This window comes from Carcharodon carcharias, chromosome 14, assembly GCF_017639515.1.
Source record: "Carcharodon carcharias isolate sCarCar2 chromosome 14, sCarCar2.pri, whole genome shotgun sequence".
In the NCBI taxonomy this organism is placed as follows: domain Eukaryota; kingdom Metazoa; phylum Chordata; class Chondrichthyes; order Lamniformes; family Lamnidae; genus Carcharodon; species Carcharodon carcharias.
Window position 1 is genome coordinate 17,109,967 of NC_054480.1, and position 125,820 is coordinate 17,235,786.

Consider the following 125,820-nt stretch of genomic DNA (forward strand, 5'->3'; position numbering starts at 1 on the left):
AGCAAGCCATTCAATTTAAGGGCAATTAGGGATGGGCAACAAATGTTAGCTTTGTCAGCAATGTTCACACCCCATGAAAGAATCAGTTAAATTAATGTGCACTGCGCTGTGACAGCAGCTCCGTCAAAGAATATCTTTAGCTGCAGCAGCATCCAGTTCTGTAACAGCTAAAATATTTCAACAAGCTTCCACTTCCTTCAGTCAAGGCCTCTTTACCACATACCTTAATGGAGCAGGGCTACAATGTTTTAATGTTAAGGATTGTTTTCCCTGCAGGATTTTCTACTTACGTTTGACGTGGCCATGGATTGTATCAGACAGAATCTGGAGCCCGGTCCTCAGTCCAATGGGCTGCTGCACAGGACTAGTGTCCAGCTGACTAAAATCTCTCAGCTGATGAAGAGCTTTATTTCCCACGTGTCTGCAGCTGATTCACCAAATGTGGTGAGTGTTGAGCATATTGGACAACTCTGATTAAGACCCTGAAGATTCCACGCGGTCCTGCAACTCTTCTCAATTCTCAGCTGGTTTGATCCATTCTCCTGTCTCTAGACCTTGGCTGGGTTTTCACTCCATAAAATCTTCCTTGAACTGGAATGTCTCCATAACAGATCTTTCAGGTTTACCTCCATGTTACAGGTGGTGTGAGACTGGGCAATGCATCTTGTCTTCTCTCCTAAGGTTGCATTCAAGTGTCTGTTTTTAAGGCCAGTGTATGTTATTGTAAAGAAATTGCTGAAAAAGGAGACATGATGTCGAAGCATAGTTCCCTGGTGCATTCTCCATGGCATTGCCATGACCAATCAGCATCGACTTGCCAACCAATCAGCATCCTTTACTCATGCAGTATAAATTCTTGCGCTCTTTGAAATTTGGTATTCATGCATCTGTCCTGATGAGTGCAAGACAAAAACATTCAGCAGCATGTCTCTTTTTTCAGCAATACTGTACTCCCAAATGACTAATTGTACAAAAAAACCTAACTCCAATTTAAAAGTAATAACTGGGTCTAAATCTACAAATCACAATGCAGATTTGAATTATCACCCACTGGGTCAGCTTCTTTTGCATTATCAATTTTTTTGCCAATAATTACCACTACAGGTTCAAACTGATGAAAGGCAAATTGAGGTCGATGCCAGGAAGTTCACTTTCATAGCCTGTGATCAACACGTGAAATAGATTTCCAGATAGGGTGGTGGAAGAGGAAACCCAGGAGCCATTTGCAGTTAGATACTGCAATATGAGAAAACTGCAAGCTTGTGTTCCATGATTGATTAGGATAGGCTGAATATCTTTCCTCTCATGTATTAGCCACTTGTGAAAATAGTAAAGCCCATTTATTCTATATTATAGTATATCAGGCCACAGAGAGGGCACAGCATGGTACTAGCAGGGGTGTGGGACTTCAGTGATGTGAAGAGATTAGAGAAGGTGGGGTTATCGTCCTTAGAGCAGAGAAGGTTAAGGGGAGATTTTACAGAAGTGTTCAGAATCTCAAAGTGCTGTTAGGAAGGGAGTTCCAGGATTTTGATCCAGTGGCAGTGAAGGAGTGGTGATATAGTTCCAAGTCAAGATTGTGTGTGGCTTGGAGCGGAACTTGGTGGTGTTCCCATGCATCTGCTGCCCTTGTCCTTCTAGGGAGTAGAGGTTGTGGGGTTGGGAGGTGATGTCGACAGAGGCTTGATGAGTTGCGGCATTGCTCCTTGCAGATGGTACACACTGCTGTCACCATGCGTCGGTGTGGGGGGGATTGAATGTTGAAGGTGGTGGTTGGTAAGTAAGGAGAAACTGTTTCCAGTGGCAACAGGGTCAGTAACCAAAAGACAGAGATTTTAAGTAATTGTCAAAAGAGACAGAGGTGATGAGGAGAATTTTGCTAATGCAGTAAGTTATTAGGTTGCAGGATGCACTATTTGAAAGGGTTGTAGAAGCAGAATCAATAATAACTTTCAAAAGGGAATAGAATGAATGAATGCTTGAGGGTGTGGAAGTTGCAGTGCTATGGGAAAAGAGCAGAGGAATGGAACTAATTTGATAGCTTTTTCAAAGAGCTGACACAAACAAGATGAACCGAATGAAATATTATATTCTGAATAGGAGTCAGTATAAATGATGTCAGGGTTCAAGAAACATTCATAAATCATTTTCACTTTGAATGTTTAGCTCATTTTTCTCCATCAGCTTCCCCACCCTGTTCAGCCTATGATATTTTCAAAGGAAAAACAAAAACAAAAATACCTGGAAAAACTCAGCAGGTCCAGCAGCATCTGCAGAGAGGGACACAGTTAACATTTCGAGTCCGAATGACCCTTCAACAGAACTAAGTAAAAAAAGAAGAGAGGTGAAATATAAGCCGGTTTAAGGTTGTGGTAGGGGGGGGACACAAGTAGAGCTGGATAGAGGGCCAGTGATAGGTGGAGATAACCAAAAGATGTCACAGACAAAAGGACAAAGAGGTGTTGAAGGTGGTGATATTATATAAGGAATGTGCTAATTAAGGGTAGAAAGCAGGACAAGCAAAGTACAGATAGCCCTAGTGGGGGTGGGGTGGGGTGAAGGAATAAAAAAAGGCTAAAAGGTAGAGATAAAACAATGGATGGAAATACATTTAAAAATAACGGAAATAGGTGGGAAAAGAAAAATCTATATAAATTATTGGGAAAAAAAGGGGGGGATCGGAAAGGGGTTGGGGGTGGAGGAGAGAGTTCATGATCTAAAATTGTTGAAATCAATATTCAGTCCGGAAGGCTGTAAAGTGCCTAGTTGGAAAATGAGGTGCTGATCCTCCGGTTTGCGTTGAGCTTCACTGGAACAATGCAGCAGGCCAAGGATGGACATGTGGGCATGAGAGCAGGGTGGAGTGTTGAAATGGCAAGCAACAGGGAGGTCTGGGTAATGCTTGCGGACAGACTGAAGGTGTTATGCAAAGTGGTCACCCAGTCTGCGTTTTTGCTTTTATATTTTCAAAGGAATTTGATTTAAAGAAATTGTGCGCATTAAACAAGAACTGTCTGTTGATGTCAGGAGAAATGGTGATTGGAACAGAATGAACGCAAATTTGAAGCTGATGGAATCACTGAGTTATGAGGAGATAACAGCCTGAAAACAGCAGAGTGACTATCCTGCCTGTGACCATGTGATTGTTAGAAGAATCTGCAAGCAGACTTCACCTGATTGAATCAAATATGGTCCTTACATATTTCACAACAACAGCACATTCTGGTCACTATAGGTTATTCAGTCTGGTTCAATATATTGTCAACCTGATTGCTACATATTAAACAGCCTGTTCACTACACATTAGTCTTGTCCAATCATTATTATTAATGCAAAATCTGTGCTGTGATTATAAATTGTTTTGACTTGTATTAGAACGCCCTCCAGATGCAATCTGATTTGTCGTTTTAACAATTATCTCATGCTGACTACAACATTTTAGTGAACAATCAAAGATCATGCCAAACTCTTTTTCAAAAATGCTAATATATAACCTTTTCTTCTAATACAGAAGTAATTTACTTTCTGAATTACTTTAGCTAAGCATGTTAAAATCTATCTGACCCTTCTCAAGCCCACCTGCCTAACTGATCAAACCCAATTAAATCTCCTTTCTACCATTTACCCTCCCAAACTTCTTAATCATCAGCAGATTTGATGCTACATTATTACTTATATCCTGCTCCTTATCATTCACAAGTACACCTCAAAACCCAAGAGAAATCCCTGTGGAACATGCTTATTTTTGACTCCCGAGGATTTATTATCCTTCCACGGCACCTATTGCGAGAGCAGTTTTCATCCATCTCAGTAATCTTAATTTATACAATGAGCCACAAATCCCTGTAGCAGTTGGAGATGAGGGACTTTGTCAAATACCTTCATTAAAATGACGTGTTCTCAAAGTACTGAAGCACAGAAGGTGGCCCACACTGAGGCTGACTGTCCACCCACCCATTGCCTGCAGTATTGGTGGGAAAACTGCTGAGGTACTGGGGTTTCCCAACAGTGACTGGATTGTGCATGTCAGAAATGTCTTAAGTGACGTGAACATGAGATGGATACACACAAGGAGGTTTACTGCATTGACATCTCCTTCAATGATTCCAAAGTTTTTGCTTCCATTAACCTGCCCAGGAGTCCAGGAATTGATCATTCTTTGTGTTAAAAACTGCTTGGCTTTAGTCCTAAAGTTAGCTTTCACCAGTGAGAATGCCTTGATCTACTTTCACAGTTTAATTGAAGGGCATGTGTCTCATCCACTTTTCTCTCATATGTATCTTTGAGGTAAGTTCTCTTAGTGACTATCTTTGCAGGGTTGAAAAGCCCATGCTTCTCTTGCATTCCCTTGTAGTTCTTTCCTGTGATGCTAGAGATCTGTATTGTGGTTCTTTTATGCACTAGAGTTTTAATGTCATTCTTCTATCTCAGTAGCTATAACTGTGTGTCCAGTTATGAAGGTGAGACTTGACCAGAAAACTATGCAACCTCCAGTCAGCATTCTGTCTACTAGGCTATATAATACAGCATTTCAGTTGTTATATTGAATATTGTTGCTTCATGATGAAACACAACAACCATCAATTTCATTAACACCCCTAGATCCCTTTCCACTTCACCCAGGAGATATTTAGACACGTGACCAAAAGCTTGGTCAAAGAGATGGGGTTTGAGGAGTTTTATTAGCAGGAAAGAGAGGTGGGGAGGTATTGGAGGAAATTGCACAGCTTAACGTTGAGACAGCTGAAGGCACAGCCACTGGTAGCTGAGCAATGAAAAACAAGAATGTGCAAGAAACTAGAATTGGAGGAATGCAGAAATCTTGGAGAGTTGTGGGGCTGGAGGAGTTTACTGAGATAGGGAGGAATGAGGCCTTGGAGAGGTTTGAAAACAAGGATGAGAATTTTAATAAGGAGGCATGGACTAGGAGTCGATGTGGGTCACCAAGTACAGGAGATGATGGAGACAGCAGTGGATTGTCAGACTGCACCTCCATCAATGTAGCACTCCTACATTACAGCTGGAATATTGTGGCCAGTTCTGGACACCGTGTTTTAGGATGGATGTGAAGGCATTGGAGAGCGTGCAGAAAAAGTTTACCAGAATGGTTCCAGGGATGAGAAACTTCAGTTATGAAGATAGACTGGAGATGTTGGGGCTCTTTATTCCCTTGGAGAAAAGAAGTCTGAGAGGAGGTTTGATAGAAGTATTCAAAATCATGAGGGGCCTGGACAGAGTAGATAGGGGAAAACTGTTCCCACTTTTGAAAGGATCAAGAGCGAGAGGGCACAGATTTAAAATAATTGGCAAAAGAAGCAAAAGTGTTATGAGAAAAACCTTTTTCACACAGCGAATGGTTAGGGCCTGGAATGCACTGCCTGAGAGTGTGGTGGAGGCAGGTTCAATCGAGGCATTCAAGAGGGAATTGGATGATTATTTGAAAAGAAACAACATGCAGGCTTACGGGGAGAAGGCAGGAGAATGGCACTAGGTGAAATGCTCATTCAGAGAGCCGGTACAGACACGGTGGGCTTCATTCTGCATTGTAGCAATTCTGTGATTGTGTGATTACAGCATTAGAGTGTCAGCAGGACTTGAAACCACAATCTACTAAATCAGAAAAAATATGTTACCTGAATCAAGGTGACATTGGAAGTTTTACAGTCGAGGGAAGATGTAGAATAAGGGTAATGGGTAAGGTCAGCTCCTTCACATTGCACAGAGACGTTCATGTGTTATTTCCTTGTGAACTAACCTTGAGCAGAGCAACACCATTTATGAAGTAAGTAAGTTGATCATTTTTTTCTTCTCATTTGCATTTACATTTATTGAGGTTTGGCCACTTATGTAGTTTGCAGAACCATACCTACTTTTTCTGATGTGCCCTCTTATTTTGGTACTGTCTGGAAACTTGACCCTACATGGGAATCTAAAGAGCTAAATGTTATGATGGCCATGTGAAATACTACGAGAGTTTGTGGCCCCTTACTGCAGCTTTGCACCGAAACAACCTGCATCAAATGACCGGTTTAGTCCAGTCAACCTTGTGTGCAAGTAAGTTTTAAGATCTCAAAAATTTGATAAATGTTGTGGGCGTTAGATTTTGAATGGTAACCAGCACCAAATCTGTAAAAGAATCAAATATGTGTGGAGGCTTTGCTCAAGGTTGTTCACAAGGAAATTGCAGCTCTGTGCAATGTGAAGGAATTTAGAAAGCTGACTCTTCCCATTACTCTATACCTACCTGGAACTTTAATGCTTGCAATGTCATCTTGATTTGGGTAACATGTGTTTTTCTGATTTAGGAGATTGTGGATTCAAGTCTGACTCTTAGCTGACACTTTAATGCTGTAATGGTGGAGTGCTGTATTGATGGAGGTGCAGTCCTACAATCCACTGCTGTCCCCCATCACCTCCTGTACTCAGTGACCTACATTGGCTTCTGGTTCAGCGACACCTTGATACTAAAATTGTCATCCATCCATGAGAGGGATTCAAATCTCTCCATGTCCTCAGCCCTAATGCTGGAGCTCCCTCCCTAAACCCTTCCACCTCTCATTCCTCCTTTAACGTACTCCTTAAAGCCTATCACCAAGCATTTGGTCAGCTGTCCTAACGTCTCCTAATGTGGCTTAGTGTCAAATTTTGAATTTGATTGTTAGGCACTCCTCTGAAGTGCCTTTGTCAAAGTTTTACTACGTTAAAGGTGCTATATAAATGCAGGTTGTTTTTGTGCTGAATAATTATTCATAGAATCATAGATTTTTTTTTTTATTCATTCATCAATGTGGACATCACTGGCTAGGCCAGCATTTATTGCCCATTCCTAATTGCCCTTGTTCAGAGGGCATCTAAGAGTCAACCATATTGCTGTTGGTCTGGAGTCCCATGTAGGGCAGATCAGGGAAGGACAGCACATTGATGAGTTTTTACAACAATTGGCAATGGTTTTGTGGTCATCATCAGACTTTTAATTCCAGATTTTTATTCAATTCAAATTCCACCACCTGGCATGGTGGGACTGGAACCTAGATCCCCAGAGCACTATCCTGGGTCTCTGTCCAGTGACAATACCACTCTCTCCAATGTGTTCACATCCTTCCTATTGTGTGGCGCCCACAATTGTACACAATACTCCAGCTGAGGTCTAACAAGTGTCTTATATAAATTCAGCTTATATTGCCTTGAATCTCTTCAAATGAGATGATAATCCAAGCCCTTGCCATCCCCAGGCTACCATTTGAATTAGAGCAGTGTTGTCCCATCTGGTCAAACCCCACCTTCCTCCTCAACCGTTAATTTATCTTGTGTGTAAAAAATGGTTTTTGAATTTGTTTTTAAATTGAAAAGTAATTCCTGGGATGTGGGTGCCACTGAAAAGGCTGACATTCCTTGCCTATCCCTAGCCATCCTGAGAAAGAGGAAGTGAGCCTTCTTTGTGAACTGCTGTGATGGTCTTGAGTGCTGCCAACATAACAACATCACTGCAACACTTTGACTTTGAAGGAGGCAATTTTGAGATGTGATATGTGTTTAGCTGTGTGGTCGGGGTCGAGGTGGGGGTTTTGGGGACTGTCTATTCTCCCAAAGTATGCTGCTTAAGTCTCGTTTCTCAAAACCATTACTCTTTATTTACAGCCAGTATTTGCACATTTGGACCTCTACACGAGATTGGAGCTTCCCCTCTTTCCAGATCTCATTTACTTCTCAGTCATGTGATCCAACATCATTATTACATCAGCATCATGTCGGCTTCTGATGTTAACCCTTTACAACAAGCGGAGCTGTTTTTTTTTGCAGTGGATGAAGACACAAAAGAATATCAAGATGTTAGCAATGAATGGGCAAAGTATAATATCCCCATTTCATGAGTATCTGGGAACTGAATCTCTTTTTATTTTTGTTTCTTCTGATACTTAATTCATCCTTTTTCTCCTGAACACAAGTAGCTAATGAAGCTGGGGGCCAGCCACTTTTCATGTGTAAACCTGACAAACAAATGTGACAGCAAAGGGAGGGTTGGGGTATATGATCATAGCTGATCCTCTCTCCATCCAATATCACAAGGATCATCAGTAGCAACAAGTAATGAAGACTATTGGGGTTTTTCTCCTTCTTAGCCCAGGGATGTTGAAGCTAATTGCTGTGCCCTTTACTGTTGCCCAGACTAAATTCACTTAAGACCAGGGATTAAACCTGCAATCTGCTAGTATGTACCACGAGGCACATATAGATCATGAGCAGAGCTCAAAACCAATTTTTTGCTGCATTGCTGCACAGTAAATTTGAATCTTGGAACAGATTCCCATTGTGCGTAAATTCCCATTCGTGTTTAACAGTAAGCGCAATACCTGAGTCTCTACAACTTAGGTTCTTCACAATTTAGCATGACTCAAGGGAGGAAACTGGAGGAAATAATATTACCAGTGTAATTCCTTTTACCTTAGGCAACTGTGCAGTTTGGGAGTTTAGGACAAGCCCTCAGCCTTGTCCTGTGTGACCCACTATTCCAGCTAACTTAATGCAGCTAATGTGGAGAGAGAAACAGAGATGATGAGCACAATTGTACAGCTCCTCCCGCCAGCGGGATTTTCCGGTCTCACTGAAGTCAATGGGCTATTCTGGCCCTGGCCTTGGCTCCGCTCCCACTGCGACGGGGGTGGTAAAATTCCTCCCCGTGTTTCAGGTTGTGACATTACATCAGCTTCTGTGTTTGTTTCGGATTTCCAGCATCTGCAGTATTTTGCTTTTGTGTTCGTGGTCAGTTCACGTCACTTCTCTTCCAGGAATACCCACCTCAAAATAATTTCCAAAGGATTTCAGGCTGTCTCTTCCACCTTGTTCCCCTTCATTGCTGTCTATCTCCCACCTTGTGCTTGATCTGGCATCCGCCTAAACTTTCACAGCCACTTTTCCCAACTCAGCAACTTTCTCTGGCTCCAACTTATTCCCCATGGATCCCAACTTAAGTTCCACCCTTCATGTTTCGAATCCGCCCAGGATTACAGGTATCCCCGAGATATACAGCAATCGTCAGGCTGCTGCACTAGCCACGTCCTGAGATCCACACTCAGTGCCATGCGCCGCCACATGAACACTCTTGGCCCCTCTCTTCAGCAGCGCTGACTCACTCTACCTCAAAGCTGTCCTGCTCCACAGCTTCATTTCACCTTCCATCTCTTCTGATGCCTTAACAAAGGAGCTTTTTCCATAAGGATCATAAACTCCAACAACCCGCGGGTGCCAACGCTTCTCCAGAACTTTCTTCTCCTCCTTTTCCCTCTGAAGCTATCCTTTCTAACTCACCTCTCATTGTGTACTCAGCCATACCCTCCCACCTTCCCCTCTCTGACGCTGCGCGATCTGTCCTTAGCAAAGGGTTTTTCTTTATCCTCTTACACCCGAGGCCTGAGAGAGGGGGGTTCGTACTGTGCTCCAAGGGGCCCCGGGCTCCCATCTTCAAAGGGATGCGATGAAGGAAAAATGAAGGAGAACGCACGTGCGCCCGAGAACAAGGCAGCACTGCGATGCCACCTGAGTCTGTGCAGGCAGGGAGGACGCCATTTCCAGCTGGGCAGTGTGAGATGCTTGTTAACCCGTGGGCTCAGAGGAGGCGGTGAGAGGGGGCGGGTGGTGGCAAAGCTGCTAGCGTGTATGTCAACGAGGGAAGGCCAAAAAAAAAGGGCAAATTATTCTCCAGCTCAGTCCAACGTGATTCCATCTGGGCTCCCTTTGTATTTAAATTCTATGCTTTAATGGTGACATCTATCCCAGTGACCAGAAAATCCCGCTGGTGGGAGGGGCCGTGAAATTCTATGCTTCAATATTTAGAATTGACATCTATCCCAGTGACCTGTACTCTTGACTTCACTACAATATCCAGAGTCTAACCAGAATCAGATACAGGTTGCCAGCAGGCACCCATGGCACTCAGGGTGTACCCTGGGTGGTCATCACATCAAGGGAGGCAGACGAAGCAGTCAACAATTCATTCCACTTATGGGGCCACCAGCAATGGCTGCAATTTTTTTTTATTGGCGCGCTGTTAACTGGATTGTGTTCTTGTTTGGCTACTTCACTCCTGAAAGCTGGGAGGTTGACTCACCTCCGTGCATTCAGCATACCGAGCATCTTGCAGGTCCCAGGTCAAGAGATGAGGAAACATCCAGCCTCCCCGAGTCCCCTCCCAGTTTTCCGCTGGCTTGTCGTAATAAATGGACTCAAAATACTCAGAAACCCAAACAACTGAAAGCAGTATCAAACCATATCAGTGCTGAATTCTGGTTCACACCAAACTCCTTGTGCTCACACAGCTCCTTTTATGGTTTTAATTTAAGGTGTCTTGGCTCTTCCCTCAAGCCTATAACTTTGAAGGCAACAGAAAAAACACCACAACATTTGTGCTTTAAGTTAGGCCGAGGAGCTGGTTTTCAATTGGCTAATTTTTAAAACTCGACTATGGTAATTGAATTAAAGGATGTCTAACGAGTCAAAATAGTTAATTTTTTTGCTACCATCCCCCTAGCACATTAACTCTCCCATTAGGATATCTAATTCTACTTTGAAAACCCCTAGTTTATCAGCGTATATTAACCTGTTTGGTAGACTGTTCCCTTTATCACTCAAAGAAATGTGATCTTAACTTGTGTTTTTCTTTACACTTGCTTTTTGTTAATTTCTATTTTAAGTCCTCTAAATCTTCTTTCTCCCTGTACATCGCAGTGACAATCTGGGTACACCTTATCTGGAGTAATTAATATTTTACTTACTTCAGTGAGGCATTCCCTTTAATCCTTTCTTTCTTGACTGCCGAGCCTAAACCTCTTTAATCCTTCCTCATAGCTTAATCCCTCTGACTTGGTCCATCAGTGGGTAAGCACAGCCTCTGTAGAGCAGTTTGGGCGCATTGATAATTCTCACTCTTTCGTCAGCTTTCCCCTTGTCATCAGTTTTCTCCAGCAATGATTGTTAAGAGTGAGAATATGGTAAATAATGACATACAGGTATAATTTTTAAAAAGCAAGTGATGTGACAGCAGGCTGGGTGGGTTGGGGGCAGGGGGGGGTGGTGGGTTTTCCCCCTTCCCTCCACAGGCTGCTGCACTCCCGCCAGCCTTCATCACTAATGAACTTCCCACTCATCATTGATCCAATCCTAAAGTCCTCCCTCTCCACCCCCATCACCCAGCCTCTGCGCCTGGTTGGGGTGGGGGGGGTTAGGAGGCCGAGATGGGATGCGGTGACCAGATCTGTCCCTGTGCTGACCACTGGCACGAGTTAACGTGTTGGGAAAATTTATCTCTCTCTGTTATAAGCAATGAGCTTTCAAAGAGCCTGGGGAATAGGGTTGCCAACTGTCATTACATGTAGTCCTGGAGGTTTCATCACATGACTTGCCCCCAGCCATCAGTCAGCCAACACATCCATTCTTGTGATGCACAGCCTTCCTAGCTAATTGGAAAACAAAAAGGCACATTACCCAAATTGATGATGCTTGACTGTCAGCCAAACAGTCTTTTTTTCGTCCCGTTTTCAGTATTTTTATATCTGGTGAAGAGAAATGTTCAAAGAAAATGACAAAAAAAACTCTTATTGTCACCATGATTTTTCTCCAGGGGTGCACACAGCTGCGTCCTGGAGATTGACCTTCAATTCTTGGAGACTCCAGGCCAACCCTGGAGGGTTGGCAACCCTACATGACATGTGACAAATTTTCACCAATTTGTTGCTTGATGCAAATTCACAAATTAGCACATTAACGGCAATTCTTCCTGTCATTGAGTTGCGAACGGTGTTACATATCTATGACCAAGAGTTTCCACTTGGGCTCAATTAGTGATCGGGGTACAAATCATACCTAAAATTGTTTCTGTTTTTTGCTCAAGTTTCCACTCAAACTAATTTACATATCAGAATCACAGAATTGCATATCGTAAGATCTGTCATGAACCAGAGCAATGGGATACATCGTAGAACATAGCTTCTTAAAATATTTTCACAGGCCATTTTTTAATATATTGCTTGAGATATACGGGCTGATACAAGAAGATAAACATTTTTGATGATGGCATCTAGTCCAGTGCTTCTGAGTAACCTGAAATTAAATAGCAGACTTTAAAAAGTTGTACCGCCATTTAGCAGTTGCACTGATGTCCGGTAGTCAGTTTCTTAGTAAAATACAAAAATCAAAATTTTTAAAAGGTGTCCTTTCACGTGAAAAGAAGCATAAGTTATAAAAGAAAAAGCTTCCTTGAAAGCTTGTTCGTGGCCACAATTAGTGAAAACTCACCATGGTATCGAATTCAATCTGGGCACAGTGGTGGGGGGTATGCAGCTTCTAGTGTAATGTTTCTCAAGCTAGCAAAAGATCATGGGCGTGCACACTGCATTCGCACTTGGATTTCCTCAAACCTACAGCCAATTTTGGGTAAAGTGTGCTGTAAACTGGGCCTAGTAGAAATTCTAGATCTACAGCTTGGCAGAGGATGAAGGGCCGTCAGTCAGATGTACAGCACTCAAATATCCCACATGCATAGTGAAGATGGCTCTTGTACTTTTTGATCAGCCAATTTTTTTTGGAAAAGCTGACAAGCTATACATCCAGTCCACAATGAGCATGCAGTGCCCCTTCAGCGATTACTGATAACACAGCCTTGGTACTTCTAACACAAACCCCAGTGCCCGATGTTATAATGCAGTAGGATGCATGAACAAAGATTCAACCAAAGTGTCAGTGTATGATGCCAAAGGACTGCTTTTGCATTATCCACTGAGGTCAGGCTATATCTGAGGAAGTGCAAGTAGTAGCGGCACACACCTTGGACCATAAAATTGACCCATTATATGTAAACAGGGTGCAGTCACGCCAGGATTGTTTCCATCTTTGCCATCCAGTGTTAACCCCACCTGAGCGTGCTAAGACAGTGAAGGGACTACTCGGCATGCAATTGAGCACGTCAGGTGTATCTACAGCACCTACCGGATACAAGGCTGAAAGCTCCTGCAGTGTCTGAGGGGTAGGTTGCCTAGATTCCTCATCTCAAAATTCAGGATTCTTTACAGCAATAGCAATTCCTTTTAAAATTATCTCAGCTTTGTGGGGTGGGGTGGGGTGGTGGTGGCAGTGGGGTGGGTGGGGGAGTGTTCAGGCTGCTTACCACTGGGGCCAAGGAAACAGGAACTCCCAATGTAGAAAATAAGAGCAGCAGAAATAGGAGCAGGGGTGGACCATGCAGCCCCTCAAACTTGCTCCGCTATTCAAGAAGAGAATGGCTGACCTTCTACTCTAAGGAGAGAGATGGTGATGTAGTGCTAACGTCACTAGACTAGTAGGCCAGAAGCCCATGTTAATACTCTGGGGATCTGGGTTTGAATCCCACCATGGCAGACGGTGAAATCTGAATTCACTAAAAATCTGCAATTGAAAGACCGATGATGAACACAAACCCATCTAGTTCACTTACACCCCTTTAGGGAAGGAAATCTGCCATCCTTACCTGGTCTGACCTACCTGTGACTCCAGACCCACAGCAACATGGTTGACTCTTAACTGCCCCTCTGAAATGCCCTAGCAAGCCACTCAGTTCAAGGGCAATTAGGGATGGGCAATAAATGCTGGTCTTGGCCAATGATGCCCACATCCCGTGAATGAATAAAGAAACAGCCCACTCCACCCCACTGCGCCCCGCCCCCCACCGCCCCTGCCCACCTACTTGCATGTCTCTGGATTCTTTTTCGTGTCCAAGGAAGGGACAGTCTCTTCCTGGCTGCACCTTGCACAATGTAGGAGCCATGTTTGAGGCCAGGCAAGGCTCCTTCCGGAGAATCCCAGCAAAGTCCTGCACTTTTGTATCCTGGTCGGAGCCCCATTTCCCAGGTTTTCTGCTGCAATTACACCAACCCAAAGGTCCGGCCTCTGTACAGGTTGTATTGAAATTCTAAAATGGCTGCCATAACGACTGGTTTAAAGTGGGAGTACTCCAAGAAAATCTCAAATTAATTACTAATCCCAGATCCTAAGAAAGGAATATCGAATAATGGAACGTAAAACGTCTGCCAAAAGTATTTGATTTAAAGTGGGGTGTGTGGAAATTATAAAACTGTCAGCTTCAGAATTTGACTCCATTATTGGGGAAATGTAATCTTTGGACTTCAGTGACAGAAGAATTATTGGTGCACGTAAAGGGTGTGGGATCCCAAATTGAGGGAGGTGGTAGCATAGTGGTATTGTCACTGGGTTAGAATTCTGGCAGACCCAGGGTAATGTCCCAGGAACCTGGGCTCAAATCCCACCACAGCAGATGGTGAAATTTAAATTCAATTAAAAGTCTAATGATGACCACAAAACCATTGTTGGTAAAAGCCCATCTGGTTCACTAATGTTCTTAAGGGAAGGAAATCTGCTGTCCTTACCTGGTCTGGCCTATGTGTGACTCCAGACCCACAGCGATGAGGTTGACTCTTAAATGCCCTCTGAACACGGGCAATTAGTGTTGGGCAATAAATACTGGCCTAGCCAGTGAATGAATAAAAAAAAACAATTTGATCAAGCGACCACTGCATCAATTGACTTCCCATTTTTGGTGATTTCCACCTCTTTCTCAACTCTTCTTGTCTCCTCTCAGTTTACTGCCCTCCTTAATTTCTCCCTAAATCTCTAACTCCATCTAAACTATCCTATCGTTTTATAGGGGCCAACCAACCTTGAGCTCGTCACCTCACGCAACCTCGCTACTCCCATCATCAGTCCTGGGACAGATGCCTGGGTGACAAATGTGGTAAGTAAATAGGAGGGGCATGGCAATCTGACAGTGGACGATTTGGGTAATATATCAGGAAGAGAAGGGTCCCTGGGGAACTCAACTACAAACCTACCTCTAGCCTGAGAAATACCCATTAACTATTACTCTCTGTTCCCTGCAATTTCATAGCACCCATCTCCCCTCTGACCGCTGACTTACTTTGGCTCCCAGTTAAGCAGTGCCTTGAGTTGAAAATTCTCAACCTTGCTTTCAATCTCTCCATGGGTTTGCCCATCACTATCCCTGTGATGTTCTCCAGTCTTGTAGTTTTCCAGCCCCCAGCCAAGATCTCTGTGCTCCACCAATTCTGGTCTCTGTATCACTTCCTCTCTTTCCTCCACTTTTGGTGGCCGAGCCTTCAGCTGCCATTGTTCTAATCTAAGCCCTGGAATTCCCTTCCTAAATCTCTGTGGCTCCACCTTATTTTCCTCCTTTAAGCCGCTCCTTAAACCAAACTTTTGGTCATCTGGCCTAATGTCTCCTGTATGGCTTGGTGTCAAATTCTGTTTGTTAATGTTTGTAAAGAGTTAGGAATTTTTTTTAATGTTAAAGGTGCTATATAAATGCAAGCTGGGGTTAACACAGGCCCAGCCAATTTCAAGATTGAAAGGTAGAGAGAGAGAGAGAGCTAGGTAAAGCCCTCTGATACCTCTATACATACACTGGAGAAGTGGTGGACATTTATCTTCTGCTTGTAATGTAACTCACACCAAGTCCCATTCACCCAGCACCCTTGTGCTCACTGACACATATTGCGCTCCCTGTCTGCAACACCTCAGTTTTAAAGTTCTCATCCTTGGTTCCAAAAACCTCCCTGGCTTTGTCCCTTCTAATGACCTCCAGCCACCTAAAATGTCTCTGCACCTCCAATTCTGGCCCCAGCACTTCCCTTTATCATATTTTTAAAATTCATTTACGGGATGTGGGCATCACTGGCTGGGCCAGTATTTATTGGCCATCCCTAGTTGCCCTTGAGAAAGTGGTGGTGAGTTGCCTTCTTGAATTGCTGCAGTCCATGTGGTGTAGGTACACCCACAGTGCTGTTAGGAAGGGAGTTCCAGAATTTTGACCCAGTGACAGTGAAGGAATGGTGATATATTTCCAAGTCAGGATGGTAAGTGACTTGGAGGGGAACTTGCAGGTGGTGGTGTTCCCCTCTATCTGCTGCCCTTGTCCTTCTAGATGGTAGGAGTTGTGGGTTTGGAAGGTGCTGTCAAAGGAGCCTTGGTGAATTCCTGCAGTGCATCTTGTAGATGGTACACACTGCTGCTACTGTGCATCAGTGATGAAGGGAGTGAATGTTTGTGGATGTGGTACCAATCAATCTGCTATGTCCTGGATGGTGTCAAGCTTCTTGAGTGTTGTGGGAGTTGTACTCATCCAGTTGAGTGGGGACTATTCCATCACACTCCTGACTTGTACCTTGTAGATGGTGGACAGGCTTTGGGGAGTAAGGAGGTGAGTTGTTTATCACAGGATTCCCAGCCTTTGACCTGCTCTTGTAGCCATGGTATTTATATGGCTAGTCCAGTTTAGTTTCTGGTCAATGGTAACCCCCAGGTTGTTGATGGTGGGGGATTCAGTGATGATAATGCCATTGAACATCAAGGGTTGGATTCTCTCTGGTTGAATATGGTCATTGCCTGACACTTGTGTGGCACGAATGTTACTTGCCACTTGTCAGTCCAAGCCTGGTTACTGTCCAGGTTTTGCTGCATTTGGACATGGACTTCTTTATTATCTGAGATGTCACGAATGGTGCTGAACATTGTGCAATAATCAGTGAACATCCCCATTTCTGATCTTAAGATGGAAGGAAGGTCATTAATGAAGCAGCTGAATTTAGTTGGGCCTAGGACACTACCCTGAGGAACGCCTGCAGTGATGTCCTGGAGCTGAGATGACTGACCTCCAACAACCACAACCATCTCCCTTTGTGCTCGGTATGACTCCAACCAGTGGAGAGTTTTCCCCTTGATTCCCATTGACTCCAGTTTTGCTAGGGACCCTTGATGACACACTTAGTCAAATGCAGCCTTGATGTCAAGGGCAGTCACTCTCACCTCACCTTGGGAGTTCAGCTCCATGTTGTTCATGTTTGACCCAAGGCTGTAATGAGGTCAGGAGCTGAGTGCCCCTGGCAGAACCCAAATTGGAAGTTAGTGAGCAGTTACTGCTAAGCAAGTGCTGCTTGATAGCACTGTTGATGACCCCTTCCACTACCTTACTGATGATCGAGAGTAGACTGATGGGGCGGTAATTGGCCCGGTTGGATTTGACCTGTTTTTTGTGTACGGGACATACCCGGACAATTTTCCACATAGCCGGATAGGTGCCAATGTTGTGGCTGTACTGGAACACACTTGCCGGAATATTGTCAGGGCCCATAATACAGTACCTTCAGCCATTTCTTGATTTCACATCGAGTGAATCGAATTGGCTGAAAACTGGCATCTGTGATGCTGGGGATCTCTGGAGGAGACCGACATGGATGATCCACTTGGCACCTCTGGCTGAAAGTTGTAGCAAATGCTTCAGTCTTAACTTTTGCACTAATGTCCTGTGCTCTCCCATCATTGAGGATGGGGATATTTGTGGAGCCTCCTCCTCCAGTGAGTTAATTGTCTCCCACCATTCATGACTGGATATGGCAGGACTGCAGAGCTTAAATCTGCTCTGTTGGTTGTGGGATTGCTTAGCCTTGTCTATTGTTCGCTGTTTGGCATGTAAGTAGTCCTGTTATAGTTTCACCAGGTTGACACCTCATTTTTAGGTATGCCTGGTGCTGCTCCTGGCATGCCCATCCTGCACTCTTCATTGAACCAGGGTTGATCCCCTGGCTTGATAACGGTAGAGGGGGGGATATGACAGGCCGTGAGGTTACAGATTGTGTTCGAGTACAATTCTGCTGCTGCTGATGGCCCACAGCACCTCATGGATGCCCAATCTTGAGTTTCGTGAGGGTGACTATGTCTGTTGCTTGATTAGTTTGTGAGACAACTCTCCCAATTTTGGTACTAACCCCCAGATGTCAGTAAGGAAGGCTTTGCAGGGTCAACTGGACCGAACTTGCTGTTGTCATTTCCAGTGCCTAGGTCGATGCCGGGTGGTCCGTCCGGTTTCATTCCTTTTTTGAAACTTTGTTGTAGTTTGATACAACTGAGTTTGTTACAACTAAGCCATTTCAGAGGACAGTTAAGAATCAATCACATTGCTGAGGGTCTGGAGTCACGTGTAGGCCATATCACTTAAAGATGGCAGATGAACCAGATGGGTTTTCATAACAATCAACAGTGATTTCATGGTCATTAGACTTTTCATTCCAGACATCTATTGCATTTGGGTTTCACCATCTGTCGTGGTGGGATTTGAACCTGGGTCCCAAGAGCATTACCCTGGATCTCTGGATTACCAGTTCAGCAACAACACTATGCCATCGCCTCCACCATTAAAGACTATGCATTCATCTGCCCAGGCCCTAAGCTCTGGGTATTTCCTCTTGAAACCTCTGCATATCTCTCTCTCTCTTTCCTACATTTAGATGCTCAATCATACCTGTGCTTGCTGACCTACTTTGCCTCCCAGTCAGCAACGTCTTGATTCTAAAATTCGCATTCTTGTTGTCAGTTCATCCATGACCTTTGCCCTCCCTATCTCTGTAATCTCTTCCAGCCCCACAGCCCTCGGAGATCTTTATGCTCCTCTAACTCTGGCCTTGTGTGCATCCCCAGTCATAATTGCTCCACCATTGGTGACTGTGCCTTCAGTTGCCTAGGCCCCAAGCTCTGGCATTCCCTTCCTACACCTCTCCACCCCTCTACCTCATTTTCCTCCTTTAAGATACTTATGACCTACCTCTTTGACAAAGTTTTCAGTCAACTGTCCTAATATCACCTTATGCAGCTCAGGGTAAATTTGGTTTGCTAATGCCTGCTGTCGAAGCACTTTGGGACATTTTACCCCATTGAAGGTACCTTCCAATTGCAACTTGTTATTGCAGTATCCACACAACGGCGCCATCTTTTGGCAGCACCAACTAATTAATGAACACAAGAGGGCTCCAAAGCCTTTGTCCAGAGAATATTTCGGAATGGGACCCGCAGGGAAGAAGGGCTTCACTGAGAAAACACTGGGAGGATTTCCTCCAATCACTTTAGCAGAGCCTTTGGAGTGATAGTCATCTAGTTGGAGAATGACATGCAGTCAAGAGCATGGGGAGTGGAGCAGGAGGAAGGAATAAAATGAGAAAAGTAGGTGGCCATTGAAGCTCCTGTTGGGATTGCAGATGTCTTGCATTGTCCAATACTCAGTGACCTTACAACTTTGGTTAGACTATGTTTCCCCATTAACTGGTGGCTTTTAATTTTAAACACGTGGATAAGTATCGTGTTTCCAAATGTCCGGAAGCACACCTGCCTGTTCTGACAACAATACTGTGCGATCTGCACAAAATTGTACCCCAAAGTGATTCCATGGTCTAATGTCTCACTAAGACAGGTGGAAAAGTGCTGGTTATATCTGGGAGGGGGGTGGGGGGCAATTAAAATGGGGGATGCTCAAGAGGCCAGAATGAAATGAGCAGATATTTCCCCAGGCCGGAACAGATCACAGAGGTAGCGAGTGTCGGGGCCGTGGAAGGATTTGAAAAAAAGGATGACATTTTTAATTGAGGTGTTGCTTGTCTGGGAGCCAACCTAGGTCAGTGAGGGCAGGGGTGATGAGTAAACGGGACTTAGCATGGGTTTGGATACAGGCAGCAGTTTTGGATGATCTCATGCTTTTGGGGGGTTGAATGTGGGAGGCCAGCCAGAAGTGCTTTGCAATAGGCAAGTCTAGAGCTAATAAAGCCTTTCAAGTGAAGCAGCATTTCACTTGCACTTCCCTCAATTTAGTCTACTGCATTCGTTGCTCCCAATGCAGTTTCCTCTACATTGGAGAGACCAAACTCAGACTGGGTGACCGCTTTGCAGAACACCTTCGGTCTGTCCGCAAGTATGACCCAGACCTCCCTGTCGCTTGCCATTTCAACACTCCACCCTGCTCTCATGCCAACGTCTGTCCTTGGCCTGCTGCATTGCTCCAGTGAAGCTCAACACAAACTGGAGGAACAGCAACTCATCTTCCGACTAGGCACTTTACAGCCTTCCGGACTGAATATTGAGTTCAACCATATTAGATCACGACCTCTCTCCTCCATCCCCACCCCCTTTCCGATCCCCGCTTTTTTCTTTTTTCCAATAATTTATATAGATTTTTCTTTTCCCACCTATTTCCATTATTTTTAAATGTATTTCCATCCATTCTTTTATCTCCACCTTTTAGCCTATTTCGATTCCTTCACCCCACCCCCAGTAGGACTATCTATACCTTGCTTGTCCTGCTTTCTACCCTTAATGAGCACATTACTTAGATAATATCACCTCCTTCAACACCTCTTTGTCCTTTTGTCTATGACATATTTTGGTTATCTCCACCTACCACTGGCCCTCTATCCAGCTCTACCTGTCCCACCACCCCTTAATCCAGCTTATATTTCACCTCTTTTCTATTTTTACTTAGTTCTGTTGAAGAGTCATACGGACTCGAAACGTTAACTGTGTTCCTCTCAGCAGCTGCTGCCAGACCTGCTAAGTTTTTCCAGGTATTTTTATTATAGCTGATTTGTACTTTAGCTCTATCCACTTTCCTTGATGCCATGTCCTTTGAAACCCTGGGATAGTAAAAGTCCATCGATCTCAGATTAAAAATTAATTGAACTAGCACCTGCTGCATTTCAAGGGATACAGCTTCACACATATACCACCCTTTCTGTATTAAGTGTTTCCTAATAGCTTTCCTGAACGGTCTGGCTCTCATTTTAAGGCTATTTTCCCTCGTGCTCCACTCTTGCACCAGAAAAAAAAAATTCCATCTATCCTACCAAGTCCTTTCTAAAATTCTAAATGCCTCAATCAAATCGCCACTTAACCATCTACGTTCTAAGGATTGCAAGCCTCGTTTATGTAATCTCTCCTCATAATCTAACCCTCGGAGCTCTAGTAACATTTTGGTTAATCTGTGCGGCACTATGTCAAGTCCGACATATCCTTCCTAGGCAGTGCCCAGAACTACAGACGTGATCTAACCAGGACTTTATATAGCTAGAGCGAAATTCCTCCTCGTGATCCAACCCCCTCCCCAATTATAAAGTTTAGCATTCTATTAGCATTTTTGATTATCTTTTGCACCCATCATGCATTCAATTGAAAGAATTTGTATGGCATCATTCTCACACAAAGAACGAAGCATTTTGTTGTTTTGCAGGCAAGTGTAGCAGTCAATTTGCGCACAAGATATTTCTATTTTAATAAATGCAATAGGTGAATTCTCGCTGCTTAGAAACACGGACGCCTGGACACAGGAGTCAATTCTAGCCAGAGCTTTGTCTTTATTTCAAAGTCACCACTTTGCTCACCTCTGGGTCTCCGAAAGACAGCTACAGTGTCAAATGTCTGTAATTTATTACAACAAACCTGCACACAGACACTACAAGCTTACACGACTAGCTTTTGTGCCTGTAGGTTTTTAATTTTTTTTTTAAAACTTTTCAAGCTAGCGCTTCAGCCATGTGGAAAACAAACACAAATAAAAGCTGCACAAGAGATGAACACAGACACTGATCACATGGGGAGTGGGGTCCTGACTTGCACCTGCTGCAGTCATCTCACTGTATTGTGAGCGACAAGGCAAAAACAAAAAAAAAAATCAAACTCAAAATCTCCTACGCAGAAAGCGAGAGAAGGTGCAGGAAGAAGCAGAGGGCAAATGAATTAGAATTTAGCATTTAAAGGGGCATTTACAATTGGAGGGAAGGGAGGGGAATACAAAGGCGTAAATGGGAAAACCTAAGAACAGTCTAAAGCTGTTCCCAATAACAGTATCCTACCATGGCATCAAACTGTGACCAGGCTGTAACCACAGGCTTCGGTCAGGTGGACAGAGTGTTGCGCCAAACAAACACAAAAATAACCAACACACTCCGATGTAGCTCATTCCAACTCAGAAATGCAGCTCTAAACATCGAGGGGGGGCGGGGATGGTGGTTTTGCATCATGTTGCATTCCAGCCAGCCTACTGGCAATGCCGAACAATGCAGGGGTTCTATATCTGTCCTTGCAATGGCAAATAATAAATGGGATCTCAAAGTGCATCAGCAACTTTTCTGGTTCCCATTCCGCAGCAGAAAGCACCCTCCCCCCCCCCCCCACCTCCCCCAACACAAACAGCAATCAGATTTCTGTTGGTGTTGCCTGAGGCAAGGCGAGCTAGGAACACCAGGACTTGCTGGGCATTCCTGAAGGATCTTTTCACAACCTGCACGGGAACAGGATGAGACCTCGGCTTCAAAGGTCTCACCCAAAGGACGCCAGTGCCTCTCACTGTGGATTCACTCACTTGGGAGTCTTGGCTGCAGTGTCAATTTAGGTTCGGAATTCAAACCTGTCTTGGGATCCAGACTCAATCTTCCGACCCGGGGAGAGAAAAAAAAATCTTCTGAAAAGCTAGGAAAAGAACCTTATTGTAGAATTAAAAATAAAACGGCTGGCTGCCTGCCCTGAAGAATGTGCTAAAGATACACAAACGGGTCTGGCCGAATTTGCGGAGAGAGAGACAGTTAATATTTCGAGGCCACGAATAGTTCTGATGAAAGACCATCAATCTGAAACATTAACTCTTTCTCTCACCTCACAGACACTGCCTGACCTGCTGAGTTTCTCCAGCATCTTGTTTTTATTTCAGATTTCCAGCATCCTCAGCATTTTGCTTTTATCCTGTTGGCTTGTTCCCTTAGTTATAGCCATGGGGGTTGGGAGGGGAGAGAACTCTGGCACTGCCCCTTTAAATCCAGGGAAAACGAGTTGCTTTGGTTAACACACACGGAATTAGGGAACGTAACATTGCGCATTCAAGTACCGCTAAAACATGAAAATTCCAGAAAAATGAAAACATCATCTACTGTATGAGAGCATCAACCACTGAGTCAGGCATGCACTAAAGAGACACAATTAAACAAGGAAACTTGCTCTCCCTTGTTGGGTTTCTCCCATTTTCTTTTAAGGCTGCGACTCAGCCACGTTGACGACCTCTTGAATCAGGAAAAGAAAAGACAAATAAATAAACGACTGAAGTTGCTGGTTTTAACAGGAGACCTCCATGGTTTGAGGTCTTCCCTGGGCTGCTTCACTGTTCCCGATGACTTCAGCCTGGTTGTTGGCAGGCGACTGATTGCGGGCGGCATCTCCAGATCCCACGCTTGAGGTGGAGGTGGTGCGGGCCCGGGTTAGTCTGGTCATACCGGCTGCTGGCACTGGGATGGGCAGAAGGAAGGTGGGGGGCGGGGGTGGGGAGAAAAGCGCACACACACACAAATAACAATTAGAAGGCAAATGTACATCAGTCATCTTAAATCAGTTCTGCTTACAAGTGTGTTTCCTGGGGAGAACGTCTGAAAAATTGAATCATATACTGGGATGGAAAGAGCTACCAAAAAGTCCAGATATGGATTTGTCAAGTTACATCCCTGTTCTGAAGCTAAATCGCTCTATTGATAGGAAGCGCCCTCCCTCCTCCATCACTCTGAAAGCACCTGACCTCCTCCATCGCTCCCATCTCAAACCAGCCTAGCTTTCCTCTGACACATTAGGAAACACCCTGAAAAAGCAAATATTCTTCAATGATTCCCCTCACTCCAGTTCAACTGAGGCAGCTGATTTGGTTGTTAACGGCACTTCAAAAAAAAAAAATCCCACAATTTTGTCACCCTTGGGGAGGTTTCACAACCCAGTTCAATCCACCCCTTATACCCATTATCCATCCATATGCACTTTAAAAGGAGGGGAACTAGATGTCAATCAGCAATCGGAATCCTGGCTGATTTTATTTCCTCCTTTAGATCAGAGACACACAAACAGCAACGTCAAGGCTGGCTAACCCAGCTCAGAGACAAACCATGGACTTTCTTGTCCTGCATGGCTCAGTAGCAAAACACATGGAGCCAATAGTAAATATAACGTGGACTAGTTCAAATAAATAATCTTTAAACGTGTACCAATCCCTCCCTGGCCTCACCCCCTTCCATCTCAGTAACCTCCCCCAACCCTCTGGCCTCTCCACTGTGCATCCCCTGCTTTCTTTGTTCCAATGTTGGCGGCTGTGCCTTCAGCTATCTCAATCTGGAATTCCCTCTGCAAACCCACCCTGCTCTCATCCTTTTAGATGCTATCGGAAACCTACTTACTTGTCCAAACATTTGATTACCAGTCCTAATGTCCCCTTCTGTGGCTCAATGTCACTTTTTGTCCAATCAAGCATCTGCGAACTAGGTTGAGATGTTTCACTAGGTTAAAGGTGCTACATGGATATAAGTTGATTCCATACAGAGAGGATACTGATGAAGAATTCTACATAGGAGGATTCACCTGCTTTTTCTTTTTATACATGCTGACAGACCTTTCCAACATTTGCCTTTTACATTTTGTTACAATTCTGCAATTCCTCTCTTTTTACCCAAAGCCCTTTTGACTTGAGGCAGCTAAGGGAGAGCAGAGAGCCAAGAGCCAATGCCGCCCGGCTTCAGAACGACTAAATCAAAACAGACTGCGGATTGAACAGCGTAGACACTACTGCTGGAAGGTGGGATTTCTGTTTTTTGTTTCAAAAAAAAAAAACCCAAAAGGAATGCATACATATAATTTTCCTCCATCTCACTGTGAACATGGTTTCTCCAGGAAACTTCCACTAGTAAACTTGCAAGGTCTGCATGGAACTTCAGTGAAAAGATCGCAATTCTACTGCACACGGAAAGCCCCACTGCATCATTGGATTGCACTCTGCCTGCAAACTGCTGCTGTTGCTGTGGAGAGCGCACATTCCCATGATGCACTGCATCAACAGAGTATGTCAACCTTGCAATGAAAGTCGGGGGTTCGGCGACAGACCATATTTTACCTCACACTTCGCACAAGCCTGATATAGAAGGGCAACAAACTGAAAGGTCTCCTGTATGTTTTGCCAGTTCATTCTCTGTATCGTGGACAACCACGAAATGGGGCTGCACTTTAGCACCAGGGAGGGCAGTGATTCCCAGAAAGCTCCAGGATTTGCATTGCAACGAAGAGGCTGAAAATTTCAGAGGGTTACAAGTCAATCCTGCTCTGAAACCCTTCCCCCTCCTTTTCAGGTTGCCCATTTCTCCACGGTCTACACCTCACTTTTTCTCAAAGGCTACTCTTGAACAAACCTCTGATTAGCTACAAGCTAACACTCCTCCCTCACACTGGTGCACGTGCACCTACACCTACCATATCCCTCTATTTCTTCTCTAAAAACTTACAGGAATAGGAACAAAGGAACAAAACCATCATCTCATCATCAACCCACGTCTTCTTGGGAGCTGAGCAGGGGAATGTAGACATCTCATGGCTGTTTAGGGCTTCCACCTCTGTAACATCACTCATCTCCCAGTCCTGCCTCAACTCATTTGCCGCTCAAATCCTCAACCACGTCTGTGTTAATTCTAGGTGTTGACTATTCCAATGCTGACCCACATTGGCTCTCAGTCCATCAATGCCTGGATCTCCAAATTGTCACTGGTTTTCAAATCCCTCCAGGGACTCACCCACACCCTATCTCCGTCATCTCCTCCAGACCTACAATCCTCAGCTTGTTTGATTTTGGCCCCTTTTGCATCCTCGATTTTCATTGCAACCCCCACCCCCCCCCCAACCACTATGTCTTCAGCTGCCTAGGTTCCAAACTCAGGAATTCCCTCCCCAAACTATGCTGCCCCTTTCTCACCTATTAAGACGCTCATTAAAACCACTTCTTCCAGCTGTCCAAATATTTCATGGCATGGCCTCGTGAGAAATCTGGTTTGATCACACTTCAGTGAAGCATCTGGGGAGTTTTTACTATGCTAAAGGTGCCATATAACTGCCTCTCTTGCTCTTCTTCCAATGGTACTATGGTATCGTTTACATTGACATGAAGGGAAGATGGGTCTTTGGTTTAACCCATCAGAATCTTCTAACTCTGAGGAGAGTGTGCTATCGATGAGCCAAGGCTGGCACTTACTTGCCTATCCGAGGTAAACTAAAGCATTTTACCTCGAGGTCTACCAAGGTTACCTCGAACCCACAGCCCAACGAGGCAGTGGAGGTCACCAGAGAAACGTCTGGAAAATATGGTCTGTTTGGATGTGCAAGCCCCAACTTCATTCATGTGCAGGAAGCATCCTGGATTGAGGTGGGAGAAAGAGCAGAGGTTCCCGAGATGTTCGATGCAAATGCTCAACCACACACACACACACACACACACACACACACACACACACGCACAAAATCAGGAAGCGTGTCACAAAATGTTATCGCAGTGAAAAGGGAAGTGTGCATGCAAGAGGAGCCGCGTCCAAACAAACTAACGAAACGCAGCAATGGGATAGAATTCACATCAGTCAGTCCGGCTTGAAGCCGGGAAGCGTACGAATTTTAGATTTCACGGGTAGTTTATCCACAATTTTAATCTACTTTCTTCACACTCCCGTTATCAGACGCGTCTTTCTTCATCCAGTGCCCCTCGTTGGGGTGTTGCAAGGACATTGTGGTGGGATTTTCCCTTTGCGATTGCCTACTTACCAAAAAATTCAGTTTCAGACTCCCTGAACCACCACAGAAGTTCTTATACCTACCACTCCTCACTCAGGAGAGGGCCATTCACCTGCTGTTGTTTACATTATACAGGGCCCAGGCCAAAAACTCAGCATTAGCCCCCTCTGCCTCCCATCAAAAACCCATCTCTTTGGCTAAGTTTCTGGCTGCCTCTCCCAACCTGTGTTTCTCTGGCTCATCATCCAATCCTTCCCCTCTTTTTAAAAACAAAAAAATCTGTGAAATTACTTGGGGTTTTTATTTTTATTCACGGAAAGGGTTACTTAAGGTACCACGCCTGTATGAACTGGCTGATTTGGGATTGTTCTGTATTCTAATTGGTGTTCATCCCGACTCTGCCAATGCGAGTCCCAAGCTGGACAGGTTTCCCATAATCTTTGGGAATAAGCTCAAAACTGCAATCAAATGTCACAAAATGCAACGGAAATAAAAATAAATAAAAACCCAGCCACAAGTACTTATCAGCAATTGAGCCTAAACTTATTTGCAAACCATTCAATCAATCTAAGTGGGACACAAAAGTCTACTCCTTCTCATTCAAAGTCATTGGTTGTGTTAAAACATAATTATTTAACTGTGTGAATGCAGCAAAGCAATAATGCCTAAAAATAGGAATTTAGTCATTAGATGTGTTTAATTAACCAACTTTGAATTAAGAAGTGTGGACTGTACAAGCATAATAATTTGTGCGCGCTCTGGATAATCTTGTCACTAACTTATTCAGAGAACCACAGGATAGAACCATATATAAGCATCAATACAAAAAGAGAAGGTGAATTGTGGAAACACTAAAGCACGAGGGAAACATTGAATGCACATAGAGCTACCTGTTTCACTGTGCAGGTGGCTGAGTTGGACGGAAGGGACTGTAAGCAGGTGAGGGCAACACACAGGAAAAGAACCAGGTTATTATTGTAATACAATGCACATTACAGACAGTACACAATGGCAGACAGCTGGGAGTATGCTGCAAAGGCTGTAACACACAGAGGTGGGGGCTTGGGGGGGGGGGCGGTGTGTGGTGGTGGACAAGGGGAAGTGTTTTATTTTTGGGTGGGGGACGCTGGTCAGAGAATAACACTGCAAGCATGACGCATGCACGCTCTCAAAACCCCTGGGAGTGCACTGCCCCCTATAGCACATGTTATTTAACATAGACAGTTTTCCAGTCCTCTCCATTACCATTCTGATTTTGCTGCTGGAGGTCGCCGGTCTTCCTTGGCCGAAAGGCCACATGCCCATCAGCATCTGCTGTCACAGCTTCGCTTACTGCAATGCAAAGACTGGGGGCTTTGCCGCTCTGGCGAGGGGAGCTCTCAGCTCAAGGACAGAGTGCAAGGCTTCTTGCACAACAGGGAGGGGGTTTTTTTTTTGTTTTAAAAACTGAGAACTAAAACCAGATCATACTCCTCTTGGCTTCATGCTTACATACTCCCGTGTCATTATATAGAGAACAAGGAAAGCAGAGAGTGTAACATGTGCTCCAACTGATATCATATATAAAGTACAGGTAAAGCTTGAGTGGTTTGCATCTGAACACAGTTTAGACAGAATACATGCACATCAGCAAATCTCAGGCAACAAAATGGCAGGTCTATTTGTCATAATAGGCAGAGAAGTCACTGCATCACCTCTGGAAAAAGCGAGAGCAACACAAATTCTCCTATTTTATTTTACGAGGTTGCACAATCATGTGCAGGATGTTAAGAATAGCAGGTGGTGAATGGTTCTGATGAAAGGTCATTGGCCTGACAGGTTAACTTTGTTTTCCTCTCTCCACAGACCCACCGAGAACCTCCAGCATTTTCTGTTCTTATTTCAGATTTCCATCATCTGCAGTATTTCACTTTTGGAAGAACAGCAGGGGTGGCCCTTAGCGTTAGGATGACCAGTTTGAGGATTTTTATATATAATGTTAACACACATGGTTTGTTTTATTGTGCAGTACTTGAAGCCATTTTTACCTTTCCAGCAGCATTGTGTGAGATGCCAAATGGCACAGCACTTCCCATCGTTAACATGTGAAGATACACGAGAACTTCACATGAGTGGAGTTCCCCAGGGGTCAGTGTTGGGACCTTTGCTCTTCCTGATATATATTAATGACTTAGACTGTGGTGTTCAGGGCACAATTTCAAAATTTGCAGATGATACAAAGACTGGGAATGTTGTCAACTGTGATGAGGGTAGTCTTGAACTTCAGTAGGACATAGGCATGTTAGTGGATTGGGCAGACAAGTGGCAGATGATGTTCAGTGCAGAGAAGTGTGAGGTGATTTGTTTTGGCAGGAAAGATATGGTGAGACTGGATAAAATAAAGGGAAACCCCTAAAAGATGTGCAGGAACAGAGATGTACATAATGTACATAAGTCATAGAAGATGGCAGGGCATGTTGAGAGAGCAGTTAATAAAGCATATAGTATCTTAGGCTTTATTAATAAGGGCATTGAGTACAAGAGTAAGGAGGTCATGTTGAACTTGCATAATACACTAGTTAGGCCTCATCTGGAATACTGCGTCCAGTTCTGGGCACCATACTTGAGGAAGGATGTGAAAGCATTGGAGAGAGTACAGAGGTGGTTCACATGAATGATTCCTGGGATGAAGAACTATAGCCATGAGGGTAAATTGGAGAGGTTGGGAATGTTTTCCTTGGAGAAAAGGCTGAGAGGAGACTTGATGGAGGTATTCAAGATCCTGAGGGGTATGGAGAGGGTAAATAGGGAGAAACTGTTCCCACTCAAGAGAACATCAAGAACTAGAGGGCACAGATTCAAAATAATTGGCAAAAGGAGTAAATATGATATGAGGAAAAATTTTCACACCCAGAGAGTGGTTGGAGTCTGGAACAAACTGCCTGAGCAGCTGGTAGAGGCAGGTTTGACCGAGGTTTTCAAAAGGGAATTGGATTGCTACCTGAGAAGAAAGAATGTGCAAGGTTACGGTGATAAAGAAGGGGAGTGGGGACTAGGTGGAATGTTCTTTCAGGGAGCCAGTGCAGACTTGACCAGCCGAATGGCCTCCTTCTGCACTGTAAAGATGCTGTGTTAATGTGATTTCTTTCCACAAGTCACTGACAACCAAAGGGCACGTCTGCTCATTGCAAGGCAGTCAGTAGGTGATGTATGCGGCAAAGTATTTCTAAAGTCGATTTCAGGATAGCCTGCTTCAGCTCCCATTAGACATTGAAGGCCAAAAGTTACATTTCTCAGGTTTGCCTCAAACCCTCCCATATGTGAGGAGCTGAAATCCCGGATGACGTGCAGACCTGATTCTGGGGTGACAAACTGAGGTGCAGAGGAGAACTCGCCGCCAGCAAAGAGCAAAACTGGAGCCCCATTCAGGCCATAGCAGGCACAATGGGCTGAATGGCCTCTTCCAGTGCTGTATCGCTCTATGATTCTATGATACCTAACAAAGATGTCCTCTTCTTTCAAAGCACATTCAATTCCTATTCAGCAAGTGACTGGATTTCAACCAAATTGCATTCAGGTTATCAATCACTTCACTTGAACCAGCTCCCAGTGATCAAAGCAAGTGCACAGCACATCCATGGGATTTGAACTCCACCCCAACCTTATACACCGATGTCTCTTGAACGCAACCTGCCACAACTTTGATTAATAGGGTGGGGGATGGGTAGGGTGTGTGTGTGTGGGTGAGTAATCCATGTGCAACTGCTCTATGAAAAGCCTGATAGCAAGACCAACTCAAACTGAGTTACAGGTGGACTTAAGTGAGGGTCAGTGAAGGAGTAAGTGAATGGAATCAAAACAAGTTAAAAACACTCAGCATCATCCATCCATCACGAGGCACAAGCGCTGTCCACTCCGGACCTCGAAATTCAAAGAACGAGCAAATGAAATAATCACCGTCAGCCACAATAAAGGCTTGGGCTGGGTGACATGCACAATCCAGGGCAGCCGAAAGTAGGATGTTTCACTCCTCACTGAAGTGCGCAACTCCAGTGAATTAATTCTGCCTGTCTGTGTAACTCTCCTCTTGTATTTAAATGTCCCCGAGGTTGGGGGGGGGGCGGGGGAGGGGGCGTGTGGGGGTGAATGGAACTTGACTGGGTTGAAACGGAAGTGAGATTGCTCCTGTTACGAGGATTCCATCCTCTGCAGTTCATGGCTTCAGTCGTGTAAGTTGATTTTTCTTCTAAATGAGCCGATATTTTACATCCCAGTGGAGACCTTAGCAATCGAGTGATAGCGTTACCCTCCTGGGCTCCTCTTACACAGTAAGAGTCCCAAGAACTGCTGGCCTGAATCTCCGCTCTACCCCTCCTCCTGACCCGAATCTCCACTCTGCCCTCTTTCCCCTTTCAATAACACTGGGAGAATTGGCTGGGCGAGAATTCAATGAGCCAATCCGTTCGACTGGCTGCCATCCTACTCCACATCCCCCCCCCCACCGGCCTGAAGGATTTGGCGAATTCCTTTGGGGTTTCCCCATGGCGTTTCCAATGCTGCTGGAGTCCCCACAGGCAGGGAGAGAGGGGGAAAGATCTGCAGGACTCCAGGGGAGCCATCTGCCACGTGTTGAGCAGAGGTATGGGAACCTCTCACGCTGCATGGTGCATTAAAGTATTTTAAACACCCTTCCACAGAATGTGGCAACTCAGGAGGCTAGTGAAATGAAGGCATGAGCAGGAGTAATGACAGAAAACCTTATGGAGGACGTCACTCCACCATCAGGAACTGAAGTAGGCCATTCGGCCCCTCAAGCCTGTTCCCACCATTGAATTAAATTGTAGCTGACCTGTACCTCAACTCCATCTACTCACCGTGGTTCTGGGACCATTTTTTTTTTAACAATTTCAATTGAACGGGTGGGGGGGGGGGGGGCGGCGGCGGCGGGTTGGTGGTGGTGGTGGTAGGGAAATCCCAGGACACTTTCATTGCTGCCAGAGTACAAATGGAAACTACACGGGGAGTTCCACTGGACATTAGGGGAACATTCAAAAGAGAGCAGTAAACAAAAATCCAAGTTGAAACAAAATTCTAAATAAGATACGTTAGGCAGGTGGATTAACGAAAGAGAATATCACAGAAGTACACATGCTCATTTCCACTTTGTAACATGTTCCCATACAGTGGCCTTGGTGAATATAGACTGTGAATGTTGGTCGCTGGCGAGAGGTGTAAGCAATGAGAGTGGGAAGAAATTCATTCTTTTTTTTGACCAACGCCCCATACCCTACCCCACCTCACAAAGCCATTACATTAAACATCCGAGGGAAGTCACAGACAGACAGAGATAATGAATTGGGAGTGTACCCAACACCCCGTCATGAGTGCTGCAGTTTACACTTTGCTTATGGTTCACTGATCCTTTGTCAGTCAGACAGCACAAGAGCTGGGGTGGGTGGGGCGAGTGCAAAGTGACCCGCGTACTCTCTGTAACATGCTACAAACTGCAGGTTCAGTAACGATGCCAGGCCATCATCATCAGGCATTCCACAATGTTCTGCCTCCAGGTGCTGCTTCTATTTCTACTGCGGAGACCAGTGCTAGGAACATACAAGGTCAAAAGTGGGGAAAAGCCTTGGGGTTTCCATTGGGGAGTTCCTTTCCAGTATCAAGAAGGTACCGGCTTTATAATTCACTTCTCTGGCTTAGTTACAGGCGGGTCTGAATTTAAATATTCATTAGCAAGGCAAACTACCAAAGGAACTGATTTCTAATATCATGGGATGGGGATTTAAGTAATTCATATTCAGAATGTGATTGGATTGTTAGAGAAACTTGGCACAGAGAGGGTGGTAATCCTATCTTAACAGTCTTTAATTCTCTTTGCATTAATCTCCCCCAAGACAATTTACAGAAATGCCCTTTTAAATTTGTAGGCTCATTGCTGGATTATATGGGGCTACTGATCCCAGCTACCTTTAAAATTTTTTTCTCATTACATGGGTACGATTCCAGACTGTGAAGTCCCGGGAAACTATTCGACTACAAGAGGCATCACAGCCAAGCCGAGCCTGGCCCTCGCCCTAGCGTCTAAGCATCAGCAGGGTCGCTGGATAGCAACCACAAGCTGGTCAAGGTGCCCTTTCCCTGGGGTCCAGGCCATTTGTGGAGCTCCCAGCAGATGAAGCTGGACGTCCCAGTATAGAGAGTTCGGATGAGGTTTGTGCCTGCACCTCACTGCACGATGAGCTTCTTATCCCACCTGTGATGCAGGTGAAATGGGTGGGTGGGTGGGTGGGTGGGGGGGGGGGTCAAGAGAATTGTGCTTGAGCACGTGTTTCAAAAAAAAAATTAACGCTCATGAGGTGTAGGTAAAACAGTCCTTCAGCAGAAACACTGATCAAAGGAGCCATGTGCAAATAAAATGCAAATTCAAATATTAATGTTATACTGTAGGCTAAGCAAACTTATAGATGATTCAACATCAAATTCTTCATCCGGATGGGGATAAATGGAATTGGATTTTTATTTTAAAAAAAAAGGAAAAACTTGCAGTGCTACAGGACTTAATTGGACGGCTTTTTCAAAGTGCTGGCAGAGGGAGGATGGGCTGAATGGCTTCCACCCGTGAAGAAGGGTTTTACCTCAGAATCAAAAAAAAGGTAAGTAACTTTTAGAGAGCCTCTCGGGAATATCACAGGTGAGATTTTGCAAAGCGGGTGTGTTATTAAGGACCCAATACACCCGAAAATAAAATGAATTCAAGCGTTGGAAATGTACCACAAGTCACGGACTATGAATTGGACTGGAAGCAATTATCAATCGGATTTTAAATTGGTGTTAGATAATTAGTGTTTCTTTTTAAAGTGACGAGAGGATCAAAAGCTGTCGGCAGCTGGGACATTATTCCCAAAATGCAAATTCGAGGTTTTCTATCCGGTTGATACGGGAATTTTTTTTTTTTTTTTGCTTTCCCCTCAAAAGGAAACCCTAGGGCTGTTTCCGTTAAAACAGAAGCATTGAATCAGAGGCCCCAATCCCAAGAGCATGCAGACATTCCAACCTGTTACTTCAAATACTTACAATGACTGTGAAACACTGCAAACAAGACAGTAATGGGACAGTTAGTTCACCACCTCACCTTGCTGGGTTGTAACACTGCACAGTTGCGACCTGAACTTTAATGCAATACTTACACACTATTGGAGGCTGGATTCTCCCCCTGGTGTCACAGCCATTACAGAAACACCTGATGAAAGCTGACATTTAAGAGGTTTTAAGGGCCCTAACCCTAAACCTGTTCTCCCTCTCTTCAGCTCTGAAGAAGTCGCATTGGGCTCGAAACGTCAACTCAGTTTCTCTCTTTCTCTCTCTCTACAGATGCTGCCAGCCCGCTGAGTTTTTTTGCAGCACTTCATTTAAGAAGTTCCCCTCCATCCCCCATCAAGGCAAAAATGCTACAATAAAACAGCAGCAAGTTTCAGAGCTCCTCAGCTAGAGGGAGAAAGAAAGGTGGGTCGGCCCGTGTACAACACTGGTTCCACGCAACAACACCCCTGTGATAAAGTTCACCATTCAGAATTCTTGACATTTTGACATCTAAATTGAAACACAAAGTGAATAAACAGAAGGAACTAACGAACACAAATTACAAACTTAATTGGGGCGGTAACGAGGGATATAGGAACATAGGAAGAGGAGAGGCCCATTTAGCCCATCGAGCCTATTCCGACATGACAACCAATGAGATCATGGCTGATCTGTGACATAACTTTGCTCTCTATCCCTTAGTTTCTTCGGTGAATTTAAAATCTGAGGCTGAAAGACTTTTGTTAACAATTGATATCGCATTAATTGCCACTTGCAGAAAAAACGTGTTTTCTAATTTCACTCCCGAAATGCCTGTTTCTAATTTTTAAAGTCACATCCCCTTGTTCTTGGCTCAACAATTGGAAATAGTTTCCCTCTATCTACCCTACCTGCTTCCCCTAATATATTGAAAACTTCAATCAATATCACCCTGAACTTTCTTAAATTCCAGGGAATACAACCCTAGTTCCTCATAATTTAACCCTCGAAATCCAGGTATCACTCTGGTAAACCTACGCTGCACTCCATCCAAGAACAACATATCCTTCCTACGGTGTGGTGTCTAAAACTGCTCACAGTACCCCCAAGGTATGACTAACTAGGAATTTCTATAGAAAAAGCTGAAGTGCAAATTGGATGGAAAGACAGTTTGTGGTGCTGGAAGAGATACTGAAGGTTATTTCAATTGTGATTCCATGACCCAGCACAGCAAGAGGTGCAAAGAGTGCACCTCAGGAAACTCTGTTTTTCATGATGTGCATTAATCATGATGGATATAAAAGCACTGGAGAGAGTGCGAAAAAAAAAAACACATTTACAAGGGCAGAACTGAGAGGGCTATCAGGAAAGTGTGAACAGGCTGGGGCTCATTTCTCTAGAAAAGGAATCCTGAGGGGTGACCAGATAGAGGTAGACGGCTGTGTGGCTCAGTAGGTGCCACCTCTGCCTCTGGAGTCAGTAGCTCGGTGTTCAAGTCCCACTTCAGGAGTCTCTGACCACAGGAGGATTATTCATGTCGCGGTTCAATGGTTGATAATCAGCCTGCTAATCCTTCTGACACTTCCCCGCTATTCCCCAAAGAGGAAAAAGTGTGCGAAGGTACAAAACAAACAAAAACCTAATGGAGGTCTTTAAAATTACAAAAGGATTGATAGGCCAGACATAGAGACCATGCTTCCACGGTGGGGGGCGGGGTACAAAACTAGGGGCTAGTCACTAATAAATCCAATAAGGAATTCAGGAGAAATGTCTTTACTCACAATGGTTAGAATGTGGAACTCGCTACCATGAATGGTTGAAGCAAAGAACATAGGTGCCTCTAAAAGGAAGCTAGATAAGTATATGAGGGAGAAAGGAATACCGTAGAAGGTTATGCTGATATAGTCAGATGAAGAGGAGTGGATGGAGGTTTGTGTGGTGCATAAGCACTGGCTAGACCAGTTGGGCTGAAATGCCTGATTCTGCGCAGTAAATCTTTTCTAATTCCGAGCAATTACTTGTTGAAGTGCTTCAGCGGTGACACAGATTAAATGGGAACCTCAATGTCTATCATTTACAGGCCAGCAAGGCTATCATTAAATCAATTTAACAAATCATGTCGCACTAGCAATGCACAAAATAGTTCCAATAGAAATACTTATGGGGGTGAGCTTAGTCTTGAATATACCTAAAAAGTTACCTGTGGACAGGTTACTATGAAAAACACTGCAGGAGTTTCCAACTGGATCCTGCATGAGGGCACACCGGCAACTAGAGTCTCAGCCTTTATCTGTGTAACCTGCTGCGTAATACCAAGAAAGCCATGGAAAAATGCTTTCTGCGTTGGTCAAGCTAAATGAGACTTCACTTTCCAATTCTGTGAAAGAGAACCCAACTCCACCAATTATGGTGTCCATCTGGTCTGGAACTCTTACATCATGCCAAACACCTTTGTGGAGTAACAAGGATTAAAAAGCCATTTTCTCCATCATTGATGAAACAATAGCTAAATATGGGCTTGATAAACAAACCCCTGAATAACACAGCATTAAATAACTGAGGTTCAAGAGCTTATACTTACTGTAACCCATCCCCTGCACAAAGTACTTGAAGGCTTCGGTCAGCTTACCAGGCTAGGGCGTAAACACGGACAATCATTAATAAGCATACATATTTTTGCCAACACATTTTAAATAGGAGGTAAATTATGAACAAGGCACCATCATTGCATTAATGTACAATATGCTAGTACAGACACAATGGGCCAAGTGGCCTCCTTCTGTACCACATATTACTGTGATTCTATGTATTGGGGCTGAGAGTAAAGCATGGGCTCCCCTTGTCTTAACCAGGCATCTTGCGTGGGAAGGAAACAGCCCAAGTCGAGGCAAGGAGCACTGTCTAGAAAAATGGCAGGGAAAACGAGAGGCTATTAGTTTGATAAGGCAAGTGGGGCAAAGTCCCTTCTAAACGTGCGCAGCCTGTTCATTTCAGTGCATGATACCCAATGTTCCCTCGAAGCCGTGTGTTCATAGAACCAAAAGCTCTCACGCAAGCCGGACCATTTAAGTTACTGTGCATGTCTGACCGTGCCAAAAAATTTAAAGGGCCCATGCGCTTAAAATACATTTCCCATGCACTGCAAATATAAAGAAGTTACAGTGGTAGCACCATTATATTTTTTCTCGCAAAGTATCTTCAAGGGGTCTGGTACCGAGACCCCACGTGGTATCTTCCAGGTAGTGGTGCAACTGTGTGCATGCAGCTTACATTGGTGTGGGGGTTGGAGGAAGAGATGGATTTGTGCTTACGAATTTACACCCCAGCTATGCGACTGTATGAGGCAGTGCTCTGTGGCAAGCAGGCATCTCCTCACAGGGAAGGAGGAGTGTAAGGCGTGTTTGCCCTTCAGCATCTTGCTCACAGCCCTTAGCAGACAAGGATCTCTGATCAACTGCTAGGAACAAGATCTAAAGGTGGTCTTTACTGTGGGAGTCTCAATGGACAAAACTCTCTCTCCACATCCCACTCCAAATCAAACACAAACAAATGACTGATCAACATTTTGGGAGAGTTTTCAATAGAGAGAGTGAGACCTTACTTTGGTCCTACTAAAAAAGGAATTCAAATTCCCTAGTCTACATGAGCCCTGTTTGGCCACTTATTCCTGTACTGATTTGGTTTCTTTCTCCCTCTTTCAGGTCATCCTGCTTCACACACGATTCCTCATTGAGCTCTTCAGCCTCCCCCACTCTAGGGCCAATCGCCAAGATGTGCAGAACTCATCTGATACATAGCCCTTAAGAAGAACCCATTGTACATCACATTGAGCAAGATATAACTTAAGTACATTAGTCACATGGCTAATAAAACCTAATTATCAGTCTCGTGGATATAATATCAGTCATGTGGGTGAGGTATAACTGCATTCCATCAGTCACACAGGTGAGATTCAATTATGCCGCATTGCCAGTCAATGCGTCAGGAAAAACAAATGGGAAGAAAACAATTAAAAGAAAAACAAACAGACTTTTGAGAGGTGAAACATTGGTTTTAACACAGGATGGTACACATCAAGCTGCACTGACTCACGTTTAACACTTTTAAGTGTCTTACTCGCAAACATTGAAATGTAAGTGTTTAGGAGCAGTGCGAACAGCAGAAATGCTAGAAGACAAAAGCAATTTGCAGCTACAAAATAGATGTCCATCCCAAATGAGGCTGCAACGAGGAACATTCATTCCAGGCAATCAGAATCTGATTTCAACAAAGAGTATAGACCCATGCTCTCTCAGAAAAGGCCAGTACAGTATTAGCTTTACTTACCTGAACAACCTGTGGAAGCCCTCCACAATCTGCCATCTGCCAATGAAGTGGAAGAGAAGATACATTACTGTACAAGGAACAACCTAATTTTCGCCTTTCCAGATCAGAAGCAATACATGACAAGCTCTTGGACAGTGTGCGTCGGCTGTTACTATTAATTTACTATTACAGTCCACTTCCTTAAATGATTACGAATACTCCAGTTGTTTGGTAATTCAACAGGGGACAATCCTATCACAAGACTTAAAGAAATGTAAAGGAAGCACCCAGAGTCATAGGTAAACTGACAGGTTTCACCTATTCTGAGTATTAATCCGGGCAAGGCAAGCATTCAATCGACTATGCCACAGAGAAGTGCTTCCAAAACTGAGGTCAATGGGAAAACTCCCCAACGCCTGGAATCTTATCTGACATGAAGGAAGCTGGTTGTGGTTGTTGGAGGCCAATCACTGCAGGACATACTTGCAGGAATTCCTCAGGGAAACAAGCCTGCTCCAAATTCCCTCAGCTGGTTTCTCACTGACATTTCCCCCGTCATTAAATCAGGGTAGGGTTGTTCACCAAATTGAATTAAATGGTAGAATGCATTGAATATTGATCAACTAACAATGGACTTTACAAACGAAACCTATCGGTGTTCAATGGATATGTTACCATTACAGGGAAGATCCCTTTTAATTATCTTGATTCGTCCATATTTGCATAATGCTTTAAGACACCAAACATGGTAGAAAGCACTGCTGGTCTCGGGGACGGAAATCTCACCTTCAGCAATGTTGTGTTGGTTGGGTTTAGCCTAGAATTGCACTCCACCTAGAGTCAAATGGAAAAGCATGATAACATTAGCAACAGGCAAGCTGCAGTCATGTTAAGACACCACAATTACACATCATAAGGAAACACTGTACATCCTCCATAAGAGATATGCGCAGTCCATACAAGAGATGAACAGCACTTAAAATACCGCACCACTTGTTGGTGACTGGAATATTGACTCCTCCAAAGTTTGTACTGTACATCATAATAGATCCTTTGCTGAAGAGAATATGCAGCTTCCCTAGTTTCAAGTCAACATAATACCAGATGTGTCAGAAACACCACCTCATATTTTGGATTAGGCACGTTACAGCCTTCCAGCCTCAAAACTGACTTCAACTTTAGACCATAACCATTACTTCCATTTTTGTTGACAGCACATTGTGGTGGTGGTTCTACCATTCCCATTTACAGGGTCCCTGGACCCATCTTTTATTCTGTCCCATTACCACCTCATACCATTCACATAGATACTCCACCATATCGCACCTTAAAGCCCATGAGGTGCTGGGACTTGGATTTTCCTGTGGACAAATTCATTGGTTCTTTGCTCTCTCCAGCTGATTCTAAGGACCCTTAGCTGAGCCACATTTCAAAAGCTGTAACCCTCTTCTCATCAGCCTTATTGAGAGTCCAGCTCTCGCACCCAGACAGCGCCATGTCTCACACCAGGGGTTTTGCAAATTGCTTTTCGAAGTGCAGGCTGATGTTGGATGCCATCCATACATCACTCAGCTGACATATTCCTTTTCCTTTCTCCCCCCCCCCCAACCCACACCTGCCCAACGCCTTTCCCTTCCTCTGTATTTGCTAAGAAATTGTTACATCTCTAACTTCTTCCAGTTCAGATGAAAGGTCACCGAGCTGAAATGTTAACTCTGTTTCTCGATCCAAGGTGCTGTCTGACCTGTTGAATCCTCTCCAGCATTTTCAGTTCAGTTTTCCTCACAAATTAGGAAAGCGGCACCAAAATCAAGACAAGGTTAAGAACTCGTCAGCCGAAAATCAGGAAAGAAGAGGTCAGGTCGGAGAAGGACTGGGTGGATGAACATCAGAAGGTGAACAGAGGGAGGAAGGACAGAGGCAATGTTCAGAGAGAGATGCCTAAAGCCCACCCATACACCATGGCTAATTAATGACGGATGTTAGATTTCCAGCACCTACAGTATTTTGCTTTCAGATTGCCATTGGCCTGTGTGCTCTTTACACACGTATGCACAAGTTAAAGACAGAAGTGTCTAGCTGCACTTTGGCTCCATCCCCCCTCGCAAATATGTGTTCATCCTGCATTACTCACCAATCCCCTTATTCACACTATGCTAAGTGCCAGGATTTTACAGTGCAGAAAGAGGCCAAACTCCCAACAGGTTCATGTTGGTGTTTAATCTCAACACAAACCTCCTTCCACCTTACCCGATCTCCCCCTCCCCCCCACATCAACATTTCCTTCTATCCTTCTCCCCCACCCCACCCGCCCCGTACTTATCTAGCTTCCTCTTAAATCCGTCAATATTAGTCACCTCAACCACTTCATGTGGTAGCTAATTCCACATTCAAATTACTCACTGGTTAAAGATTTTTCTCCTGAATTCCTTTTTTGGATTTATTAGACAGTCACTATTTTAGATTGATGATCTCTTTTTGGGCTCCCACCCTAAGTGGAATCATTTTCTTTACATCTACCCTATCAAGTCCATTCAAAATTTTACAGAATACAAAATTCGTCAGGTCAATTCTTTGTTTTCTCCGGAGAAAAATGCCACAGCCTGTTCAGTCTTTCCTGATTGCTGTAACTTCTCAGTTCTGGTATCATGCTGGCAAATCTTTGTTTGCGCTTCCTCCAATGCTTCTATATCTAAGACGGAGACCAGAACCACGCTGTCAGGTGAAAAGAATAAGTGTGACCAAACTCCGAGCAACAACGATGCTGAAAGTTGCCTACCCTTCTTCTCAGCTATGGAACTGCTATGCAAATGAGTTTACTGTACACCAAACTTTAATTTAAAAAAGACACACACACGTGTATGGGGGAGCGAGACTTTACCAGAGTACCTCAATGTTCTGGGCTATCTGTAGAACTAGCACACAATGAGTTAAAATAGCTTTCTGCTGAGCATGGGTTTAAGCAGAAATATCTCAGCAGATCAAAGGCTGACCTGCTTGTCTATCAGGTCAGGAATCTGGTCATTTTATTGCTATAAACATGTGACAAGAGTTGGTAAGGGAACTATAACCATGAAGGTAAGAGGGCAGTATAACCATGGTAACAATGATTAGAGAAGTTTGAGAAGCGCTAAATGCATTTTGCTGGTTCCGTGTTATTACTCTGATGTCACTTTTATGTATCTTTGATGTATTGTGATTTAGTGAGAGCATGCATGGAATGTAGGGACCAAAGGTGAGTGCAAGAGTGCTGTGTAATCCACTATACTCACACTGGAATCGTGAAGTGTCATGTACCAGAGTACAAATATTGGTTTGTATAGTGTGGCGTCTCAATAAATTCCAAACCTTGCATTGTTACAACTGCATGTATTCTGATGTTTAAAGTAACAAAACGAATCAAAACAAAACAAGGCGGCAGTCCGACACACTCTCAGGCCCGCCAGTTTGCTGAAAAGGGAGGGAATGGCAAGAAGTAAACAGAAAGTTTCTTTTTATTGATGTCACAAATGTCAGATCCGACTGGCAAGAAATAATCAAATGAGCTGCTGATTCACCTACCACTGCCTCCACTGCAGGAGAGGTGTCACCAACAACCAGCAAAGAAGGGCACCTGAGAGAAAAGAAAGAAAGGTTCAGTCTCTCTCTGCTCACTCCATCCTAATGAGTGTGAATACAGTAGCTAACATAAAATTTCTCTCAGTTTGAACATTCAAAAATTAAATTGCGGGCCAGGAGGTTAGCATGAAACACAGGGAAAACAAAGAATCGCTGAGACTTCAATAAGGGCTATGGGAGTTTTCCAAAGTGGGTGTGAAGGGTCAAAGGGTACATTCTGATGGTAATTTGTAGGAATTCAATGCACTGGGGAAGGGGGAGCCAATGGAGGCTGGTGAGGACAGGGGTCCGAGAGAAGCAAGAATCAGGACAGGATAGGGCGCTGGCAGTCAAGCTCTGAATGAATTGAAGTTTTGTGGATAACAGAACTCAGGAGGCTGGCAGAGATCAGGCACTGGACAGCTCAGGCATTGAGACGACGAAGGTATGGTCGAGGGGCTCAGTGACTGGTGAGGGTGAGGGAGGGCAGAGGTGAGCAATGTTGAAGAGATGTGACAATCATGCAGAAAACAGGGAGAATTTAGCCTATAATCATGCGGGTTGGAAATCTGTCACACTGCTAAAGACTTGAATGCCAATAGAGTGTTATTACATAAACATTAACCAGCCACCCTTTGCAAATGGAAAACAATGGGTACACAGCTGTCATTGTGCACTGCAAACTGATCTATGGAGGTTCTTTCATAAGTGCGGCTGTTTATCAAGCTTGTGTGTCAGTCACCTTTGTTTCATATTATTTCAGATGCTCCAAAAGGGGTGGATTGAGAAATGTCACTAATGTTACAGATCTTGCTTTCCCCCGTTAACAATAGTAACTTGCACTCCTATAATGCCCTTAAAACATTGTGAAATGTCCCAAGACACCTCACAGTCAGTCAGACCACGCAGAGGGGATTCTGGAGCGTGAGGCCAAGGTAGCCGACTACCAAAAGTGGAGCAGGGGCTGGGGAAGGCAAGTGCTAGTGAAATCAGAATTAGAAGAACAGACTAACACTAGTTAATATGGTCAGAGGAGATGGCAGTGGTAGGAAGAGGCAAAACGTTTGAGAACGAGGAGAAGGATTTTGAATTCAATGCACTGGGGAAGGGGAAGCTAATGGAGGCTGGTGAGGACAGGGGTCCGAGAGAAGCGAGAATCAGGACAGGATAGGGTGCTGGCAGTCGAGCTTTGAATGAATTGAAGTTTTGTAGATAACAGAACTCAGGAGGCTGGCAGAGATCAGGCATTGGAGAGCTCAGGCATTGAGATGACGAAGGTATGGTCAAGGGGCTCGGTGGCTGGTGAGGGTGAAGGAGGGCAGAGGTGAGCAATGTTGCAGAGGTTGCTGATGAAAAAGTGCAATTCTAAATTTTACATTTAAGATGATGCAGCTATTCAGATGAACAGCATTTTCCTATAACTACCCTGGGTTATAATATTGACAAACTAACACGAGGCTCAGTTATGTTAGTTTACTTATTTATTAGTCACTTATTTATTAATTCATCAAAACTAAAATACAGAATTAAATCACAACGGTTCTTGGAATACACCCACTGCCGTACTGAACGGACAATCATGTTAGTCATTTCTTGGAGTTTCCTGATAGCTCAGTTGCATGGTGCTTAACCATACAGAGCAGGAATATTGCATATTCAACTTTTGGTCCAACAGATTTAATCTGGGACAGTGAGAGTATGGAACCCAAGCTTAGATGGGTGATGATGGAGGGAAACTATTAACCGAGGTTGTGAAGAATGATGCATGCTCCCATTCCAAATTAACTGGACTACTAGCACTCAGTGTCCAGACTAAATAACCATTTGGGTGAATCACTAGATGGCCCTAGACATGGAATCCCTGACTCTGAAGAGATAAGTGTAGAGGTTGCTCCGAGCTGCCTTTCAAACACAACACTACAGTTGCTATGTTCCTGTGGAGGTTGGCATCTCACATACAACTGGATAAAAGGGCTTCGAGATACAATTTCACTGCAGAAAAAAATTCCACAACTGAGTATGAACATTGAAGAAAGATAACATTTTTCAAGCTATAATCAGGCTTTCAGTGGATATTGTACTTCTGAGATTCCAGCATATAATTAACTGGAATAACTTAAAGCTTTTTGGTAATGGTAGTTGCTTTTTTCCCCCAAAAATTCATTCATGGGATGTGGGCATCATTGGCTAGGCCAGCATTTATTGCCCATCCCTAATTGCCCTTGAAAGGGTGGTGGTGAGCTGCCTTAAGATCACATGATCTGTGTAAACCAACGTGTTAGCGGCACGGGGCTACCTCCACAGGCAGTGTAGAGATAGAGATGGAGTTGAAAGTACACATGTAGTTGCTGCTGGCTGTATTGTAAATAAACCTCATGTTTCCACTGGAAAGTTGTCTGCAGATCAACTCTGTTACAAATAGGTGAGAAGGCCACATTACAACGGAGGGGAATTTCCAGGTGGTTGTGGCGTTCCTATGTGTCTGCTGCCCTTGTCTGCTGTTACTAAACTTCTTACAGCCAGTTGGTAAAGCAGGGGACCAGAGGTCAATCTTTACTCAGTTTAGATCACAAAGTGCGACATTAAAAATATATAACCCCTAACTCTACCACTTACGATCAGTGTCAATAAGTGTCCCTTTATACGTGCATAATGAGCATCCTCCACACACCTGTACACACTTAACTTTAATTTGTACAATTAAAAGTTACTCACTGCAGAGTTTTATCAGTCACTTCATTGACACCAAGAGCAGGTCGTTCAATCTCCAGATCTCTACGGCTGTAATGGGATAAAGAAGGGTGCACGTAAGTTATTACACACTCAACTCCAATTAAACACAAAGTCTTGCACTTTAAGTCACAAACCCTACTTCCTGTTGTCACAATTTTTGGTCATGCTATGTGTTGAATTTTACCATTGTAAACTGCTATGTCAACACTTCCCCATTTACTTTTGCCACCTCCCACGTCACAATATAGCCGCAGGTTCTAAGTCCCTCTGCGGAGCAAGTTTCTCAAGTCCCTCTATCAACTCCATCACTACGCTGTAAACAAAATAAAAACAAGTGACCGAGGACTATGCCTCAGATCATTTAGTAGAACAGGCAAGAAAGTCATCATTAATCAGGGGGTGGGGGTTGGTGCCTCCCTTCACCATCAGCCCTTGGGTGTTTTCAGCCAGCATTTCACTCTCCTAGGGGGTCACAGGTCAGGGAAAAGCCCAGGGAAAGGACTAGCATCCACAGCACTGTCATTTCCTCTGTGAAAATGTCACCGGCTGAGGCAGAACACGCCCCAGTCCAAGACCTGAGGACCAGCGACCTCTTCGTTGATCATAGACCCGGAGCCAGGAAGCAGTTTGGCTACAGCCTGGCCAGAGGAGCCAGCTGCTCCTTGACCCAGAGTCTCTACCTTTCACCTTCCCCTTCCATCGAATCCTGCAGCCACTTGGCTGCAAAGAGCCAATAGATAAAGTAAATTAGGTGGGAAAGCACTTTTCCACATTGTTTCTCTCCGCCCCAAAATGGTCCATCCCTTTACCCTGACCACCCCCACCACCCAGTCTCTCCATCTAGACTCCCACCCCACTCTTCCACCATCACTCTCCCCGACCCCCCCCTCCCCACCGTGATTCACCCAACGCAGTTACCTGGTCCTGGACTCCGGGACTTAGAAACCTGGAGACCACTTGCAGACTGAACACTGGAGTTGCCAGGACTAGAGTCAGATTGGCTGGCAACCCTCGGAGGTGGGACATCTGCCTGGGAGCGATGGCCAAAAGTCCCATCTCCAGCCAATTAAGGGGATGCATTTCCCATTGACTGCTAGGGTGGAGGGGCAAGAAACTCTGCTACTGGCAAAATCCTGCTCCAGGTTATAAATCTTTAACATATCGTTATGGAACGTACCTCAAGTAGATGGTTCAGGAAGCACGTTACACGAGAGGTTATTTTTAATTTATTGTTTAGGGCTGAGAGGCTCTCAGTCACTGAGCATGTGCACAGCAGTAATAATTAAGTGCATGGGTTTTCACACAGCTTAGAGGGAACGTCACTCAGGCTATACAATTTGGAATAGGTGGTATTTTTCTGAGCCCATGAAGCAGTAGTGGGTGGGGTGGGGTGGGGTGGAGGGGAGGCTAAAGAGTGGCAGGGGACCAATATTTGATAGAAGTCTCCGACAATCCATGTAAAACACCCCTATGAAATACATCAGGCTCCTCTCGACTCTGTAGATCAAGAATTCTTGCAAGTGCACTCTCTGTAAACCTGTCCACCCCAAACAGCTGACCGTGCATCTATCCTGAGACAAAAACATTTTCTGCTTACTAAATTAAGAATTCAAGGGCGATACAGAAAAACAATTCTACCCTCTCACTCTTCCAAAAGGGAGCCACGCTTGCAGGTTGAACAGGCCAGAAAACATTCATTCTCCATTTCCTTGGGACTTAGCTGCCTCAACAGGAGCGCGAGTTTGAGAACCAGCCCTACAGGTGTAAAACCACAATCTACACAATGATCTGTTCTGGTATTAATTGAAACAGTCATTCGAAATGCAGGTTCAATTCTATTACTATCTTGATTTTTGCTCAGAACCCTCCAAATCGGTTCCTTTACCTCACTGAATGAATGATTATACGGTTACTGAAGTTACATACAGTCCAATTTTCTGCTGCTTGCAAAGTCCTGACTGCCCCTCCCACCTCAGCACTCTGCACCTTGGTAAAGTAACACTGCATCACAGAGGGACTGGTCTGAGCATTGTGTCCTCTTGCTGTAAGGATTCATCTTTCCCACCCCTACCAAACGATGCTCAAGTAGAAACAGAGTTTTGCTTTTGTACCATCTGCACGAACAAGAGGCCACACATGGGCTTCGTTTAATTTGCCAATCTTCCACCCTCCTTTCTTCAGGAAGAGGCCTCCCTGCCAGGGTATGGGCACCCTGCACCTTACTCAGGTGGGCACTGCTCACACACGGCACATGGCAACGAGCGTCCGGGGGCTTTTCGAGCATGCGAGGCGTCATGGGCAGATGCTGAAATGCACGCTCACCTTAGCATCCAAAAGTAGAACCTTACAGCCAGGGCTGCAGGATGAGCAACCAGGGTCAGAAACCCCAATCCCTGGTAACCTAAGGGCACTATCCGCATAGCTATCAGCACAGAATTTGAGCCTGAGCCCCGGATCTGGCTGATCAATTCTCTGAATAATCTTATTGTGGCATTAGGAAAGGTGGAATTTAATCCTTTAAACTCACTGCCCTTTTGGCAAGGAATGGGTTATTGGGTAAGGCGAGGGTTAATATTGACAACTGCTATCTATTGCACAGGGTGAGCCAAGCGTGAATATTTTCATGTATTTTTTAAAACCAATAGTGCCGCTCCAGGGCTACTAGTTTTCCAAGACCAGAATATCCCTCTCTAAAGCCATCTCTACCTGTTGTACGAGTCGACGAAGAGATGAAGGTTTTCCTGGTTGATGTCCTGGGAGATGTGAAGTCGGTAGGTCTGGATCAGCTCCAAGTTGGTTTCCAGCTCCTCCTATAGTGGCAACAGTTTAGGGAGGAGGAGAAAACGCAGAAAGTTGGTTAACCTTAGGAAAATGAAACTGTGCCCATCAATGACCAACAAGATAGTACTGAGCACAGTCCACTTCCCTGCACAAAACTGCTGGGCTCTTGGCCAACATTTAACCCTCACGCAACATCAATAAACAGATGACCACATTGCCCATTGTGGGAGCTTGGTATGTGCAGACTGGCTAGCAGGTTAACTGATGGATGTGGTACTGCAATTAATTAATTATAGCATGAGCAAGTCATAGCAATTATAGCAAGTTATCTTTCACCCATCCCACACACACCCTAATTGCCAATACCATGCATGCGCACTGTTATTATCACCCCCATTAGCCATCCCCATGATTTACATTGAACAGCTTGACCATTCAAACAAAAACAAAATACTGCAAATCAAACAGTAAAGGAAAATGCTGGGGACATTTAGCAGGCCAGCAGCAGCTCTGACGAAGCAGATAAATGTTTCAGATCGATGGCCCTTCGTCACAATCAATCATTCTAATGAAAGGTCACAGACTTGAGGCATTAATTTTGTTTCTCTCTCCACAGACGCTGCCTGATCGGCTGAAGCATTTTGTGGTTTTATTTAAAGGTCTTCATTCAGTGAATTGTTCACAAAGCAGGCTGCTTAAATTAAAAGAAAACAAGAGTAACAACAATAGGTAGGTAGGTCTGCTGATCACTTGGCTCTCCTCCTGGGAGAGGTCTGTTCAACTGGGTTTGGCCAGTATTCTCATCAGAAACCTGGTCTTTCACACCCCATCTGAAATTATTCCCTCTTTAAGAGCAAAAAAATTTGCATAGCCAACACAATGACAAGGCCATTTCCAGATTTTAATAGGCTGGTTTATAGGTCCCGAGGTGCAAAGACCAAATTATCAGTTCTCATGTATGCAATCTAGCCTCGTTTTTGAAATCGGAGACAAAGATTGAGCTATAATTTCAAGCTCAGGCATTTCGTCTGCTTGCGTCATTGGAGTTTTTAATAGGTTTACTGTTAATTGCTTAAAGTGCCTCTGGGTGATGTGTCGCTTAACAACAATGTTATCTGTTTAAAATCATAACTTTTATTGTCCATCACCAAATGCCCTTCCCTAAAGGACATTAGCGAGCCAATAGGATTTTTACAACAACCGATGACAGTTTCATGGTCATCATTATTTACACTGCCGGCTGAACACTGCCAGCTGAATTTTACTGGGGTGGGACAAAGGAGGGATTGACAAAGATGTCATGAACTAAAGGGCAAAGGGAGTGTTAATGGTAAAAGCAAAATACTGCGGGTGCTGGAAATCTAAAACAAAAACAAAAATACCTGGAAAAACTCAGCAGGCCTGACAGCATCTGCAAAGAGGAATACAGCCAACGCTTCGAGTCCAAGTGACTCTTCATCAGTGTTAATGGTAGTGGTTACACTACTGGTACACTAACAGCTCCATCTGCCCCACCCCCCAACCCCCCGCTTAAACAGTATAAATTTCATTACATTTCCATTTCTCTTCAGCTCTGAAGTCATGTGGACTCGAAACGTTAACTCTGTTTCTCTCTCCACAGATGCTGCCAGACCTGCTGAGTTTTTCTAGCATTTTCTGTTTTTGTTTAATATCCAGGTCAGTTAGCTTGTTAACAAGCTCAATTGCTCGTTAATGATCGTTTTTCCAAAAGGCAGGCAGGCTGATTGGCTACCAATTTCAGCGCCCTCCCACCCGCCGTATCAAGGGGACCAGGTCAGGGGTGGGTGGGAAGGCAGTGGGCTAGCCACCTGTCACATTTTACATGCGCCCTTCTGCCAAAAGCTAGCCTGGGGGTGCAGGGGTGGGGGAAGTAAAATCCATTCCTCGTTTTCAATTTCAGATTTATTAACTGAATTTAAATTCTACCAGCTGCAATGGTGGGATATGAGCCTCCAGAGCATTCAGCTGGGCCTCTAGATTGCTAGCCCAGTGACATTCCCCACTACACCACTGTCTCTAAATCTCCGACATCGCTCGGTTCTGACGAAAAGTCATCGACCGGAAACACTCAGCTTCTCTTTCCACAGATGCAGCCTGAGCTGTGGAGTGTCTTCACTTCGGTTTTCCAGCATCCTAGGGTGTGACGAGGGTGGGTGCGTGTCCTCTCCACTGGAGTCTGTGCCCTACCTACCAAAGTAACCTTGGCTGATTTAATGTAACAATCGCAGCAAAATCTGGCTGAAGCAAGTGCTTCGCCAGAGGGGTTTAGCTACTCATCATTAAGTTGACTCCAGCTCAGGGGACCCAGTTTACTGCCATTGTGCCACCTCCATTTCTCTCAGCAGAAAATTGTCACATCTTTCTCCCAAGTTCAGCAAGAAGCAGATAAAATTGTTGCAAGTTTCATTCTGTGCTTCAGGAGCAGAAATCAGCGAGAGGCACAGGAAATGAAAACCCCAGGCTGGTTCTCTGTCAACCCCGTCACTGCCATTAACCAGGAGCAGACAATACTCCATAGCCCACCCCCACTAACTCTACTGGAGGCAGTTTCCCAGTGTGACTCATACCCATTCAGGAACTGTACTGAAACTAACTTAAATCATTTAAACTCATAAAAGCTAAACCTTTATGAATCACCGGTTAGGCCTGAACCGGAATACTTTGTCCAATTCTGAGCTCCATGCTTTGGGGAGGATGGGATTTAGCAGGCTGCTGCCAGGGTTGAGGGAGACTGAAGAAGCTGGGATTGTTCTCCGCAGGGAAGGTTAAGGGAAGGGGTGTTCAAAGTTATGAAATGTTTTTAATAGACTAAATAGGGTCAGTAACCGGAATCATAGAATGCTCATAGTATAGCAGGAGGCCCTTCAGCCTGTCATATCTGTGCTAGCTCTCTGCAAGAGCAAAATCAACTTGCCCCACTCCCCAGACCAGGGTGAAACATAGCACAGGAGGAGGCCATTCAGCCCATTCTGCTCTTTGAAAGTGTGTTAGTGTGTCTTTATTTGAGACATTTCTGGACAACCCCTCTCAGAAGTCAAATGGGTGGCAATCTTCTTCCTCACAATTTCGACAGCTAGCAATAGTTCAGCTTTGGAGGAGGAGGAGAAAACAAAATAAAGCCGGACTTTGCCTCCCTTAGCGTGCCGAAAATTTACAGTATAAAAAGTGGCCATTCAGCCCGTTGTCTCTGTGCTGACTGAAGAGGAGCCATCCAGCCTAATCTCACCTCCCAACTCTTGGTCCGTAGCCTTGTAACCAGGTGCTTTTTAAAATGCAATAAGGGTTTTTGCCTCTACCAGCCTTTCAGGCAATGAGTTCCAGATCCCATCACCCTCTGGGTGAAAAAAAAAACACTCCTCAAATCCTTCTACCAATTACTTTAAATCTACTCCCCCTGGTTATTGACTTGTCTGCTAAGGGAAATAGATCCTTTCTAACCACTCATCCAGCCCTTTCAATTTTATACACCTCAATTAAACTCCCCTTAGCATCCTGTACTTCAAAAAGACCAATCCCAGCCTATCCAATATTTCCTCATAGCCAAAATGCTCCATTCCTGTCAACATGCTTGTAAATCTCCTCTCTACCTGTCTAGGGTGATCAGATCATTCCTTCAAAGCAGTGACCAGAATTGCACAAGTACTCTAGCTGCGGTCTAACTAGTGTTTTAGAGAGTTTTAGCATAACCTCCCTGATCTGGTACCCTTGCTTCAGATAGCTTTCCTCCCTGAGGCAGCTCCCCTCGTTTCCATGGCTCAAAGTACTTCGCTGCTAGTGGCGAGAGAGCCGAGATTAAATTAATGCACTTGGATACCATGTCTTCCACTGCCAACTGTACAAGTACCCCAATTATCTCCAAAAGCCTCGCTGTAACATGTGAGCTATTTATATCTGCAATATACTATGGAAAAAGCTGCAGCCAATGTTCACAATTCCATAATGAGCAATAAGGAGGTAAGAGAAAAGGGCAAATCGGATTGTAGCAGTAATCCTAATTAAAACATCGAGTAAACAGCTTAAACTTACACAACGATAATAACTAACGGTAACACCTTTAACATGCTAAAATATCCCAAGGCCCTTCACAGCAGCATTATAAAACAAAACTTGACAGCAACCCGCATAAGGCGATATTAAGTCTGATGGCCAAAGTTTGATCAAAGAGGTAGGTTTTAAAGAAGCATCTAAAAAAGGAGGAGAAAGAGGAAGAGAGGTGGGGAGGTTGAGGCAGAAACTGCAGGCACGGCCTCCAATGGTGCAGCCATTAAAATTAGGGATGCTCCAGGGGCCAGAATTTGAGGAGTGCAGATATCTCCGAGGGTCGTGGGACTCGAGGAAATTACAGGGCAAGGCCACAAGAGGGATTTGAAAAGAAGGGTGAGAATATTAGAGCCAAGATGTTGCTCAACGCTTAGCCAATGTAAGTCAGTGGGCTCAGGGGTGATGGGTGAACTGGATTTGGCGTGAGCAAGGACATTTGAGCAGAGTTTTGGATGAACTCAAGGTTACGGAGGGTAGAATGTGGAAGGCTGCCAGGGGTATAGTTAAGTCTACAGGTAACAAAGGCATGAACGAGGATTACAGCAACAGACAAGCTGAAACATGGGGTGGGGGGTGGGGAGTCGGGCATGAATGATATGGAGGTGAAAACAGGCAGTTTTCATTATAGCAAAGATGTGTGGTTGGAAGTTCATCCTGGGGTCAAATATGGCATCAAAGTTGCAAACAGTTTAGTTTAATCTAAGACAGTTGCTAGGAGAGAGGGGGAGTTGGTAGCTAGAGAACTGAATTTGCGGTGGGAACTCAAACAATAGCTTCAGTTTTGGCAACGTTTCATCAGACAAAATATCTGCTCATCCAGTACTGGATGTCGCACAATCAGTCTGACAATGTAAAGCCAGTGGAGGGGTTAAGAGAGGTGTTGGTGAGAGAGAGCTGGTTGTCGTCAGTGTCCATGTGGAAATTAACGCTGCATTTTTGAGACATCATGTAGATAAGAAATAGGAACAGCCCAAGGATCCTTGGGGGGCCCCAGTGGTAGTGGCGCAGGAGCAGGAAGAGATTCCCTGGCTATGACTGGATTGATAAGAATGGAATCAGGCGAGTGCAGTCCCACCCAACTGGACAACAATGGAGAAGCATTGGAGAAAGATGGTCCATACACCTGCAGACAGGCCAAGAAGAATAATTACCTTAGGCACAGTCATTTGTGACTTTGATAAGAGCCATTTCAGTGGCAGAGGCAGAAGCCTGACTACAGGTATTCAAATATGGAGTTCCAGAAAAGATGAGCACACATTTGGAAGGTGACAACATGTCAAGAGCTTTGAAGAGAAAAAAGAGGTTGGAAATGGGGCTGCGTTTGCAAGAAAGAAAGGGTCAAGGGTTGTTTTTTTGAGGAGAAGGGTGGGTGGGTGGATGGATGACAGCAGATTTGAAGGAGAGGGGGGCAGTATTTGAGGAGAGAATTGTTAATAATATCAGCTATCATGGGGTTCATGAAGGGAAGTTGGATGGTCAGCAGTCTAGTGGAAATTCAGTTGAGGGAGCAGGAGATGGGTCTCATGGACAAGATGCCAATTAGTACAGTGTGCAAACAGCTTCAACTCACACTGCTGAAATGATGAGCCAGCACAATGTCATCCAGGTTGGTTGTCCATCCGGAAAGCTGAAAGAGAACAAGAGGCTGATTATTCCCTCAACAACAGAAGTACTGCACCACCGAAAACCAGGAGGCACCAGCACCAGGGCACTTAATCATCAAATACAGAATATCCCAATATTTTTTATCCCTATTTTTCCCATTATTTTCTGAAATCACCACTTTATATCAGGTGCTATCACTGCTTGTTTGTCCCTACAACCACACCACCCCCCTCCACTTCTCTCCCCCAACCTCCAACCACTCCCCACCACCACCCCCCCCCCTCCCCCCCTCCCCCCACCTTAAATCAGCTTATATTTCACCCCTTCCTTGGATTCACCTAGTTCTGTTGAAGAGTCATGAGGACTCGAAACGTCAACTCTTTTCTTCGCCGCCAATGCTGCCAGACCTGCTGAGTTTTTCCAGGTAATTCTATTTTTACTTTATATCAGGTAATAGTTCACAGGTATTAATTGCCCTCTGATACCTCAATCAAGAGCATGTCTAATACTGAGTATACACAGTCAGTCAGTCATTGATGACAGACTATTCAACTCAAATAAATGCATCTTAACCAAGCCCAATGCAATCCTTATGTGATATCCCCAAAACGACAGCTATCTGGAGTAAACTAAACAAACGGGAGGCAATCAATAGCCGGACTGTATGTAGCCAGTAATGAATATGCAGCTTAATTGATAGAGCTACCCAATTGGTCTCACTGCCACTGCTCCTTCCCCATGGCCGTGTAAATGTCATTCTTTCAAGTGCTCTGGGTTAAAACGCTCAGTCCCATGCTACAACCTGAATCCCTCCTGCCATCCCATGTCAGACTGAGCTGTGCCCCTCTCACCCCAGTGATTAGCCACCACCCTGCAAACTACACTCTTAAACAACATGCCAATACTCATCGCGATGGCTCATGAATTGAAGTTACTGGAAGGCAATCAGTGTCGGGGGAATCATACCCCAGCAAGGACTTAGATTGTGAATCTCTTCAGGAAAGGAAGGGAAATATTGGCAAGTAATGGCTCCACAGAGCAAATCATTTAAAGGTACAGTCCTGCGTACTTTTGATGCAGCCCAGTCCATCCAGCCTTTAGCACATGGGTCAATGTTGATAAGGACAAGTCCCTCCACGAAATTTTGATGATTCAGCTGCACAAAACAAAACAGGCGGAAGTTAGAGATTAGAAGCAACTCAAGAAAAGATTGGACACACTGCATGGTATCTTGCGGATCAGCTGTGGCTCAGTAGGTAGCACACATGTTTCAGAGTCTGAAGGTTATGTCTAAGTCCCACTCCAACGACAAATTCTAGTGCCAATGCAACACTGAGGGAGGGCTACACTGTTGGAGGTGCTACCTTTCGGATGAGACATTAACTCAAGACTCCATTTGTACTTTTAAGTGGACAGAAAAGATTCCATAGTATAATTATGAAGAACAGCGGGGGGAGCCTACCCAGCATCCTGACATTTAGTACTCAGCCAATGTCAGGAGGAGTGTGCCGCAGCTCAGGATCACGGTGAAGCAGACCGGGAGTAGCGTGAAGCAGCTCAGGATCACTTAAGTGAGAGAGAAACAACAACCTGTGACATCACAGGAAGATCATTCAGCATCACAGTTTTGCTTCCCTTTCTACAAAGTTAGTCCAAGGAATTGGGAAATTAAAAAATTCAATTTTTTTGATAAAAAGGGTTCAGTAAAGCATTTCAATTAATCTTCCCTATATTAAAATGAATGGCGAGTGAGTTTTATTTTTTATTTATAGCACGGTTATTTATTTATGGCACGGTTATAGGTATGGTCCTCCTGTAGCTTAAGAGTATGCAGGGAGAGGGGCAATGAGTGACCACCAGGCAGTCAAAAAGAAATAGGCAAGTATTAAAGGAATCCCCTGAGTACATTTCACCCTCCAACCAGCATTCAGTTCTAAATACTATTGAAAGCAATGGTTCAGCTGGAGAGTGCAGCCAAAGCCATGTTCATGGCACCACTGCTGGCTCAGGGGGAAGGGGGTTGGAGGAAGCGACTGGAAGAGAAAAAGTGATAGGAGATTAAATAGTTGGGGAAACAAACAGGCATTTCTGCAGCTACAGATATGAATCCTGGATGGTGTGTTACCTCCCTGTTGACATGGTCAAAGATGTCAGTGATTGGCTGCAGAGCACCCTGAGGTGGGCGGGTGAACAGCCAGCAGTTGTGGTCCACATGGGTACCAACAACACAGGGAGGGGGGTGGAGAGGGGGAGGAGGTGTGGTCCTGCAGTCAAAGTTCAGGGAGCTAGGTAGGAAATGAGCAAGCAGGACCTCAGAAGTAGTAATCACCGGATTATTCCCAGTGCCACACACGAGTGAGTTTATAAACGGGAGGATAAAGCAGATGACTGCACAGCTGAAGTGATGGTGCAGCAAGGAGGGCTTTAGATCCTTGGGACATTAGGGTCAGTTCTGGAGGAGATGCAGCCAGTGCAGACAGGGCAGGTTGGACTTAAACAGAGTGGGGATTAATTTCCTTGCAAGTCAATTTTTTAGTGCAACTGGGGAGAGTTTATGCCAACTTGGCAGGGGTGTAGGAGCCAGGAGGTAATACTAGGGAAGGATACCAGGGTGCAAATAATATTGGAAGAGAGAAAGTAGGAAATGGTAAGATATTAGGTGGGGTCAGCACAAGAGGAAAAGTAATAAAGTCTAATTGTATCTACTTGAATGTGCAGAGTGTGATAAATAAAATTGGTGATGTAGATTGCCATGTGGAAATATGATGCTATGGCGATAATGAAAGGGCAGGACTGGGTATTAAATATTTCTGGGTACAAGGTGTTCAGGAAAGATAAGAAAGGGGGAAGATGGCAGTACTGATTAAGAAGGACATTGCAGTACTGGAGAGAGGGGACGTGAGGGGTCAGGCAAGAGTTAAGGAGTGAAAAGATACAATCGCATTGCTCAGTGTAGTCTATTGACAAAGTAGTGAGAAAGATGTAGAGGGACAAATTTGCATGGAAATTACAGAGAAGTGCAAAAATAATACAGTAGTTATAACGGAAACTTTAATTAAATAGACTGGTGTAGAAGAAGTGTGAAGGACAGAGAGGGGCAAGAGTTCCTAGAATGTATTCAGGAAACTTTTCTACAGCTGTATGTTTTTAGTCCAAAGAGAAAAGAGGCATTGCTGGACTGGTTATTGGGAATGAGGTAGGCCAAGTGGATCAAGTATCAGGAGAAGAATATTTAGGAGATAGTGATCACTGTATCATAAGGTGTAGATTAGCTATTGAAAAGGGCATGGAACAATCCAGAATAAGGACAGTTAACGGATGGAAAGCCAATTTCAATGGGGGTAAGAATGGATCTGGCCCAGATAAACTGGAATCAAAAATTAGCAGACAAAACTGATACTGAATAATGGGCTGCCTTTAAAGAGCTAATTTAAGTACCGTCAAGGTATGTTCCCATGAGGGGAAAAGTAGGGCAAACAAATCCAGAGCTCCCTGGATGACAAATAGTATTGGGAGTAAGACGAAGCAGAAAAAGGGTGCTTATGTCAGATGTTAGGTGGATGATACAATTGAGAACCAGGCTGAATACAGAAGGTTCAGAAGGGAATTGAAAAAGCAAATAAGAGAAGCAAAGAGAGAGTAAGAGAAGAGATTAGCAGCTAACGAAAAGGAATCCAAATGTCTTCTATAAGCATATAAATAGTAAAAAGGTGGTATGAGGAGGAGCGAGGCCAATTAGGAACCAAAAAAGGAACTCACGCATGGAGGCAGGGTGTTGGCCGTGGTTTTAAATGAATACTTTGCATCTGCCTTTACCAAAGATGATGATGCTACCCAGGTCATGGTGAAAGAGGGAGTAGTTCAGATACGAAGGGTTTAAGATTGATAAGCTGGAACATTGGATAGGCTGTCTATACTTAAAATTGATAAGGGACCATGATCAGATGTAATGCATCCAAAGGTACAGAAGGAAGAGAGTGTAGAAACTGCAGAGGCACTGGCCATAATTTTCCTTATTCAAAAAAGGGTGTAAAGATAAGCCCAGCAATTACAGGCCAAGCAAGTTTAACCTCAGCGATGGGGAAGCTTTTAGAAACAATAATTCGGGACAAAATCAATAGTGATGGACAAATCCGAGTTAATTAAGGAAAGCCAGCATGGATTTGTTAAGGGCAAATCATGTTCAACTAACTTGCTTGAGTCTTTTGAGGTAACAAGAGGGAATCGATGAGGGTAATGCTATGTACAAGGGCTTCCAAAAGACATGTAATAAAGTGCCGCACAACAGACAAAAGCAAAGTTATAGCTCATGGAATAAAAAGGGACAATAGCAAAATGGATACGAAGTTGGCTGAGTGACTGGAAACAAAAATAGTGGTGAATTGTTGTTCCTCGAACTAGAGGAAGGTTCCCCACAGATTGGTGTTAGGACCTCTGCTCTTCCTGATACATATTAATGACCTAGGCCTTGGTGTACAGGGCGCATTTTTCAAATTTGTGGATTTTACAAAACTTGGAAGCATTGTGAACCACAAAAAGGATATTGTAAAATGTCAAAAGAACAGACAGGATAGTGGAGTGGGCGGACAAGTGGCAGATGAAATTTAACACAGGGAAGTGCGAAGCGATTTAGTTTGGCAACAAGAAAGGAGGAGACACAACATAAAATAAAAGATATAATTTTAAAGGTGCAGGAGCAGAGGCAGCTGGTTATATATGTGCATAAATCATTGAAGGTGGCAGGACAGGTTGAGACCCCGTTAATCAAGCATGTGGCGCCCTGGGCTTTATCAATAGAGTACAATAGCAGAGAAATTATATTCAACCCCTATAAAATACTGGTTCAGCCTCAACTGGAATATTGCATCCAGTTCTGAGCACCACACTTTAGGAAGGATGTGAAAATATTACACAGGCTGCAGAAAAGATTAATGAGAAAGGTTCCAGGGATAAGGAACTTCAGTTACAGAGCTAGAGTAGGGAAGTGGGGACTGTTTTCCTTGAAGAAGGTTGAGAGGAGATTTGAGAGATGTATTCAAAAATAAGGGGTCTGGACAGTGTAGATAGGGAGAAACCGTTCCCATTGGCGGAAGGGTTGAGAACCAGGGGGCACGGGTTTAAGGTAATTCAGAAGCAATAGCGACATGAGGAAAAACACTCTTACGCAACAGGTGGTTAGGATCTGGAATGCACTGCCTGAGACTGCAGGTCAACTTAAGCTTTCAAGAGGGAATCAGATCATTATCTGAAAAGAACTAAATTGCAGGGCTAAGGGAGAGTGGCACTAGGTGAATTCCCCCTTCAGCAAGCCAACGCAGACACGATGGGCTGAATGGTTACAGCACAGAAGGGGGCCATTCTATGATTTAAAAAAAATACAAATTTTCTGGTCACTATATTACCATTGTAGGAGTTTAGTGTGAGCAAATTTGTTGAGGTGTTTTCTATATTCCAATAGTGACTACACTGAATACCCAAGGTCATAAAAGATACTTTCCACTTTCTTTCCTGCTGCGTTCCTTCCTGCATTCCCAACACGGAGCTTTGCTCAATTAGACTGTGGGTGGGAGAATGGACATTGGTATTTTCCACCATCTCCGACTGGCCTCCTGCCTAGTGAGGCTCCATGCTTTGGGTACAGGATTACTGAATTCACCCTTATGTCTGTAAATGAACTGTGAGCAGAGGGGAGACAATGAATGGTCCAATCTGTCTATTCATTAACAACTTGCAGTTATATAGTGCTTTCGCCCTAGTAAAAACAATTCCAAAGTGCTTTATGGGTGCATCATCAGACAAAAATCAATACTAAGAGAAAAGACTTGCATTTATATAGCACTTTTCATGACCACCAGACATCTCAAAGCAGCTTACAGCCAGCGAAGTACTTTTTGCTGGTTACTGCTGTAATGTAGGAAATGTGGCAGCTAATTTATACTCAGCAACCTCCCTCAAACAGCAATGTGATGTCAGATCATCTGCTTTTATTGTGATGCTGATTGAGGGACAAACATTAGCCAGGACAATGGGGATAACTCCCCAGCACGTCTTCAAAATAGTGCCATGGGATCTTTTGCATCTGGCCAAGCAGGCAGGTGAGGCCTCGGTTTAACGTCTCATCCAAAAGGCTGCATTTCCAACAGTGCAGCACTCCCTCAGCAGAGCACTGGTATGTCAGTCTTGAATTTTGTGTTCAAGCCCTGGAGTGGGACTTGAACCTGGAATCTTGCGAATCAGAGGCAAATGTGCTACCAATTGAGCTACAGCTGCCACAGGAGGCTGACCAAAGCCACAACGAGAAGACATTAGGACAGGTGTAAGAGGTAAGTTTTAAAAGAGTCTTAAAGGAGAAGAAAAGTGTAGAGGTTTAGGGAGGGAATTCTAAAGCTTGGGGACTAGATTGATGAATGCATAGTTGTGAAACAATGTGAATTTGCCTGATGATGGATCCTTGCTGGTTAAATGGCTCATCGCTCTATCAGGGTGACACCACCAAATCACCAGTAGAAAATGTTAAGGCAAACCTCTCATTTGGATCATTGATTGAAGGAATATGCAAAAACTGTTAGTTATAAGTAAGATGAAAAGTAGCAAATAATGAGAAACTTTATGGGAATAGTTAGTTAATGCACACAAGTTTCTTTTTAATACATATACAAAATGTGGTGATGGACTTGAAACATTTCAGCAGCTCTCTCAATTGCCATCTACTGGCCAGAGCCTCAAGTTACTTGGTTACAGCCTACTGTTTACATACAGGATCCCCTTTCTAAATGTTTACACAGGCATTATCAATGTTACCTATTGGCATAAAGGTGCAACCAAAAATTGTGGAAACTGGGCGCGGGACAGGAAATGCGTGCCTTCCCAGGATTAATTAATTAATATATTTGGTTACTCACTGCAAATTTGGTTAGGATGTAAGCACCAGCCCCAACTCCAATTCCAATTACAGTCTGTATGCTGCAAAACAATCAAATAAAATTCATTATGCACAGTTGCTCATTGAGGCAAATGAAGAAGATGATCATGTAGTTGGGATTCACTCAGAGTCTGTTTGAGCAACCAACTCACTTTAAATGGGTTAAGACGGTAGGCAGCATATCAGCCAGCTCATCCATGGTTGGGTACTGGTATCTGCAAAACCAAAAGACAGAAAACATAAGTCAGGAAATGGTCCATTGCTAACCTGGTCTGGCGTGATTTGCTGCAGCCGAACATCCTGCAGATTTCTACAGCAGCTTCCCAAGTATTAAGTTTTGCGATAACAATCCCAAAGGTAGCAACATTAGCGGATTTTAGCAATGTCAAAACCATTTACCCTAGCTATCAGGATGAGTAAAAAGGGTTGATTGGGTCCTGGTATTATACTGCACCAGGGCAGTATATGACTGGCTAGCTGGACCAGTTGGCCTATTCCCTTTCTTTCCCTATGTTTATGCTTTACTTGTCAGCCTTCCTTCAAACTGTACTACCCACCCATCTGCAGCTCATCAGAACTAATGATCAGGGAATCGGGTGTACATGAAAAAATTGATCAAAATTACTTTCACTGCAAAAACGCTCAGGCTTCTCCATCCACCCCACCTCAATGCAAATGTAATGAAGCATACAGTGTGCCTGTATAGGTATGTGGTTTATGTGGCTGGATCTTCAATCTCATTGGAAACATGTCACATTTATCAAGTTTGACATCCGTTGTGAATTACTGTGATGTGACTTGTGTTCTATATGCTGCATGCCCTACCAACTAAACAAAAAAGATAGATGCTTCCATGATCCTGTTCTCCCAAACTTGGAGAATCAAGTCTACAGTATTGGTTTCCAATCCATGCTCCCTCAAGGAAGCATGAAGGGGAGGGGAGCATTCCTTTACATTTCCTATAAATCCATTGCTTACCTGACAGTTTATATTCAATCCATGACTCTTACAGCACACTTTGGAAGGAAAAATAACTAGGTGCCACCATCTTAGCAGCCCTGTTTTACTGGCATTCCTTTGGCTTTGGATTTCTCACTGATGATAGCCACTGAGGTAATGAACCCATGGCTGGTTGTCTCTACATAAAATAAGGGCAGCTGAGCTGCATTGTGAATTGGGGTGGGTGAGTGACCAGGCCACATGTAGGTTGCAGTGTCTCTTGGCCAGGAAGGTGAAGTAGAGGATGGGGGTAAGAGGGAAATTGAGAGGGGAAAATCATACCCACCTGATCTCCAGCAATTCCTGTTCACCAGCTACAAGGGCATTGGCAATAGCCTAAGAGGAGGCTGTCAGGGCAGAGAGGCAAAGGATGCAAAAATCTTACAAGGAAGAGGTTTTTGTTAGGTACGGGTATTAAGTAAGGGATTTGAAACCAAGATGGATAGTTGGAGTAAAGATACAAATCAGATCATCTAATTGAATGACAGAATGAGCTCAGGAACTCAATGACCTATTCACGTTCATCTGCATCCAAGAAATTAATCCAAATAAGAAATTAATCCAAATACTCCTGAAAGATAAGCTTTGCAACAGTACATACCCAGGATTAGGCCCTTCGTCCCATAAGCCTGCTCCACCATTTGATAACATCATGGCTGATCTATTTGTGGCCTGAACTCTACTTTTCTGTCTGTCTATTTGACTCCCTTGTTAGTCAAGAATCTATCCAAATGAACACAGTAACTAAACAAAATACAATGTGCAGAAACCTCTCACCCCGATGGGAAAGGTGGGGCTGCTTCTTGGTGTCCAGGGGCATCCACGTGACAAACAGCGAAGTGGTGTGTGATTTCCTGCATGTCCTCATAGTTGAACAATGTGTTGAAGCAAGATTTGTCTGTGGGCAAATGGCAAAGCATTAACAGGGACGCGGTGGGAGAAACAAACAGCAACAAAAACTCCCTCCCTTGTGACAACTTTCACTCTCTCATGGTGGTTACAACCCAGAAACCAGCCATTGACCAATTGATCGATGCCTGTGTTTATGCTACCCACAAGCCTCCAGCTAAAAGCAAGATACTGTGGATGCTGGAAATCTGAAACAAAAACAAAAATTGCTGGAAAAACTCAGCAGGTCTGACAGCATCTGTGGAGGGAAAAGCAGAGTTAATGTTTCGAGTCCGTATGACTCTTCATCAGAACTAAAGAGACCTTCTTTAGTTCTCTTCTTTTTCTGTCTCTAGTTCTGATGAGGAGTCATACGGACTCGAAACCTTAACTCTGCTTTTCCCTCCACAGATGCTGTCAGACCTGCTGAGTTTTTCCAGCTATTTTAGTTTTTGTTTCAAGCCTCCAGCTAACTTCACTTCATCTAAACCCATCAACATGAATTTCCATTACTTCCTCCTTCAAGTGTTTATCTTCAACCAAGAGTACACATACTGCGAGCTGCATCTTCCCATCAGTTTTGGATCTTATTTTCCTGACTACATTGGTCCTGTTTCCCATAGATTTGCAAAAAGGATGTACAATTCCAATGGGTTATTCCACAGGCTATTCCACAAGGACCCACCCCAAGAACATGTTGACCAATAAGAGAACTTTACAATTCTTCCCACCACTGCCCCCACCACACCCCCAACCAATTTCATTCCTTTATCATCGCCCACAACAGGGCTGGTGGGCTTTCAGGTTCCAGAGCTGTGTTCACCCCTCTCTAACCTGGTCAACAGCAGGTATTCCCACTCTCCCTGACAGGGTAATTTACAGTGCTGAGGCTGGCACTCATCATTTGCACATCTCAAAGCTCACTGTATAAGATCGTCACAGAGTCTATGTATCACCCTGACCACCTTGAGTAAAACAGCCAACTTTCCCTTTACACTAATAAATACTACAATGAGAGATATGGAGGATTAACTGTGCCACGTTGTTAAATGGTACCATGTGTCATGTGTCATCAATATTAATCCCTTGCCCCCTGCAACCAAAAAGCTTGCAGTCCTTACAGCACAGGAGGAAGAGGTGGTCATTCAGCTCATCAAGTCTGTGCCAGTTCTCTGTAAAGGAATGCAGTCAGTCCCATTCTCTCACTCTATATAAATTATAAAGCATCTTCCCAACCTCAGGATGCCCCAAAACTGTTTACAGTTAATGGTGTACTTTTGAATGCAGTCACTGAAGTAACGCAGAATGTATGGCAGGCAATTTGCAAACAGCAAACTCCCACAAACAGGAACATCTTAACAACCAGATAAACTGGTTTAGTGATGCTGTTTGAGGGTAAATATTGGCCAGGGCTCTTGAGGGTAATTTTTCAAAATAGGGCCACGGGTTCTTTTACGTTTACCTGAGGAGGTAGCCATCTAATATCTTATCGGAAAGATGTCACCTCTGACAGCGTAGCCCTCCCTCAGTACTGCACTAGGAACATTGGCCTCGATTTTTGTACTCAAGTCTCTGGAGTAGGATTTGAACCCACAACCTTCCGACTCAGGTGGTGAGAGTACTACCCACTGAGTCACGGCTAACACTTTCCCCAGCGCGAGTTCCTGACTTCCGCTATGTTGTAAAGGGATGGAGGGATAAGTAGTAAACTGCAAGGAGTTTCAGCCCATGGTTTGTTCTCCAGGTTACTGAACAATCGGGGAACATCCCCACCCTCAGACTGACTAGAGAATGGTGCACAGACTGAGGAAAGGAAATATTAAAAGGCAAGGACTTACGGTTGAGGCCTATGTCGTGGTAGGTTAAAATGACAGGTCTGTTCCCCTTTGGGGTACCTCGCATGGTTACATGCAGCACACCATGCGCAGTTTCAATGTCATGTTCCTGCAGGCAAAAAAGAACGCAGGGTCACATTTATTCTTTGCTTTTCCTTTCTGAAGACCCGATACCACGCAGCAATCTTTGCCAAGAAGCAGCAGATAGAATCATACAATGGTACAAAAAAAAGGAGGCCTTTCAGCCCAGCTTGCCTACACCAACACTTTGAAAGAGCTATCCAATTAGTCCCACCACCACCACCACCACCACCACCCCCCCCCCCCCCCCCCCCCCCCCCCCCCCCCCCATTCTCTATAGCCCTACAAGTTTTTCTTTTTCAGGTATTTATCCCATTTCCTTTTGAAAGCTATTACTGAATCTGCTTCAGCCAGTCTTAATGGTAGTGCATCCCTGACCATAACAACATACTGCGTGAAAAAATACATTCTCATCATCTTGCTTCTGGTTCTTTTACTAATTACCTTAAATCAGTGTCCTCTGGTTACCGACCCTCCTACCACTGGGAATAGCTTCTCCTCACTTACTCTCATCAAAACCCTTGATGATTTTGAACACCTCTATCAAATCTCCTCCTAACCTTTTCTTTTGGAAGAAGAATAACCCCAGCTTCTCCGGTCTCTCCACATAACTGAAGTCCCCATACCCCTGGTACCACTCTAATAAATCTCCTCTACATCCTCCCGAATGCGTGGTGACCTTGGCTTTGTTGATGCGGCTCCAAATTAGATTGCTAGAAATTACACAGGCATGGCCAAAGGTAGCAGATCCAGTCCCAATCAAAGTGGGGGAGGTGGGGGGGGGGGGGAGACAGCTCAAGCCATGTGAGAGGTGGTGACAGAGCGGATCAACATTGGATTGGGGGCAAATTTGGAAGCATGTTTTCAGGCCTCTGCAGAAGTTGTTCATGGTGTTGCTGAAAAGAGAGATATGTTGCCGAAGTTTGTTTTTATACACTTGATAGAAGCGACATACATTCATAGGCAGGGATCCATTCCTTGCAAACGAACGGAATATGTTCAAACCTGGCATCTTTTTTGAATTATTTGGGAGCCTGTAAGTCTTCCATTGCTTTTTCCATGGCAACGCCTCAGCCAGAGTTGACTTGCCAACCAAACACCCTTTTCTCCTGTAGTATAAATTGTTGTGATTGCTTGAAATTTGGCATTCTTGCATTTGTCCTGATGAGTGCAAGGTGAAAAACTTCAGCAACACGTCTCTCTCTTCAGCAAGTTTCAAGCTCTGTGGGATCAAGGGATCTTTTACATCCATCTGAACAGGCAGATGGGCCCTCAGTTTAACATCCCATCCAAAAGGCAGAACCTCCAACAGTGCAGCACACCATCAGTATTACATTGGAGTGTCAGCCTAGAGTGCTCAGGCCCGGGGGAGGTGGGAGGGGGACTTGAACCATGTGACTCAGAGGCAAAGTGCTACCAACTGAGTTACGGCTGAGTCCCAAATCTGGTGACAACGGCCCCTGTGGTCCTCAGTTCCCACTATAAATGCATGCTCAATCTCATGTTAATCCGTAAACAAAAGGCTAGAAATTAAAGTGCGCTAAAATAGTGCACCATTAGAAAAGCCAAACAATTTCACTGGAGTAACATTTATTTCTGTGCGGTAGATCCTTGGCCATCACTGACTGCTAGGCTGCTCAGCTCTTTATGAGCTCACTGCCACAGCTAAACCTCGCCCTGCTTACACTAAGTGGATTAGTGAAGGTCAAACGGGACATCTGGCTGGAAAAATACTGCTTTTGCTGTAATCACCTATGCGAAGGGAAAATGCCTCAAACTGGACACATTGTGCCACCCGCAATCAAAATCCTTGTTGGTTTTTTTTCTTCTTTTCATTGGATGTGGGCGTTGCTGGCAAGGGATGTTGCCCGTCCCTAATTGCCCTTGAACTGAGTGGCCTACTCGGACATTTAAGAGTCAACCATATTGCTTTCTGGAGTCACATGTAGGCCAGACCAGATAAGGTTGGTACATTTCCTTCCCTAAGGGGCATTAGTGAACCGGATGGCTTTTTACAACAATCAATGATTACTCAGACTAGCTTCATGTTACAGGTTTATTAACTGAATTCAAATTTCACCAGCTATGGTGGGATTTGAACTCATGCCCCAAGAGCATTAGCCTGGCCCTCTGGATTATGAATACAGCGACACTACCACTATGCCATCATCTCTCATCTTCTCCTCCGCACCCAAACTTTAGAATTTCCATGTTCAACTGATGCACACCGAAGGTTAACAGAACTGCACGAAGTCTTTGATTGATATACTGGAACGGAAGAGGCTCAATTTGGTGCGATTCCAGAAATGTAATTGGCAGTAAAATCTATTCAGGCCCATGAGAAGTGTCTCAGAGGACTCATTAAGTACTCCCAGAACAGACCAGCAGAACAATGAAAGCTGTAAGGCCAGAAGATTGGATGTGGTTGGATATAACTTCTCAGGCGTGGCTTCCCTCTGGTCATTCATCTACATAGTCAGTGAGTATTTGGGGGAAGGAGCAGGGAGGGGTAATAGGAGGACCTTCTACGCTGTGGCAGTTATCATAGCCAGATCCAATCGCAGAGCCACCCGATGTTACACATGTGGTTTTTTTTGGAGTATGTTAGCAGGACCTCCTTCAGTACATCATTCTCCAATCAACCTGGAGTTCAAACTTCACAGAAACAACAGGCCTCCGCAGCTCCAGTGGATGGAACTCAAAAGGAAAAAGGTATCAGCCCTGGTTATTGGTTTCCCTGGAAACCAGCTCTCTGACCTCGTGCCAGGTCTCCAGTCAGTCAGCTTCCAGGGAGGTTTCACAAGAGCAGCCAACCGACAACCTGCTCTTGAACTTTCTCTCCCAGGTCTGCGGAGGTAGTTGCCTCTAGACTCGGCTGTTCCAATGCTCTCCTGGCTATCTTCCCACCTTGCACTCTCCATAAACTTGAACTCATCCAAAGCTCTGCTGCCTATATCATACCTTGCACCAAATCCTGTTCACCCAACACTGTCATGCGCACTGGCCTACACTGGCTCCCAGTTTGGCAACACTTAGATTTTAAAATTCTCTTCCTTTTTGTCAAATCTCTCCACGGCCTCACTTTCCCCCTCCCTATCTCTGCAACCTTTTTTCACCCGACAACCCTCAGATCTCTACACTCCTGCAAGTCTGACTTCTTGCATGTTCGTCTTCACTCCACCAAAGGTGAATGTGTCCACAAGCAGCCAAGGCCCTCAGCTCTTGAATTCCCTCCTCACCTCTCTCCCCAACTCTCTCTCTCTCCTCCTTTAAGATTCTCCTTAAAACCTAACTCTTTAACCAAACCTTTGGTCATCTGTCCTACTTAACATGCCCTTATCTGGCTCAGTACCAAATTTTGTTTGATAATGTTTTACTACATTAAAGGCTCAATATAACACAAGTTTCTGTTGTTGAGGTACATGGCCTCCATGACTCAATGCTTCCCAGCAATCTGGCTATAAGTTTGATCTCAGTGGATTGAAGACAAGTGGGTATTCACACCTGTGTGCTAATAACTGTTAGGCGTTGCAAAACATGGCAGCATTACATTTTAAACCAAAGATCATTATCCTATCCCCAAGTTTTTAAACACATTTAAATAGCAAACCCTCCTGAGGTTTGGATTAGTTATGAGTTGAAGACTGAAGTTCAAATGGGAGAAGTTCTACAAAGGCCCCCCCCCCGCCGCCAAATCCCTGGACATCTCCAAGTGCTTTATAGCCAATGAGGTGCTTCTAAAGTGTCGTCACTGTTGTAGTTTGGAAAGTAATCAATTTGCGCAGAGCAAATTCCCACAAACAGCAATGAGATAATGACCAGATAAATCTGTCGTGACGGAGGGATAAATGTTGGCCAGGACATTAGGGATAACTCCTCTGCTCCTCTTTGAAGTAAACGCCATGGGATCCACCTGAAAGGGCAGATAGGCCCTTGGTTTAATGTTCTCGTCCAAAAGACAGTATCTCCAACTGTGCAGCACCCCCTCAGTACTGCACAAGAATGTCAGCCCCAATTTTTGGATTGAAATCCTGGAGTGTGACTTGAATTGACAATCTTGCCACTCAAGAGGCGAGAATGCTTCCCCACTGAGCCACTGCTGACATGGCTTGGTCATGATCCAACCCCTGCCCCCATCCACCTCATGGCTTTGGGCTTGGTCCAGCTTCCCTCTTCGACTTGCTGCAGCAAGAAGGGTTCATGCTCAATGTGTGAATCAGTGACACAAACAACCTCTGTCAGTTCAGTTTGTGATCCGTGGATTTCGATAGATAGGTCAACTCAACAGATGACTTCGCCCAAGCATACGTATATGGTGACTGTATTCCTATCATTCCTTTGTTGTCATTATGGAAAAAAATGTGCAAGTTAGATCAAAAAATTCTTATTCTAGGCACAGAGTCTCATACAGTGTCACAGTATCCTCATGGCCCATCGAGTCTGCACTGGCTCTCTGAAAGAGCATTCCACCTACTCCCCTCCCCTGCCTTATCCCCGCAACTTTGCACATCCTCTATTTTCAGGTAGCAATCCAATTCCCTTTTTGAATACCTAGATCAAATCTGCCTCCACCACCCTCTCAGGCAGTTTGTTCCAGACTCCAATCACCCTCTGGGTGAAAACATTTTTCCTCATATCACATTTACTCTTTTTGCCAATTATTTTGAATCTGTGCCTTCTAGTTCTCGATGCTCTCGCGTGGGAACAGTTTCTCACTATTTACCCTGTCCATACCCCTCAGGATCTTGAATACCTCTATCAAGTCTCCTCTCAGCCTTCTTTTCTCAAAGCAAAACAGCCCCAACCTCTCCAATCTATCTTCATAGCTACAGTTCTTCATCCCGGGAATCATTCTTATGGCCACCCTCTGTGCTCTCTCCAATGCTTTCACTGCTAGAGGAAAGGGCACCCACCCACACACCCCCTGGCCCCACCCCCCAGCCCCTTAATCCGTTTCTCCTGGTGTTGACCGAGGGAGGAATATTGGCTCAGACATGGCATGACCTCCCCTGCTCTTCTTACGTTGTGGCAGTGACTACACTACATTGGTTGTGAAGAGCTTTGGGATGTCCTGAGGTCATGAAAGATCCAAGTTTTTCTCTCTCTCTTTGTTCAAAATAATGCCATGGTATCTTTTACATCTCATCTGAAAGATGGCAGTCCCTTGCTAATGCACAAAGATTGGTTAAAAGCAAAACCCATACAGAAGCAGTATAAAATCTGGCATAACAACATTTATCATTGAAATGGCATCTGTATTACAATCCCAAAATACCCATCATCTATGGTCAATTACTGAAGAAATTATATTAAAAGCTCTGTCCCATTTGCAGTGCAGCTAAACACTTGCTGAAATGATGTGAGGTATTAAAAGATTGTTACATCACTGTAAAAGACTTTTGCTTCCTATTCTCTCCTCCCAACAGCAATAGCACTAAGCTTTTGCACTGTAAAGCCGCGGAGTTGTTGAGATCAGAATGACGCACAGATTAATGCTAAGGCCTATTTAAACAATGAGAGTCATAAATTCAACTGTAAAAAGTGTACATACCAACATACAGATCATGATCAGGAGAAGGCCACTTGGCCTTTTGAGTCTGCTCCGTCATTCAATAAGATCATATTGTAAATTCAGCTTCACATTCCTGCCTACCCACATAACCTTTCACCCCCTTGCTCATCAAGAATCTATCTACCTCTGCCTCAATAATATTCAAAGGCTCTGCTTCCATTGTCTTGAGGAAGAGAGTTTCAAAGACTCAACCTTTGAGAAAAAAATTTCTCATCTCTGTCCTAAATGGGCAATCTCCTAATTTTAAACAGTCACCCCATACAAGAGCAAACATCCTCTCCACATCCAATCTGTCAAGAACCCTCAGGGTCTTAAAGGTTTCAATCAAGTTGCCTCTTACTCTTCTAAACACTAGCAGATATAAGCCCAGCCTGTCCAACCTTTCCCCATAAAACAATCTGCCCAATCCAGGTTGAGATGAAATTATAGCAATTTTGAATTGGGTCCACTTAAAATGGATCTTCTCTGAACTGCTTCCAACACATTTACGTTCTTCCTTAAACAAGGAGACCAGTCTTGTACACAGTACTCCAGATGTGGTCGGACCAATGCCCTGTACAACTGAAACATAACCTCCATATTTTTGTATTCAATTCGCCTCACAATAAATGATAACATTCTATTAGCTCTCCTAATTACTTGATGTACCTGCATACTAGCCTTTTACAATTCATGCACTAAGACACCCAGATCCCTTTGCATCTCAGAGCTCTGCAGAGTGTGTGTGTGTGTGTGTGCACGCACGTGCGTTTGGTGCCTACCACTCAATGTTAGTAAAGCATGATATATGCCAGTGCTTTACATTGTAGGAAAACAAAATAGCACACTGCTCCATATTTTAGGCTTCTGTATCTCACACTATCCTACATTTCAGTTTTGTCCAATGTTTTGCTCCAGTTTTGTTCCACTGGAGTTTAGAAGAGTAAGAAGTGACTTGATCGAAACCTTTAAGGTCCTGAGGGGTCTTGACAGAGTGGATGTGGAGAGGATGTTTCCTCTGTGTGGGAATCTAATACTAGGGGTCACTGGTTAAAATTAGGGCATCGCCCATTAAGACAGAGATGAGGATAAATTGTTTTCTGCGGGCCGTGAGTCTTTTTACTCTTCCTCAGAAGGCAGGGTCTTTGAATATTTTTAAGGCAGAGCTAGATAGATTCTTGATTAACAAGGGGGTGAAAGGTTATCAGGGGTAGGTGGGAGATTACAATCAGATCAGCCATGATCTTATTGAATGGCGGAGCAGGCTTGAAGGGCTGAAGGGCCTGCTCCATGTTCGTATGTTCATATGTCCTATACTGTCACTCAATCCTGCAATTTAGGCTCACAGACCCACATTGGAAATGAGATGAGGAGAATTTTTTTCTTAGGGTAGAGTCTTTGGAACTTTCTTCCTCAAAAGGAGTTGGAACTTTGAATATGTTTAAGGCCAAAGTAGATAGATTCTTGATAAACAAAAGAGTGAAAGGTTATCAGGGGAAGGCAGGAGGTTACAATCATGATCAGCCATGATCTTATTGGCAAAGCAGGCTTGAGGGGCTGAGTGGCCTACTCCTGCTCCTAATTCATATTTTTGTATGGTCTCAGAATTTAGAGTGTGTTTCACGTGCTCTCCTACATTTTAGGGGCATAGTTCCACATGGTCTCATTTTTTGAGTGTTTCTGTCCTATCTTGTAAGGTTCAGTGCAACACATTGTCACAGAGTCAAGGGCCTGAGAATTATCACCATTGCTGCACTAACCTTTCTTCCTTCTGACTGTGGAACCTAGGCTCTTGAAAATTGGACCTGGCAGTCCACAAGGACGAGGAAGCCAACTACAGTGCTCCGCCAGAGAACAGCTCACTCAACACAGTCCACAGATTGAACCTGGGATCTTCCTCGTCTAGACGTCACAGCACAAAGAGCATGCGATGCTTTTACTTGCAAAGCCATTGAGCGAGTGTAATAAACTTGGTGTTCCAGACAGGTATCTTACTTAAAGCTGTTAGCTTTATTAGAAAGCGCATTTAGAAGCTTCATGCTTGAACCAAATCTATGAGTAACTCCCCTCACTAAGATTACCTGTGCTAGGGCTCATTTGTCAGTACAATCACGTGATCCCTAAAGGCAGTAGGAAAGGTTATACCTACATTTCCTCCTCCTTCAGTTTTTGTACATTTCTTATTCACAAAGAATATCTAAATCCACAACACATACATTCATACACAGGCCATGCAATTAAATATGGAGTCTCTGAGGTGGTTTTCTAATTCAGTTAGAGCAACGTAGCTCTACCACTTGAGATTCTCCTACTGGATCGATATGATCAGGAACTGCAGCATCAGGGATATCCTTAGACAGCGGCAGTTCAGGATTAGATAATTCAACAGCAACATCAGGTATGTCTATACTAAGTCGACCTGGCACCTCAGGAATTAAAGACTCAACATCAGTTACGGGTGGAATAACCAGTTGTCTGAATATCTCGCTACTCCTTAGATGGTACACATGTTTTCGTACAATCCGGTGTTCTACTTCCACTTGGAATGACAAGGGTCCAGTTTTTGAGGCAATTATACCAGGAATCGAACTAGGCCCATTTCCAAAATTCCATTGTATCTCCTACAGTAAATCTTCAAGTTTTGCTGTGAATATCATGATTCAATTTCCGACAACTCGGATTCTTCTCTACCTTCCCTTCTAAGTTTGGAAACACCAGGCTTTACCTTGTACAAAGGCAGCCTTTCATCAGTAATTCAGACGGCATTGAACCCATAGCTGCAAGAGTCATATAATACTTGAGAAGGAAATGTGAAAGTCAAATTTCTAAAGTACCTTCGGGTAACCTCTTCAATCCTGATTTGAAAGTTTGCACTGCTCTTTCAGCTAACCCATTTGATGAGGGATGGTATGGTGCTGTTTTAATATGCTTAATTCCATTTAAACTCATTAATCTCAAAGTCTGCCCTAGTGAAGGCAGTACAGTCATCCAAAACAATGACTTCTGGTTGGCCACATACACTAAAACACTGGCACAGCTTTTCAATAGTTGCGCATGATGTCGGTGATCTAACTTCATACACATCCATCCACTCAAAATGCGCATTGATGATCAATAAAAACCATGGTACCCAAAAATGGACCTACATAGTCTTTAAGTAATCTAAAACAGGGTGGACCAGGCCACTCCCACAGATGCAGTGGAGCTGAAACGGGCAACTTCTGTTGTTGCTGACACTGGACACGGTGCTTGGCCATGCTTTCAATGTCATTGTTTACGCCTGGCCGCCAGACATAGCTTCGCACAAGCATCTTCATTTTCAAAATGCCTGGATGTGCACTGTGAAGCTCTGTCAAGAGTGGTTCTCTTCCTTGCAAAGGGACAATGACTCTCGATCCCCAAAACAAGATTCCATCTTGACAGCTTAACTCAGTTTTACAGGCCTGGAATGGTCTTATCTCTCCAGATGCTGAATTGAACCATCCTTGCAATACCTGGTCTCTGACTTTTGACAAAATTGGATCCCCATTTGTCCAATTCTTTATCTGCTTCACACAGGCTAACGAAGGATCCAAGAAAGTCAACACAAGCACAACCTCTTGTGGCACTGGAGCATGTACACTGGAGCAGGTAAAGGAAGAAGGCTGAGTGTGTCTGCGTTTGCAATGTGCACACCCGGGCAGTGCATAAAGGTGTACTCATACACTGAGAAAAATCAAAGCCCAATGTTGAATTCTTGCTGAGGCTAATCAGCAGAATGGCTTTCTCCTCACTGAATGAACCCATTAGTCGTTTATGGTCCGACAACGGTGAAATGTCGCCCATGCAGATACTGATGGAATTTCTTCCCTCCAAATATCACTGATAAACCTTCCTTTCCAAGTTGTGAACAACCCTTCTCGGATGCAGAGGGGGTCCTGGAGACGTAACCTATTGGCCTTTTTGATTTGATTTCTTTTTCTGTTTGCCGCAGGGTTTTGTCTCATTCTGCATTTTGATTTCACAGTCGGCTAAATTTCTCTCTAGTGAAACCTTAACTTGGTCGACTTCAGTAGTTGAGCTGCCCATGGCTTCATTATCCACTTGCTACTTGGAAAGTTCCACAACTTTTCCCTCTAATGCCTCTTTTGTTTCAATCAGCTGATTCTTCAGCTCTTCTGCCTTGCATTTTTTGGCTTCCTCCTGGAACATTGAACATTATTGAATCTTTTCTGTCAACCGTTTCTTCAGTTTGTTCAGAGTGGCACAATATTCGTTATGTTTCTTTTCACGATTTTCCAGTGGGACCAACTCTGACCTAAGGGAACAAAAACACAAAATGCTGAAAAAACTCAGCAGGTCTAACAACATCTGTGGAGAGAAAAAAAAAAAGTTAACATTTTGAGTTCATATGGCTCTTCTTCAGAGCGAGGCTCTGAGTCATACAGACTCGAAACATTAACTGTTTTTCCTTCTCTCCACAGATGCTGTCGGACCTGCTGAGGTTTTCCAGCATTTTGTGTTTTTGTTTCAGATTTCCAGCATCCGCAGTATTTTGCTTTCACCTGACCCAAGGGGTCTTTGCATCCTGTGAAGGCCCTTCACCTCTCCATATATTTTTGCTTGTAAGCCTTTCATCTTTCCCAATTCGTCACAAAATACCTGTCCTCTTCCTTAACAGCTCAGGGGTTCCTCCTGCTCTCGCTTGAAATATTTCTGACCAGTTGAGCTCAATTTTTTTTTAATGAATCACAGCCCAGAAGACTAGGTCCTTCACCTGTCCTGTGACTATTGGAAGTTGGGCTGTCTGTTGCCTATAGGACACAGGTACTGTGGCAATGCCCTTTGCCTGTATTGACTCTCCAGGGCTGTCTGTTGCCTATAGGACACAGGTACTGTGGCGATGCCCTTTGCCTGTATTGACTCTCCAGGGCTGTCTGTTGCCTATAGGACACAGGTACTGTGGCGATGCCCTTTGCCTGTATTGACTCTCCAGGGCTGTCTGTTGCCTATAGGACACAGGTACTGTGGCGATGCCCTTTGCCTGTATTGACTCTCCAGGGCTGTCTGTTGCCTATAGGACACAGGTACTGTGGCGATGCACTTTGCCTGTATTGACTCTCCAGTCTATGGCTTCAGCTGAGCCATGGTTTGATCCAGATTTAGTGACTGGGTGCCTTCATTTAGGTATTTAAAAGTATGTTCTCCCATCACTGTGATCGATGCTCCCCTGTCTACCTCCATGACCAGAGGTTTCCCATTCACTTGGAGGGTGACGGTTATTGGTTCAGATTTACTGCTTTGACATTGTATAGGGAATAAATATCAGTATCAGTGGCTTCCGGTTCTGGTAATATTGTGCACTTCAATCATCTTGGTCTGCTGTCTGATTGGCCGCCTCGATTTTGCCATGCATTGCTTTATTACATGCCCTTTTTTGTGGCAGTAGTGGCATTCTGCCTCCTTAAATCTGCAGGTTTCCTGGATGTGGTTGCCCCCACCATCGGTAACAGGTTGATTTCTGGATTGCTAGCGAGATGCTTCCACTTTGCCTTTTTGTTTTTTGAGCAGCAGAGACTGTCTCTCGTTTCGCAGCTGTCTCTCTGGTTTTCGCACCACACCCGGCGGTAGGTTCCTGCCCCAACTGAAGAACGCCACGTTGCCACACTCTAAAGCCTCTGAGACCCTCTTAGCACTCCCCATTGCTAGCACTATTTCCATGGCGCTTCAAGTCAATATTAACATCTGCGAGTAAACGACACTGAAAGGAGTCATCGTGAACGTCACAAATCAACCAATCTCGCTACATGTCACTGAGTATATCTCTGAAGGCACAGTGCTGAGTCAACTGCTTCAACTTCGCTATACAAGTTGTGATGGACTCTCCCGGGGCCCTTACTCTGGAGCTGGACTTAAATCTCTGCGTAATTACTGATGGCTTCGGCTGAAAGTGCACCTTCATGAGTTTACCAATTCGTTAAAAGGTTTAGAATTGGGTGGGTTTAGGGCCATCAGGCTGTGGATGAGGCTATACGTCTTGCTACCACAGACACTCAAGTGAATTGCTTTCTGCATCTCCTCCGCTGTTGTTTCATTCGCCACGAAGTAAAAACCTGGGCGCTCGTCTTCCACGGACACGTCATAAGGGTCAATTCTGCTGAAGAGTGGTGAGTGTACTTCCTTTCTTTCCTTAAGAATTCACAAGGTGAGGTGCAGTGTCGGAGCTATTTTACCCTCGTCGCCAAATGTAATAAGCTTGATGTACCGGACAGGTTTCTGACTGGAAACAGACGACTTTATTACGGAGCTTGTGTTGAAGCTTGAACCAGGTCCACGACTAGAAAGCTCCGCCCCCAAGGCTAGGGCTACGGCTCATTCGTCAGTACAATCACATGACCACTACAGGCAGTAAGGGCAAGGTTACACCCACAATCGATACAGTGGGCAAGCCAAATGTCAACAGGACTTTTTAAAACAGACCAGTGATACAGGAAAAGGACAACGACACCACAACTCAATTATTCTTTCCACAGAGGAGAAAATATTTGCCTTCTCCCTTTAAAATAAAACACTCTCAGCAGGTTACGGATTAGGAGCATGGGGCATCCCAAGTAATCACTGGCAGTTACACGAGCAGCAAGGTGAAATAGCAAATCCAGGAAGCTTTAACAGAATTTGACTTGATCGTCTTTGGCAGTTATTTAATTAAAATTCAGGTTAACAATCAATTTAAATAGGGTTTGATTTAAAATAACACATTGTGACAATGTTTTAATGTCATAAGGTGCTATTTTTTTTTATTGATTCATGGAATGTGGGTGTCACCGGCTGGGCCAACATTTATTGCCCATCCCTAGTTGCCCTTGAGAAGGTGGTGGTGAGCTGCCTTCTTGAGCCGCTGTGGTCCATGTGGTGTCGGTACACCCACAGTGCTGTTAGGGAGGGAGTTCCAGGATTTTGACCCAGCGACAGTGAAGGAACGGCGATATATTTCCAAGTCAGGATGGTGAGTAACTTGGAGGGGAATTTCCAGGTGGTGGCATTCCCATCTATCTGCTGCCCTTGTCCTTCTAGAGGTCGTGGTCGTGGGTTTGGAAGGAGCCTTGGTGAATTCCTATATAAAAGCATTATTTATTATTTTAACTCATAATCCATTTTTTTTAAAACAAAAAGCCCCATCAGGATTTGTGGGGGGGGGGGGGGGTTGCGGTTTTACTGGTTTACTGGACCCGATTTGATAGAACCAACATACTTACATACAGCATCTTTAACATAGCAAAGTATCACAAGGCAGTCCACAGGAGAATAACTGGACAAAATTTGGCACTGAGCCACAGAGGGAAATACTTGAACAAGTGACCCAAAACTTAGTCAAAGACGTAGGTTTTAAGGAACATCTTGAGGCGGAGAGAGAGTTGGTGAGGTTTAGAGGGGTAATTTCAGAGCTTAGGGAACTAGTTTCAAGATTAACAGAGATCAGAACAAGCTCACTGCCAGCTTTCAAAATAGTGCAAAGTGCGATTCTCCTCCCCCACCCCACCATATTAAATCTTCCTCAATTTGTATGTAACTGCCCTGTGAAAACTACTACTTTCATGATTCCAGTCTGAATTACCAATATATGAACGCAGAACAGATGAGAGATCATTAATGCCATCCTTAAAAAAACGAGTTAAAAATAAACCATCCTTCCCCCTCTCCACGAATGGTACTTGCTAACTCTGTGTGTTCTTGTTTCAAGCTATGAGCTGGCTTTGTGCAGGGCAGAGGTTACTGACTTGTCATGGTGCAAGATGGCATGCTAACTCTTGACTTCCACAGTGTGTGTGAGATTTACCAATCGGTTGTATAAAATGTCCGACAGAATGCAAAGTGCTGGTTTTGGGGTAATAATTAATCACTTCTCCTACGGAATGGTGACGATTTCATTCTGCCCATTGCTGTCCCAGTTACTGTAACAGTTCTGTAATCTCATCGCAAACCCCCATTCTAATCTTATGGTCATGTACAGTCATGTACGTAATCCTTAACACAATGAGAATGGGATAATAATTTTGAAGGTATAAAAATATTTCATCAGACACTGAATCAATATCTTCTGAGAGTTCTGATGTACCTCACATCATGAGTCCCATTCACCCATCACCCTTGTGCTTGCTGACCTACACTGGCTCCTGGTCTGGCAACGTCTTGATTTTAAAATTCTGATCTTTGTTTTAAAGTCTCTCATGGCCTCACCCCTCCTATCTCTGTAGCCTTCCCCAGCTCTAGATACTCCTCCATTTCTGCACACCTCTGTTTCTGGCCTCTTGTGCATCCTTGATTTTCTTTGTTTCACCATTGGTGGCTGTGCCTTCAGCAGCTTAGGCCTTAAGCTCTTGAATTCTCTCCCTAAACCTCTCAGTTTCTCTCTCCTTAAAAGAACAGTCCTTAAAACCTACCACTTTGACTAAGCTTTTGATCACCTGTCCAATGTTTGATAACAGTTCTGTGAATTGGGTTCAGGGTGTTTCACTATGTGTAAGGTGCTATAAAAATGCAATTTGCTGTTGATTTGGGAAGGGGGGTGCGGTGGATGGGAGAAAGGGGTCGTGGTAGCTGATAAAATTATATAATCTATTTTCAGCTTAAGTTGAAAGTTTAAATTAGGTGGTTATAGCAGGGGTAACATGGTGCTGATATGCCAAATAATGACCTTTTGCAACTTGTCCCCATCCCTATGGCTCTCCAGCACAAACATCTTTACAAAATCCAACAAAATCTTGAATTACATGCCTGAGGTTTACTGGGTCATCTTGAATTTAAGTCACAGGGAACAGTGCATGTGGGTACTTCAGAGGAACGAGGATAAACAAAACGGTCACCAAATCAAAAGGAGATTAGGAAGGATGACTGAAAAAGCAGAAGTGCGGTTGAAGTGTTGGGACTTAAGGAGGGACTTAAAGAGAGGGAGATTGAGAGGTGAAGGTAACCAGCTTGAAGGTATGAGCCCCAGGATGTGGCACAGTGATGCTGGAGTGCCTGAGGAATGGAGAGTTTGGGTACAGTAGGGTAGCAGGAGATTACAGATGTATGAGGGATGAGACTGGACAAGATTTTAAATACAAAAATGAGAATCATACATTTGAGGCATTAATTGGGAGTTACGGGGGGGGGTGGGGTGACCATGGGGGTGTGTATTGTGAGCCATTGTAAAATCAGCAAGGATAGGGACAACAGGTGAAAGGGGAAGCAAAGTTTGGGATCAGCTGAGCAATATGGAGAATGGCAGGTTAGTCAACAGAGCTCCGGACTAATTGAACGTGGAGGAGACAAAGGGTATATTTGGGAGGCTGCATGTCTAAAAGGGAATGTCCAGTCATGCATGGAGCCAGTCAGACCATAAGAGGTGACAGTTCAGACAAACTGGGCTGATTTAGGTGATCTTGGGCTAGAATAGTGTAAGAAACAGTACAAATGACTGAGATGCCCATGGACATGGGAGTGGGCTGGGTGTGGGGTAGTGTTGCAAATGTGGGCAAGTGTTGCAGCTGTAGGAAGTCAATCAGGACTTGAGCTTCTAATCACTATCCAATGATCTCCTGTGTGCGTGTGCATGAAGAACAAGAACAAAGTACAGCACAGGAACAGGCCCTTCAGCCCTCCAAGTCTGCGCCAATCATATTGCCCGTCAACTAAAACACTTTGCACTTCCGGTGTCCGTATCCCTCTATTCCCACCCTATTCATATATTTGTCAAGCTGCCTCTTAAACATCACTATCTTACCTGCTTCCACCACCTCCTCTGGCAGCGAATTCCAGACACTCACTACCCTCTGTGTAAAAAAACTTGCCCTGCACATCTCCTCTATAGTTTTCTCCTCTCACCTTATATCTATGTCCCCTAGTAATTGACTCTTCCACCTTGGGAAAAAACTTCTGACTATCTACTCTGTCCATGCCACTCATAATTTTGTAAACTTCTATCAAGTCGCCCCTCAATCTCCGTCACTCTAGTGGGAACAATCAGAGTTTCTCCAACCTCTCCTCATAGCTAATAACCTCCAGAACAGGCAGCATCCTGGGGTAAACCTCCTCTGCACCCTCTCCAATGCCTCCATATCCTTCTGGTAATGTGGTGACCAGAATTGCACACAATATTCCAAGTGTGGCCTAACCAAGGTTCTATACAGCTGCAGCATGACTTCCCAGCTTTTATACTCAATACCCCTGCCAATGAAGGCAAGCACGCCATATGCCTTCCTGACTACCTTATCCACCTGCATTGCCACTTTCAGTGACCTGTGGACCTGTACACCCAGATCCCTCTGCCCGTCATGGTTGTCTTGTATGGACTAGATCAGGTTTGGCCTTAATGCCTACCTAACTAACTATGAATAGGTGGTAACAATCCATTTCCAGATTTGAATGATTAAGCATTTCCAGGAATCGCCACCTTCAGGAGACAATTGACTAAAGTGTAGAAATAAAATTCAAATACTTTTTTGATGCGCTCACCCCATGAATGTATCATTGGCAAAGCCAACATTTCATTGCCCATCCCTCGCTGCCTTCAGAAGGTAATGGTCAGCTGTCTTCTTGAACGACTGCAATCCTTGTGGTTTAGGTAAACCCACAGTGCTGTTAGAAAGGGAACACCAGGGTTTTGATCCAGTGACAGTGAAGGACCTGTGATATAGTTCCAGGTCAGGATGGCGTGTAACTTGGAGGAGAGCTTGGAGATTGTGATGTTTGCATGCACCTGCTGCCCTTATCCTTCAAGGTGACAGACATTGCAGATTCAGAGGGTGCTGCGAAAGGAGCCTTGGCAAGTTGCTGTCGTGCAGCTTGTATATGGTACACACTACAACCACTGTGCACCAATGGCGGGGGAAGTGAATGTTTAAGGTGGTGGGTGGGGTGCCGATCAAACAGTCCACTTTGTCCTGGGTGCTGTTGAGCTTAAAGTGTCTTGGAGCTGTACATCCAGGCAAGGCAAGTGCAGAGTATTCCATCACATTTTTGACTTGTGTCTTGTAGATGTTGGACAGGCTCTTGGTGGGGGGGTGGGATTGGGTGTCAGGAGGTTAATTCCTCACTGCAGAATTCTCACCTTCTGACCTGCTGTTATAGCCATAGTATGGCTGGTCCAGTTAAGTTTCTGGTCAATGGTAACACCCAGGATGTTGATAGTGGAGGATTCTGCAATGGTAATGTCATTGAATGGGTAGATTTCTCTCTTGGAGATAGTCATTGCCTGGCACTTGTGTGGCACGAGCATTACTTGCCACTTATCAGCTCAAGCCTGCATGTTGTCCAGGTCTTGCTGCATGTGAACACTGACTACTCAGGACAATTCTCTGAATTGGTCCAGTAAACCAATGCAACCCCACGCTTGTGTGTGATGATGTGGTAGGTTTAGTGTTTTCTCCAGATTTGCTGTTCACTGGTGATGTGGGGGTAGAGGGGGTGGGCGGGGTATGAAAAAAAATCTGACAGAAGCAATCTGATTTTCACTGCCGCTAGCTATCGCCCAATTTGACAAACCTTTCAAATATATTTGTACAGATCTGTTTTTTTTTTTTAAAAATTCCTCTACTCGTTAACAAGCATGGGCTGTGTCTCATGAAGACTGCTCTTTGTGGAGCCATAACACCAACTGTTCGTCGTTGTGTTAAAGCCACTCACTCCAGGATTACCAGGAAATCTGCAGAATATTATAATGGCACCACCTGGGTGTCAGCACGTAGACCAGTTCTGTCACAATGCATTAGACCTCCTGTCTTGGGATTAATAGCTGAATGCTGCCTGACTGGATTACAAACATTGTACCCAGCTGACCCAGGCAGGCACCCATTGCCCATTTACAGAATTGATTCTGTGCTCATGTTACCGTAAAAGTCAAGAAACAAAAAAGTCACATTTATATTAAAGTTGCCTCAGAATTACACCCAAGTAAGTATTGAAGTATTGAAATGTGAAAAAGCAACACAGGACAAGCACCAATTAAATAAATTACTGGAACATCTGTTTTTATCTTTGTGACATTGGTAGTGGGATAAATATCAGACAAGATACCAGAGAGACCACCCCTGCTCTTCTTTGAATAGCGTCATGGTATCTTTGATGTCTATCTGTTGATGTCCACCCGAGAAGCCAGAGGAGGCCTCAGTTAACGTTTCATCTGAAAGATGGTACCTCAGTCAGTGTTGCACTCCCTCAGTGCTGCTCTGGGAGTGTCAGCTCAGATTCTGTGCTCCAGTTTCTGTAGTGAGACTCAAATCAACATCTTTCTGACTCAGATGTGAGAGTGCACTACCAACTGAGCCACAGCTGACACAGTGGGTTTATGACACAAACACAACAGAAAACGTACAGCTCACAAACTGGCACACATCGTTTGTTTCCCTTTTTGGATCCCTTTCCACTTCTCCACACTCTGAATCAAAACTCCATTTGTGGTAGAGAGAAGGTAAGGTGTACAGATGACTTTTGGCCTCTGCTGGCTTTCCAAATCAGGCACTGGGGTTTGGAGAGGTGCTGAGGGTGGTGGCCGGGGGAGAGGGGAGGGGAGGGGGTGTGTGTGTGTGTGTGTGTGTGTGTGTGTGTGTGTGTGTGTGTGTGTGTGTGTGTGTGTGTGTGTGTGTGTGTGTGTGTGTGTGTGTGTGTGCGCGCGCACGCGCGCGCGTGTGGGGAGAGATTAGCCTGAAAAGTCCCTGGTCTGGGAGGAGGCTCAGTCTCACACTGAACAATGCTTTCGCCAATTGACATATCTGCTCAGCCATTTCTTCTGAATTCTGTGCACCCCCTTCCTTCTTTCCATTCTCTGCACCTCAGCAATCAGCAAAGTAGAACTCATACACGTCCTTCCAGTGATGGAACAAAATGCCACACACACAAAAAAATGGAGCTGCAAACCCTTACTAAATTCTGCAAGAAACTTCCCAAACACTTCAGGGGACATGGACATGACTCACCTGACAGTCGAAATCCTGGAAGTTCCTCGCAGAGTTCTGTGGAAGAATGGAAAGGGCAGCCATCAATAACTCCACGAATTACCAAATCATTACCAGTTTAGGGACTCATTCACATCAGGACAATGGGACCACGGAGGTGTTAGCCCAACACTGTCCACCAACAGTGACACATTCCAGCGACTCCCCATGTTATAGCCTCAAACATTCCAGTTGAATTACAATCAAGGAAAAGGTCACTTTTTTTGGCAACTATATTAATTCGATTACCAAACGAGGAAAACCTCAAGTGAAACGGACTTAGGCATTAAGCAGAAAGGATTAAGTTAATTAAATTCAAATAGTCATTTGGTAATACAGAACTTGAGCATCGCTGAAAAAAAGGAGACCGAAACATAGAAAATAGGAGCAGGAGTAGGCCATGGCTGATCATCCAACTCAATAGCCTGCTCCTGCTTTCTCCCCGTATCCTTTGATCCCTTTCACCCCAAGAGCTATATCTAACTCCTTCTTAAAAATATACAATGATTTGGCCTCAACTACTTTGTGGTAGCGAATTCCACAGGCTCACCACTCTCTGGGTGAAAAGATTTCTCTTCATCTCAGTCCTAAGTGGCCTACCCCAGATCCTCGAACTGTGACCCTTGGTTCTGGACTCCCCCGGCATCGGGAACATCCTTCCTGCATCTACCCTGTCTAGTCCTGTTAGAATTTTATAGGTTTCTGAGGTCCCCCCTCATTCTTCTGAACTCCAGCGAATATAATCCTAACCGACTTAATCTCTCCTCATGTGTCAGTCCCGCCATCCCAGGAATCAGCCTGGTAAATCTTCGCTGCACCCCCTCTATAGCAAGAACATCCTTCCTCAGATAAGGAGACCAAAACTGCACACAACATTCCAGGTGTGGTCTCACCAAGGCCCTGTATAATTGCAGCAAGGCATCCCTGCTCCCAAAGATGTCACTAAGATAAAAACTGATGTTCCAGTAATTTGTTTAATCAGTGTTCATCTAGCGCTCATCAGGCCATTCACAAGAATTCCAAATCTAAGGGGAACAACAATTTATACCTCATGAGATGAGAGATACTCTCTTCTCATTAACTATAAACTGTCGTTCTCTTTACACTTGGAATTCTTGTGAATGGCCCGATGAACGCAATACAAAAATCTTTGACATGTCTCTTTTCCCAGGGATACGGAATTCAATTCGCATTTTCCTTTTACATTATTTGTGTTTTTCTCCTTGTTTTTTTTCCCTATCAATCTTCTCGACTGCTCCTCTTCCACATAGGATTGAACACTAGTTGTCCTCTGGTATCTCACCCAGATGACCACTAATCGGGTATAAGACTGGCCGGTGAGGGTGTCTAGGCTGTGAGATCATTTTTTCCAATTATTTACACAGGCGTTGCTAGCATGGCCAGCACTTATTGTCCATCCCCAGCTGCCCTTGTTTGATACAACTGAGAGGCATGCTAGGTCAATTAAAATGGAGATACCACAGGTACAAACCAAGCATATTCATATAAGGTGCACCCAAAGTTAGAGCTCACTGAATGACAAGGGAAATAGAGATTAAATTAAAACAGAAAAAGGAGCCTATGACAAATGCTAGGGACAGAATGGGTAGTTGAGAATCAATTATGTTGGCATTGGACTGGGTAAGAGCCCAACTCCAGTTTTAACACTGGTTCCTATGGGAACCAATGTTTCATTTGAAGTCACGATTTTCAGGAACGCAGCCACAACTTTAAGTGAGGACTTACTGTACACTGTTTAGTTCAGACCAGGTACCTCCCCATCCAGAGGGAGATATAAAATACATTTCAGAAGAAATATCGCAAGAAAATACCATACAAAGAATAAAGGTAGGGAATAAGGGTGGAAGAAAATAAATGGAAAATAACTTGCATTTATATAACGGCTTTCACAGCCTTGGGACATGTTGAAGAATTTTACAGCTGATGAAGTGCTTTTGAGATGTGGTCACTTTTGTAATGTGGTAACAATGGCATCAAATGTACACACAGCAAGATCCCACGAACAGCAATGACCTTATAATCCGTTTCTAATGATGCTGGTTGAGGGGCAAATGTTGGCCAAGCACATTGGGGAAAACTCACCTGCTTTTTTTTTCCTGATGAGTGCGGTGGGATCTTTCATATCTACCTAAAAGGGCAGACACCTCATCTGAAAGACATCACCCCCCCAATGGTGTGAAACTCCCTCAATACTGCACTGATGTGTTGGCATAGGTTTATGTGCTTCTGGATTGGAGTTTGAGTTCACAGCTTTTGACGCACAGGTAAGTGTGCTATCGAATGAGTCACGAGTGACACCTGGAGCAAAAAGACCCAGCAATGATGATGACTTGAGGTTTCAAAAACATATATAACTTCTGCTGGTCATATCGCCGACAGGTCTATTTCTGGAACTTAATAAATATCCATCACTCAATCTGCAATCGCCCACAGTGCTGCACTAATGCCTGCAAAGTGATGCCAGATTCCCCTCAGATTTTTTGGCTCTCTCCCTCAGCTATCTCAGCAGACATGAAGGATGCTGCAGATGGACACATTGTGCATTGTGATGCCAACGTGAAGATCTCTCCGAGGGGGAGCAATCATTCACGGGGCCAATCCTGGGCACAGGGGAGAGGGCTGCAGAAATGTCGCTGAGGGTTAATTCAGGTTGTCCAATTGGAGAGAGTGACACACTGCGACAGTCAGGCTTTCAAAACAGTTTGGGTTTCAAATGGAGCCCCACTCGATTCACACCATCTCCCTCTTTCTCATGTCAAACCCATAACAATATATAACTGGTAACCTGCAGAGGCAAGGGACAACTGATAACGGTGTGGACGGAGACATTTATACAGGGTATTAGTGAGGCCACACTTGGGAGCACTGCGTGGAGTTTTGGTCTCTTTAAGCTGAATTAAACACACCCCCTCTGGCAGGTTTGAAGAAGCGGGGTGAGTTGGAAGGGGAAAACATTAAATCTAGCAAGCAGCCCACCTGCCACCCACCTACCCGCATTCCTGTGCCCCACTGAAATTATACCGCCAGTGGGTCAAATTGAGGCCCTTAAGTGGGCAATTAATGGCCACTCAAAGGCCTCATCTCACCGCTGCCAGCATTTAACTGATGGCAGGAGAAGCCCACGCCAAGCGGCCACCCTGGCAGGCTTACCTGCATGGACTGGTGGTGGGTGGGAGGGTGTCTCCTTAACTAGCCCCCTGGGCCTATTGGAGGGTGATCCCCCGCCATCCCAAGTTGTAACCTTCCCCCACAGGTTGCTCTCTCCCTATCACTTCTCAAAACCCAGCCTCCAACTCCCTCGCTGGCTCCCCAACACACTTAGAAAATTCAGATCCATTGCAGCTTGCCTCATTGTCCGAGTGCAGTACCAGCAGTGGCCACCGCTCTCCTAGCAGCGCTATCGGTACATCGAGCACTACCAGTCTCTGATTGGCTGGCAGCCCTCTGTGGCGGGACTTCCTGTCTCCAAGGAACAGAAATCCCACCTCCAGCCTATGAACAGCACAGGCTGCAAAATGACTGCAGGGCAGCAGGTTTTCCCCTGGCTGGGGTCTCCCCCCAACCACTGCACTACCCCACCCCCCCCCCCAAGCTAAATGGGGGCCACGGCACCCAGTATAATTCAGCCCCTTATCTAAGGAAGGTTACACTTGCTCTAGAGGGAGTGCAACAAAGGCACACTGGGCAGATTTCTGGGAAGAGGGGATTGTCATGAGGAAAGATTGAGTAGATCAGGTCTACATTCTGAAGGATTTAGAAAAATGAGAGGTGATCTCATTGAAACATATAAAATTCTTAAGGGGCTTGACAGGGTAGATACTGAGAAAATATGTTTCTGGTTGGGGAAGCTAGAACACGGTGGGGGGGTCACAATCTCAGAATAAAGGTGTTGGCCATGATGAGGAACAATTTCTTCACTCAAAGGACAACGAACCTTTGGAATTCTCTTCCCTAGAGAGCTGTGGCTGTCCAGTCGTTGAGTATATATTCAAGACAAAGGTCAGTCGATTTCTGGGCACCAAGGGAATTAAGGATATGGGGATAGAATGGGAAGGTGGAGTTGAGATAGCTGATCAGACATGATCTTGGTGAATAGGAAGATCAGGCTCAAAGGATCAAATAGCCATCTCCTCTTTATTATGTTGTATTATTATTTCTACAGAAGCAGACCAAAGCTGAGGATACAAGAATAATAGGTGTTTTTTCTCCATTATCTTTAGGAATTGGGGAATATTTGTGTTGAACATTCCCTTTAGAGATATATGTTTGGGGTAGAATCCAATGTAGCCATTACACACGGTTTCCAAAAAGCCCACACTGGTCAGAATACATAGCCTTCCCTCTGTCAAAGCTTTGTTGCGTTCCAAAATGGATTGTTCTCTAAAGTTTTTTTCTCTCACATCCTCAAGGTAATATAAGTGGGAAGAACCTTTTTTTTTAAAATAAATGCAGCCAGTGGTTAGGATCTGGAATGCACTGTCTGAGAATGTGGTGGAGTAAGTTGCAGCTGTGACTTTCAACAGGACATTGGATAAGCACCTGAAGAAAAACAATTGCAGAGCTACAGGGAAAGGGCTGGGAAATGGGACTAGCTAAATAGTTCTCCCAGAGATCCGCACAGAGTCGAGCGGCTGAATAGCCTTCTTCTGTTCTATGAGCGTTTTACGATTCCGTGATTCCTGTATGCAGAGGAATGTTTCTAGCCAGTGTTGGCTTCATCAAGTATAGTACAGGTGACATGCAGAACCTCACCCTTAGAAGAACAGTCCCCACTGGGGCTGGGCTGTGAAGATCAGAGGAGAAAACAACATTCCAAGTAAATAATCTTGAATTACAGCCATGCTACCGAACTGCACCATCATTCTCAGCATGTGGGCCACTGGCAAGTCCAGCATTTACTGCCTTTCTCTTGTTGCCCTTGAGAAGTGGTGGCAAGCATTCTTCTTAAACCGCTGCTGATCGTGTGGCAAAGATGCTCCCAACAGTGCAGTAAGGTAGGGAGTTTCAGGAGTTTGGCTCAGTGATTAAGGACTGGCGATATGCATCCAAGTCAGGGTGGTGTGTGACTTTGAGGTGATGATGGTACCATGCAACTGCTGCTCTTGTCCTTCTAGGTAGTGGAGATCTTAATGGAAGGTGCTACTAAGGAAGCCTTGTCAAATTTCTACAGTACATCTTGTAGATACTGCCACCGTGGTGGCACAACAGTGGATGAGGTGCCAATCAGGCTAACCGCCATGGCCAGGTTAGTGTGGAGCTGCAAGTGTTATTGGAGTTGCACTCATCCAGGCAAGTGAAGGGTATTCCATCACACTCCTAACTAGTCTTGTAGGTGGTGGAGACACTTTGGGGATCCAGGTGGTGAGTTACTCCCCAGAGAACATCCAAGCAGCATAGGAAACTAGGCATTTAATGAACACGGGTGAAATGAGATACAACTGGCCTTAGCTAGACTGGACGATAAGGACACATTTCAAACAGCTGGGTTTGAAATATTTGGAAGAGGTAAGAGATATAAAAAGGGGAGGGGGGAAAAGGAGCAGTACTACTAGTAAAGAAGGATCTGAAAGTTGACAAGACAATAGATTTGTAGAGCCGAGTTGGTTTGTGACCGACGAAAGAAAGGCACCTAAATAACCAAAATTATGACAGGATCATTGTAGGAGGAGGAGGAGGAATCAACATTAAGTTATTTGAATATAAAGTGCATCAGAGGAAGGGAGGCTGATAATTGCTTGACATTTACTCACTCTGCAATGGAATGAAAAAGGAAAGACCACAAAGCAAATGGAATGGTCTGCTCCAGACATAATGGAGTTTAATCCTGTGTGTGTGGTAATTTTAACAAACAGATCTAAAATTATATTAAAGAGCAGGAACAGGAATTAAACTCATATAGACAAACCAAAACCAAAAATACCACACAGGAGGATCTTGACCATTTTTTTTCCAGAAATTCTTTTAATTTTAGGTTTGACCTCATCATTGCTCCAATGAGCTTTTAGGTTATTTTACTTAATCTTTGGGAGAAGTGGAGTTGACAACTTGCGTTTATATAGTACCTTTAACTTAATAAACACCCCAACGACCTTCACTGGGGCAGTATAATTTGACACTGAGATAATGAGGGTAGATGGCCAAAAGTCTCGGTCAAAGTGGAGGCTTCAAACTTAAAAGGATAGAGAGGTAGAGAGGGACAGGGGTTTAGGGAGGGGATTCCAGAGCTTATCTGAAGGCCCAGACGCTAATGGTAGAGCAATTCAAATTAGGAATACTCAAGGTGGCAGAGTTAGAGGAGCTCAGATATGGAAGGATTTGGAGGAGATTACTGAGACAGGGAGGGGTGAGGCCATGATGTTAAGCCTTTTATTCCCAATTTTTAGTCATATTTTAGTTTCAGTCCTTTTTGGGGGTTGGGGAGGGGGGGCCGGAGTTTAGTCAAGGGTCTAACTTGAGCATTCCATATTTTCATTCCCGCATTTTCAAGACATTTAACATGTTTTTTTTTTAGAAAAACAGCTGTCAATTGTTCATTCACCCCTCACACAGCTCATTATGGGGAAATAATGAATCCAGGTTCAAGTAACAATTTAGCACTTAAGTTTTCAACAATTGTTTCAAACATTGTGAACTGATCGGTGTTTTTAGTCACAAGGAATAATTTTAATCTTGGCGTCATCTTGAATTTTAATATTGTTTTTGACCTTCATAAAACAAAAAGTCTGCTTCTATTTTTAATTTAGATGATGGAAGCAATGATTATAGTCAATGACTACTTTCCTCTGTGGTGAGGTGGAGAGAAACAACACTGGTTTACGGTAAGGAAAAAGAGATTTAGTAGTTAACCCGAGATGGGGGAAGAGTTGAAACATATAGGGCTGGATTTTACACCACCGCCCCCCCAACACAGCGTAAATCTCAGGGGTGAGCCAGCTTCCACTTAGCCAGCTCGCCCCGCTTTCGCTTTCCAAGCAACAGCTCTTTAATTACTACGAGGTGGGACTTCATTCCACCTCCAGGAGGAAGAAGTCCCATCTCAGAGCCGCTGATCAATCGGGAGCCAGCAGTGCCAGCAGGAGTGGTGGTCACTGCTGGCACTGCAGGCAGGGCCGGAGGCGGTATTCAGTGATGGACCTGGACATTGAGGCAAGTCTGAGGTCTCTCTGGGGTCAGGCTGACAGGGCCCAGCCAGAGGCAGCTGGGGGACATGTTGGACAGGGTTGGGGGGGTGCTGGTGAGGATGGGCATCCAGAAACTGAGGAAGGTTGGGGGGGTAGGGGGGCCTCTGATTGACACAGGAGACCCAGCTTTCTGATTTCACCCTTTTGTATTAGTGAGCTATGAAAAGTTTTAGTGGCAATTTCCTTGTTTCTTGAGTGCTGTTGAGAACATTTATGTAATAAAACCGAATCTAGTGAGAAATGAGCAGTGCTCTGCTGTGGGGGAATGTAAAAAAGAATAACGGGGAATGTTCCGATGGCAATGAAGGCCCACGTTTTGCTTCATGTTGGGGTCTCGGTTTTCAGTGACCAGCAGCCTGCAGAATTAAACCTGCTGCTCTACGTGTTGGGTGCAGGCCTCTTCCACCGCCCATTAAATCAGAGCAGTGGCAGCACGAGGCCCTTAACTGGGCACTTAACTGTCCACTTAGTAGCCTCAATTGGGCCATGGGCAAGTGAGACACCCGACACCTTCCCTGCTGCTTATAAAATAGTGGCAGGGCTGGGGGGAGGATGGCAGAGGGGGGGATGGCGGGGGGGGTGGTGGTGGTAGGACCGGAGTGGGTTACTCATTTACAGGTCCACCTGCCATTTTCCCACCCACGGGTGGCCTGTAAAATTCAGTCCATAGGGACACGGACAGCAATGAACTGAAGGTCTCTAACTCCCTCCAGCCCTATAGCCCCGAGAACTTGGCACTCTTCCAATTCTGGTCTCTTGTGCACCCTCCGCTTCCTTCACCTCACTGTTGGCAGCCATCCAGGAGCCAAGCTCTGGGATTCCCTCTCCAAACCTCTCGCCTCTCAAGGCACTACTTAAAACCTTTCTTTTTGACCAAGCTTTTAATCGCCAAAACCTTTCAATTCTAAAACGGTATCAGGCTTCAGTGTGATACTTTGGACATCCAGGCCACTCTGTCTCATTTTAGTCTCCCTATTTTAAAATGGATATTAAGCTGAGGAAACACAAAAGCGATCTGCTAAATTTCAGAACTCACAAGAGGGTAGTTCAGCTGTCAGTGATGCTCCCTCTTGAAAAGAGAAGGCTAAAGAATGATTTGGAAGAAATATTAAACATTGGGAGAAGTTTGGAGATATCGCACACCGTTTCTTCCGGCTGAAGAGCCTAGAGTGTCTCAGGATAAGGGGTTAATCGTTTAGGACCCAGGACAAATTTCTTCACTCAGAGGGTTGCGAATCTTTGGAATTCTCTACCCAGAGAGCTATAAATGCTCAGTCTTTGAGTAGAAATCAATGGTGATACTGATAACTTTCCACTCTAAGAGAATAAAGGGATGTGGGTATCAGGCGTGAAAGCAGAATGGAGGTCAAAGATCAAAATAACATAGTGGGATCAAGGGGCCTTCAGCCTTATCTTGCACCTATTTATGTTCCTGCATTCCTCATTGCAGAAATGGAAGCTCAATGTCAAAACTGACAAGTGCAGTTCCAAATGTAATGCAACAATGGGAGGCAAAAAACAATTGTGGAAATTTGTAAATTTTTGTAGGCCAGTTTTCACCGAACAAAATTATGTTAAGCCTATCGTGGGAGATATATGGATAGGAGATCTGTCAACAAACTTCTAAAGAGATGCATTGAAAATTGGATTGCTGGAATATTAGGCAAGACACTAGGCCAAACGGAACACAATAAAGAGCACCCCACTACCACCAAGCTTGACATGCCAGGTTAAGTAAGCATGCGCAGAATGGGCCTTCTCATGTCCCTCTCCTCATCACTTTTCCAGCACGTCAAACTCTGCCAAAGGCCGAGACCCCAACATGCAGCAAAACGTGGGCCTTCACTGCCCTCGGAACATTCCCCGTTATTCTTTCTACATTCCCCCACAGCAGAGAACTGCTCATTTCTCACTAGATTCGGTTTTATTAATGTTCTCAACAGCACTCAAGAAACAAAGAAATTGCCACTAAAACTTTTCATAGCTCATTAATACATAAGGGTGAAACCAGAAGCTGAGAGCAATTTGCTCTTCTTTCCAGAAGCGTGACCCTGAGAACAATGTTCTCGTTAGCTCAATAACTCCAGCAGAAAACACATTATAAAGTACATCATAAAGGATGCAAATCAAAATTTAATGAAAGGAAGGCAGCAACTCCAAGCCTAACGTGATACATGGAAAGCTTAGCATGCTTAGAATCATACAGCACAGAAGGCAGCCATTCAGCCCATCTTGCCTGTGCTGGTTCTTTGAAAGAGCTGCCCAGTTTAGTCCTACAGGCCAGGTTGTTCCCCATAAATCTCCAAATTAGTCCTCTTAGTGCACACCCAATTGGATTTTGGAATTTCCTATGGAATCTGCTTTCACCACCCTTTCAGGCAATGCATTCAAACCAAAGGCACACCTCTACCCATTCTCACATCTGTATTTGTCAATCATTTCATCCATGTAAGGGGAAAAGAAAGTAGTGGTGCGGAATTGTGCCCTCCCCCATGGTGGGTTTGGTGGCGGGGGGGGGCACTTAATCAGGTGGGAGGGTGGGGACTCCGCCACCTTCACGCCTCCTAATTAAGTCTGTGGTGAGAAGGCCCATGGGCAGTTTTCCAGCCTTGTCACTAATTGAGGCCCTTAAGTGGGTAAAATAATGCCTCATCTCATCACCTCTAGTATTAACCCAGCAACAACAAATTGCTTACAGGCTCCCAGGGGTCAGGGGTTGGTTAGGGGGACCTTCATTCAAAGGCACACAGTGCATGATCAAGGGACCAGGCATCCAGAAGGGGAGGTCCACTGAGAGCCAACCACTACCCTTGCTGCCGGCCTCCCCCTCCCTTGCCGTGACCACCTCCGTCCAGCCATCACTCACCTGTGGCCTGGGATCCGTTGATGATACTAGCCTCACATGTCAGTTGTACTGGCGGCAGCCACTGCCTCTCCAATGGTGCTGCCGTTCACTGATTGGTTGGAAGCTCTCGCTGCAGAGCTTCCTTGACCCCCACCCCCAAAATGGAAGGCCCAGCTCTGGTTAGCCAAGTGCCTGGCTGGAACAAGATGCAGTGGGCCTTCCCAAAAAGAGGCTGCGTGCCGCTCCGCTGGCTTGCCGGAGGCCTAGACCCGTCTCCCGCTCAAGATTCCACCCAGTGTGTGTAATCCTCTCACAATCAAATGTACGTGTTTTATGTCCCAAATGGTAATGAGTCTTTTTGGCCACTTATTTTCTCATCACACATCAAGCAGCAGCTCAGGGTTCTGAGGGAATCCTCTCCTGCTCTTGTAACAATGGCGACTCATTCTGTCTCATACTGGCAGCCACCTGGCACCTCTGTATGCCAGGCCAGACAGCGCATGCAGCAGACTGGTCGACCCTATTAAGCACGCCCAATGCTTTGTCCTTTAATGCCCACTTTCTGGCAATGTTGACTGTGCAATGAGGAAGGTTGGGGACCTTTCCTTGCCCAAGGTCAAATATAATCTGCCCATAGTTACTCTGGCCAAGATCAACGAGCTCGGCACTGAATAGGATTTTAAAAAAATCGAAGAGCTTCCCATCAATATGATTCAGTTCAACTGGAATAATTCATAAATAATTTGGCATGTTGCATAAACGTTTATTAACCTCTGTATCACTGTTACTTAGCAGGCCCCATTCCATAGCCAAGATATAGAACAAATAGACCATGAGATGGCCCAATCCCCCGTTGGCTCATAAATAGTTTGCAAATGATGGAGAATTTAATAAAGTCAGCCTGACAACATATGACCTATGGACTTTAATGCAAAATGCAGAGTGCTTTAGACCTTTCATTTTTATTCTGTAATTTATGGACAGCTCCCTTTTTCAACATATTGTAATTATTTGTATACTGAAATATTCATTATTGTGCAATCCTTTCATTGTTTTATACCTTAATTTTATTTTAATGATTGTCAATATCTTATGAATTGCGAGCTCTTGTTTTATTTGTATTGTCATCACAATTTGGCACCTGTCCCCATGATGGTTTTTCAATGAACCAATTATCTACCTAACAATCTGGGAGGCATCAACGAGACATAACATCAAACACACTGACCATGTACTTAGCTCTGAATTTTCTTTAAAAATTCACTCTCAGAGTATGGGTGTTGCAGGCACTGTGGGCGTCTACCGACGCCACATGGACCGCAGCAGCTCAAGGACGTGTCGGCTGACCATCATCCCCTCAAGGGCTATTAGGGATGGGCAATAAAATATGCTGGCCTAGCCAGTGACGTCCACGTCCAGTGAGAGAATAAAAAAGAAAATAGGCAAAGTTGCTGGCATCCCTAGTTGTCCAGGTTTGAATCAACTGAGTGGCTCGCTACTTTACAGGGAGGTTACAAACCACCCCCACTATGTTAGTGTGGGACTGAAGTGTTATATAGGCCAGACAGGGTAAGGGCCTAAGGGCTTCCCTCCATGAAGGAAGGACATCAGTGAAACAGTCAAGCTCTTACATCAATCCGACAGTTTCATGGCAACATTTACTGATACCAGCTTTTTATTTTGTGATTTTTTTAAGGTTCTTTTTTTAAAAGCCAAATTTAAATTCCCAAACTGTCATGGTGGGACTCGAACGCATGTTCTCTGGATCTTTAGTCCTCCGGTGACATAAAACAGATTCAAAAAGGGCCAGTTCCTTACCCCATCTGTTAGGAGTGGTTTAATCTCAGTCAGTTGAACATCCTGGAGTTCCTCCATCGCTTCCAAAATCTACACGATTAGAAAAAGGAGCACAAATTAAGCAGTGCCTGGATACAGAGGATTACTGTAACTGGTTAGAAATCACACAGCAACCAAAAAAAAACACCACCATGAAGAAACCTACTCCATTCTGGATGATTTAAGTCTCTCAAAAAGCCTCCAGTGGTGTTTTATTTAAATGATTTAATTTGAAGTATTAGATCAAGAATATTAGTGTTGAATTAACAGAAATGAATCAACATTTGCACTGACTTATGCTTACTCACAGGTAGTATTAGAATTTAAATAATTCTCTTACTTGGCTAAATGCACGTAGAATTACCAGAAAATTGACCATCTGACACAAATAACGTTATCGCTCCTTGGATGCGTCTTTGAAAAAACAAAGAAAACTAATGCTGCAACAACAACAACTTGCATTTACATAGCACCTCTAACAGTCAAATATCCCAAGGCGCTGATCAGGAGTGTTATCAAACACAATTTGACGTCGAGCCACCTGAGATATTAGGACAGTGGACCACAGAAGTTTGGTCGAAGAGGTAAGCTTTAAGCAATGACTGATAGGAGGGAAAGAGGGGTTTGGGAGGGAAACAGGCCGATTGATGAAGGAAGCAGACAGAATTGTGCATGGGCAAGAGCACAAGTCGACTTGACATTGAGAATAGGTTTGCAGCATTCTCCTGGAGAACAGCCAGAGTGTGTGCTGGTCAGGGATGGACCGGTACTCCACGAAAGAAAGACAGACTTGCATTCATACGGCACCTCTTGACAACCAGAGGACATCCCCCAAAACATTTTACAGTCAACAAATTACTTTGAGTGTGGTCAATGCTGTCATGTAGGAATTTTGTTCATAGCAAGATCCCTCAGACAGCCATGTGATGATGATCAGATTATCCTTTAATCAACATCACAAAAATAGATTAATATTGGCCAGGACACCAGGGGAACTCTCCCGCTCTTCTTCTTCGAACCAGTGTCATGGGGTTGTTTATGACCCCACCAGTCTCATCTGAAGGATGGCAACTTGTGTGGTGTCTGACTGTGACAGCTGGTTAACCCATGGGCACCCACTTGAAAAACGAGGTCCAAATTCAGCTTTGACCAGCGCAATGAACATTTTCTCCCCTCCATGCCCTGCCTGCCCTCTCGGGTGAACACTAAAGACTGAAGGGCACTCAAACAACAGCAGCCGATTTTTTCAGGTGTTCGGTCCAACATGTAAATCCTCCAAAAGCATCACTCCAAGAACAAAAGTAGTCCATCTGGTTGCATGTCTGTTTCTGGGATCTTGCTGTGTATAAATTCACTGCTGTGTCTCCCTACAACATTGAACACACTCAAAAGTGCTTAATTGATTGCGAGGCACTTTGCGACTCAAGGTCGTGAAAGGCACTAAATAAATGCAATTTATTTTTTTTACCCACTTCCTCCTCTTCCTCCCTTCTACAAAGAATTGCATAGGAAAAATGGCACAAATGGGCCATTCTGCCCAACCAGTCCATGCCAGCCTCCTCCCGTCTTTTCTCATTTAAATATACGATTGTAACCCTCTGATCCCTTTTCTGCGCATGCATCCTTAAATGCATCTATACTATTCACTTCAACCATTCCTGTGGTTCTGAGTTCCACTCTTTGGGTGGAGAAGTTTCTTCTGAATTCTCTATTCAATTTCTTGGTGACTATCTTATAGTGTTGATCTCTTGTTATGCTCTTACCCACAAGATGAAACATGCTCTCTGCATCCAAAAACTTCCATAATTTTAAAAGCTCTATTTGGTCACGCCTTCTTTGATCACAAGAGGGGAAACCAAGGCTGTCAATCCTTTCCTTATATGTACACCCACACATTTGTGGTCTCATTCTCGCACCCTCTCCAGTGCCTCCGAATCCTTTCCATAATTTTTATTTTTTCTATTTATTCTTTTATGGGATGTGGGTGTCACTAGCAAGACCAGCGTTTGTTGCCCATCTCCAATTGCCCTTGAACTGAGTGGCTCGCTAGGCTATTTCAGAGGGCAGTTAAGAGTCCCAACCTCAGTGCTGTGGGTCTGGAGTCACATGTACCAGACCAGGTAAGGGCAGCAGATTTCCTTCCCTAAAGGACATTAGTGAACTAGATGGGCACTTATGACAATCAGTGGTCCCTACTACAAGGACTAGCTTTATATTCCAGATTTTATTTACTGAATCTAAATTCCACCAGCTGCCATGGTGGGATTTGAACCCCTGTCTGCAGAGCATTAGCCTGGGCCTTTGGTTTACTAGTTCAGTGTCAGTTCCACTATGCCACCACCTCCCTCAATATGGCAACCAGAACTGCAGGTGTGGTCCAGCCAAGGTCCGAGACAGGTTTAGCGTAAATTCCCTACTTTTCAATTCTATCGCTCTAGCAATAAAGCCTAGTGATATGATTTTTTTTAAGGCCTTGTTAACCTCCAGCACAGCTCTGAATGATTGGTCTATTTGTACTCCACAATCTTTTTGTTCCTCTACCCCGCCTAGACTTTCACCTTCCCAACAATAAGTGACCTCCCTCCTACCAAAATATACTGCCTCACATTTAACTGTCTTGAACTTCATTCAAACGGCTGAAAAGGCTCTGGTGTCCAGTTCTGACTTGACCCGCACGGCCATTGGCAACCTTAGCAACAAAGACTAGAGTTTCCAAATGGTATCACAAAGATTGGCGGTAACCCACTTATTTCTTTCTTTTTTTTAAAAAGAAAGGTCAAGGTCAATGCAGCCATGAGCATAATGTCGGTTAGAAAATCTGGGCTGTGTGCCAGACCCCGGACAATACTTGACTCTAGAGGACACAGTGAAACCCAGAGCATGCACGTGTGCACACACACATATAACACCATTATATAAAACAAACATATCAAGAAATAGGAAAGGGAAAAACACAAAAGCATGACTGAAGTTCCGCCTTCCCGAAAACAATTTCTAAAACCATCTGCTATCTACAAAAATCATTTCAATCCATTCACGAATGTATCCTTCATCTAAATCAAATTATGCGCAGAATGTGATCTAATCCATTTGGGAGTTATGGTACTTATAATGTAATTACGGAGCAAAGACAGATAAATGACTCCGGAGCTTTCCTGGAATAAATTAGGACAAGCCTCTTGTTTTCCTTGTTAACCAACCTCTCATGTTAGCCATTGCTTACCCATCCCACATTGCCCACTCAGCCACCACCAACCCCCCCACCCCACCCAGGCACGGAGACAACTCCCCCACCCCAGCCCCTCTCCCCCACCCTGCCTGTCCAGCCATCCACAACCCACCACCGATATTTCTCTCATTCCGGCCTCTCTTGAAGATACAGGCTCAAACCAGGATCCGATTCCGTGGATACTGAAGATTCATCCCAGTGAGAGAGGCTGGCTGGTGAATATTCTGATGGCTATTCAAACAGAAAAGATATCAAAATCCAGTTCAATCCTGTACCCACTAGATGCCCGCACTCCTGCACTTTCCAGCAGGGGTCAAAGGAGAGAGATGCTTTTTAAAAATTCACGTCAAGCTATTTTGTGCTGCCCTCTTGGTTGAGATTTTACTCAGCTATATGCCATCCCCGGAAGACTATTCCGATAGATATCCTACTCCTAGGCCCGTGGGTCACTAAGGCACCATGGGTAACCTACCCCAAGGGCCAATTTAAATCAATCTCCGCTGCACAGGAATTTTTATTTGTTTCTTTTCCTTGGTTCACCCTCATTTCCATTTTTGTGTCTACCCTGGTCAGCTAGTCATTCCTGCCCTCACCCCATCACACACTCGTTCTTTCCGTCGCTCTCTTCCCCTCCCCCAGCGAGAAGTATGACGTACCTTGGGACGTTTTACAACATCAAAGGATGCTAGGCGAATGCAAGTTGTGGCGCGACTGCATTCAGAGGGGAAGGGGAAATTGCAGAGCGAGTCTGCAACAGCTTGACATGTTATCACAAAGAACCTAATTAAATTAAAATCCGTTGGTTGTGAAACAATGTTTTATGGTGAACAAAGGAAATAGAGCAGGGGACTAATTGGATAGCTCTTTCAAAGAGCCAGCAAAAGCATTAAAGGTTGAACAGCTTCCTTCTGTCCTGTAAAATGTTATGATTCCAGGATGCTGCAGTGCATTTCTGTGTTCCTACGAACAACCAACCACTTATCCAAAGAGAATTCAGACTGAATTCAAGTTCACGCTCTTTCTTGAGCTGCGTGCTTGTTTACAAACCGCCAAACCTCCACCTTCTTCCAGGTCCGATGAAAGGTCACAATCCCAAAACATTAACTCAGTGTTCCACCTCCCCCCCTCACCGCCCCCCCTTTCACAGCTGCTGCCTGACCAGCTGAGGGTTTCCGGCATTTTCCATTTATATTTCTGATTGAAATCAATCCTGCTTTGGAAACTGCTGCTGGGAGTTGCAGTCGGTTATCTAGAGTTACACAGGTGGCTCACCTACAGCAACAACTGCTTGGGATGGCTCAAACTGAAAATTTGTTGTTTCCTTTATCTGATTTCAACCATAGATACCAATTAAAAGGTATTAATTTACATTAAGAAAATTCTAATTCTCTTCAGGCACGATTGGGTGTTAATCCATTTAAAATAAAAACTGGTAACATACTGTAGCATCTTGGAATCATAAAATCTTACAGCACAGAAGGAGGCCATTAGTTCCATTGTGCTGGTGCTGGCTCTTTTGGAAGAGCTACCTACTTAGTCCCACTCCCCTGCTCCACCATCTTTGTTTTTACAACTGACAGGTTTTAATTTAATTAGCTTCTTTGCAATAACCCGCCAAGCTGTTGCAGACTCACTCTGTTGCAATCCCCCTTTCCCCTCCAAACTGTCCCGTCAACAACTTTATATAGCTTCTTCGACAGAAGTAAAACATTTCAAGGCACCTCGCGGAAGCGTGATCAAACAAAATCTGACACCGTGTGATCCAAGGAGGTATTAGCTGGAGTTTGGTCAGAGAGGTTGGTACTGAGGATCATCTTAAAATAGGAGAGGGAGATAGAGAAGTTTAGGAAGGGAATTCCAAAGCTATGGGCCTAGGAAGCTGAAGGCATGGCGAATGATGAAGCGAACAAAAATCAGGAATGCTAAAAAGAGAATTGAAGAAAAACTGCAAATATCTCAGTTATGAGGCTGAAGAAGATTACAGCGATTGGGAGGGGTGAGGCCAGGGAGGGCTTTGATCACAAGGATCAGAATTTTAAAATTGTAGTGTTGCTGGACCAAAAGCCAATGTAGGCCAGCAAGCAAAGCGATACGGGCCAGTACGTCACCACACAAGTACTCAACCATCTGGACATCCACAAGGAGCTTGTAGTGTAATCTATTTTGATTCAGGACCCAGACCCTAAGCTGCACGTTGTTTACACTGTAAACTAATCTGATTTAGTACCAACTGCCTTACATAGTTCCGTGTTGACAGTGTAAGTGAGCAGACTTTTGGTTTATCCTGCTGTATGCAACCTGCCTCCACAGACGGTAGCTGTAATTGGTCTGAGGACCCATAAACTGAATAAATTGCATCTCAGTCTGAAACAACCACAAGGTAGGATATTTACTTTGGTAAATGCTCGACTCAGCCTCAGAAATAAAGATTAGTTCAACATATAAAAACGAGTCACTTACCAAACATAATTTCCTGCCACAGGACAAAGGCTCAGTAGGGATTGGATAAATTGTGTGTTGGAAACAGAGCAAAGATTAAGGGATGGAAATAAATGCTGGAAAACAGTTCAGCAGGTGACACAGCATCTGTGGAGAGGGAGAGAGAAAAACAGAGTTCCTCAGGCCAATGACCTTTCATTTATTAAAAGGTCATTGACTGGAAACATTAAATCTGTTCGTACCTTTCCATAGATGCTGCTGCCAGATCTGCTGAGCATTTTGGAATTTACAGCAAAGCAATGGGCCAGTTGGCACACAAACCAGTGTTTATGCTCCACATAAGCCTCCCCCTAACTCTACTTCATCAAACCCTGTCATTCAAATCCTTTCTCCTTTATGTACTTATCTAGCTTCCCCCACGCCTTAATACATCTGCATTATGCACCGTAACTACCACCCGAGATAGCGAGTTCCACATTCTAACAGTTCACTGGGTGAAGAAATTTCTCCCATTAAGCACCTTGAGATATTTGACTATGTTAAAAAGCCCAAACAAATGCAAGTTTTTGTTGAACTTCTCATTGGGCTTATTAGTGACTATCTTACTTCTGTGGCCACTAGATTTGGACCCCTCCACCAGTAGAAACATCTCTGTCCCAGCCTATCAAACTCCTTCATAATTTTAAAGCCCTCCATTTGGTCACTCTCTCAGCCTTCTCTGTTCTAGTAATGGATAAGGTGCAAATTCAGCTCCAGATTTGGCCATCTGTAGCGATCTCTCCAATGGCGAGGGAGTGAGCAACAAATTTTACAGAAAACATTCAATCAACAAATCAGACTGCTCATCCACATTGCAGTGTCTGGTTCAAAATCTCCTTGCGCCCCACCCTCCATTTTCCTTCCAATGACTTTGACGTGAGCAGCCAACCTGACCCCACCAATTTACTGCAGCAATTTTTATTTTTAGTTCAGGTTTCCAGCATCCAGAGAATTTTTCAGAGATTATGGGAGTGTATGTGGCAGGTTTTTCTCATATTCATTCATGGTTAGTGGGCGTCCCTGGCAAGGCCAGCATTTATTGCCCACTCCAAATTGCCATTGAGAAGGTGGTGGTGAGCCGCCTTCTCGAACCGCTGCAGTCCATGTGGTGTAGGTACACCCACAGTGCTGTTAGGGAGGGAGTTCCAGGATTTTGACCCAGTGACAGTGAAGGAACGACAATATAGTCCCAAGTCAGGATGGTGTGAGACTTGGAGGGGAACTTCCAGGTGGTGGTGCTCCCACGTGCCTGCTGCCCTTGTCCTTCTAGGCAAGAGGTCAGTGGTTTGGAAGGTCGAAGCAGCCTTAGAGAGTTGCTGCAGTGCATCTTGCAGATGGTACACACTGCTGCTACTGTGCACCAGTGGTAGAGGAAGTGAATGTTTAAGGTGGTGGATGGGGTGCTGATCAAGCGGGCTGCTTTGTCCTGAATGCTGTCAAACTTCTAGAGTGTTGTTAGAGCTGCCCTCATCCAGGTTAGTGGAGAGTTTTCCATCACGGTCCTGACCTGTGCCTTTTAGATGGTGGATAGGCTCTGGGGAGTCAGGAAGTGAATTACTTGCTGCAGAATTCCCAGCCTCTGACTTGTTCTTATAGCGACAGTATTCACATGGCTGGTCCAGTTCAGTTTCTGGTTAATGTTAACCCTCACCCCCATCTCCCAAGGATGTTGACAATGGGAGATTCAGCATTAATAATGCTGTTGAATATCAAGGGGAGGTGGTTAAACTCCTTGTTGGAGATGGCCAGAATGAATGGCATTTGCCAAACCTGGATGTTGTTCAGGTCTTGTTGCATGCGGGTGCAGACTTGATCATTATCTGAGGAGTTGTGAATGGAACTGAACCCTGCGCAATCATCAATGAAGATCCTCACTTCTGACCTCATGATAAAGGGAAGGTCATTGACGAAGCAGCTGAGGATCCTTAGGCCTAGAACACTACTCTGAGGAACTCCTGCAACTAAGATTATTGGCTTCCCACAACAATAACCATCTTCCTTTGTACTTGGTATGACTCCAACCAGTGGAGAATTCCACTCCCACTAATTCCCATTGACTTCAATAAATAATTGGAAATGCATTTATTAACAGTCTGCTCTTAACTCAGTTGCACATTTCAAATTATCAGGTAATTCAAAACATTTAACATTATATTCCCACTTCACTGGGTTGTTAAAGGTACTTTATTTTAAATTATTGAATATTTCAAATTTCTTCAGTGGAAAAACTAACTGGATTGCTAGTATACTTCTTTCCAGATATTACATACTGTCTAAAGCAAATTTCCACACACTGTCTGATGCAAATTTCTACATTACAATAAGACAAATCTGGAATGTTTACAACTTCTTGATTGAGTTTCTCACAAAGCCAGGGCTTCCTGTTTTGCAGCCCGTCCTGTAACTAGCTAAGCACGCAAACTGCAGTTACTACAATATACAAGAGCCTTTTAGTCACATAATACAACACTGTGCTTTGCATTGTATTTTAAAGACAGGAACAAGACATAAAGCATCTTCTAACATATTCTGAGGAGTGCCACAGGAGATCTTTTATTTGGCTCCAAATCTCACCCAGTGTTTTTTTTGTAAATCCCCTCCAATGTTTTGACTCTCCCACACTTGAGCGGTTTCAGCCACAAGCATTTGATCAACATGATTTCAGGCGTTCTATCCAACTGCACACTCTAAATCCCTCTTACAAGAACGTGAGAAGAATTGAGGCTGAGAAATGGCTATTTTGCCCAGTGAAGATCTGCTGTTTAATATCCCCCATCTTCCATTATAATAACCAATCTCCTGACTGGTGTCCATTTTTATGGCTTTGATGCTCCAGCAGATTGTTGCAAAAAATTATCACTCTTTAAAAGTGAAATTCTTGCCAATATCTGTTTTAACTCCCTTTCATGTACTTCATTTTCCGGATGTATTCTAAGTAATATTCTTATCCTTATTTTCGAATCCCTCCATGGCTTTGCGTCTCCCTTTCTTTGTAATCTCCTCCAACCCTCATTTCTGTGCTCCTCTACTTCTGGCCTCCTGAGTACCCCCTATTTTACTCACTTCACCACTGGCAGTCATGCCTTCAGCCGCTATGGTCCTAAATGTTGGAATATCCTCCCTACACTTCTGCCCCTCCCTACTGTCTTATCCTCCTTTAAGACACTGCTTAAAACTTACCTCTTTGACCATCATCTGATCCAATAACTCCTCAGTATCTTGCTTTGTTTTGCAGTGCCCTTGTGAAGCAACTTGGGACTTTTTTTTAAACACTGAAGGTGCTATATAAATACAGGTTGTTGTTTATACATTCCAGATTATCTTATCCATGTACATCAATAAAGATTCCTCCTTTCTAGGAAGTAGAGCACAAATGTTTCTAATCTTTCCTCATAACACAATCCCTTTACACTCAGGATTAATGTGGTTGCCCAGAATTGAAAATAAAACAAAGGAAAGGTTGAGCAATCCACTTCAAAGCTCTTCAGGGCCATTGCTCAATTGTCTGGTTTTATACATCCATGTTTTCTGTTTTTTTTAAAAAAAAATATTGCTTTGAGACATTGGCCAAGCATCAAAAATGATTAGTCCCCAGTCCCTTTCTACTGATTCAAACTCATTCATTATAGTAGTTAAAATGCTTATATGGACTGTATAGCACAAAACAGACCACTGGGCTCAACTGGTGTGTGTCAGTATTTCTGTTCCCATATGAGCCACCTCTCATCATCTAAACTCACCAACATGTGTTTCTACTTTTCATCCCTCTCTAGCTAACTCCTTAAATGCATACCAATGCTATTTGCCTCAAACACTATGAAATGCTTTATGTTCAGCAGCCTATTTGTCCAATTGTGCAATTGGGTCCAAATTATTCTGCAATGCTTTTCCTTGCCATCTCTGTCCCTATCACTCTACCTGCTGTCATCAGTAAATTAAAGCAGCTCACATTTCATTGTGGTAAACAAGTTATTGACCAAATTAACAACAACAACAACAACAGGCCCTGCTACTGAGCCTTACAAGATCCACTCAACACCTAAACCTATTCTGGCACTCCTCCTCTCATGAATTTCCTCTATCTCTATCCTAATGACCAAGTTCTACATGGATTCACATGGCTTTTAGTTTAATTAGCAATCTTTTGTGTGTGTATGTGTATCCCTTCCTAACAGCACTCTGGGCATTCCTACACCACATGGACTGCAGTGGTTCAAGAAGGTGACTCACCACCACCTCAAGGGCAATTTGGGTTGGGTAATAAATGCTGGCAATGCCCATACCCTGTGAAAGAACAAAAATAAGTCCAAAAGAAAGGCATCTCCACTACGTAACGCACTGAGAAAAGTAAAAGGCACAAGAACTTCCTTTCAATTAAATCTGTACATTACATTCTTACCCCAGCCCACAAAAGGACACGTTGTTCATTTTCCCTGTTATTGCTATATGGTGAATGGACATGTAGTTGCCTGGGTCAGATTGGAATAAAGGCTCTGTATTAGATTGCTTCAAACCCTGTAGAACTTCCCCCAGCGCCCAAAACACCCTCCACGAGTGTAACCAGCACCGCACCAATTTCCTCCCCATTCTCGAATTTGGGTTGCAAATAATCTGTCCTTTGCTGTTTTGAAGGGTCGAGTTGTGCTGAAAGGCGTCACAAAGCCTGCCTTGAAGGAAAGTGTGGGAAAATGTATTCCTGCTGTTTTGTAAACACACAACACCACGACTTGCTTTCGACTAGAATTATGACTGTAGTGCTTTTGAGAATCATTATAGCAAGTTCAATTTATCGCTTGGTTCCTTCATCAAAATTCTCCTTGAATTAACCGTGACGGTGGATGTCAACACAACACTCCTGTGTTGTGAAATGAAATGCTTGTGAATCTCAGACACTCGGTTTCTATCAGGTATAGTGGATTCTGACAACACTTAATTCTCACATGCTCATCCCTGTTACAGAGAGGTGTTGCGGCACAGTGGGTAGTGTTCCCTGCCTCTGAGCCAGAAGCTCCAGGTTCGAGTTCCACTCCAGGGCTTGATGGCCCTGGAAGATGGGTTCATAATGTGGCCAAACAGGGTGATTATCAACCTGCAAACCTGTCTAAACACCTATGACAGGTGATGAGAGCAGGAGAGACTCCTGGCCCTGATGCTGAGTGACACCCCTCAAGCTATAGCCTCCAGCTTCATGCTAGTGAGCTGTCCCAGGAAAAACAAGCAACGGACCACAAACCTAAGCACGTGCTTTGTTTGCCTCATGCATCCCTTGACATGGGCAATTTTCAAAGTCTAGGTCATCCCAGCTTCAAATCCCTCCATAGTGTCACACTTTCCCTGTCTCTGAAACACCCTCCATCCCTACAACCTTCCGAGACTTCTACACTCATCCAATTCTGGCCTCTTGATCCTGATTTTCATTGCTCCACCACTGGTGGCCATGCCTTCAGCTACCCAGGACCTAAACTCTGGAATCCCCTCCCTAAACCTCGCAGCCTCTATCTCTCTCTTCTCCTTTAATTCGCTCCTTAAAACATACTTGGGTCACTTGTCCTAATATCTCCATGTGCCTTGGTATCAAATTTGGTTTGACAACTGCTTGTGAAGCAGCTTGGGTTGTTTTACTGTTGTCAAATGCACTATTTGCATTACCAATAGTTAATTGTGCACTAGGTAGTAACTATCAGCTCCACAAGTGATCCCTGATCAGCTTCACTGTTAAAATGCACAAGATTCAGCAGGGTTGAAAAATGGCAGTATTGACTAAAGTAACGGATGATGCAAATAGCAGGACCACCTCAGGGTACATCCTATAGCCATCTGCTCTCAATCTCTGAAAAGGCTAGAAGGTTCTCTCTGTGCTGAATCACCAGCCCAAGAGGCCTGTGATGGTTTCTGGCTGCGATCACAAACCTGTTATTAAGGACTACAAACTTCTGGACTAGAGATGAACTGAGTCTATTCCAAGATCAATAAAATAAATTATCTGACCATTATCACATTACCAGTTGTGGGAGCTTGCCGTGTGCAAACTGGCTTTCCCATTTCCCACATTACAACAGCGACTACTTCAAAAACAATTTCTTTGGTTTTAAAGCACTTTGGGATGGACTGAGGAAAAGAGAGATGATGGCACTGTGGTAATGTCACTAGACTAGTAATCCAGACTAATAAAACCTGAAATTGAGAGCTAGTCTTAGTAATAGTGGCCATAAAATTATCAATTGATGTAAGAACCCATCTGGTTCACTAATGCCCCTTATGCAAGAAAATCTGCCATTCTTACCTGGTCAGGCCTACATGGGACTCCAGACCCACAGCAGTGTGGCTGACTCTTAGCCCCTGAAATGATGTGGAAAGCCACTCACTTCAAGGACAATTAGGGACGGGCAACAAACGCTGGCCTTGCCAGCAATGCCCACATCCCATGAAAGAATAAATTATTTAAATACAAGTCTTTCTTTACTGAGTTCACTGACTTGAGTGAGGGCAATGAAAGAAATGCTTTGGGATGACATTGGTTCCCCTGGATTGGGAATTAACGACAGTGAGAACATTTCAGAAAGTTAGCTGTAAAGCAATTTGGAATACCTTGAAGTTGTGAAGTGTGCTGATTTTTTAAAAATTCATTCATGGGATGCAGGCATCACTGGCTAGGCCAGCATTTATTGCCCATCCCTAATTAGTTAAGAGTCAACCACATTGCTGTGGGTCTGGAGAGTCACATGTAGGTAAAGACAGCAGGCTTTTACTACAATGATTTCATGGTCATCAAAATTATTGATTCCAGATTTTTATTGAATTCGAATTTCCGTGGTGGGATTCGAACCCTGGTCGCCTGTGCATTACCCATGGATCTCTGGAATACTAGTGCAGTGACAATACCACTATGCCACAGCCTCCCAAATATTATCAGGGTTACTTACCAAATAACCCTGATTCGAAATCTGCCATCATCATTTGTGACTGCAGTAAACGGAAATGTACTCCAGTTGCTGCTGGATAAACATGCACCTGCTCCAAGCACATCAGAGGCTGACAAAATCCACCTCCCACCACCCCCAGGACGTTAGGACACAAATCACTCTGGTGTTAAATTTTTCCATCCATTTCCTTCCAACTGAAGAATTGAATTAGGCAACAAAATAAATTGAGGATTAGATTTTCTAATTGGTTATTTCTATTTGCATGACTAAAATCCTGATCCCAGCAGAACGCCACTTAACGACATGATGTTTCTCATGAGAATATATATATATTTATCTAAGATTGAAAATTCAACATCAATCTGTATATATGGTCAGTTTTACATTGGTGCAATATTTAGCTCCTTCTCCATTTGAAAACAATACAAGCATCTTTATTATTGCTGAAAAGACATTGTGTTGAGGCTTTTCACCTTGCACTTACCAGCACAATCGCAAGAATACCAATGTCGGGAAGCAACAACTTTATACTGTATGAGAAGAAAGTGCTGATTAGTTGGCAAGCAAACACTGATTGGTAGAGGTGTTGCAATGAGGAATGCATCATTTAATGGTGACTGACAGTTAACTGCCAAGCACTGTTTGACATTTTAAACCAGGCAACTGTAAACCAGGTTGCTTCCCCTGATATTGGTATTCTTGCCATTGTCCTGATGAATGCAAGGTAAAAAGCTTCGACAAAATGTCTTTTTTCAGTAGTACTCAAGTTCTATACTATCAAACGACTAAAAATATCTTAGTCACACATACCCCTTAAAACCTGCTCTGAGACTGAAGTGCAGAATTACCGAGGGTCTACTAGGGGCCTTATTGCATTTAGAAACATTTTAGGACAATTTATTCAATGCTTCAGGGTTTACATTCTCTCACGGGCTGAAACTACTATCCCAGTAGTTCTATACAGATGATGATCCAGGATAAACCACACATCTTCCATTTATGCAATTAATTTATACAAGGTCAGATAATATTTCACTATTAATAATACATTTCTATGGGCAAAAGGGTTGATTACATCAACTGTAATCCCCTCAAAGGAAAACTATTTCCTGACAGCAGAGGGTTATACTTACATGAGGGTGTCTCCATCATTAGGATATCATTGTAGGATATAACGCTAGTAAAGGTTTGTATGCTCTCCAGGCATCTATTTCTTCATCTTTCCACCTTCCATGGTGTTAGCTCTGCCTCACCTAGCAGCACTTTTCACCAGAGTCAAAATATCATGGGTTCAAGACCCACTCCGGAGACTAGAGTTCAAATTCTAGGCTGACACTCCCAGTGTGGTACTGATGGAGTGCTGCGCTGTCAGGAGATGGGTCTTTCAAATGAGATTAAACTGAGACACCCCATAATGCCCTCTCCAGAAAAGATCCCAAAGCATTGTTTTGACGAGAAGCATGGGAGTTTTGCCCTGGTGTCTTAGCCAATATTTATCCCTCAACCATCATCAATAAAATGCATTACCTGGTCATTATCACATTGCTCTTTGTGGGATCTTGCTGTGTGCAAATTGGTTGCTGTGTTTCCTACACTACAAGTGACCAATGTTCTTTCTAAGCTGTATGGCTGCACAACAATCCAGGATGTAAGGGAAAAACAGGCATCACAGAATCTCTCAGTGCAAAAGAGGCCCTTCAGCCCATCGAGTCCTGGACAAACGTTTCCTTTAAGACACATGCATGCGGGGCCATGCAACAATCTGAAAGGGACAGCGCAGCGCAACAAGCGAGCCAAACACAACAAAGGGAAATTAGAGGGAACATTGGTGATTATACTTCAAAACAACATTATTGGCCCTAAAGATCCTTGGGAAGTGCTGTGAAAGGTGCTATAGGAATTAAAGTTATTTCCTTCTTTCCCAACTGCTCTCATATCCTCAATCGTTTTCCGTTGCTCTATCTGAAGGTTGAGACCTCTCCATCTTTCCACTTGTCCCTCTTCACTTGTTAATACCTCAACATTCCATACCTAATTAATCCCCCCCCCCTCCCCCATCTTGCTCTCACACACTGCTCTTACCTTCTGCCTGTATTAGAACATTATTCTCCAAGACTTATGTTCAAAGCAAGACAACATGTTAAGGGCATATTGTGAAAATGTGCAAGCTTATCTGTTGCAAATATCTAACATTCAGCTCTTCTGGGCAAAGTGCAGAGCACAGTATTGACATAAATAAAACTGGGTATTCTGAAGGAGATGGTCAACAACCTTAGCTGATAATTCAGTCTGTGTATAATTTAACAAAAGGAGACAGTAACCAGCTGATAATCATCCACAAAATATATACAACTGATGTTAATACAGAAGGGGGCCATTACTGGCGTGGACATGATGGGCTGAGCGGCCTCCTTCTGTGCTGTAAAGTCTATGAGTCAGACTGACACTGTTGTATCTCATTGCCAGTGGTAGTTATTTTCTCATTTTTACAACTTACTCCCTGGAGTGTGTGCTGTGAACAAGCTGCCTCTCCCCATCTTCAAATAACCATTAAAATAGAAACTCTCATCACATACAGAAGTGCTAATGTTTCAGAAGTGCTTGTGACAAGTTAGTTATTCTCCACCTCCCGACCTGTATCCACTCTGAAAATATCAGCTTCCAACTATCAGCGGTCTCTCTCCTAAGGATAGTAGTTAGTTCCTGGAGAAAAAATGAATATCAATGCCCCCCTGCAACAACACCCCCCTCTTAAATTTAAACACAAGAATTGCTTTCTCTTATTCCTGGACTCGTCTGTACACTCGACAGCCTCTTCACAATGCTGAGGCTAGCTACACTAAAAAATTATAACCATATTATATGGCCAGGGTGTGGCTTAGATTCCGAATGCATAAATATAACAAGTTGTATTTACACTGTAAAATGTCCCAAAGCACTTCACGAAAGCATCATCAGACAAAAATTCACACTGTGCCAAAGGAAGAGACATTGAGACAGGGGATCAATATCTTTGTTCAAGGAGTAAGTTTTAAGGGAGGTCTTTAAAATCATGAAGAGGTTAAATGGGGTAGGTAGAGAGAAGTTTCTGCTTGTTGGTGAGTCCAAAACTAGAGGCCATAAATATAGAAATAGTCAGTAATAAATCCAATAGGAAGCTCAGGAGAAACTTCTCTAGGCAGCATGGCAAGAATTGGACCTTGCTACCACATGGAGTGGTTAAGACAATTAATATGGATGTATTCAAAGGGAAGCTAGATAACCACATGAAGGAGAAGAAAAAACAGAAGGGTCTGTTGAGAGGATAAGATGGAGCAAAATGAGGGGAGACTCATGTGCAGCACTAATACCAGCAGAGGCCTGTTGGGCCTGTTTCTATGCTGTAACATTCTAAGTAATTCTAGGAGGACAGAGAGGTGGAGATAAATGTGTTGTTCCCTTCAGAGGCAGAAAGAGCCAAAGCCTGAAACTAGAAGCACCAACATGTCAAACGTGGTCATTTTCCTATTGGGTTTCATCATCAGTTTGGACCAACAGTACCTCAGATTTCACAGGCCAGCCAGGTGTCCATGAAGAAACTGATACAAAACTAAGCCAGACAGTGGGTGGTCAATGTCCTTCTTTTAATATAATCGCTGGGTCTCTGGCGGTAAATCAAAGATTATGCTGCTTCATGAGGAGTGGATTATTGTACACTGTAACACACAATGTATTATTCTGTTGTTAGCGTGGATCTTTCGCAACCACAAGGCCAAAATATTGAAAGTCTGGAGAAGTTGTGATTGTGCTCCTCTGGAGGAGGAAAGGTTAAGAGGGAATTTGATAGAGGTATTCAAAATTATGAGTGGTCTACACAGTAGATGGGGAGAAATTGTTCCCATTGGAGGAAGGATCAAGAACCAGAAGGCATAGAATTAAGGTGATTGGCAAAGGAAGCAATGGCAGCAGGTGGTTGAGATCTGGAATGCACTGCTTGAGAGTGTGGTGTAAGTGGGGTTAATTGAGGCTTTCAAAAGTGAATTGTATCTGCAAAGGGAAAATTTACAGGGCTAAGGGGGAAAAGCAGGGGAGTGGCACTAGGTGAATAGCTCCTTCAGAGGGCCAGCAAAGACACGATGGACTGAATGGTCTCCTTCCAAGCAGTAACCATTCTATGAGTCTCTGCTGCAGAGACACATTTTAGTCAACTAAAAGCTAATTGCTCTCAGGTACATCCGAGGATAATGGGGGAGGTGGGCATAGTGGTATTGTCACTGGACTAATATTCCAGAGACCTAGCATACTGCTCTGGGAACCCATGTTCAAACCCCACCATGGCAGTTGGTGAAATCTGAATCCAATAAAACTCTGGAATTAAAAGTCTAATGGTGACCATGAAACCATTGTTGATTGTCGTAATGCCCTTTAGGGAAGGAAATCTGTTGTCCTTACCTAGTCTGGCCTACATGTGACTCCAGACCCACAGCAATGTGGTTGACTTTTAACTGCCCTCTGATCAAGGGCAATTAGAAATGGGCAATAAATGCTGGCCTAGCCAGCAACGCTCACATCCCATGAACAAGTATTTTTTTTTGTTACTGTAGATTAGCAATCTCTAGTGCTTACTGGATGGTGAAGGGGTGATTTGATCCAAGCTGTCAACATATTAAAGAGAATCGATAGGATAGATAGAGAAAAACTATTTCTGCTGATTGGGGAGTCTACGGCTAGGAGCATAATCTAAAAATTCGAGCCAGACGTTTCAGGAATGAAGTTAGCAAACACTTCTACATGTAAAGGGTGGTAGATATTTGGAACTTTCTTCTGCAAATGGCAATTGATGCTAGATTAATTGTTATTTTCAAAACTGAGACTGATAGACTTTTGTTAACCAGAGTTGTTATGGGGTATGGGGCAAAGGAATATACAGAGTTAGGTTGCAGATCAGCCATGATCTCAGAACATGAATAGCAGAACAGGCTCAAGGGGCTAAATGACTGACACCTGTCCCTATGTTTCTAAAACTAGAGGAAAGCAACAAGTGACCATTGATTATTATTTTTGTACTTTTTCTAAAATGTGACAAATTTACCACCAATGAGTTGCCCCTTGTAGTCATTTGTAAAGTTTGCAATGGCCTTCGGTGTTAATGCATTCCTTGAGTTGACGACATTCCACACAAAGTGGGTCTGTGCAAGATAGGGAGAAAAGCAAGTCACGGAGCAGGCAGTAATCGAGTTTGTGACATAGATAGCTTGAGGTAACAGGGATAACAAGTAAGCTAAGGAACTGAGAGCAGCAGCTTTCACACGTCGAGGTTTAAAGCCCTAAACCCCGTGTTCTAGTAATCAGTTGGATGGTTGCCACAGTGCACTGCTTCAACTGTGACCATAACATAACAGTCAACAGCCATGGTGCCTTCCCAGCCTGTCTACAAGTTATTTTCCATTCTCAAGTAAGGGCAGAAGATCCGGTAGACCATTAATATCAGTTGGGAACTTGATGCAATTTGCTCCTCTGAGGGGCCAGTAACATTGCACAGTTATCACACACAGTGCTGACCTCTGCTCCTTGAACCTTTTCACTATATCATTGCACCTGGAATCTGCATAGGAAAGAGTTTCCTTTGAACTATATTTTCCCTGGTCCATTCTTCAAGCTGTTCACCTCTTCCTCTGGTAAAATTCTAGTATGTTCCATGGCTCTGCCATTTGTGGTTTGTGAACTTTGAGGTCTTGGCAGGTCCCCAAATTGAGAACTATTCTGTCACGACCCAACTGTCATGCTGGAAGCAAGGAGTCATTGGGTATGGATCAGGAGTGGGAACCCTGACAGATTTTTCCCTCCCAGAGTTACAAAAGCCTTTGTAAGACATCTACCACTAACTGTGATCGTTATAGTATAGTAAAACTTCACAATTTGACAGAAAGCCACATAAGGGTGACATTAGGACAGGTGACCAAAAGCCTGATCAAAGGGTTAGGGTTTAAGGAGGAAAGAGAATTAGAGGAGCAGAGAGGTTTAGGGAGGGAATGCAACAGCTTAGGCCCTTGACAGCTTAAGGTACGACTGCCAATGGCAGAGTGACGAGAATGGGGGATGGGCACATGACCAGAGTTGGAGCCGTCTTCTGGATGAGGCGTTAAACAGAGGCCCTCCATCAGTTCTGCACTGGAGTGTCAGCCTTGCTTGTCAAGCCCAGAGTGGGACTTGAACTTGGAACCTTGAGGCTAAAAGGCAAAAGTGCTATCAACTCAGCCATGACGGACATGGCAGGAGGGCAACTGTCCCTTATCTATTTGGTTGCATCCATTGATGGCTTTTATCCCATGGAGGTTGAGACTTTGACACTTTTTCCAGCGTTTCTCTTCCTTTTGGAGGTCTCTACCAGTGCCTAGTTGACAATCTACTGGGTACTTGACCTCCTGACCCATACCACTATTATCTATCCGGCTAAAGTCAGATGTCCTCTCGCCCCTCAGTGCAAAGTTTACAGGAACAATCCATACTACCTTTTTTTTCTTAAGTTGTACTTAAAATAGTCTTTTTTAAAAAAAAGCCATTTAATTTTGTCGCCAGTGTTGCTCATTGTGGCCATCAACCAGCCAGACCTCGTAAAGCTGAAACATGAACTGCTCCCTGGCCATGATACAGAAGCAGGAGTTTGGATCGTTTTAAAAATGTACGAAGCTTGATTGTGAATCAATATTGAATTTATAATGCATCACTTCCACTGAGCTCGGCCTCGAGACTGCATTTTGCCTAAACAAAAATCAAGTAAACAAAATTGACTGGACTGTGTTCTTAGATGTACGGTGCTATTTTTGAAACTGCCAATGGGACAGAAATTTCTGCCTTGTGAGCCAGTAATCTGCTGAAAATGCCCCTTCATAATGTTAACAGCCGCTCCAAGGTAAAGAACAACACAAGGATTCATATATAATTAAGCGATGCCTAGACACTTATATAATTATACCTTTATGAATAACAATAAAATTCCTCTATCTCTTGACTTGTCACATGATACAATAAACAATAAACTGGAGATTGTAGTCAATGTTCATTTCCACCCACCTTGTTACATTAGGACCTCATGATCACAACAACAACTTATATTTATATAGCACCCTTAACATAACACGATGTCCCCAGGCTCTTCGCAGAAGCATTATAAAACAAACACTGAGCCACGTAGGAGGAGATATTAGGTCAAAATGCTGAACACTTGATCAAGAGGTAGGTTTTAAGGTGTGCCTTAGAGGAGGAGTGCGAGGTGGAGAGGGGTAGGGAGGTAATTCCAGAGCTTAGGGCCAAGGCAACTGAAGGCACGGCCACCAATAGTGGAGAGATTAAAAATTGGGGACGCTTAAGATGCTAGAATTCGAGGAGCACAGATATCTGGGGGTTGTGGGGCTGGAGGAGATTATAGAGATAAAGAGGGGTGAAGTCATGGAGGAATTTGAAAACAAAATTGAGAGTTTTAAAGTCAAGGCATTGCTTGGCCAGGTCAGTGTAAGTCAGTGAGTATGGGGTGAAAAGCAAACCACCAGATTGGAAAAAGTAGTTATAAATCTTCTCCCAAAAAGGCCTGGAAATACACGAAATAAAAAGTGCCCAGTAGACATCTTAGGAGAGGGCAGTATAGATTCCTTGGACAATTCCTGCCCCATGGCAATAATGAAATACCCATCCTTTTTACCCTTGGAACCCCTACAGGGATATCTTCCTCTACCCAATACTCTGAAATGGAATTCAAAGCACAAAATTAGACCTGCTGAGTTTTTCCAGGTATTTTGATTTTTGTTTCACAAAATTAAACCTCAATTAACAAATGCTTTTTGACTGCAGCCGTGTAAGAGCATAGTTGCCTTATGCAAACCTAAAGGCTCCAGGTTTAATCCCCAGTCTATGCTACATGAGCAGATTTCAGACAGCCGCGACTCTTGGCTACAGTGGGTGAGTGAGAATATCAGGCAATTTTCATTCCTATCATTGTCTAGTGATCCTTACTGAAAAATAAGTGTGCATGCAGACAAAACAAGGTCAGATTCAGTTGGGATGAACTCTCTAGTTAAACAGGCAACCAACATTCATCGTTTAGGCGAATCACCAAGTGACTACTACAGAACCATAGTCTCACTATCGTCAGTCAGCAAGTTGAGGAGAGAAAATTGAAGCAGAAAGATTGTGATTGGCTCACACCTAGCCCTAAACAATTGCATTTATACATCACCTTTAACATTGTAAATTGTCCAAAAGGCGTTTCACAGGAGTGTAATTAGGCACAATTGAATGCTAAGCCAAACATAATGAGATGCCCTACATGACCTGCTAAATGTTTCCAACATTTTTGCTCTTATATTTAAAGAGATGTTAAGACACATGACCAAAAGCTTGTTCAAGGAAGTAGACTTTAAGATAAAAGCAAAAAAAACAGCAGATGCTGGAAATCATTAACAGGTGGTTTGAACGGGGGAAAGGTTTAGGGAGGAGTTCCAGAGCTCAGGGCCTAGACAGCTGTATGCAGGACCACCAAGGGTCCGGTGTAGTTATTAGGGGCGGGGAATCAGATGCGGTTGTGAACCCTCCACTCTCACTGATCACCAATACCACACATTCCATGATCTTCAAATAACAACAGCTGAGATATTCCAGGGCACTCCGAGATCTCCTGATTCCATCTCATTTCCTCACAGCCACATAAGCAATCTCGAGCAATTCTTAACACACTGAACTTTTGTGGAATTTTTCAGAACGTCCCTTTCCCCCAGCAACCTCCTCTCTCCATTCTCCCACCCACCCCACAAATCCTTGGCGGGCAACAGCCAGCTCCTCACAAGAGGAAATGGGGACGAACAACTCCAGACACCGCGGGGAAACTATTAATCATCACGACGCATCCCAAAGACACAATTGTATCCTTCACCAACGTCCCCTCCGGACAAGGTCAAATGGGGCAAGGGACTGAATTGGACTCTGACACAACTAATACTTATGTAGGGTGAGAGGAAGCCCACTAGAATTTACGACGCCTTCAATCTTGCCTCGAGTTTTGGAAGCTACGTGATCACAGGACAGAGTACAAGAGAGTGCAACTGTGCACACTAGGTGTCAGTGTCCTTGATAATCCCTTCGGCTAATGTCACAAAGAAGGTGGAAAGAGAGGAGAAAATACAATTATGCCGCGTCTCTGCTAAAACAGATTGAACCAGATCCAAGATCTGCATGCACGACATTGGCAATGTAGACTCCAGGTCTGTCTGGCTCCTTGCACCTTTCTGGCTGGTGTATCGATTTGCTCCGGTCTCTTGTTAATTTCCGAGAGAGAAGCGGACGAGCGCAATTGAAGGAGAGGGGAGTTCATCACCCAACAGTCATAAAAATTCCTCTATACATCCATCCCGGCGAAACCCCCGCCCACCAGGAACACAAATAAACAAACAGAGAAAAATAAACACTCTTTTCGGCGTGTTCTTAAATTAAGGCATTATTGTCTTTTCTTCAAATCCCTCTCCCTCCCAATTAATTGTTCCATCCATCTAGGGGAACTGCTGCAAATGCTTTAGCATTTTTTCTGTATGTGGTTTGTTTAAATTGACAGCCGAACTATTTCCATCTACCTCGTTTCTTGCAGCCAAAGAATCTAATCCGAGTGGTTGTCGAAGGAGAAATGGACACATTTGGAATGAATGGGGACATGTGTCCGATTCAAATGTATCCATTCCTCACATTCCATTCCGGCTACATTGATACAAAATGTATCAGATACTCACCGACTGCACAGCGATGGAAAGTAGCTAATATCGACGGAGTCGCGCTGTTGTTGTCCCAATCTCGCTCACTCCACGTTGTTGTCGTCCTTGGTTGCTGCTTCCCCTCTGATAGGAAACTGAACTGGTCTCACTCCGATTGAGCAGCTGCGTCACTGGGAGGAGGGAGGGGCCAACAGAGAATGGGTGAAAATGGGGAAGGAAAACAATCCAGACAGGAACTATCCGCAACGAGTGAAAGCTTGAGTCACTGTGGCTACATCCCCGCCTCTCTCTCTCCTGTCCTGACCCCAGGAAACGGTGGGGTGGATGTGCGCACATAGTGGGGAGGGAAGGGGTTGGCTGTGATTGCTCCACCTCCAAACACTGCATCTGTCCCATAATATTTAAAAAACTTGGAATAAAAACAGAAAATGCTGGAAAAACTCAGCAGGTCTGGCAGCATCTGTGGAGAGAGAAATACAGCTAACGTTGCGAGTCCATATGGCTTCTTCAGAGCTTAAAAAAATTAAAAACTTGCACTCGTTCCTCTTCATAAACCCTGCAAAAGAGATTTAAAACGGAGAGGAGGCTAAGATAATTCTGATAATAGAGGAGAGGGAAAGAGGATATCTTTTTGGGTAGAAAACAGCAACAAAGTTCATTAAAATTTAAAAACTGCCAAAGTTGGAGATCCATTGTTTATTCACAGTGTTTTAAGTTTTACACCAGATGAAATCATTGTTTTCAAAGGTCAGCTGGAATTTAAGTAAAATCATATAATCTCTCAGACAGGTCAAACAGCCAGTTCATTAGAAAGAGCAAGATGGTGGGGGTGTGTTACTGTTCACTCACGTTGTCGGAGTTGCTGTCACAACATACTCTTTCATATGTTGTCGTCTGGAGCTATAAATAGTGATGGTAGAGGCTCCAGCTTTCTTTCCATCACGTCGCTGACCAGGAATCTCTCCTGCTCTTATCGCTGTGTGTTGGGAAGGGTTTGCAGGTTGGTAATCATCCTGTTTGGCCGTGTTATGAACGCACCTTCCTTTGTCCATCAAGTCCCGGAGCTCTTAGTTTAGGGAGGGATATTTGACAGGATACTAGGAAAATTCCCCGTTGTATTTCCAAAAAACAAAATTTTTATTTTTGAATTGCTTCCCCTGACATTAGTATTCTTGCGATTGTCCTGCTGAGTGTAAGATGAAAAGCTTTGACAAAATGACTTTTTTCAGCAATACCTTTGTTACAGTAACAGGGAGTAGGCCAAAAGCAAAATACTGCAGGTGCTGGAAATCTGAAGCAAAAACAGAAAGTGCTGGAAAAACTCAGCAGGTCTGACAGCATCTGTGGAGAGAAGGACAGAGTTAACGTTCCGAGTCCATATGACTTCTTCAGGAGTAGGCCATTCAGCCCCTTGAGCCTGTTCCACCATTCAGTTAGATGGCGGCTGGTCTGTAAATTTATCCATCCTGGCTCTGTACACCTCAATACCCTTGCCAAACAAAAATCTATCAACACAGATAGGGCAATTAGGGATGGGCAATAAATGCTGGCCTGGCCAGCGAAACTGTGAATGATTTTTTTTAAGAAAAGCAAAATGCTGGAAATATCAAATAAACAGAAAGTGCAAATACTCAGTCGGTCAGGCTGAAACAGATGGTGGGGTTTTCCACACCCACCCACCGCTGGGATCTTCCGGTCCCGCCACTGGGGGGGGGCTACCTTACCCATGGGGGGGGGTGAGGGGCCGGAAAATCCTGGCAAGAGTCAACGTTTCAGGTCTGTGACCTTTAACTAGAGCGCAGTTTCAGCATTTTCAATTTAACCCCCTCCCCCCCAGCATCAGTGGCATTTTGGGAAAGAGAGTGTTTCAGATTTCTGCTATCCTTTGTGTGAAGAGATTCTTTCCAACATCAGCTCTGACTGACCTATCTCTCATCTGATCGTCAAGGCCTACCTGAACCCCTGAATCGTCCAAGAGCTGGCAAGTCAGGATATCCAGAACTCCCTCCCTCAAGAACATTTTTGAGGCTGGGAGTTAAAATTGAACATTTCAAAACTGAACTTGACAGAATTTTGTTGGGCAGGTGTACCGAGCTGGAGAGGTGAAGGAACTTGAGCGGCTGTCAAGCTCTTTTTTAACACTTTTGAAAATCTTTTGAGGGTTCAAAATATCTACTGCAACAGTAGTGCACCTACGTAGCAAAACACTGTGCCTACATAGAATCATAGAATGATTACAGCGCAGGCGGAGGCCATTCAGTCCATCATGCCTGAGCCAGGTTTTTGCAAACAGATCAACTCAGCTGGTCCCACTCTCCTGCCTTTTCCCAAAACCCCTGATATTATTTTCTCCCCAGACAATTAGCCAATACCTTTTTTCGTAGGCCATGATTGAATGTGCTTCCACATGCTCTCAGGCAGTGCAATCCAGGTCATGAACACTTATTGAATAAAAACATTTTTCCTCATGTCACCTTTGGTTCTTTTGCTGTTCGGCTTAAAAGTGTATCCTCTGGTTCTCGACCCTTCTGCCACCCTTTCTGCACTTATACCTCCAGGTCACTCTGTTCCCGCACACCTTTTAGAATTGTATTCTTTATTCTACATTGCCTTGTCTGGTTCTTCTTACCAAAATGTATCACTTAAAACATCTCTCCATTAAATTTCATCTTCCACTTGTCCGATCATTCCACGAACCCGTCCATGCCCTGTTAAAGTCTATCTCTTATTAAACAGGAGGGTAGATAGATTTTTGAAATATCGGAGGGAGTGGAGGACTAGGAGGAGCTGGCACGAAAGAGGAGTTGAGGCCTGGGGCAGATCAGCCATGATCTTATTGAATGGCAGGGCAGGCTGAATGGCCTATTCCCGCTCCTATTTCTTATGTTCCTCGTGCTCCACACTACTGCCAAGTTTGATGTCACCAGCAAATTTTGTAATTTTGCCCTCACCAACCAAGCCTAGGTCTTCAATTTTTTTCCCTTTATTCTTTCATGGGACATGGGAGGCCCTGGCAAGGCCAGCATTTGTCACCCATCCCTAATTTGCCTTTTGAACTGAATGGTTTGCTGTGCCATTTCAGAGGGCAGTTAAGAGTCAACCACATTACTGTGGATCTGGAGTCACATGTAGACCAGGTAAAGGTGAAGTGCAGTAGTGAACCAGCTGGGGTTTTTAACCACTTTCAATGATCGCTTCATGGTCACCATTACTGAGACTAGCTTTCAATTCCAGATTTATTAATTGAATTTAAATTCCGCCAGCTGCTGTGGTGGGATTTGAACCTATTTCCCCAGACCATTAGCCTGGGTCCCTGGGTTACTAGTCCAGTGATATTGACCACGAAGACACTGCCTCTCCCTAAATGTAGATCAAGAAAAGCAGTGGTCCTGGCGAACCCCACTGTACACCATCCTCCAGTCCAAAAAACAACCATTCATCACTATTCTCTATTTCCTATCACTCAGCCAATTTCATATCCAGGCTGCTGCTGTCCCTTTTATTCCATGGACTTTGGCTTTGTTGATAAGCCTATTATGTGGAACTTTATCAAACGCCTTCTGGAAGACCATATGCTCCACATCAACTACAATTCCATCATAAATGCTCTCAGTTACCTCATCACAAAATTCATTCAAGTTATTTAAACACCATTTGCCTTTAACAAATCTGTGCTGGCTTTCCTTAATTAATTGTTATGATCCCAGCTGATGTTACTACTGGACAACTCAGATCCCTGGGTGGAACCTGGCTTGATATATCCTAACTTTTAATTTTTGTTTAGAAACTCGGTGGGCGGCTACTCAACAGAGTCTGCTTATGTACTTTTGACAAAAGAATAAAACGCTTATTAAACAAGAAAAAGATGAACTACATTATACTACTCCTTCACCCACAACCACACCTTTACAGATACATATAGGTTCGTAAGAATAACACAAGGTACAAAAAATCTACCTTATACTCTAATGTTCACAGTAAATCTACAGCCCATGTAAACCAATAGGCGACCTGTGGTTGGACGTACCACACTCCAAGATCAAGAGGCAGAGACACCCAAAGTGGATGCTATGGGTCCCTCATCAACTCCACCCAGACGCTTGTCACACTGTGAACCAAATGGTCTCACGGAACTCCATCTTTCTCCTAAGGGTTTCCAATCTCAATGCTCAAAGAACTCGCTTAGGAATTTTCTCCCAAACAGCGCTTTCACTTGTTCATCTTCCACAAGGATCCACCTCCAGGGTTTCAACCTTTCCTTCTGACGTTCCTTTCCCCTGGATGGCTATGGGCATTCAAGCTTTGGCCTTCCACGCACTCTCTGTCAGATACTCAGATGTGCCAACAGCACACCATCACTTCACAGGCCGGTAGAAAGGAGGAAACAATCTTTTGCTGTTTTCTTGGAACTTCTGGCTTCTTGCAGGCCCACTCTGCGTGGTTCCCCCCACCCCTGCTGTAGCTCTCTCTGTTTAATTTGGAGTCTTTTCCTCTACTCCTTACTTTAACTTCACTGAACAGGATCTTTTTCCAAGTTCCTATTCTCATCCTTTGACTTAACTTAAAGGTCTTCTTGGCGCCTTCCTCCTTTTCCTTTAGAACCTGCTCCCTGCAGTTTCCTCTCCCAGTAGACTGCTGACAACTTGTATGTCCCTTGAAATCCAGAATTCACTCGACATTCACTGTTACTTTAACTTTACAGCAACTCATCTAAGATTCTTAGACTTATTTTCCTCAGCAATCTGCTAGTATGTCAGCTAGAGAGAGACCTAGGCTGCTCCCTTCATGTTAGAGCATAATCACCAACTGAACTCAAACTGCTCTCTGTTTCTGTGGGCCACCTGTTGCTAGGCAACTGCCCTAAATCATTTCAAGGGTCATAAAACCTCATTGAACTGCAGGTATACAGAAAAAAACCCACAGACTTGCCAAATCAACTCTAAAACGAAAGCAAAAATTCAGGCTTCACCTTTCAAGCCATAAATAGAAAAAATATAAATTAAACTTAAACTTAAAGCTACAGCTTATTCCTAACACGCACAGGTAAGCAAATAACCTAGTTCCCAACATAATCCACGCTTGTCAAAGTGACTTTTAATTTTGTCCGCAGTGATCACTTCTAAAAGCTTTCTCACCACTAAAGTTAAGCTTACTGGCCTGTGGTTGCTGAACCCATGCTTGCGCCCTTTCTTGAACAAGGGTGTAATATTTGCAATTCTCCTGTCCTTTAGCATCACCCTGTATCTAAGGAGGACTGGAAGGTTATTGATGGAGCTTCCTCAATTTCGACCCTTAATTCCCTCAGCATCCTCAGATGCTTCGAATCTAGTCTGAGTGACTTTATCAACTTAAAGTACAGCCAGCCTTTCTAATACCTCTTCTTTAACAATTTTTAGTCAATCCAGCATCTCAGTTTTCTCCTCTTTCAGTATGGCTATAGACAGATGCAAAATACTCATTTAGTACCTCAGCCATGCCCCTGTGCCTCCATGTGTAAATTGCTTTTTTAGTCCCTGATCAGCACTACCCCTCCTTTTACTACCTTTCTTTACTACTTATATGCCTATAGAAGAATTTTGAGTTCCCTTTTATGTTAGGTGCCACTCTTCTCATTCTCTCTCTTTGATTTTCTTATTAATATTTTCACTTAACCCTCTGAACTTTCTACATTCAGCCTAGCTCATACTTGTGTTCTCAAGCTGAGATCTATCACACATGCCCTTTTTCAGTTTCATCTTACTTTCTATACTTTCCATCATCCAGGGAGCTCTGGCTTTGTCTATCCTACAATGACCTAGTGTACCTTGACTGCACCAGAACTATCTCCTCTTTAAAAGCAGCCCATTGTTCCACTGCAGCTTTTGCCTGCCGATCTTTGATTCCAATTTATCTGGGCCAGATCCACTCTCACCCTGCTGAAATTGGCCCACCACCACTTAAATATTTTTACTCTGAATTGCCTCTTGCCCATTTCCATGTCTAACCTAAATCTTTATGAGATTATGGTCACTGTTGCACAAATGTTCACCGACTGCCACTTGATCCACCTCGTTCGCCAGAACCAGAAGGAGCAGCAATGCCTTCCTCCTCATTAGGCTGGAAACATACTGATCCAGAAAATTTTCCTGAATACATTTCAGAAACTCTTCCCCCTTTCTGTCATTTATACTATTACTATCCCGATCTATATCAGGATCATTAAAGCCCCCTTTATAACTACTCTGTAGTTTTTGAACTTCTCTGTAAGTTTCTTTGAAACTTGTTGCTCTCTATCTTTCCCTCTAGTTTGTGGCCTCTAGGATACAACCAGTGGTGTAATGGCATCTCTATTGTTTCTTAAGCTCTAGCCATACGGATTCAGTCCTTGACTCCTCCTGCACATCCTCTCTCTCCAGGACTGTACTATTCTCCTTAATCAATACTGCCAGCCCTTCTCCTTTTATTCCTTCCCTAAAAGTTCTATATTCAGGAATGTTTAGAACCCATTCCTACCCTTTTTACATTTCAGGAAACAATGTACACCATTGTTATGACACAGCTGATGGTAAATGCTGAGCTGTTCAAATCCCAGATGGAAACTTGAAACAATTGTCACAACTAATTTTCAATTTGTATAAATTTAAAGATGCGTGCATTGAATTCAGTACTAATAAGACCACCAAGTCTTACAGGTTTTTACAAAACTAGATTAAATACTTATTAATAAAACAAACAATTTTAAATACATACATAGATCCACAAATTACTACTATGATAACTTCTAAATCCCCTAATCCATCTAACTCCCAGTTACACTTTCATTAAGGCAACAGCAAGACACATAGATTTTAAAATACCCAGGCAAAGAAACATGATACCCTGAACAAGTCGAATTCAAAGTCGGCTTCCTTAACTTCAGTCCTTTGAAGACAGCAGATTGACACATAGATGCTGAAAGCTTTTCCACACTTGTAAGACCTTAAAATGCTACCCTTACACAAAGCCTTTTCTCCTTTATACATATTTTCCCCTTTGAATGCAAATATCCATTGTTTCACTTTGTCTTTGGACTTTATCTTTCTGATAATAAAAACCTCTCATAGCACTAAGTTTTACCAGTAATCTTTGGGAAAAATAAACACACTGTTTCTAAGCTTCATCTAGCTAGGCGACACATATCACTACCTCTTTTGAAAACAATCTAGCCTGGTTTATTTAAAAATGCATATGTTCCCTTGACACTTAGGTTTCTAAACTTCCCCATGCTTACCCTAATTAACATTTCAAACCTAACCTCTCTTCTTATGTCAAAGCATGCAGAGTAGCTGCCTACAGACACACACACACACAATTACTCTATTTTACAATAAATTCCAATAATATAAGAACTATTAAATCTTCTTGACATTCCCTTCCATATTGAAAAATGAACTGTCATAATTTGAAACGATGACTTCATTTTTGTTAACCCATCTTATACTATCTCCTATACTTATCTATATACTTACATTATTACATCATCAGATGCATGCATTAACATAACAATATATATATATATATACATATATATATATCACTTCAACAGAAATCATTCCAGTTCAGAGTCCAGTTTTTTAAATGTCCATTTGTTCCCTTTAAGCTTCAAGCTCTTGATAAAGCATCTTAATCAGATTCTCTCATCCAGCGACATGTATAATCTGTAGATTAACTGGTTGCAGTAATAAACTCTATCTGAATAACCTTACACATCTGTCTCGAAATTTGTCCAGAAACTTTAAAGGATTGTGGTTTGCATAAACAATTGTTTCTGATGAATTGTTTGCTACATAAATTGCGAAATACTGCAACGCTAACAGCAAACTCAAAGTCTCCTTTTCAATCGTTGAATATCTTCTCTGTTGTACATTCAGTTTCCGTGAAAAATATCCTATCGGTTTTTCAATTCCAGCATCATCTTCTTGGAACAGTACAGCCCCAATGCCTATATTACTTGCATCAATGGCCAACTTAAATTGCTTGGTGTAATTGGGTACTGCCACAACTGGTGTCATAGTTAATACAGTTTTCAAATTGTCAAATGCTTTCTGACACTGTGTCCATTGATACTTCTTGTTTTCTTTTATAATAGTTCAGTCAGTGGAGCAACGACAATGCTAAAATTTGGTAAAACTTTCCAATAAAACCCACTCATGCCCAGAAATCTCAAAGATTCCTGTTTTGTCGTAGGCACTGGGAAATGCACGATGGCCTTGACTTTTGCATCTCTTGGAGCCACCTTACCATGTCCATTGTTATGGATAGATATGTAACTTGCGCTTTTGCAAATTCACTTTTAGCCAAGTTCATCATCAAATTAGCTTCTTGTAATCAAGTAAATAATTCTTCCAGATGCTGTAAATGCTCCTCCCATGTAGGACTGAAAACTATCAAGTAATGAATATAAACAGCACAATTAGTCAGACCTGCAATTACTTTATCAGCCTTTGAAATGTCCTTTCTCTTCCTTTTTCTGCAGCCTTAAGTTCCATTTTTTCCATTTGCAACTGAATTTGAGCCCATTCCAATTAACCACCTCTTGGAGAACTCAGTCTCCCAGGTATTCCTTCCAATTTCAAATGCTGTGCTATACCTTCAATTGTGTCTGATTTCCTTACCCCTGCAGATAATCCTAAGTGTAACTTGTCTGCCAAATCCATTAACTTAGCTTTATTTACTTTTTGTTAATTAGCTAAAGTTATAACTTCAACTCCCAGACAAGTCTGAGCAACTGCCAAAGCCATATTGCAGACTCACCACTGCAAAAAAAAACCTCAGACCAACTCCTGAATTCAAAGTGCTTCTCGTGCATGTAACCGTGAGATTCACCAACTCTAAAAAAATCAAGGAATTTCAAATGTATCCCGCAAAGAGCCCCCAGTTTTTGTTATGACGCTGCAGATGGTAAATGCTGAACTATTCAAATCCCAGAGGGAAACTTGAAACAACTATTACAACTAATTTTCAAGTTATATAAATTTTGAGATGCGTGCATTGAATTCAGTAGTAATAAGACCACCAAGTCTTACAGGTTTTTACAAAACTGGATTAAATACTTATTAATAAGACAAATGATTTTAAATACATATTTAGATCTACAAATTACTACTATGATAACCTCTAAATCCCCCAATCCATCTAACTCCCAGTTACACTTCCGTTAAGGCAACAGTAAGACACGTAGATTTTAAAATACCCAGGCAAAGAAACATGATACCCTGAGCAAGTCAAATTCAAAGTGAGTTTTCTTAACTTCAGCCCTCTGAAGACAACAGATTGACGCATTGATGCTGAAGGCTTTTCCACACTTGTTAAGTTCTTAAAATGGTACCCTTACACACAACCTTTGGCCCTTTATACATATTTTCCCCTTTGAATATAAATATCCATTGTTTCACTATGTCTTTGGACTTTATCTCATAGCGCTAAGTTTTACCAGTAATCTTTGGGAAAAATAAACACACTGTTTCTAAACTTTACCTGGCTGGGTGACACATTTTGCTCCCTCTTTTGAAAACAATTTAATCTAGATTATTTAAAAATGCAAATGTTCCCTTGACACCTATGTTTCTAAACTTCCACATCCTTACCTAATTAACATTTCAAACCTAACCTCTCTTCTTACATCAAAGTACGCAGACTTGCTGCCTCTAATTCAATTAAGTCTTTCACACGCACACATACATACAGACATCTATAGACACATAGACATCCCACTATTATTCTATTTTACAATGAATTCCAATAATATTATGAG

The 125,820-nt window shown here is 43.9% G+C and overlaps 1 protein-coding gene across 3 annotated transcripts; it reads right to left on the reverse strand.

The window, feature by feature from the left end:
• Positions 1-21,203: 21,203 nt before the first annotated feature.
• On the reverse strand, positions 21,204-116,335 carry LOC121287003 (protein NDRG3-like). 3 transcript variants are annotated; one of them, XM_041204417.1, is made up of 17 exons: positions 116,067-116,335; positions 93,667-93,735; positions 81,784-81,819; positions 63,220-63,325; positions 61,271-61,391; positions 59,647-59,709; positions 59,475-59,535; positions 53,642-53,728; positions 52,538-52,594; positions 46,831-46,934; positions 44,107-44,172; positions 41,356-41,407; positions 38,581-38,628; positions 37,816-37,851; positions 36,071-36,122; positions 33,505-33,519; positions 21,204-23,147 (listed from the first exon to the last, which is right to left on the reverse strand). In XM_041204417.1, exons 2-17 carry the CDS (start codon positions 93,721-93,723, stop codon positions 22,978-22,980), a joined length of 1,131 nt encoding a protein of 376 aa, XP_041060351.1. In that variant the 5' UTR covers positions 93,724-93,735; positions 116,067-116,335; the 3' UTR covers positions 21,204-22,977. The 3 variants fall into 3 exon arrangements, with proteins under 3 accessions (XP_041060351.1, XP_041060352.1, XP_041060353.1); XM_041204419.1 differs by lacking the exon at positions 21,204-23,147 and adding an exon at positions 26,057-26,073; XM_041204418.1 differs by lacking the exon at positions 33,505-33,519 and having other exon boundaries at positions 116,067-116,333.
• Between the last annotated feature and the right edge of the window lie 9,485 nt (positions 116,336-125,820).

What these genes read in the sequence shown, in the direction of transcription:
- LOC121287003 (XM_041204417.1), bottom strand. Translation starts at nt 93,723, where the DNA reads ATGGAGGAACTCCAGGATGTTCAACTGACTGAGATTAAACCACTCCTA. An exon ending in ACCGTCTTAACCCATTTAAA is followed by an intron (nt 59,536 to 59,646) that starts GTGAGTTGGTTG and finishes ATTGTTTTGCAG; the next exon opens with CATACAGACTGTAATTGGAA. An exon ending in CCAACACAACATTGCTGAAG is followed by an intron (nt 37,852 to 38,580) that starts GTGAGATTTCCG and finishes CTTCATTGGCAG; the next exon opens with ATGGCAGATTGTGGAGGGCT.